Below are 144,179 nucleotides of genomic sequence, written 5' to 3'. Positions count from 1 at the left end.
CTATTTCAGTCATAAGCCCATCCAGTGTATCTTGTGTTCTATGCAATCAATGCACGAGAGGGCAGTATTTCACAGGAAAATCAAGGCTGCTTGATTTATGGGAAGCAGCGTGGAGGGAGCTGGTGCAAGCTTCCCCACAGGAACGAAACGTTGCATTGATTACATCAGCCCAAATATTTTAAATCCAGCCAAGTTAATGAGCCCGGAGAACTCAGTAAATTAAAAACATGTTTTCCTGGATGTCCGGTCTTCTTCTTTTTTTTATAACAACTTTTGTATACAGTGCTTCCAGATAAAGCACCGGATTCTGCCAGCAACTGCAACAGCAGTGCCGCAAGCAGCAGCCAATGTTTGGTAACGGCAACAATTGACTCAGCAGTGGGCGCTGGCTTTTTCACTCTCCCAAGGTCACCTTCAGTCATCGGCAGCAGCATTTCCAACTGTGCCCAGAGTAGTGGAGCAGGGCTTCCTTCACAAAACAGAAAACGGAAAAAAAAGAGCTGCTTTTGGGAGAAAGTGCGCACAAATATTTTCAAACAATTTTGAAATGTTTGTTTGGCAACACGGCATCTGCTGTGTGATTAACCCATCTTGCAGACAAAGCCCTCTAATGATCATGATCACGATCAAGGCAGATTCTTGGTAAGACATTTCCTTAATCTTTCCCTGAAAACTGAAAGTTTGTCTATTTCAAAGCAAATGGACAAGGAGGAGAATGGGGAGAAGAAGCTCGAGATAGAATTCAACGAGATCTGAACACACGGGAAAAGTGAGCAGATGTGAACAAGATGCAATTCAACAAGGATAAGTGTCGAGTTCTACATCTGAGTAACAAAAATGGACATGCATAATGGATGGGGGATACATTTCTGGGTAGCAGTGTGTGTACCAAAATCTTGGGGTACGGGTGGACCGAGAGTTAAATATGAGCAGCCAGCGTGATGCAGTGACAAAAAAAGCTAATGCAATCTTGGGGTACATCAACAGAGGCATAACATCCAAATTGCAAGATGTCATAGTGTCACTGTACATTGAATTGGTCAGGCTGCACCTGGAGTATTGTGTGCAGCTCTGGAGGCCTCACTTCAAAAAGAATGTGGACAGAATCAAGCGGGTGCAGAGGAGAGTGATGAGGAAGATCAGGGGCCTGGAGACCAAGCCCTATGAGGAAAGCCAGAGGAAGTTGGGAATGTTCAGTCTGGAGAGGAGGAGATTGAGGGGGGACACGATTGCTTTCTTTAATATTTGAAGGGCTCTCACTTCGAGGAGGGCAGGTAGCTGTTCCTGTTGGCAGCAGAAGACAGGACTCACAATAATGGGTTTAAATTGCAGGCAGAAAAGTACCAGCTGGATATTGGGGAGGGGGGGGGGGAAATTCGCAATAAGAGTTGTTTAACAGTGGAATCAGCTTCCTAGAGAGTTGGTGAGCCCCCACTCACTTGCAGTCTTTAAGCAGTGGCTGGACAAACACTTGTCAGGGTTGCTGTAGGCTGATCCTGCATTAAGCAGGAACTTGGACTAGATGGCCTGTATGGCCCCTTCCAACTCTAAGATTCTATACTATGATTCTGTGATACAAGGGTTACCAACTCTGGCTCGGGAAATTCCTGGAAATTTGGAGGTGGTGCTTGGGGAAGGTGGAGTTTGGAGAGGGGAAAGAGCTCCACTGGGGCTGTAATGCTGTAGAATTTGCCCTCTGAAGCTGCCATTTCCTCCAGTGGAGCTGATAAGTGTTGTCTGGAGATCAGCAGTAGTTCCTTTCCTTTCCTTTTATTCCTTTTATCCCTTAGAAGCTCCTTGATCAATTGATCTTGAGCAGCATATATCTAGTGTATGAGGGATATAAGGACTGAAACAAATATTGCCACTGACAATGTAGCCTTGGGGTCCCTATCGCTTAGTAAAAAAGGCATTATGTCAGTCACCGAGGCATTGGATTTGTATATTAAAAGGGGGGAAATATAGTGCGATCGAAGTTCCTCGTAAAAGCGGCATTCCAGAAGGGCATGGGCTCAGCAGTAGTTCCAGGAGAACTCCAGGCCCCACCTTAAGGTTAGTCACCTCAGAGGTGAAGGTGCAAGTATTTCCTGTCATGGTATATATGGCCACATTCAACACCAAGACTTCAAAGGTCCCATGATGTATATTTTTCCTTTGCGCTCAGTTAGAAGAAGAGTGGTTTTTATACCCCACTTTTCTCTACTGTAAGTAGTCTCTAAGTGGCTTTCAATCACCTTCCCTTCCCCTCACCACAACAGACACCTTGTGAGGCAGGTGGGTCTTAGAGAGTTCGGAAAGAACTGTAACTCAAGGTCACCCAGCAGGCTTCATGTGGAAAAGTGGGGAAATCAAACCTGATTCTCCAGATTAGAGTCCGCCACTCATGTGGAGGAGTGCGGAATCATACCCAGTTCTCCAGATTAGAGTCTGCCACTCTTAACCACTACACCATGCTGGAATGTGGTTAGAGGAATGTTTTGCTGTGGGGTGGGTGGGTTCTAGTCTTGCCTCTACCTTCTGCTTTGTTGCTGATGAGATTGTTGCTGAGCACTGGCCAAACATTAGCGTGGCCTTTTTTGGCAGCTTCCCCCTTGGTGGAATTCAAACCCTTCACTCATCTTTCCCACATGAATACATTTCTTCAGTGAGCAAGTGGGAGCTGAGCGGAATTCCTACTGTGAATATGCTGTTTTGTGTTCTGTTGTAGTTGGCCTCATACACATGAGGTACAACTGTGTTCACCTGTCCTCTGTGTGAGCTGTTCCTTAGGGCATTATTCCCCCAGTATCCACTGCTTGGGAGAGGCAATGGATTTTCAGGAGGGAGGGCTTCCTTTCCCAGTTGAGCTGTGGAGTTGTCTGTGGCAATTTGAGTTGGACTGGCCTTGCTTCTTTCCCTGGCTAAAATATATGTATTTGTAAGAATGGATCTGAATCCTGGAGATTCCCAGAGCTCAGCGTACCACAGTCCTTCATACAAAAGAAGATGCTGTGTTACCATTGTTCATTTCCTTGTGGTATGTTGTGGAAGAATGTGGGAAGGTTGACATTAGGGAGGTATATGGGCATCACCAAGCATTGGATGGGTGCCTCTATATCTGGCTGACATGGGGGAGCTGACAGCATGCCATCCCATGATTCTTGATTGAGGGAAGTGTGTGTCCATGGACTCTAGTGCAGTTGCTATGCTTTCAGCTCCTTGGGGCTAGGTCTGTTTTTGGATTTATTTTCTCTACTGAGAAAGCATAGGATAGTGACTACAGGTTGAGTATCCCTTATCTGGAATGCTTGGGACCAGAAGTGTTTCAGATTTTGGATTTTTTCAGATTCTGGAATATTTGCATATACATAAAGAAACATCTTGGGGTTGAGACTCAAATCTAAACATGTAATTCATTTATGTTTTATATACACCTTATACACATAACCTGAAGGTAATGTTATACAATATTTGTAATAATGTTGTGCATGAAACAAAATTTGTGTTCCTTGAACCATCAAAAAACAAAGGTGTCACTATTGCATTTGTGGCATCATGCCGGCGCTCAAAAAGTTTCGGATTTTGGAGCATTTCAGATTTTCAGATTAGGGATGCTTAACCCCTGTGCCTTTGCAGCAGCACTTCATCAGCATTAGCAATTAGGGCTGTCAAAAAAAAAAAAATTCGGTACAGTTCGGATTCGGCCGAATTTGGCCCTTGTGGGTTCGGTACGTGCCGAAGTCCGAACTCCCCCACTTCGGATCCGTTCAATTCGGCGGGAATTCAAAGTTCGGGAAAAAAATTCGGCCGAATAAAGCCATTAAAAACACAACCGCGCCTTTCCGCGGCTCTGGGGGGGGGCATTTTTGGGCTTAGAGGTCCCAAACTTTCAGCAGAGCTTCAAAGGACGTATATTGAAAGACTCCCCAAGTTTTGTAAAGATTGGGTCAGGGGGGGCTGAGATATGGGCCCTGAAAGGGGTCCCCCCCACCCTTAATGTGGATCTCTCCGCAGAGCTTGCCGCCCATGCACAAAGCTCCCGGCCCGACAAACAGCTGATGAGAGCAAGGGCGGGGCAGGTGCTAAGAATTTTGCAAAGCAACACAACTGCAGAGCAACCCCTTTGCAAATATGCAAAGGGCGGGGCAGGTGTGAAGAATTTTGCAAAACAATACAACTGCAAAGCAACACAAGCACGCAATGCAAAACCTTTGCAACAGTGCATAGCAACACCTGACACCTGGGAGTTTGCATACCATGGAAAGGGACAGAGGCAGCTAGCTATGCATAATGAGCAGGAGGGGGTGGAATGTCTCCTTTTGCATTGGACTTGGGACCAGGCAGATGCATTCTTTAAGTCACCATTTGAAAACCAGTTTTGAGCAAGCATCAATAACCTAACTGATCTTATGAATGAGGAAAAACCTGAAGAATAAAAATGAAGCCCCCCCTCAAACCAGGGAGAGAGACTGGAGGGGGAACACACACCCCAGGCAGAACCGGCAAAAGCCCCCTTTGGCTTCCCCCCCCCACCCACAGAAACTGCTCCCTCCCCACACACACACACAGACTCTGCTTTCCCCCCACACACACACACAGAAAAGAAAAAATATAGATTAAAGCCCCCAAAGGGGTCTTACTGTGGCTGTCTTCTGTTCCAGCAGGAGGGGCTGGGAGGCTGGGTAATCCAATATGATTCCATTTGTATCCAATATAAGATCCATATGTATGCATCTCTCGAGGGTGATCCATTCATCCCAATAGGGGAAAGGGGAAAGCCCATATCTCGGGGGGCCCTGACCCAATGTTTACAAAACTTGGGTGGTCTCTTAAAAAGCCTTGACTGAAGCTCCGCCGAAAGTCTGGGATCGGCACACCCAAAAATGCGCCCCCTGCAGCCATGGAAAGAGAAAAGGGGGGGAGCCAATATTTCAGCCCCCACTGAACCCATCTTTACAAAACTTGGGTGGTCTCTTAAGAGGGATTCTCTGAAGCTATGACAAAAGTTTGGGGGCTGAACCCCCCAAAAAGCGCCCCCTGCAGCCACGAAAATGGAAAAGGGGGAGAGGAAAAAGGGGTGGAGCCCATATCTCGGGGGGCCCTGACCCAATGTTTACAAAACTTGGGGGGTATCTTAAGAAGCCTAGTCTGATGCTCCGCTGAAAGTTTGGGGTCGGCACACCCAAAAATGCGCCCTCTGCAGCCATGGAAAGAAAAAAGGGGGGGAGCCCATATCTCGGGACCCCCTGACCCAATGTTTACAAAACTTGGGTGGTCTCTTAAAAAAACCTGTCTGAATATCCCCTGAAAGTTTGGGGTCGGTACCCCAAAAAATGCGCCCCATGCAGCCACAGAAAGGAGCGAATGTGCACAAGCACCCCCTCACACACACATGAGGATTTCCCTCTCTCTCTCTCTTTCCCCGGCCGGCCGCACATCAGCTGATTCCTCCAGCACTCAATCCTGACTGATTGGCCAGAAGAAGACCCAGCTTGGCCACCGATTGGCCGGGGGAGGAGAATGCTGCTTACTGACGGTTATGCTGCTTACTGACGGCCGAATTGGCCGAATTTATTCACCGAACTCCCGAACTCGCTGAATTCGCCCCCCCCCGGTTGCCCGCCAGTTTTGAGTTCGGATCCGTCCGAACTAAAAACCGCTGAATCAAGGGAAATTCGGCTGATTTTCAGTTCGGGCCGAACCGAATTGACAGCCCTATTAGCAATGTGTCAGCACTGGGTAGCCTGTGATTGAGCTGCCCATCTTCTGTCACTAGGCAATATGAATATCAAAGCTGCTCATGAAGAGCACAAAATTATCAACACATGATCATTCCATTGATGATCCTGGCTGGTGAAAGATGGCTGCTTGGCAGATACAAGAGGTACATACCCCAAATTTGTGAACCATGGAGAAGGTGGCTTCTAGTAATCTTTAGTATATCTGGGTGAACAGTCTAGCATCGTGGAAAAAACAGCCATCTATTTTGAGCATAGAGGATGTATGCTAAGTGTCCTGTGAGCAGATAATTATCCACTCCACAGCTGTGTGCACAGCTGATTTTTTTCTCCCAGTTTCCAGTTCAGCAACTTTCGCCACCAAATCACTAGTCTACTCTTTAACCCCCACTCCTGAATTTAAAACATAATTTATCCATTCAGTAAGGGGCAGGAAGAAGAGCAACACTGGGAAATTAAAAGAAAAACCAGGCTTAACACTCTTGACTGGACAATGTGGTGGGTGGGTGGCCCTCTTCCTCACAGTCACTCCACAGCTTTCCCCTTCTCTATTCAAAACACACCTCTGTCATCTTTGGAGGAAAGATGGGATTTTGCTGCTGGGTTCAGAGTTCTTGAGGCTAATGCTTTTGGCTTTCTGAAACTCTGACCCCGTGAACACTGAAGATGCTGCCAATTTAAAAAGGATTTAAGAATTCTCCCTTTGGATTGTCTCATTTCTTCGGAACGAAATTCAGTTCTCAGCACAAGGCAGCAAGAGCAAGGCCTCTGAGCCAATCTCACTCGATTAAATGGCATGGCCATTGCCCTCTAATACAGGACAGTGGCTCTTTGCCATTGGATGCGCAAAGACTTAGCAATTTAGAAATCTGAAAGAACTTTATTCCACATAAAGTATCTTTTCCCTAGTCTATATAGATATACATACCTCTTACTTTGCTTGTAAATATTTCTTTATTCTTTCAACCTTTCTAGTTTCCATTTAATCTTCTGCAGTTGATGTCCAATTTTTATTTCATGAGGTTGCTATTTGGGCTAATAATTTGGCTGTTGGCGGCAGCTGTCCATGTGGACTGCTAGCCAAAGCTAAGGTCTGGGCATCTTCCAGATATATTATAAAGCCCATAAATGAGATGTTGCACTTATTTTTCTATAGAGTAACCTTTCTCTGCTGGTTACACATCCTCATTGGAGATGCTAGAAGCTGAACGTACTATCTGCTCACCTGTCAAATCCACTACGACAGGAACTAATTCTTTAATAAGGTGTTTCCTCTTCATCCTCTTTCTGGGACCTGACTTCCTGCTTCTGTCTGTCCTTCCTAGCAGGCAATTTCAGGTAACACCTTAAACCTTCCCCAACACATAAGTAGAGGCAAAATGAAACTTTATTTCTGAGGGTTTCAATTGTCCTTGGGCTGCTTTTTAACAATGTTAAAAAGAGCTCTACCTGGCGCCTACAATAAAAACAATTCTACAGGGGTAGTTATGCCAGTCTGCTGAAACAAAATTAAATAGGAGCCCAGTAGCACCTGAAAGGCATAGAAGATTTTACAGGTAGAGTATCTTTTATCTGGACATCCCATATCCGGACTGATCTGAAAACTGGACCCTTCAAGCCGCATGCAGGCAGATCCGTGCTGCCTGCTTTCAATGTTTCCTCTCACCTAAAAAAAATAAAGTACAGTGTACTCTGCATCATAGGTGGAGACTGAAAGCCTGCCATTGTTTGTTTGTTTGTTGTTGCTCTTGTTTAACCGCTGGTACAGGTATTCTGGTGAGATAGTTACACCTTTGCTTTCTGATGGTTCAATGTACACAAAATTATTAAAAATATTGTTTCAAATTACATTCAGGCTATGTGTACATAAAGTGTACATAAAACATAAATGAATTTGTGTCCCATCCCCAAGATATCTCATTATGTAAATGCAAAAACTCCAAAATACTCCGATGTATGAAAGATCCAAAATATGGGCCACTTCTGGTCCCAAGCAGTCCGGAAAAGGGACACACAACCTGTACTGGAATAAATTTTGTCATTCGATAAGCTGCTACTTGACTCTGGTTTAATTTTGTAATGAAAACATATTTCCTTCCCCACCCCGTCCTTTTAGCTTTCTCCTTCCCATTGCTGTCCCAGCTCAGACGTCTTCCTCAAGGACAACTGTCAGATCCATTTGCAACAAATCCAGATGCATTTTAAAATATATTATAAAAGGTAGCCTTAGCATGGAAGAAGACAGCCATTTCTAATAGGGTATAGATGTAACCAATATCCATGGCCTTGGTTTCAAGACAGGCACAGACAATGGGGAGGAAAGGAAAACAAAGAAGGGAGACAGTACAGATAACTTTGAATGTCATTATTCATTCATTAGTTTTGTTTGTTGCTAACAAGTGCTTTAGCAGCAGAGAAAAATACAATGGAGTCTTCTGAATCTACTTTTTCAAGAAACAAAATAAAAAGGCAGGGGAGAGGGTGGCTCATGCATTTCAAAGAGGAGCTCATGAATGTGCAAATGTGCCTGTTGAGCACAGATAGCGGATCCGCCTCCTCAGCCACCAGTCTCTATAATGCACTTCGACACGGTTGCTCAAGAGGTAGTAAATGAACTGCAGTCCTTGTCCAGAATGTTTGATCATGAAGAAGCAGTCGCAGCTGTGCTAACTTTAATTCATAAAAAATGGCCTTGAGGAAATTAAGGGAAGTGTATCTTCTCTCTTACAGGATTTTCTGAATCATAGCAGCAGCACAGCCGCTTGCTGGGCAAAGAATCAAATGGAAAACCCAGTGGAAATAACTTGGGGAGGAAGCATATTTTCCCCTCAAATGACCGAAATGTGCAGCCAAAGTTTTAAACAAAATATTTCATTAGGATATATCAATGGCACTTGAGACCCCTTTTAACAGAAAAAAAAATCCCATGAAGATTAAAAGCTTTATTCTCCTTGTAGTTTCCTTGCTCAGGCCATTTATGTTTTAAAGTCAGGCATGATAGTCCTCTGGACTGGATTAGACACACACACACACACACCTGGTGGTTCTGGGGAAATTGTCACCACAGGGGACTGGTGCATGGAAATTCAAAGAAACCTTCTATGTGGAAGCCCTATTGCTGCGACACTGAATTGGCAACAGAAACAGCAATGGGGAAACCACTGAAAATTGCCGTTGTGCAGAAGAGGCCCATGCCATTTGCTCAATTTTAGTTAATTTAATGCTCTGTTTTCTTTATGTTAGGTATCATGGACAAGAGGTCCAACAGAAGTTTCCCCCTGCAAATATCCCTAGACTTTAGCACAATGAGGCAAATGCAGGGAAACTTCTTAAACATATCTAATCTCCAAGATACCAGATCAGAATACCTAGGAACTTACCAACCTGTTCACTCTAATTAGGGAGAATTGCAGAAGATGCATTTTTATATGAATAATGATTTGAATGTCTAGTTTGTTTCAGTGGAATATATTTCCATCTAGTGGTCGGTACTCTCTGCATCTTCTAGATGGAAAACTAGTGAGAATGTTTATCTTGTCTTTTCTATCACAGCATGGAATTCTTCCTCTTCTTTCTTAAAGCAAGCCTTATGTAGACAGTATTCTTAAAGCAGCCTCCCCTCTGCTATCATACAGCCAGCTCTAGCTAACAGATACTGGCTGGACTCTTTCCTGTTTTGCACTTTGTTCACTGCTAAAAGTTCATTAGCTGACCAGGTAATACAATACTTAGATTTCTCTGCCTGCTTTCTTGAATGTATCAAGCTTTTGAAGGAAAGCAAGAAAGAAAATGTTGGTCTTGAATGTATAAAATATGAGACTTTGGGCCCATTTGGAAAGCATTTCACAAAATAGTATTCCCTTCATAGGAACAGTTTACTAGTAAAACGGATGATTAACCATTTATCTTATTTGAAGAAAAATACAGATGAAGATGAAGAAGAAGAAGATGATGATGAAGACGAAGAAGAAAGGGAAGGCTATGAAGAAGAAGATTTGGTTTTTATATGCTGACTTTCTCTAAAACGTAAGGAAGAATCAAACCAGCTTACAATCGTCTTCCTTTCCCCTCCCACAACAGACACCCTGTGAGATAGGTGGGGCTGAGAGAGCTCTTAATAGAACTGTGACTAGCCCAAGGTGACCCAGCTGGCTTCATGTGTAGGAGTTGGGAAACCAACCCAGTTCACCAGATTAGCATCCACCACTTATGTGGAGGAGTGGGGAATTGAACCCGGTTCTCCAGATCAGAGTCCATATACAATTGAAATAACCTCTCACATAGGGAGGAAGTATGTCTGCAGTATCCTGTTTGTAGTCTGTGTTAGCACCAATATAAAATATCAACAGAGGCTTGTATTGTCATTATAGGGGGATTGAACCTTTAGAAAGCTTGCTCTTTTGAAGGAGGCGCAGAAAGTTCTGTGGATGTATATATAGACAGAACAAACATCACATCTGGAGGATCACAGTGTGGTATTGGTATGTTGGGTGTCATATTTGAAAGATGACTGGAGCCCTGTGTTCTATTTTTATTTTTCTGTTTTGTCTGTGATTTCCTGAAGTTGCTCATCTGCATCGGAAAAAAAGGAATCGCCTCAATGAGCGCTCTGCAAAGATTTAGCCATAGATGTGCATCACTTGAGACAAGGCACGGCTGCAACGAGGGTTATTATTTATCATTTTTATTACTCCATCAGTAGGTTTTACTTTATTGGATAACATCAGCATCAACAACAAAAAAGCATGCATTCTAAATTTAAACCATGAGATGACACTGTTGAGAGGGAAAGAAAGGAAGACATGGGTGAAAAAGGCGAAGGAGATTGGACATATGCAAATCCAGTTCCGTGAGCTTACACTTACCTTCAGTTCAGGATGAAGACTAAGGGGTTAAACCAAAAAGATTCATGGAAGAGTTCAGATCTGAAGAAAGAGAGAAGAGGCACCACACAAGCATTTTGTGAGGGAGTTCCAGGCACTAGAGACTGCAAGGAGTTGTTTAAAGGCAAAGGAAACTTTGGGGCAACAGAGGAGAAGTAAAGGTCATAAGTGGGGATGAATTTTGGGATGTAGGGGAAGAAATACTAGGTGAGACAAACAAACATTTTCAAAACTAGAACATAAGAAAAGTCCTGTTGGATCAGACCAAGTCCCATCAAGTCAGCAGTCTGTTCACACAGTGGCCAACCAGGTGCCTCTAGGAAACCCCCAAACAAGACGACTGCAGCAGCATTGTCCTGCCTGTGTTCCACAGCACCTAAGATAATAGGCATGCTCCTCTGATCCTGGAGAGAATGGGTATGCATCCTGACTAGTATTTTTTTTTTACTAGTAGCCATGGATAGCCCTCTCCTCCATGAACATATCTACTCCCCTCTTAAAGCTTTCCAAGTTGGTGGCCATCACCACATCCTGGGGCAGGAAGTTCCACAATTTTACTATGCATTATGTGAAAAAATACTTCCTTTTATCTGTTTTGAATCTCTCACCCTAAGGAGGAGGGGTTTGTTTTGGATCCACAAGGGGACAGGAAACAAGTGAACAGACTTGGAGAGGAACATTGAGTAGTCTGCGTGATGAAAAATGTGAGCATTTATTTTATTTGAAATATTTCTGCACCATTTTCCAACAAGATTACCTGAGGCAGTTTTGAAAATAACCCTACAATTAAAACAACAATACAAGAACAAGAGAAAAATCAGCATGGACAGCACAAGACATCATCTATACTCTGTTAAATTTATAGTTCAAGGAGAAATGATAGTGTGTGATTATATAACTTGTCAAAAAAAAAGAACAGGACATTGCAATCAATAAACCAACACTTTCAGTTAATATATGTAATGAGATCATTAATGAACGGAAGAGGTCAAGATCCAGCTTCTCTCTTTTCTCTAAGTGGCATATTTGTTATCATTTAATAGCTACAATTTTGATAGTCTCTTAACCAGATGCACTGCAGCAATATATGGTAACAAAACCCTAAAAGGTAGAGCATGAGTATAGAAAAGATGACATAAAAAGTGTGCGTTGAACCTGACCTACATTTTATAATACATCATTAAGACATTTTAATATACTTTTTTTCTAGAGGTGGGGAAAAGGTATCCAAGTCATGAAGAAGAAGTTTCTTTGGGGAAAAAATGAAGAATTTGTTGGTTGCAAAAAGAGATACATAGCAGATTCTCACCCGAGTATACACTGGCATAAAGAGATCCATCGCCAAATGAAATACCTGATATAGAAGTGAAACACATACTTTCATTCATTCTACAAACACATGTATGTCTGTGTGCGCGCACGCACACACACAACCATAAACCCCAGGCTTCATGGGAACTGCTTTCTCATGCTGTTATCCCACAAGGCTATGGTGTGTGCAACTACCACAATCCGGAGAGCAAACTAGTTTGCACTGTAGGGGGATAGAAAGAGGGGGGGAGAAACAGAGAGGGGGTAGGTTGATAGAGAAGGGGAGGGAAGATTGATGGAGAAGGGGCGGGGGCAAGGGGCAAAAGAGAGAGGGGGTCGGTTGACATATAAGGGGAGAGGATGAAAGATGGGGGAAATAAAGAGCGGGGAAGGTTGACAGAGAAGGAGGGAAGAAAGGGGGTTGTTAGAGAAGGGGGGGAAAAGAAAGAAGCAAAAGGGAGAATGGCTGTACCCTCCCCGCAAGTTTCTTGCAAGTCCCCACTTGTATATTGTAATAGCTAAGTCGGCCAAATCTGAAGATTCTTAAATCCGGTGACTGGAACTGTGAACAGACAAGACAGATGATTCTACAAATCTGAAAAATGTCCCAGGTTTGCACAAAAATATGAAATTTTAAAAAATACACAGCATACCTGTAGTCATCCTTTAAATGATCAAGATTTGATAGATTTCACTGCCTGCTTTTGCATCTGTGTAATCAGTGGCATCTATTACAGAAGATATTCAAAAAACTGATAACCAGATTAGCTGAGCTCAAGGACAGACACCACCAGCACAAAGACACACCTAACTAGTAAGACTCAACTAAAAAAATCAAATTTACTTGCCTCCCTTTTTTACTATGTACCTTTTGGAGGTAGTGACAGATAAGTGGTGGGAAGGGTGGTAGCTGTGAGAAAGCTGTTTAATTGTGCCCTGCAGTAAATGCAACTGAATTCACTTGAATACATCTGAACAACTTACAGAATGATCAACTTCTTGCTCGTCACTGACTAGAAGAACATGAATACCAGCTGGTATGGGGGAAAACTATCATGAACTCAGCATCTTCATTCATAAGGCACAAAAATCCTGCTTATCTTCAAGGGCATCAGGACAGCACTTAACTAGGGAAAATGCAACTCACAGGCACAACATGACCAGCCTCCTGAGTAAGCATTACTGAATAAGAATACCAATTGTTTTTTTTGGGGGGGTGCTTACCTTTAAACCCTGCTTGTTGACTTCCAGAGAATCTGGTTGGTCCCTATAGAACATAGGATACTGGTCTTCTTGGGCCTTTTGTCTGATCCAGCAACACTCTTTTTATATTTTTGGGGAACTGTCTTATCTATTTAATAGATGAACACACAAAACTGATTCTTCCACTGAATTGGATGGATGGGGCATTTTTGCGAGATCTCTCTAGAGAGTATACACTGAGGTCTGGATCAGATTCATAGAGTTCAGCCATGCAGAACTGGTTGACTGATTGAATTCTAAATTAGGTGAAAAGCAGCATCAGGAGACTGACCCTTCTGAAAAACTGGCAAGGATCAAGGAAACAACAAACAGTACATCTTACAAACAGAATAATAGAAACAATCTCATTATGTTTGGCTTCCACTCATCCAATTACCATACTGTTTGCCATATTTCTACTAATAATTTTCATTCCAATATTCCATTCCAATATGTCCTCCCTGGTCCCTGGCAAGTTTCATACATTCTTGTTTTCTTTTATGTATTTTAATGGAGCATGTCTCAGCATTTGTAGTCACTGTTCAAGGCATTGTTGTTACACAGCAGAGTTACTTTAATGGAGGAAAAATGCTTAGTAGCTTCTATAGGTATCTTCCTAATTTCATGACGGAAAAACAATCACCAAAGAAAAAGACAGAAGGTGCTCTAACAACCTTTGGTGGAATTACTTCCATTCCAGAGAAGAACTGTACAGACAGACATGCTTAGGGAAAGAAAGACAAAGCAGAGGCTTAGGAAAGAATGAGGCAGAGGTGCATCCTTTGACAAGCCAAAGGAAGCAGGGTGGATCCTAGGAAAGCAGGTGTAGTAGATGGAGTGATCCAAAAGAATGAGCAAAAGAAGAGAAAGCACTAGAACATAATGGAACATCTTTACAGAAAGAGGATAACCTCCCAGTCCCTTCCATAGCCAATGGTCAAGAGGAGTTGGGACTCCCAGAAGGAAGCTCCAAGCCTTTGACTGGGCCCATCCATCTCTGGAACCCTTACATTACCTTCAGGACCCTAAGAATTAAGAAAGTAATGAGTATGAGCAGAAGCCTGTACCAGGAGACTGAATATTTACCTAGCAGTCTGAGGTATCCTGTCACAGTTAGAATCATAGAATTGGAAGGGACCACTTGGGTCATCTACCCCCTGCACAATGCAGGAAATTCACAAGTACCTCCCCACTACATCTCCATGACCCCTACTCCATGCCCAGAAGATGACCAACATGCCCTCTTTCTTATGATCTGCCTAAGGTCATAGATCAGCATTGCTGACAGATGGGCATCTAACCTCTGCTAAAAAAACCTCCAGGGAAGGAGAGCTTACCACCTCCTGAGGAAGCCTGTTGCTCTGAGGAACCGCTGTTAGAAAATTCTTCCTAATGGCTAGACGGAAACTCTTTTGATTTAATTTCAACCCATTGGTTCTGGTCCGACCTTCTGGGGAAACAACTCAGCACCATCCTCTATATGACAGCCCTTCAAGTACTTGAAGGTGGTTATCATATCACCTCTCACTCTCCTCCTCTCCAGACTAAACATACCCAGCTCCTTCAACCTTTCCTCATAGGACTTGGTCTCCAAACCCCTGACCATCTTTGTTCTATTTAAGGAAGGAACCAATATCTAAGCGTTGACAGAATCAGGACTCCAGTCAAGGCATCAAAGAGGGTGGGACAACTAAGACTTCTCAGTCCAAGACTGACCTTTGCTAGTTCAACAACTCCTGAAATGAGTTTGAAATCAGCTCCTCTGCCTGGACAGTGCAGACATTGATCTGATTCTGTCCCTCAAGCTGTCGAAAGCTTCCCAAGTTCCTGATCCCTACGCTGATCTATATTCAGCCACCAGTTCCTACGCTTGCTTTCCTGATTGAGTGACAGCCCCTGTTGAGTTAGAAACAAGACAGGAGTCAGCGGGAATGAGACAGAAGGGAGATGCGTTGGCACCTGCTGCAATCTCTGCTTCAAAGTTTAGATGTGAGCAGTTAAGTAGATTAAGGGATCTAAAATAGCATAAAAAGGAGTTGGGGTATTGTGAAAAGCTCTGTTTTTATCCAGCAATTCAAATACTATTAGGCATAGTTCAGCAACCTATCCAAAAAGTTGATCTTGCCAGGGTAAACATTTCACATAATGCAGTTCAGCTGCTATGAAGCTTAAGAACAGAGATAAGTGATTGGAATAGAGCAAATGCAAGAATAGGAAGGGAAAGAAAGTCTAAGTATTGTGCCAGTAAGGTCTTGACACACTTTCTCAGTCAGCAATCCTCTTCTTGAGAAAGAACAAGTGCCTTGATCTACTAGATACCCAAGGCAAACTGTGCCAGCGTGTCCACATCAAGGATCTTAAACCAGATTACACTGATCTTGCCACTCCTGTCCCCCTTTCTAGTATTGCATGAATCTGGCTCCTTCTCAGACATGTTCAGAGAGCAACTGGGATACTTCAGGCATGTGGTGTGAGGAGGAGGATCATACACTTCTTGTCAATGAAGAAAATTGACAGCCAGGTTAAGTGTATGAACATATCCAAAGTATTAAGGAATCAGGACATACCATAAAAGGAAAGGACATGAGAGGGAAACTAGCTACATCATGTACAGTTTTGGGGGTATATTGGTGCTATGGTGACCATTTTTGGGCTTCTAAAGGGTTCCTGTCCCTTTAAGAGCTCTGGTGAAACCAGATGTTCCACAGCTGAAATTTCTCCCATCATATATTACATGAGAGGGAAACAGCCAGCTGTATTTTTTCTCGGTTTACAACTCCTAAAAATACAGAAAAGACAGCTACCTTAAGTCAAGAAGGAAGAAAGGAGACCTTCAGCTTTCACAATCAGTTCTTCTAATGGCTGGTTTTTATTTTAATTAGTATGGGCTGGATCCTGTGGAGGATTTTTGTTAATGGCAGGAGAGACAATTTTCACACACACACACACACACACACACCGCTGGTAGGGTTGCCTAGAGTTCTCCTTGAATTACAACTTATTTCCAGACCACAGACATTAGTTTCCCTTGAGGAAAAGACAGCTTTGGGGTGCAGAATCTGAGATATACCATAGAGTCTAGGAGAAATTTAAGTTCTAGAGTGACATCACATCTCCACTGAACTTCCTCCCCTTCCCAAACTCTGCCTTCCCCAGGCACCACCCATAAACTCCAAAAATTTCCTGAATCAGGTTGCCAATCCCCAGGTACTAGCTGGAGATCTCCTGCCATTAAAACTGATCTCTAGCCAACAGAGTTCAGTTCACCGGGAGAAAATGGCCGTTTTGGCAATTGGGCTCTATGGCATTGAGGTCCCTCCCTTCCCCAAACCCCGCCTTCCTCAGGCTCCACCCCAAAAACCTCCCGCCAGTGGTGAAGAGGGACCTGGCAACCCTATTCCTGAACCAGAGTTGGCAACCCTACCAGCTGGAGACCTCAGACTTCCTTGTAACATTGTGCCTGGAGGTTCTCCTATCCATGTGCGGGTGGGGGGGGGCATAGTTTGTACTGCAGCAAAAGGGGTTGGCAGGGAAACTGCACTCTGCTGACTGAAATCTTTCTATCGCTGGAAATTTTCTGCAAGATCCAAGCCTATAAAATGATATAAAATGAAATGTGCGTACTTGATTTCTGGTTTGAATCAACTTTATTTGTATGGGTGTGCTAAGCTTAAATCGAGGATTTAAAATTTGAAGGTGAAAACGAATAGATAGCTACAACGCGTCTGTGTTTGTAAGGACTGCAGAAGAATGGCAATCCCAAAATACCAGCTGGAAGGGCTCACAAGAGTAATCAGAACACTGAGATTATATGTGGATGGAGTACTCATGCCAGAAAGTTTTCTGGCTTTTTACTGCTCACAGCAAATGGAAAACAGACTCCCCCCCCCCACTAACCACTCAGTTATCTTTCCTTGCCAGAGAATTTGCAGTCATGCAAGCAGTTCTTGGCCCGAGACGATATTATTGCAACAATTTCGCAGTTTCTGACCATTACCCTCCCTCATACGTTCACCAAATTGCTGCACTTTTTGTTTGCTGACACAGAAAAATAATACTTCCCAACAGCACATCACCAGATGGTAATTGCATTCTAATAATAGACTAAAATAGTGAGATCGCTATTTAGTTGTGCTTTAACCGATGTGGTGGCAGCAAGTCAGCCACCTGGTAAATACAGGAAGAAGAATGGGATATGAAAGAAGTTAGAATAAAATGAAGTGTCCGGGTGACAACAACCCATGAACTGAAGGTGATACCAAGGAGAACACAGAAGGTTTTGCATCATATGGGGCTGGCTCACACATTCAGCATCACGTGTTGGACTTGCATATATAATCAGAGATCTAGCACCACATACAGATCCCGCAGGCCAAACTACACAATATGTGTTTTGTCAAGCTGAGTTGGGGTTCCCCAGGCCTCACTCGCTTCCCCCTCAGCCACATGGCTACCATGCGGCTTACTTCCCCAAGTACCTCAGGGCCTGATTTGAATCAAGACAGTGATGCCAGGGAAGGAGGGGTCTTCATGTCTACTAAAGACTGCACATGGAGCCCCACTGTAGAGCAAAAAGTATCCATTGCTTTTCACAGTGCAATACATTTGAAACTTCAACTTGCAGCCAAAGCCTGTGAAGTCTTTTTTGGGGTGGGTGGGGGGAAAGAATGGGAAGAGATCATGATCTCAGTGGCGGGACAAAAAGTATCAAATAAACAGCTGCATACAGCTCACATGATAATAAAGAAGTCATGAAAACAATCCAGTAACTTGTATATATGTGTGAACCAGTCAGCCCTTAGACTAACTTGATTTAGGGCCAGTTGACCCATTATATCCAACTACATGGAGACAGTTTTCACATGGCTGTAGTCACTGCATGGGGAGCAGTGGTGCAGCAGTTAAAGTGTCGGACTAGGACCTGGGTAACCCAGGTTCAAATCCTCACTCACACTATGTAAACTTGCTGGGTGACCTTGGGCCAGTCACGCATTCTCAGCCCTGACTCTGGCTAATATTTGGATGGGAGACCTCCAAGGAGTACCAGTGTCACAACACAGAGACAGGCAATGGCAAACCACCTTTGAACATCTTTTGCCTTGAAAACCCTACAAGGTCACCATAAGTCAGCTGTGACTTGATGGCAAAAAATTGAATTATCTGATTTTCCCCCCTGTACCACTGGAAACCTTTGTTGAGGACATAAGAACCAAAGAACAATCTAATCCCGTTAGAGGATCTCAGTGGTCCATCTCAATCCAGCATCCTGTCTTGCATATGGGCCAACTAGATGATCTGGAACACCAAAGACAGGAACACAGAGGTCAAATGTGTTGTTGACCTCCAGCAACTGGTATTCAGAAGTATGTTGCCTCTGAACATGGAGGTTATCATAGCTAATTGTGGGGGGAGGGGAAGGGAAGGTAAACATATCTTGACACAAAGAACTTTCTTTATATGCCACCACTGCTGCAAGATTGGTCTCTATGCAGCTAAATGGAAAACGTCTGAGATACCAGACAAAAATGACTGGATAAATAAAATGTTTGAACTAGCAGAAATGGCTAAACTTACTGCTTTAGTAAATCAAAAAGACAATGAAGAATATGTGAGAGAATGGGAGGCATGGATAATATATTGTGAAAATGAATTAAATATGGGAAAGGTTAAAGGTTATGATTTAATCTAATTCAATTGATTAAAGTAGAAAGGATGAAGTACTCACTAATTAAAGCATATAGAATGATATGTAATTTATGTATTATAATAAATTAGAAAAAAAATACAGAGGGGATTATATAGATATTAAACTGATAGAGGAGGGGAGAGGGGAAGTAAAGAAAAGTTAATATAGATTAGGCTGATTAGATTGAAATTGTTTTAATTCATGAAACTTTGAAGATGATAATATTGAAATTGTATGTGATTCAATAAAAAAATAAAAAAATAAATATAAAAAACCCCTTTCCTTATAAGAATTGGTCTCCAGACCCCTTATCATCTTCGTTGCCCTCCTCTGGACACATTCCAGCTTGTCTACTGGCGCCTTTGCACAGTCGGCATAATGCACTTTCAATCCACTTTCAATGCACTTTAATGATTGTTTGCAATCGGATTTTGCCGTTTCCCACAGTAAAATCCAGCTGCAAAGTGCATCGAAAGTGGATTGGAAGTGCATTATCCGGCATGTGTGAAAGTGCCCTACATCCTCCTTAAACTGTGGTGCACAAAACGGAACACAATGCCCTAGGTGAGGTCTAACAAGAGCAACTCCTCATTAAGCTACTTCCCTTCCCCAGGTCTCCAGAAATTTCCCTAGCTGGAGTTGGCAACACTAAATGCAAAAACACATAATGAACTATTTCAGTACACAGTGATGGTGGCAAGATTGGTGTATGCTGCAAAATAGAAAGGAGAGAAATGTCCAGTTTTGAATGGATCAATAAACTAACAGAATACACAACTATGGCAAAACTGACATCTTTTATATATAATAGGTCAATCTCAGAATTTTGGGAAAAAATTTGATGTTTTTTCCCCCAATTACATAGCTAGAAATTTGGAACACAACTGAATTAAATCTAGATAAAATGAGAGAGATTTAAGCAATAAGTAATAAATTTGTTAATAGGCGGTAAACAAAGACTAATATAATCCATTGAAGTTGAAATTACAGTTGTAATTTTTAATGGCAAGTTTCACATATATTGCTATAGTGAGCTTATGATTTAATGTTTTTATGTCTGTGTTTGTTAAAATAAAAAAAATACAAAAAAAAAGTTAACCCAGTCTCTTGTTTATTGCCCAGCCTTTGCCTATTCCAGTGGTGGAACCATATTATTATCACAGCTTAAAAGTTATCCATTGTTTTCTTCGTCTCTATATGAAATCTTACTACAGAAGACAAGTATCTCATCAGATATCTGCCCTAACAATGAACCATCAAGAAAGCTTTGGGTATGGAGAGGATACCCAAGTTCTATGATTCTGTAGTACAAGGTGGAATTGTTTCTTGATTAAGACTGATAAAGCTCCTAGGGAGCCTGTGGGTTGACTTGCATAATGAGCAGGATGCCAAAGTACATGGATACTTCAAAACAACTATTTGGCTAATGAAGTGGCTCTACAGATGATTTCTGCAATATCCAGGGGCTCTGGTAGCCTTTAAAAGGGATTAGACTAGTTATTTATTTATATAGCTCCAGTACTGCACATTGCATTTTGCAGAGTACCAAACACAAAGATGCTGTCCTGGAGCTGCATGAAATTTCTACCAAGGGAGATACAATTGATGGAGGGAAGGAGAGCAGAGACAACATCATAAGGAAGAATATTCATGAATGCAGATGTGCCAATCTAGGCTTATTTTTGTGTGTGCAAGGGATAAAGATTGAAGAGCTGTTCAAAGGTTTGAAATGGGGGACAGATGAATCAATGCCTGATAGTCATAACAGCCTGGTCTCCATCAAGACAGACCCCTCTTTGTATTATAAACTCACCCGATGACGCAATAGTTGTTCTGGTGTTTGTCACAGCAGTATCTGAGGGTCACATTATGATTAGTTGGTTAAAAGAATGCCAAAGGATTGGTGGGAAAAGAAGAGGGTGAGGGGGGAGCAGTAGTATTGTTTCCAGACGGAATTGATCTGCTTTGGCTTTCTTCCTCTGCAGTCTCCATTTTTTTTTTAAAGTTGACTTTTAGTTTATTCGGGCATTTGGGAGATAATTGTGAAATATCAGCCAATACTTCTTGGATCCAGCAAAGCAAACAGGTACTGAGTTGCACTGGGAAGCTAGAGAGTTTCAGAGGAAGGAAATGAACATGAAGGAGATTGATCTATGGTATATAAAAACAGCTGCTGCAATTAAAAAGCAATTAAAGGCATAGTAAAACAAATTGAAATGCTTCAAAAAAGTTTGAAGAAAACATATGAGGGCAGCAGTGATGCAGAACAATGGTGAAGCTGGAGTTACCACACTCCTTATTGTAAGGGAACAAGATCCATTCATAATATTCAGCACTACATTTACCAAGGCTGTTTTGGACACATGGGTATTACCACTAGAACGGCCAAAAAAGCACTAACTGTGCAATCCTAGGCAGCATTACACCCTTCTAAACTGCTTGTCTTTGATGGAATTAGAAGGGTATCACTGTGTTTAGGATTGCACAGTTAAGCAAGAAGTCAGAAGACCCAACCCCCATTTGCTATTGTGCCCCAAAACACAACTGAATGGGTAATAATTTATAATGATAACAAAGTTTATTGTTTGTGGCCCAAGGCCATCACACACAACATTAAAATAACACTGAAATAACTTTAAAACAGTCTGACCCCCAAGAAGCTAGTAATTAAATATGTTAATTTCCCTGATTAAAAACAGCTTTAGCTTGGCTTTTCTTGGCTGCTAAAGCAAAGAGTGACACTTTTTAGGAAACATCAGGATTGGCGTCTGATAGGAGAAAGAGCAGCTTCTCTGGATCTGGAAAAAGATTTGGCCCTTTAGAATTGCTCCGAGAAATTTAGATCTGGGTTCTGTGTAAAGAGGACTGAATAAGGTGTAATGAATTAGGTCCTCTGCAGCGGCTCCACAAATACATAGGTGAGAGGCCCATGGTGTTCGGGAGTAACATCCACCTATCCAAGCCGTTGGCCTGGTTTGAAACCGGAGGGAGGTAAAAGGTATTCTGAGGTTACGGAAGAGGATAATGACCAGGTATGAAGCTCTGACATGATCCCTTTTAAACTGTTTAAACTATGGCGAGAATTTTGACTGGGAGATTGATTGCCTGTCTGATGCAGCATCACATTTAAACACCCAAAACCTGCTATGGGGACAGCCTGGGTGTCATCTGATATGGAGTAGCAATGCAGGATGTGGTTATAGCAGGCTAGCTTGTGGGCATCATTTTGCATCATCAATTTAAAACACTGCCTGCGATGTAAGTTGGAGGATTCTTGATTGACCCAGCTCTAAAACTATATCAAAGTAAGGCTTTTGTATGGTGTAGAGGTTTGGGGTTGGAAGGATAGTCTGGTCACAAAGCTGGAAACGATCCAGCTTTGTAACCAGACTATCCTTCCAACCCAATGCCATAGAGTCCAACCCTACCTGTGGCTGTTAAGAGGCTTCTGAGGCCTACTGTTCTGAGTTGGACATTAGTGTTGTCGATGCCCAGATAACAAACCGTTGATCCACCGGATCACACAGGCAGACTAATTTAGATAGTGGTTCTGTTAGGTCTCCTAAAGGCAAGAGGATGACCTTTTCCTGTGTTGGTACAGACTGCTTAAGCTGGCAGGGTGGGTTGCCAACTCCAGGTCAGGAAATTCCTGGAGATTTGGGTGTGGAGCCTAGGGAGGTAGGAGACTGGAGAGGGGAGAGACCTCAGCAGGGAGGTTTTTGGGGCAGAGCCTGAGCAGGGTGGAGTTTGGGGAGAGGAGGGACTTTAATGCCATAGACTTCAATGCCAAAGTGGCCATTTTCTCCAGGTGAACTGATCTCTATTGGCTGGAGATAAGTTGTAATAGCAGGAGATCTCCAGCTAGCACCTGGAGGTTGGCAACCCTATTGACAACAAAGGCTGCATTGGGTGCAGTGACCTCTTGGGTAGTAAACGCCTACTCAGGTGTAGCACAAGAGAACTAGGGCACAGCAGGAAGAAGTGTAGCAAAGGCCAGAGCAGGAGGAAGGGAAGAGAGACAGCTGGCTGGAAAGAGCAAGAAGACAGCTGGAAAGGTCTGGGAGGTAGTTTTGTCAACTCATCAGTGTCACCCAGTGGGAAATTGTGGGAGATGGGGACAAGCAATTTGGTGCTGCACCAGTATGGTTAAACCATAGAGTTTTGGGTGAATCCTAGAGTGTCTCTCCAACACTACGACATCACTTCTGGTTTTGTGCTGGGGGTGATGTTGCATATCAGTGGGAGTGCTGAACTGCCCCCTCATTTCCCCCCAGTGCCCTGTAGAGTGGCAGTGGGCACTGGGGGTCCAGGGCAGGAGGTCTCCCACCATAGTGGGAGCCCTAGGAGCTCTACTAGGAAGCAAGGAGGGACCAGGGAGACAATATTCCTCACCAGGATAGCAGTAGGCTACACTCTAGAGGCTTGGTCACCTTAAAACATAACTCTGTGATAAGGGTGAAGTGGCTAGAGGCCCCAGTCAAGGAATTGTGGTCAGGAAATCAGGCATGGGAGTTTGAGCAGTGTGTTGATATAAGGTGGATAAGGTATGGGATAGGCATACCTCCAGGCTGTAATCAAGTATTTGAGCCTGGGACACTATTATTGGGGGAAACAACCTCATGTCCCCATCATGGGACAACAGTTCACAGGGGTTTTATGGGGAAACAGAATGATTATTCTGTGTCTGTAGTGCAGATTGGTTTTAAGTGAAACAAGGGATTGAGCTAAAGACCTTGACCACTATTTTGATTATTCTGCGATATGCATTTTTCATTGACTTAAGATCTTATTGTGACCCCAACAGAGTGCTCTACTGGGGAACAGATTGTTTATTAGAGCCATTTTACAGCTAGTGACTCTCAAGGGTACAGACCAATTAATCAGCAGATCATTAATTTTTTTGTTGTGTGCCACCAATCCCCAGGAGAGAGCTGAAATCAAAGTAGCCATAACTGGAAACAAGAGCTAGTAAGTCCCTTGCCATCAATGTGTGTGTGTGTGTTAAGTGCTGTCAAGTCGCTTCTGACTCATGGCGACCCTATGAATGAAAGTCCTCCAAAATGTCCTATCTTTGACAGCCTTGCTCAGATCTTGCAAATTGAAGGCTCTGGCTTCCTTTATTGAGTCAATCCATCTCTTGTTGGGTATTCCTCTTTTCCTGCTGCCCTCAACTTTTCCTAGCATGACTGTCTTTTCCAGTGACTCGTGTCATCTCATGACGTGACCATCAATAGCACTGCTAAAAGGCTGGCATTTGCTTGGATGAACAACTTTAAATGGGGTGTGTGGTGGAATTATTTGGAGATGTGCAAAAAGCAATGAACAGAAAAAATCCCATAGGAAGTGAAATTAATTTGCTTTCCAAACGTTTTTAAAAAGGTAAATGATCTTACATCATGGAATGGCTTCTTCACCATTTACATTAGTGGATATATAATGAATGCTGGTGAATTATGAATATAAAAATATAAAAATCTGTACAAAAAAGGGAGCCATAGATAAACATGTTATTTGTCCAAGTCTTTTGCCAAGATTGTATCCCACATAGGAAAGTGCATTTTATATACCCAAGCTTAAAAAATACCCAAAAAATACCTAGCTAGTGTTTTGGGGTATTTTTTCAGCCAAATACGCACCAGAGAATCTGAACTGCTAACTGGTGATCCAGATCCCCCAAAACCTGAAAAAAAATCAGCTTTATTTAAGAATTTATTTGGGAATGCTGAATAGCAACAGTTGGGGGGGTGTCCTATGCCCTTTTCCCGCCTTTTGGCTGGTTCCCAGGGGAACAAGGGGGGGATGAGGCAGCTCTGAAAGGTGAATAGAAGAACACATTAGGAGGAGCTGCACTGTCTGCTCAATGGTAGCAGTTCTTTTACAAGTTTATTTTGCTTCAAATGTAGACTCTAACAACCTTGTCCTCCCCCTTATAGCAGGTTTCCCAGGGAACAGGAGGGAGGGGGAAGGATTAAAAGTAATGGGCTCATTAAAGCTAGATGCCCTTGAGCACTCACTGGTCTGGTTGGTGTTGTGATCACATGTTATAGTCACAGAAACTGGACACTCTAATCTGGAGAACCAGATTAGATTCCCCACTCCTCCACATGCAGCCTGCTGGGTGACCTTTGAGCTCATCACAGTTCTCTGAGAACTCTCTCAGCCCCACCTACCTCACAAGGTGCCTGTTGTGGGGGCGGGGAAGGGAAAATGATTGTAAGCCGCTTTGAGATTCCTTTTGGTAGAGAAAAGAGGGGTATAGAAACCAACTCTTCTTCTTCTTCAGGTCACATTTGAAATAAAGAATTTTCAGTGGGAGGCCTTTTACACTCATTGGTAGTATGCTTAGCTAGTGTCCAACAGCCTGTGACCTTCCAGAGGCTACAGCAAAAATCTTGAACAAGTACACACACACCCTTTTTTGCAGTACATGTGTAGTTGTTTCTGTCTGTACTCAAAATTTAGTATAGAATTGCATATTCCTGATAGCTGGGTGGGTTGATATGGCATATGTTGACAAAATGTTCAGTCTTTGATAAAACACATGATATTCTGTATGAAACAAGTTTCCCTAGTCTTGCAAGTGGCTGCCAATGATGTTGACCAAGGGAAAGGAAACCCTTAGCATGACAGCGATACCACATTATGCGTTCTGTATCAATGACATTTCGGGGTAAGAAAGTTGATAAGGACATGGGGCTATTGTCAGTGGCAGCCTTGCCCCTGTGGGGTCTAGTTTCAGCATCAGTGGCTTCTTAACAATCTGAGAGGGCATCCATGCCTTAAATTGTCTAGTATAAATCAGAAGATTTTCTGATTTTCAAATTAAATTATGTTATCATTTATTGTTGCTTATCCTTGTCTTCTTTTGGATGTAATCTTGCCAACTGATCAACGGTATGAGTATTTATATTTATGTTGCACCACAAACTTTGTTAACAGTCATACATCAACCATAGTTATATTAGACCGAATAGCTTCTGCTCTGGCAGCTAAGTTAATGCTCCCATTTATCCAAGCAGCAACATTTGATTTTGATGGATAAATATGAACATGTCTTCCATTGCCAAATTTCTTCCTTAGGCTTCCTTTCTGTGAAGTCTGATAATAAGGTGTCTATGAGATACACAGATTTTCATTCTTTAATAACGTTTGCTGCCTCACATCTCTGGAGGGTATAACATATACTGCATTCTAATTATCTGAGAAAGGGCAAATTATGCTTCTGTGACATAGATTGGGAAAAGCTTATAAAAGTAGGCACTCATGGTGTATTAAAAAGATTAAGTTTAATTAAGAGAAGGAGCAAGATCTAAGCTTTGATTGTACTGAAAAGATTCCCAGGAAAATCTACACAATCTCTCTCTTTTAAACACAAAGTTTACATTACGTAAACAGGTTAGTGCCTGATTAGGATTAATAGCATAGGGTTTTATGTTGGATCATAGGAAAGACACAAGAAGGTTATATGAAAAGAGGATCAATATGACATTATTGCCTCTTTCCTTAGAACTGAAGACTGAAAATATTTCTAAAGAACACAATCTCATTCCTTTCTGCTGTTCGAAGAGTTTCAATAAAATCATAGAGCTACAGACATTGGGTTAGATCCAACCAACTTTTCCTCTGGTAGTAAAAGGACTAGGGGCTCCTTTGACCATCCAAAAGGCTATGCATGGGATTATGGGACCTACATGGACAAAAGCCATTGGGGATGGGGGCTGTAATAAGAAGGAACATTTGGAGAGATTGGGAGAAAAAGCTTACTGGATTTTTAATCATCAGTTTTCATTTGTCATAAGTGATTGGGTGTAGGGTTGCCAGGTCCCTCTTTGCCATTGGCAGGAGGTTTTTGGGGTGGAGCCTGAGGAGGGCAGGGTTTGGGGGAGGGACTTTGATGCCATAGAGTCCAATTGCCAAAGCGGCCATTTTCTCCAGGTGAACTGATCTCTATCTGCTTGAGATTAGTTGTAATAGCAGGAGATCTCCAGTTAGTACCTGGAGGTTAGCAACCCTAATTGGGTGGCAGAGTAAACACTACTGTTTTACTGTCTCTTAGGATTTGCAAAAAAAACCCCATCATTGTTATCACCCTTCCTCCAAAGAATCAATGGTTATGATCCTGAGCATCATAAACACAATGATTTGCTTTTACTGCTTAACAATCCCACGCCATCATTCATAAAAACATATCAGCAGTAACAGAAACTGGTCCTACTGGACTGTCCAGGCCACCAGTTAAGGTCCTCTTCTCAACCCCTGCTCTTTGTTCCTCTGCCTGCAAAGGTGTGAGGTAGGAATGTGCAAAAAAAAAGAAGGTAAAATTCAGATTCGGGTCTAATGGACCTGAAATTTAACGGTAAACCTGGATATTCCTGAACCTCCATACTGGGAATATCCAGATCCCCCCCCCCCAAATTCAGGTCTATTAGACCTGAACCCTAATTATACTGTCCCCCCATTTCCCCCTCCCCATCTCCCCCCACTTACCTTGACTCCAGGGCTGCAGTGTCTGCCTCCAAGCTCCATGTGCAGCCCCAGAAGGTTCAAATCTAAGGCTGCAACATAAAGCCTCTATCCATTTTATATCACTGGCAATTTTTTCCAACTGATTTCACTAAATGCCACAAGGAGTACACATATACCTCAGCTTTGGCATTTGCATTTAACTCATCCCTCACCCACTAATTCTCCCTCAAATGCCCACCAAGTCATTTTTCTGCCCCCCCCCTTTAGTTGGGCTCCCAAACCAAAGTGGTTCACACGCTGGAGAAAAACAGCCTGGGGGAATGTGCTGAGGAGAAATGGTGGGTGCAGAAGTAATGACTTTCCCTTACAGTTGTCCTCCAATACTTCACATAATCTCAGAAATATGTATTTTTATTGACCCCAGTTTGGCCAGCATTTTCTTTTACATTTTCTCTTCATATTCTGCAAAGTCACAACTACCCACAAGGAAAATATCATTTCTCTGGACCTTCTTGAAGGGTAATCAATTTTTAAAAAATAATATATGCACTCTGTTGAGGGGACTTTTGAAGGTACATGAGTGGTCTTTTAGCATCTCCTCCAAAACATCCAAGACACAGAATGTGTTCCATTTGAAAGGGGGAAAAAAACACCTTGTGTTTTGTTTTGTCAGGACAGAGCACTTTGCCCTCTGTGCATGCCTCCAGATGTATGGGAAAAGGCACCAGGGATGAACTATGGCTCATAAACACAAGAACTCGAGAAAAGCTGACTGTGCTAAAACTGCCCTTCAGAACATGATCTAGAGAATGACATTTGATTCCCGGTCCCATCAGTCAACGGGAGAAAGTTGCAAGCTCAATAATGACTGTGAAATATGAAAGGTTGCCCAGGGCTTTGTATCAGTTGAGGAGAAAGAGTGTGGTGAAGGAAGCCATAAACAATCTCACCCAATTGTGGTGCCAGATACAGATGGGGCAATGAATAAAAGAGGGGAATTAACTAGATATGTGAATGTATAACCAAATATATACCTCTCCCAAACTGTATCTCCCAAATTGCAGATACAGACCGTGCAGGTTTCCTATGCTGGGAAGATGGGACAATTTTATAAATATTTATTAATGCGTTGTGGTAATTAGTGAGTTTTAATATTTCTGCAACATTTTCCTCATACAGGGAAGACTTAGAGTTATGAAACTGCTGCTGGCAGATAAATGGTACCTGCCTGAGCCATCTGTCTTACAAATGATCCTGTATGTACAGCTATTATTTCAGTCAGACACCAGCAGCTCCACAATTGTTCGTGGCCTCGGTGAAGAATTGTAGCTGTCAAGAGGGTTGAGAGTGTTACGGCTTTTAACAGACCTGTTTGCAGCTTGTCTGAAAGGCTGGGGAACAGCACGTGGGAAACAAACCCTATCCTGAATGCAAAGTTGGAGAGAGCATATTTATTAAGCTCAGCTTTGTGATGCGGTGGTGTCGCAAGAAAGGTTGCTATATCCTTTGCGGTGAAAATAATATTGAATACAAGCAAAAAGGGTAATTTCTTCTCTCCTGGAGTGCTTATTGGAAGTCCAGAAGGCTTTGGTTGATATCTCAAACTGGTAGAAGGCCAGCAGTAGCAGGAAGTGGTACCTGCAGTTGAACTCCAGTCAACAGAATGTGGGCTGTGAGCTCCAGTTTAATTGGAAAAATCACTGTCCTGGGCTCATTCTCAGGCTACGCATTGGGATTTATTCCAGTTCCAGTGCAGAAAGAGTGCCTGTATGCAAAGAACCATCTAAGTCAGTGGTCGGCAAACTCATTAGTCAACAGAGCCAAATATCAACAGTACAACGATTGAGATTTCTTTTGAGAGCCAAATTTCTTAAATTTAAACTATATAGGTAGGTACACTGTTCATTAACTTAATAAACTTGAATTAAAGTTTTAAGTCTTAATTAAACTAACTAACTTAATTAAACTAACTAACTAAGCCCTCGGGAGTAAAGCAGTGTTTTTTCTGACGAGGATGACAGAACTTCCACTCCCCCCCTACCTGAGACCAGCCACTGGCCTCCATTGTTGGAGAATTCAATGGCATTGACACAGCTGAAGTGACCCAGGAAGTCCTTCTTGTAGAGGTTCCTGCAGCCCAGCAGGCGTCTCCTCTGGAAATCCTGGGTGAGCAGAGGGTCTCCCTGCAAGCCCCTCTGGGACAAGAAGCCCACCACTGACCTCATGTTGCCCCTTGGGGCAGCTCTCCTTCTCATGCCACGGTTGCTGCCGCACTCCCCCTCCCCCCTCTCTTACTCCCTCTGCCTTCTCCCCGCCTTCCCCCCTTGTTATGGTTATGATGATTCCCCCCCCCTTCAGCCAGCCATAGCAGAGAAGAGGTGTTAGACCCCCCCCCCCCCGGTGCCTCCAGAAGGCTCCTTGGAGCGCTGCCCTCCTCTGGCCCACGCGCCATCCACAGGCCACAGCTCTGGGCTCAGAAGCATGCCTAAGCAGAGCCCATTCTTGCTCCTCGCTTGGGGCGGGCGGTGGGGAGAGGACCTCGGAAGGCTCTCGCCTGCTCCGGAGGGGAGCCGGCCAGCACCCCCCTGTAGTGCAGCCTCCTCCCCACCAGCTGCCCCTTGAGAGGCGCCGCGAAGCATCCCCACAGGCAGGGGCAGGGAAGGAAGTGCAAGGGCGGCAGGAAAGTGAACGTCCCCCCGGGGGCAGGAGAGAGCCCGCAAGGGAGCTGGCTGCCGCCGCGGGTTGGTCTGTTCGGCTGGAGCAGGGCAGCGGAGGAGGGGAAGAAGAGGACGGGTGGGAGAGGGGAGAACAACTTGCCCGGCACCCAACTCCTTCACAGCAAGACAAGCAAAGTTCGTCCTCGGAAGGTCATTTGTGGCAGAGCCGCACTCAAGGGGCCAAAGAGCCGCATGCGGCTCCCAAGCCACGGTTTGCCGACCACTGATTTAGGTGTAACTTGCTTATAACTTTCAGTGTTTCTTCAAAATGGCCGTGTGAAGACAGAAGAACCATATTGTTCTTTGCTACTTGAATGTAATCTATTTTGTGTGTCTAAAGACTCCGTGGCGCAGAGTGGTAAAGCTGCAGTACTGCAGTCCAAGCTCTGCTCACAACCTCAGTTCGATCCCAACGGAAGTTGGTTTCAGGTAGCCGGCTCAAGTCTGACTCAGCCTTCCATCTTTACAAGGTCAGTAAAATGAGTACCCAGCTTGCTGGGGGTAAAGGGAAGATGACTGGGGAAGGAAATGGCAAACCACCCTGTAAACAGAGTCTGCCTAGTAAACGTCGGGCTGTGACATCACCCCATGGGTCAGGAATGATCCGGTGCTTGCACAGGGGACCTTTACCTTTAAAGACTCAGTACTCAGTATGTTTCCAAAGGCCTAGCCCGTACTGGTCTCACAAATAACACCTGCAGCTTATTACAATAACGGCCTAGTCCTCAAGGTCAGTTGCTCATTCCATCTTAATTGGGTGAACCAGCTCCTCTGTGGGAAGATGAGAGGGGGAAGATGAGAGGGGGGACGTTCTTTTCTCCTGAGAACGTCAGCTCAGACCAGTTAAGACCATCCAGAGGTTTCTCCCAGGAGTTCATTTTGATTGGGAGTTATGGGTCATCTGACCTGGGGTCACTTTTCCATTAAGTTTGCTAAGCAGTATGATAGTCACTCTCTCTACATATTTTGATTTCAGAATGTCACTCTACCACTTTGGAACAGCATAGCTATTAAGAACAGCAACTATGTAACAGCTTAGTAAGTAAACAGCAGCCAGCTAGATTTATTATTTTTATCCTGCCAGCTTGCCTATTGACTATGTAATCTGCATTTTAATCTCTTTTGAACTTTCTTATCAATAAAGCTTTATGGTTTGTATTATAGAGTTTACTGACCTAATCCAGTGATTTTGGTTACTCTACTGGTGCAAAACTGGGGCTCGGTCTTCATAGACCATTAAATAATAAACTACGGATAGAGTAACAGCCTTATCTTTACCAGACAGCAGATAGATTAAATGATAGTCATGAGAACAAACAGGAAAGTGTGGAATCAATGGAGTAATAAGAGAAGAATTTATAGAAGAATATAAATCACAACTGAATAAAAAATGGGTGTTTCTGTCTTTGCCTTTCCACATGGGCAGACTTTCTGTTCGATTTGGCTATCAAGGAATCTGCCAAATAATTTGTTGAGGGGCAACACATTGTGTCTGGCCAAGAAGAAAAGTCTTTGAAAGGTTGGAAAGGTTAAGAATTCTAGATAGTCTGATAGCAATGGAAAAGATGGGGTACTCTGTCCCCAGAAAAAGGGTGCAAGTTTTCTTTTGGCATCACCACATAGTTCAAGATGCTCCCTACGTTCCAAATCTGTAAGTATCTGTTTCATTACTAAAGGGAGGTCTGAGGGAAAACTTGGATAGGAGATCTGTAAACTAAAGAATCTTTCTTCTACTGTCTTTGTCCAAGAGGACACAAAAGGGTCAATTTGGGATTTATAATGACCTACCATACAGAGTTGTAAGGAAAACAGATTTTAAAGGGGCTGCTATATAGTAATCCCAATAAAATGTTCAGCTGTACAGGCACCACAGAACAAGATCTTTTTAAAACATACACATCTAGGTGAGACAATAATCTACAATGAATCATTATTTCTTGATCAGGAGAATATGCAAATTTATAAATTCATAAGAAGAATGAAGTATCCACCTCTCTCAGCTACTCATCCTCAACATTAGCACAAATGGACAATAAAGTAATTTAGGAAAGAATGAAATGCGTACTTAAACAACACTTCTATGGCATTGAACTTAAGTCACTAAGAATATTTGCTAGTGAGGTTTTTTTTTGGGGGGGGATAACAGCCAACCAGGGTCACAGCTGAAAAGATCCACTCCACATCTTAATGTTTATGATAAAGCATAAAACTAGAATACTGGGGTAGACTCTGCAAGATGATTTCATAAAATGGGAAGTTTTGTACAGGGAGAGGCACTAAAATAGGCCAGCCCAGGCCTTGTAGTATTTTAAAGGTTTAAAAAAAAGGACATTTTTGGCCGGAAGGCCAGCAAGTAAGCAGTGCAGCTGTTTAAAATATAGTGCTTGTCATTTCAGCAACAGATATGTAACACTGCATTCTGCACCAGATGAAGCTTCAGTCATGGAGGAGTAGGGTGTACGTAGTTGTGAGGGTCCTGCCAGGTGGAGGGAGTTGGGCTAGATGACCTGCGAGGTCCCGTACAGCTCTACATTTTATGTTTCAATATTTCTGTGTTTCTGTCAGAAAACAGCTGTTGGAGCAAAATACTTGCTTTCACAAGAATTCTGAGGCAAAAGGCTGCAGTTACAAGCCAATTTTGAGTGGAAAAACTGGGAAAATATGAAGAATGCCATTTCACCACTAGATGCCCCTGACCAAAGCTATGTCTGGTTTTCAAAATGGGTATTGAGGTTATTACTTATATTTGCAAATAATATCAGAGTTTGGCTCTTAGCATTCCATGATGACCGCTGTGTTGTATCCTACAAATTTGCTCCTGAAAGAAATGGAATATTCCTCTCATTTCCCCCTCCCACAGCAGTCCCTTTTGGCTCCTATTCTGTGGATCGAGGATACAGGGCCAAAAACTCACATGGGTTGGGGGACTGCAGTAAAGATGGGAAATCTTGTGAGATCATCCTCTTACACCAGCAGAAAGCTGGTAATATCTAAAATGAAAAGCCAAATCATAGTTCTATGTATTGGCAATAGTTAATTTTAAAAAACTGTTTTGGACGTATTTCATAGTGAGAAGAAATTTCATTTTAAGGAATGAATATGTGCTATCTTCTTAGGTAGCTCTCCAAAGAATATCATATTAATCTCAGTAGTCAAATTCATGTGAGCACATAAATATACACCAGTTTAATTACATGTATATACTGCATAGCAATAATTTTTTCCTTTTGCTTGAGATGCAAGATTGAAAACACGATGGCACTTTCCAAAATAAGCATTGGCTCAATTATCTTACTTCTCAGTATCTCCAACTCTCAAACTTACCTGAGGATAATCACACATTTTTATTGTTCAGAGGCATCTGTAAAGCCAATCTATATTTGGAGATGGGTAGCCATCCAGAAGGCAAACACAAACTGAGAAAATAAAACAAATAAAGAACAGGAAAAATAGCCTCAGTGCTCTGGGATAAATCCATCACTCTTTCTAAACTGAGTACCATTCTAATTACCCTGTCTTGGAAGTATTATAGAAAAATATGTTAAAAGGATGGATCTGCAGCAAAAATAATCAGCAGCACAGAAATGGAGAATAAAAGGATTAAAATTCTTTACCTTAAAATGCAGCAGTGAAGGAGAATGTGATACAAACTTAAAATGATTAATGGAGTGGAGTACGGGAACAGGAGCTGCTGTTTACACTAGCATAAAATACAGGAACAGGGAGGTGGAGAATGCACTGAACAGACACTGGGGCTAGCATTAGAGGAAGTCTTTTGCCACGCACAATTAACTTGTTCAGCTCATTATCACGAACCCTGCAAAGGCTAAATATAGCAAGCCCTACAAGTTCACATGAAGGGAACCAAGAAGGTGTAGGGATGCAAGATTTCCTTGGATTGTCAGAAACTAGAAGCAATATGGCAAATGATGGATGGCTTAACCAATAGTCCTGGGGCCTATTCACACACAGCCCAGGTGTGTAGGTTAGGCATGTGATGGACACTAGTACTGAGAACTGAGCAAATGCACCTTCCACCGCTGCATGCATCTTGGTGCAGTGGAACAACTGCCCTCCTTAATCATAAAATGTAGGAGGAAAGGCAGTCTTGAATATACAAAGGGTTCAAGGCCATGCAGAGAGATGTATGTGAGGGCCTGTACTTTGAATTGAACCTTGTAACTGATGGTTAGTCAATGGAATGACTGCAGAATGGTGTAATATGCATGCTCTACATAGCTTCTGATAATACCCACTGACATCTCCAAGCTGATTTCAAAGGCAGACCCATGACTCAGATTTCATTGACAAAGCTACCGAATCTAGAGCTACTTTTCTGACTCTACTCATAGCTCTCTGACCTATTTCCAGAACTCCATAAATCCATAAAGGGTTTGCAACTCTCCCTGGTGGAAAGGAGGGATATCTACTATAACAGAAGGGAAGAAGAAGCCACACACCCCTAGTTTCTGCCCAGAGGAAGAAGCCTCATACCCAGAGTGACAGGATATTGAGGTGGTCCCCAGCCTTGTTGAGACTGTGAGTGCTATCAGAATTTTGAGGCAGGTAGTGGGCTCCCCACCCTGACCTGGATGGCCCAGGCTAGCCTGATCTCATCATATCTTGAAAGCTAAGCAAGGTCAGCACTTGTTAGTATTTGGATGGGAGACCACCAAGGAAGTCCAGGGTTGTTACTCAGAGGCAAGCAATGGCAAACCACCTCTGAACTTCTCTTACCTTGAAAATCCTATAGGGTTGCCCAAGTGGGATGCGACCTGATGGCCCTTTCTACCACCACCATCTTGTGAGGTTCTAAGTCAAGCATCCTTCTATGAGGAAGATAACCGGTCAATTAGGAAGGCAAGTGCTCTCTGTAGACAAAAGGAGGTGCCTCCTGGGATAGTCTGATTTACTTCCTAAGTGGATGAGTGTACACTTTCCCACACATGAAAGATGTAATGACAAGATTGCCTGTTGGGAACAATGGGAGATAACTGAAGGCCCGTTGGATGTAATGAGAGCCTTGAATGCCAATTGACTTGAATGGACCTTACTGAAATACATTACAGTACAGAATGGTTGCAATAAAAATGCAGAACAGATTTAGAGAAACCCACTGTGTCCAGGTTGCTTATCTTTCCTGAGCTCCCTGGGCACTTTTGCCCACTATGGCTAGTGGAGTTCTAAGGAAGAAAAGTGAGAGGAGAAGAGGAGAGGGAAAGTTTTATATTTGTGGACAGTACACAGTGAAGTAGTTGATGCAAACTTCATGACCCTAGATGGAAACAGAATAGCTGACAAGCAGCATCACTAAAGAGGTAGAAGTCGAGTTGCCAACTTCCAGGTGAGGCCTGGAGATCTGGAATTACAACTGATCTCCAGGTGACAGAGATAAGTTCCCCTGGAGAAAATGGCTGCTTTGGAGGGTGGGCTTTATGACATTATACCCCAACTAAGGTCCCGAGGCTCCACCCACAAATCTGCAGGAATTTCCCAATCCAGAGTTGGCAATCCTAGGTGGAGCTGATTCAGGGAGCTGATTCACAACCTCCAGAAACAATAATTTAAATGTGGGGCAAGTCAGTTGGCATTTGTGGCTCCCATTACATCCAATGGGTCTTCAGGCATCTCCCATTGTTCCCAATAGACATTCTTATAATTTGTTACAGTGCATCCCCACAAATAATTACCCATTGTTTTCTGGTATAGTATTTGTGATACAAGTTCAACTTTGTGTATGTCACAAGCATCTTGCTAGAAGTTCAACTTCCAAATGCTTTTCTTTCAGAAAAAGAACAGCTTTTTGCACCATGGAATTTTCTAGCAACACTCCATATAGCCAACGGTTTATGACAGTTTACTGAAGAGCTGTCATTTTTTCCAGATTTAAATTTAAACAGTTAAGATGATATATTAATAATTGTTCCATGGATTGTGGCCTATAAAAGTGTTCCAGTTATAGGGAAGTGACATGCAGTCATTTGTTGGGGAAAAACTAGGCCATTGAAAGGTGTTACTAAGTTTTATTCGTATCCAATTATTTTCCCCCCACAAAGCAAAATAAAGTTCACTCAGTTCTAGAGGCACTCAAGAGGTTTTCTTACTTAACTGCCATTATGTAGCAGAATTTTGATGGGAAACGTCTGTGCATCTCTATACAACTTTTTGTCTGTGGCCTAGTTTTTACTAAGATGGTAAATATCTGACTGGTCTGTACCGCTGTACCTACAGGTGAGGTTTTATAACTGAATCTTCCACCATAAAGAGACATTTGCTACACAAAGAAAACTGGCAAGTCATCCAGAAGGCAAAGGTTGCCCCCCTTCCACTTGTGGAAATCTCTCATGGGATCCAACCCCATAGGCCTCAATGAGAACGAGCCCTGTGTCTCAATAAACTAATCTTGTCAACCTTTTTAAAAATGTATATTCCGAACGGGGTTAATCATCTGCATGACAAATGGCCTGGTGGTAAGAGATTTTTGTTTTCAGTTTGTAGTTAAGATAGAATTGTAGGTTGAGCAGTGAGCACCCAAAATCTCTCTCTCCTACACATGGTAGCAAAGCAGAACTGTGCATAAGCCTTTATAAATACCTACATTAGGTAATGATTTCCATTATGCCAGGAAGTTCAAGCGCAACACAATTTTAGCATTCTCGAAACATCTGTCTTCAAGCGCGATCCTTAAACTCCAAATGGTTTTCTTTCTATAATTCAATAATCAGTTGAAAAGTAGCATGAATCTACACTTGTTAGGTATTTACAAGGTAAAGAGCATTAAATTAGTTCAAGATCTCAATTTTATCGGGCAGTTTTCATCTTGCCATTTGGCCAGCAATCAATGGGTGCTTAAAATTAGCAAGAGCAGTCACAAAGAAACAAGATGTTTGGATGAACTCAGCAAAAAACTAAATAAAAAGGCTCACTATATATCTAGAGGCTACAAAAGCACAGAAATTGAATAGTCTTTCTCCATATGCCCATCATGTTTCTACTATGGACTGCTTGCAGCGATACGAAAAATAGAGCATTTCTGTGGCGAGATTGTTACCCTTAGGGGCATGTATTTCAGTGTAACTAGCAAAACTGGCCATTTCATTACTTCTTCCTACGAATTAGATACCCTGACAACAGCCATTAAAATCAACTCTTGGAAACCAAACTGTATGGGATTTTCAATGCAGCCTCTCTTCCGGCAGGTTGCCACAACAACACTGCAAAAAGTGTGGATAGAGGGGGCAACTGATGACCGTTTGCTGTAGGCATTTCTTTCAAGAGCAGAATCAGAAGAGAATTGCAATGAAACACATTAAGATTGTTTCATAATAATAATAAACTTAAAAGAGCCATGCTGTCCTGTATTGCAACCCTTCCTTTAGCTATGGCAGAGGCTGGCCATGAACAATGAACACTAAAGGGTAATCAGTGAAGCTGATCCCCTTCAGCCACTTTGGAGATCAGTTCACATCCATTGGTACAGAAAGACCCGGCTGTGAAACTCATTTTTCCAGTTTATGAGGGACCAAGTGTTCTTAAAGGCAAGATTTTTGGGTGCTTATTTACTTAGATATTTACACTCTGCTTTTCTACCCAGTGGTGAACCAAAGTGGCTCACATCATTCTTCCTTCCTTCATTTTATCCTCTCAACCACCACCCTTGGAGGTACCGTATATACTCGTGTATAAGCCGAGTTTTTCAGCCCAAAAAAAGGGCTGAAAAAGCCGAACTCGGCTTATACACGGGTCAATACGGTAGGAGGGGGGAGGAGGGAGGAGGGAGGAAGGAACTTACAGCTCGCAGCCTCGCCCGGGAGCCTTTCTCCTGCCGGCAGGGGCCTGGAGGGGCCGGCAGAAGGTCCCTGCCGGCTGCTCCGCCGCCGCCCAGGCGCCTGAGCGCCTTTCTTCTGCCGGCAGGGACCTTCCTGGGCCGGCAGGAGGCCCCTGCCGACTGCGCCGCCGCCACCCACACGCCCAAGCGCCTTCCTCCGGCCGGCAGGGGCCTGGAAAGGCCTCTTGCCGGCCCAGGAAGGCCACGCCGCCGATTCGCCGCGTCTCCCGGTAAGTAGGGGGTTCAGGGGCTCTTCCCCCTCCCCCCCTTGGATGGCACTGGGGTCGGGGTGGGTTGGGGTGGGGCGGGAGGGCCTGGGAGGCCGGCGGGAGGGCGACCTGGGGCAGGGGCCCTGCACTCTAAAATGGCAGCCGGCATTTTAGAGCGCAGCATTGCCGGTAAAGGGAATTTCTTATTGACCCTCGGCTTATACGCGGGTCAATAAGAAATTCCCTTTTCTGGCCTCAAATTTGGGGGATCGGCTTATACTCGGGTCGGCTTATACCCGAGTATATACGGTAAGTTAGGCTAAAAGAGAATGGGGATTACTCAGCAAGCTTCTGTGGCTGAGTGGGGATTCAGACCTGAGTTGAGATTGCATGAACACATGAAGCTGTCTTATGCCATCAGACCATTTCTCCATTTAACTCAGTGTTGTCTATTGACTGGAATGGCTCTTCTGAGTCTCCTGCTGAGAGCATTTAACTGGAAATGCCAAGGACAGAACTTGGGACCTTTGCAGGCAAAACATGTGCTCTACCACGAAGCCATGGATTTTTATCCATGAATGGCTTGCCCTGCAACAAATGGCCATATTAGTAATAATCTGATATTAACATGCAGCCCTAACAAGTTAAATCATTACCAGCTTCATTTTAATACTCAATATCATATTTTGAAGTCCAATTCAGCTTACAGCAACAGCTACTTGCAGTTTTCATGAAATCCCATGAATAAACCACCCTAAAATATAACAGCTAAAACCCAACATTTGTGTACTTATTAAAATCTTTATTATGAAAACAAAATTGCAATTGTACAGTTTCATAGGAATCACCACATACAACAAGAGAAAGTATTACATACAATAAATTCTAGTTTTACCAGATTATAGTTTGTACATGGCTAGCATCACAGTCTGAGAATCCAGAAATTTCTGGACCCGGGTAGTCATCTTTGAAAGGGACAAACTGCTACCTGCAGTTGCAACATTCAGCAATGAAGCTGGAACACTGTGGACAGTCGCAGCTCCAGTGCCATCATTCTTCAAGAGGACAGATTGACTCGTGTCATAACAGCATATTACTAAAGTTAGCAATATGAATATTTACAGTACAGATGCAACACAAAACCAAAATAATCCAGAATGTTGGAATGCAAAAGGTCACAATCTGACCCCCTGACCTGATGTCTAAATACCATCACCAATCAGCTTCTACTAGCCTTGCATATAGTTCAGGCTTCAGAATATAATCACATTTTTTTCATCAGCAATCTAATTTGCTTAGAACACACATTAAAGCTTGTGCCCAGTGTTCTGCAAATCTTTTACTTAAGGCCTATGTACAATAAGCATGAAACATGAAAACAACATACTGAAAAGCCACTTTCTTTTGGATCGCTAGTATGTAAATACTTTGTTAGCCATTTCTGCCAGCAATGAGGTCCCACAATGTGGAGTTTTTGGGATGAAGAGTGGGAGGAATTTAAGTTCACATGTCACCCCTGTATGCATGAGCTATGAACACTGAGACACATTCATCCATGTAAACATAATGTATGATGCAAACATTCAAATACATATAGACTCTGGTCACATGAGCCATCCTTTCCCCTAACTTAGGGTCATATTGCAAGGGCAGGGAACATGGATGGAATGATGCATCACATTCTTCTTTATATATGGTGTGTATGCATGCATGGACATGAGAGATCCAGGGGTAACTTCTATACTTCACTAGATACAAGTCATGCATATAGGGGTCATTTGTGTACTGATCCTGAGAGATCCTGTAGGCGTTTATATGCACATGTACATGACCCAACCATGTTTGTCAGGTCTATTCACACAATCAATTATGGGGTAACCACAGGAAATAATTTCCATGCTGCCTCCATGGCGAGCCAAAAGCCAAATCAGCTGCATGCCAAATGCACATGAATAGCTTAGTACAAAGCTGCTGGAAGCCAACATAGGCAGCTGTTCCAGTGGCCACAACCATGTATGGAGAGAGTTCCATGAGCAGGTGCTCCCTGGGGCTCTGAACTCCCTGCTTCCCAAATTAGTTCACCAAATTTACATTTTTCCAGAAGGATTCAGACAAAGGGAAGTGGATCAACAATTCCCCCTCCCACTGAATGTGCATTTATAACCCATCACACCTCCTATCAAACAAGGTAGAAGAAATGTTTGGTCATTGTTAAAATATTTAATTAGTAAAAACAGAATTTGCAAAGATGAATTTGGCAGACAATCCTATTTATTTCAGAATGGCACAAAAACTTTTCTACACCCTTCAGATTGTGGAAAAGTAAACAACATTGTATTAGCAAGTATTACAATTTTGGCATATTAAAGCAAAACAAACTTTTGAGATCACGTGTTTAGAGTAAGGTCTGTTAATATTTTCACATTAATTCACAACTTTTTGCTAGCCATATAAATAGGCTGTCTTAAGTCTAGCAACTGTCTTAAGTCTAGCAACACATGGTTTTTAGTTGCTGCAGAACTTTAAAAAGGTAATAAGGAAACTATTGATCTTGTTACATTTTACAAATACATTCTTGAATATGAAACATTAATCTGAATTACTGTATACTTAATGTACACAAATATCTAACACTAGAATTGTATGCTACAACTATGTTCCAGGAAGAAATGTTTAGCAATATAAACTTTAATTTTAATATGGGATGTTGGCACACTTCCTTCTAATTATCCTAAGAAAACACCAAGTGACTAGATTACTGAATAGAAGGTATGAGCTACGAATTAAAAGTACTTTTTGTGTGCATGTGTGCATAGGTGTTGCATCGAATGGAGGAATGCCCATCATGTTGTTCGGCAATATGGTCTGAAAACAAGTTCCATATTGACAGGCTAAATGAAACACTGAGATGAAATGCAAAGACAACATAAGAAGGTCTGTAAAAATAATGGCATCACAAAATACTCAATAGTCATGGCAATGAAAAAACAAAAACTGGAATTTAGCCGTCTTCCTGTGATCCAGTTAATCTACCATTTCCATGTATACTATAAATATGTAATTTCATTCATATTTGTTCTACCTTTGCAATTCATCTACCTTCACAATTAGGTGCTCTTCACATGTAGCTTAATGGGAGCAAGTTTCCTGTAATATCCTATATGACTAAGGAGTGTATATAAGTGATGTGACTACATGGATAGGGCAGATCATGTGAGATTTTCTTTTTTCTTTTTTTAATAATTTTTTTATTAATTTTTATAATGAATCCAAAAAAAGAAAAAAGAAAAATGTATACATAATAAAAGAAGAAAAAAAAATAATACATATAATTTTCTACATTCTCTCCAAGTGGGAAAATAATAGAATTAAACCGATGAGATTTGCCCCATGCACATGGTTGTATGATTGGCACACAGTCCTCAAATACATGTGATTGCATTATAACATGCAAACAGCTTCCATGTTGGTATCACTGGAACATTTTATGACTGTATTCTCACTACCTTTACTGAAAAAATAGGCCTTGGTCTTCCAGTCAACAACGGCCAGCGCTGTAATGAGGAAACGTAATTGTATGTACCAACTTTGCTGCGAATTAAACTAGATGTGATAACAGATGATCCAGTGAACAGACCTCCTGCTGTGATCTGGGGCCTTGCCAGGGAGGGGAGATGATGATTTAACCCTGTTCCTCCACCCTTTAAACAAGAACATAGCAGAAAGGAAAGTGAAATTATGAACATGGTGCTGGGAGAAAAGGTTAAACTTTTCCCCATGGGATAACGGTTCTGATTGGAACCAGGTTGGAATTTGCAGTTTAAACAGTGGGGAATTAATTCACAGATCTCTCAGTGTCACTCCTACCCTGATCTGAGTTAGATCAAAGCAAGACCAACAGTAGATGCAACTGCAGCAAGTGTAGTTCAGTTTGTGGATGCATTACAATGATGGAATGATTCCTATAGAATATTTACAAGTTTGGGTTTTAAAAATACTGCCCTTCATAACTAAAACAGTTGTTTCATCTGATGGAAATCAAGCTACTTCTACTTTTATTTTATTTTACACTCAACTACTACATTCCAGATTAAGGAAAGGCATTTAAGAGAGGCATTTAACCATCAGTCTTAGGTCCTAACATCTCGGGTGCATTCCTGATGTTACTGCGTGTCCAAAAATAAATAAATCCAGACAGTAAAAAAGAAATAGTTTCCCAAGTGTTGTGTTGACATCTCAAATTGAGATTTGCATTTCGGATGGCACGTGAAAAATATGCTTACTAAAAATGGAAGAAATTAGAAGTCAGACCCTTTTTTATGGCAACCCATTTTGCTTTCCTCAACATCTGAAGGCATGAGTCATATAACTCCAAAAATTGTGCTACGAGACAATTATGTAACAAGTACTCAGGTTTTATTTTCATTTGTTAATTTCTCTTGTAGCTAATTTTATTCCTTCCTGCTTAATACTGAAAACAGTGGGATGCTGCAGATTATCAGAGTTCTCTATGTCCTTTGGTCCAATTGCCATGTTAACAATACCTCTTATTTTAAATAAAATAAAAAGTTTGACAATATTGCAGAATTGCTTAGCAATAGAAAATGTAGGAATGTAACTTATTTCCTACATTCAATTATAATAGTTGGGCTTCGTTGGACTGTAGGAAAAAGCAGAAATGAGGCTGTTTCTCCAATAAAAAGTGATGAACCTAGCTTTTGAGTGCCTCTATGGATGGCATCTGTATTAGGCATCTTCAACACTTGTGCTTCATAGCAAGCTGGGGGGAAAAGAACAGTGATATGTCAAGACACTTACTTACAATTATAACCTTGATCAAAAACTACAGGTAGAATAGCGTGTTTATAAGGGTGAAATCTGAACACACATCGTGTTGCTGATCAAGTCTACACGACTCACTGCATTAAGAGACTCTCCCATCTATATCAAATGAAGGAGTCCACTTGCTTTCACATTCTATGAATGAATGTCAGTTAAAATGTACACTAGGATAAATTTTATTAGTCTGTAAGATATCACTGGACTCCTAATTTATTCTGCTGCTACAGACTAACGTGGCTACCCATCTGGAATTAGTACTGAAGCTCAACCAGAATCAATAAAGATAGCTTCAAAGAGTAGCCATGTTGGTCTGCAGAACTGCTAGATTCAAGTCCAGTAGCACCTTAGAGACCAACAAGATTGTTGGGTTATAAGCTTTCCAAAAGCTTTGACTCTCAAAAGCTTATACCCCGAAAATCTTGTTGGTCTCTAAGATGCTACTGGACTCAATATAGCAGAATCAATAAAGTAATTCTTCAGAATTTCTTCCACTCAACAATATCACAGTATGAAGTCTGAAAACAATGGATGGGATCCAAAAGTGCCCTCCTGTTGTAGAAGTGCACGTTTGGATATAATAAAATAATAGTTCTAATTTTTAAGTACTGACAAATTATAAAGATGAAAAAAGAAGTTGGCATTGGTGATTTGGTTGATTCAATTTCCCGATTCAGTTTTGCTGTATGTTCAATTTTTTAAGACTGTGAACATGCCTAAATTACATTTGGACCATATGTTACCCCTTCAGATTACAGAACCTGAGAGCTGGTGAGTTGAAGAGGTATCTGACTACGTCTGTGGAGAACAGGGTATCATGAAGCTCACTGGTGACATTAGATTGCTTGTTATCTCTCAGACTAAACTAACTCATAGGATCATTATGAGGACAGAACAAAAGAGATCCATTTACACTGTTCTCAGCTCCCAGGAGGTAGAGCAGGATACAAATGTGATTGATAGCTAGCTAGCTAGCAAGCAACAACCCCTCCACAGTATATCTTCCTCCTGTTCTCAGACATTTTTTTGAGCATGGGGGAAGACAGTGAGCAAACAGCTGCATCTTCCAATTTCTGCTCTCATTTACATTGGCAAGTTATCATCATCTGGCTATTTTAGGACACAAGGCAAAGCTTATTTTTGAGAGGTGGCAGCAAGTGTCTCTCACCATGTCTCCTCAACTTTCATACATAAATTAACTTGGCATCTGGCCAAAACACTTTAGCTGCAATATCAGTCTAAATTTTATAGCATTTGAACCATTTTCTTTGAAGAGACACTTCTGACTGGACTATGAAAGTCACCTTAAATAAAAAAAACATGGAAGTACAAATATCTATTTGCTATTTTTTAAGTTAATGGACAGCATCACTAGGATTTATTTTACACTTTAGGCTTTTCACAGATTAATATTTTATTTACAGTATATAAAGTGGCAACATGTAAAAATAATTGACTTCTGCAATGCTGACGGTTCTCTGTGAAGTCACTTCAAAGTATTCAAAATGTGAACATGAGAATAATTACTTTGCTTTGCCACACAAAAGAGTACCACAATCCAGTTCTTTCAGGAAAAAACACAAATGTGAGGTATATAAATAGAGTTTAAAAAAATAAACTAGTTAAAGGATTTTTGCCTGTCAACAATTAATATTCCTTTGTTTTACATTAATAAGGGAATTGTACACAAAACATACTGTTACAGTTAGGGTCGTGCAAAAAAATTTTCAGGTTCGGGTTTACTGGGCCCGATTTTTTTCCAGTAAGCCCGAAATAACCTGAGTACCCATACAGGGTATTTCGGCTTTATTTCTGGGTTTGCTGGCGAAAAAAATCAGGTCCATTATATATGTGTTTTTTTTCAAAGCTCCTGTGGGGGCATTTTTGGAGTAGTCACTAAGGGACTCTCCTTAGACTGTCACTGAAGTTTGGTGAACTTTGGGAAAGGGGGTCCAATTTTATGGGCTCTCAAAGGGGTTGCCCCTATCCTCCAGGCATTTGTGAGCCGAGCTGTACATTGGTTTTCAGGTTCAGAAGTTCAGAATGACTCCCCTAGACTAGTCTGGTCAGACCAAGTTGGCTCTGATTACATGACCCCTACCTCAAAAGTTGAGGCCCTAACAAAACCAGTCACTGATAGAAAAATGGGAGAAAGCACAGAGCTGAGCATCTGAGCGAAGGCAAATAGCCGAAACCTGAAGAAGCCGAATATCTATTTAGCTTTTTCATGAATTGCCTATTTGGCTTCGGGCAGATTCCCAGGTTTTGGTATTTGGTCGAGCTGAAACCCAAATATTGCCAAAACGGCTAATTTTAGGTTTATTTTTGGTTTGGATATATTGATATGCACAACCCTAGTTAGAGTCTGAGTGGGAGCCTCTGGAAGTCTTATGGATCCAATTCCCTCAACAAAAGGGGTCAAACAGGGTTATCTATTGGCTCCTTTTCTTTTTAATTTTTGTATAAATGTTTGTTCAAAAAATCAATGCTTTACAACATTCCCCCCGCATTTTGCCCCACTGAGAACAGCAAGGCTGCTCCAGCGAAAAAGCCGGTGCAGCAATGCTGTTCTTTCCGCTGGTGTGCTGGGCCGAAAGGGGACAGGAAGCTGCCTACTAGCAGCTCCGCCCCCCAGCACGCCCCGGGAACACACCCTGGGATACTGGCATGGGGCTTTGCACTGGTGGGATGCCGGTGGAAGGCTCAGCCGGATATGCACAGTGGTGTTTGGTAGAATGTTTTCAATGATTTGCCACAAGTAATAAAGAATAGCTTAAGTTAAATAATGAATAGTGCTTAATTTTTTGTGGTGGTATTACATCTTGTAACTGGGACACTGCTTACAAAGTATACATTTGATTAATGCTGCATTTATTCTTCTAAAAGTATACACATGACTGAAGACGGGGGAAAAGTACTCATGTTATTTGGCTTCAAACAGAGGTCCCATGAAAGAAATATTAGGGTCTTAAAATCATTTCAAGCAGAGCAACTATGATGCCCCAAAAGATTTGTCACGTGTCCCGAGTGTCTGCAGGATCCTGTATTACATCAAGCAGCAGAACCTCACCGGCTGATCACAATGCCCAAGGAAATAAATCTAATGCATATTTTTCCAGCTTTTTATTCAATGCTACCTTGCCAATATAGCCCTTGTTAATGTGTGGCCACTTATATTAGAGGAATCATAACAAGATCAAAATCAGTTCATGAATATAATGTTTTATACTAGCACTATAAGTATTCTAGCAATCTGCTTTTTATAGATTATCTTAATTAAGAATGGCACTCGACATTTCTCTTTAAGTTGTAAAGATTTTTTTTTAATTTGGTACCTTGTGTGCAGTTTCTGCAAACTGCTGAGCACTGTTCTTCATATCCTCTGTTTTTTCTTCTGCTCGACCTAATCTTTCACCGCGCTCATTCAAAGCTTGACTCGCCTTCTGTACTGCACTGGTTACACTGTCTGCTGCTGTATGTAGTATGCTGTTTCCTGAAGAAATAGAGCACTGTTAGAAATCCAAAACATAACTTATGTAGTAGTTTTTGAGGGAAAAGCCAAGATGCTCCTATCCTATGTATCACAGCATGTTATAATTGGAACCCTCAAGAGTGGGAATGGCTGAATATCCTGTTACATTATTTTTTCATTGTTCTGCCATAGTTCCCTAACTTATAACAAATATTTATTTTGATTTCTACGCCATGTCTTCAGCGTCCCATTGAAGGCTGCTTACAATTAAAATAACCAATTAGCAATACAAAAACCAAAAGCCATTAAGACAAGCTCCCGGATATAAACAGAAAAAAAGCTATCCATAAAACAGACATTGGACCAGAAGCAAACTATAAGACAAACAAAACAGACAAACAAACAAACCCTCTTGGCTAACCCCTAAAAACCTTTTATGCCTTTCCCCTTATATCTTCGTGCAGGAAGAGCCTAGAGATTCACTTTAAAAATAAATAAATGAGAGCGTGAAATTCAGGGAACCTACTAAATTTATCATTACAATGTTATAGCGATAAAAGCATGCACAAAAAATTAAAGGGGTGTGTATGCAGTGATATCCCTGATGGGTGCTGACCCACCCTTGAAAATCCTGATTATTTAAGGCACACGAGGGTAAAAAAATAACCTGACTCCACAACTGTGAAAATGCAGAGGAAGGGCAGATGTGAGAAGAACTGTGCCCAAACTGATTCAAATGCAAGTGGATCAACTGCCAACAAAACAACAACAAGAGTTAAGTCAAGCATGTGGAAATGCCCCAGGTCTATTTAAATAAATTTAAGGTCCCTGATACAGTATGAAGCAGACAAAACTAGGACTCTTTCATGGCAGTCCCAAAAAATTATGCTTAGCCCTGAAGCAAACAGCTAATCCCATGCTGTAAACATTCTAATATACACACAGAGATTTCCAAATAAATCCACAAGCTCAGACCAACTGTCATGGTTTTTCTCATTTATTTATTGTCTATTAAAGGCAACTCTTTCTTTGACTGCAAAGACAGGTACACCACAATTCTTGATCTCAATTCCCCCATTCCTCCAAATCCAACTTGGAAAAAATATATCAGGTCCCACTCATCAAGTTCTATCAGGTCCCACACATCAAGCAGGCCTTGTGGATATAGGCATGATCTTGAGGGATAGAGGGGCTATGGTTGGACCATTTTGCCCTGCATGGGCGGCGAGCAGATTTATGCTCACCCGCAGAGATTCATGGATCCAGTTGGTTTTCAGAATGCTCTGCAGGATCCGATTACCCCCCCCCCCGCCCCCATGCAGTTCCTTAGATGCGCTGACGGACAACTGGCATCATTGTCTTGCTGAAGCCATCAACAGGATCGTTCCTCGACATCCTCTCATCCCCGTTCCAAGTTAGCCCCTTTGTATACCATAGGACTAAAAGAGAAAAAATGGGAGCTAAGATGACTCGAGAAAGTTTGGTGACAGACTTGCAAGAGCATCTTATTGAATAGCTATGAGATCCTATGAAGTGGCAGTGAAGGCTGTGAAGAAAGTCTAATATGCAGCCTCCATTGCATCTGCTAGCTCTCAACCAGCACACTTATTTAGGGTAAGTAGGTCTCTCACATCCCTTTCAGGGGACTACCAAAATAGTAGTGATTCGGTTTTTAGCTGTGAGGCCTTTGTGAGCTATTTTGCAGACAAAATATTGTCGCTCCACCACAACCTCCCACCAATTTTGATACAGTAAGTGAACTGGAGGCCCCTGGTCCTATTTTGGACCAACTCAGTTGACTCTCTCAGATCAATGCGGACAGGATCTTTTCTGCTGTGAAACCAATCACCTGCTTTCCTTGACCTGTGCCTTTTCTGGCTGGTTAAAGCCAGATTTTGGGGGAGAGTGCAAGCTCCCCTGGAAGACATTATCAATTTATCCCTGATTTCAGGGGTCTTCCCGGGAAGGCTGAAGGAGGCGGTGTGAAGCTGCTCTTGAAGAAACCATCTCTAGATCCCTTTGTCTAGCCAACTACCACCCAGTATCTAATCCTTCATTTCCGGGTAAGGTAGTTGAGAGAACGGTGGCAGAACAGCTTCAGGCTTTCCTGGAGGACACACTAACCTTAGACTCATTTCAGTCCAGCTTCCGACCTGGCCATGGGATGGAGACTGTACTGGTCACCCTCCCAGATCATCTTCATAGACAACTGGATCAGGGCAACCAGGAAGTCTTCAGTTCCCTAGCCATGTTTGAGGGAAGCAAGAAAGGGGAGGGAGCGTGAGAGCTCAACAACTTCTGAGGCTTGTTCATTCATAAAATCTGAATGCAGCCTGGGCCTCACCAATATTTGCTTCCCGCCCTGTATCTGGACATGGAATAGCCACGCACCAGGAGTAGCTTCCGCCTAGCCATATGATATGCAGCAAGGGTTATAAACTCTTTAAGCAAGATGCTGGGTTACACAGAATGCTGTACTGGATCTTCAGCGATATGGCCCAGTGTCTTGTTTACTTCAGGCTGACCGGGTGTCAGTAAGACACTATTAGAAGCTTATACAAGGGTAAGCTGCAATTACTTTCTTTCAATAGGCAGAGAGACTGAACTCTTAAAATTCACGTATGCATTCTGTATTGATTCAAAACAAGTAGCGCAAGCATACTTTGTAGGGGTACTTTTAGTGGTAATAGTATGTTCTCTCCCCGCCCAAACATATTTCCCCCCCTAAACATATGAACAAACCTTGGCTTATAAAAGTTTCTCTGAATTTAAACCTGGATAGCTTTTTATTCCTTAGCTCAATCTAATTATCCAAAATAGCCCAGAGAATTACTGACAAGTGATGCCGTCATCTTTGCCATAAATGAGTTCACCATGAATTTACCATAATCAAAGGTAGCAAATCTACTGAGAAGCTCTATTTTGGAATTAGTTCATTAGGGTGGCAAACAACCCCATTTCCTTGTGAACTTGTGACCATAAGCAGCATTAGCAACTGAAGACAACTGACCTGCTCCCCCCACTGCAAAGGTGCAAATAAATCAAAGAATGGATTACAAAAACCAAGGGAATGGGTCAAACACAGCGCCTGAAAGTAGGATGACCTGCAGTTCTCTTTCCAAGGAGTAAGCCTCATTAAATAAAATGGGCCTTATTTCTCAGTCAACCTGCTTAGGACTGCACTCTCAGTCCCCAAGGTTTTGAATGACCACCCCCAGACTATAATGACAGTTCCTTGGGTTGGAATAAGTGCTTTTCTAGGGCTATTTTGGCCTCTTAGACAATCCCTAAAAGGGGCTACTCAGTTGCAAATTCCCTTTTATTCAGTGCCCTTACTCCCAGGAGGAAGGACTGCATCCTCATTGTACTTGTAGAGACCATATTAGACTCATTGTCATGTTTTTCCTGGTAGTTGTTCTCACATAAGCAGGCACAGAACTGCTGTCTGCAGCTTTTATTAGCACAGTTTATTAGTATTATGTGTAGAAAAGTACAAAATTGAGGTGGTATGACCAAGTGATTGGAGGGTTGGTGTGCTGGTTCCTTTTCTCAACCAAGGAAGATGGGTTTTGGGGGGGGGAGAAGCAGGATCTTTTCAGGGGTGTTTTGGCCTCCCAGCCCATCTTTAAGCAGGCCTACTCAGATGAAGGGACCCATTCTATTTTCAGAGACAAAATTAAGTCCATTCCCTTGTTCTTCCAAATTCATTCCTGGTTTTATGTGTAACTGTGCTACCTCTATGCTAAGCTCCTACACAAAACAGCTTAATTATAAGGAGTAAAATTATGCGGGCTGGCTATACTCATACTTCATTAATGAGAACAAAAGGTAGAATCTACTTTAAAACTAATTCATTTTGGAAGACATTCATTTTGAAAAATAAATTTAAACATGAGTTACAGAGAAAATAATTATATCTGTGCAGCAGATGTAAGAAACAACATGCATGCTTGAAAGCAAAGTGTATGTAAGTGCAGTTATGAACTCTGGGGAACAGCTTGCTGATTAGCTGATCTGATCAATAAATCAGTGACAAATCTGCACCTGGTGATTATGAAGTGATCCAAACTCACAGGAGTTCAAGCATACCTACTACTGACATCGCCATGTGGATTATTTATAGAACACCTTGCTCATCTGAACTAGTACTTGGCTGGAGAAAAGCAAATGACTCATTTCAACTATCTTAGTAGCAGAGTGCTCTCCAAGTAGTCAAAATCGGATAATCCATTAGTAACTCCAGCTACCTGTTCAGGAAATATGGTTACAGAAGAAAAAATTATGGTTATTTTTTTTTAAAAAAAAAAACTCAGCAGCTCAGCCAGTGAATCCTTTTAATTAATTTGGCAAACTGATTGCTTGAGACAGGGAGCAGAGCATGCTATCCATTGAAGAATCCCCAGGTCATCCTTTAGGTCCTTTGCTCCCATTCCTTCCATCCTCCTCCTTTTACAGTCTTGTGCTATTCTAGTGTTTGCCTGTAGGTGTCAGCAGCTCTGTTCTACAGGAACTTGCATGTTGGCTTTACTGAAAGAATATAAGTGCTAACAGGCACTTCTTCAAAGTGCATTTGAAAAGGGGTGGGGGAAATGAACCAGCCAGCATCAAATAAGGAAAATATATTAACTCTCAACCAAGACCTGATGCTGTCCTACATGGGTCCCAGTGATCTGGCAACAGTGGTTGAAGTAGCCTATTTTGGACAGAGATTATAACCGACAGAAGCTGTAAAACTGGCTAAATAAACAAACAACTCCCCCCCACAAGACAATGATCATACTTTCAGCATTGGGAAGAATACTTCTGAAAATAACATTTTCTCTGTTTATAGTTATTAATTTAAATATTTTGTATTGAGTTTTATTTGTACCATCATGACAAGATGGTAAGTATGGGAAGGGGCTGTGGATCAGTGCTAGAGCATCTGCTTGGCTTGCAGGTTCAAGGTTCCAGGGTCAAGTCCCCAGCATCTCCAGTTAGAGTATCTGGCAGTAGGTGATATGAAAGACCTCTGCCTGATACCCTGGAGAGCAGCTGCCAGTCTGAGTAGATAATACTGACTTCAATGGACCAAGGGTCTGATTCAGTATAAGGCGGCTTCCCATGTTCAGTAGATTCTGATAAACTACAGATCAGCGAAGAGAACACTGCTGCAGTGGTCTTCAGTACATGAAACTTTCATCATTTCCCATCATGTTTGAAGAAAAGGACAAGCTTAGGGCTTGTTGGCATGCATTATGTCAAGTCAGTAACCACTGAACTCCCCTCAGTCTTAAGATTTGTTCGCACAATCCAGAGGCCATTTCAAGGTTAACAAGAAGTTCTCCAAAGCAACAGAATCAGTTTTTAAAAATAAAGAGCTCTTGACTTGTTTTACAAATTTTAATGGGGGTGTTTCCAAGTCTGAAGATTGCCATATCAGAATAGATTATTTTTTTACTGAGACTACCCAAGGCATCTTCTTCTGCTCTGTGAGAGGGAAAACTTACCAGTGGTGCTGATGTTCTCCTAGTTACAATATCAGCTTACAGGATCCTATGGTATTCAAAAACACTATGTTGTATTCAAAGGTATTTTTCTGCTCATAGAAGGAATCTGTGAGTGGAAGGGCACTTTTACACCCCACCCATTGCTGGTGGTGAGTCACGGATGAAAATACTGGAAAAAGGAGACCCTTGCTTACCGTTTATACTTTCATAAGCATTTCTCCAAATTAACTGTAGTATCTTTCTATAACATAACTCTGGTTGCGCAGATCATGAGACTCCTTTGGAGAGAAGTAATGCAAAATAACTAAGTACACCAGTCTAACTTGCTGTCAGCCAGAATGGTCCAAATTCTGTATTTGTCCATGGCTTAAGAACTTAATGAAGATTCACAGTCTCCCTTGCTATAATGTTAAATGTAGCTGCAAAAATATTTCTTTCTAAAATGTGCAGAAGCAGCAGCTTTTGTGTGTATGTGCTTAAGAGTTAAAAATGGCTGCATGAATGTGCTCAGCTGGGAATAATTAAATGACAACTAGTAGCTGAAATGGAATCAGATACTGCAACAGCAGTGTTTCAGTTATGAGTTGGGCGAGATACATGGTTTGAACAGGCATATGGAGCAAAAGCAAGGAATATGCGAGACAGCACCAACAAGACTGAAAGCAGAAGCTTCTGCAGTGATCCATATTAATCCATATTAAGCATATTAATCCAAGAATTATCAATGTGTTATTAATTTCACAGTGACATTTCCAATAACCATATCTTCTTGATAAGCTGCAACACTGCAACTTTAATTTCAAACAAATGCTACATGGATTCATAAACATCAAAATTTTAAGCTCTGTTTTGTAGTATATTCCTCTGGCATGTTTTTCATGTGACGTGAAAACTATTCTAAACTTGAAAGTCTAGAGAGCCTCTGTGGTGTAGTGGTTAAAAGTATCCACGGCAGGATTACCCAGGTTCAAACCCTGCTCACTATGAAACTTACTGGGTGACCTTGGGCAAGTCACACACTCTCAGCCTGACCTGCTTCACAGGATTGTTGTGAGGATAAAATGGAGAAACAGCAAACCATGTGCACTGCCCTGAGCTCCTTTGAGGAAGGTCGGGCTAAAACGTACTAAAGGAGAATAAAGTTCACCATGGTGAAAGCATGCTGAAATGTTTTCTTGACTATCAGCAGCAATGGTTTAAAAACAATCTTGGTCTTTTATTTAAAGATTAATCCATGCTTGAGTCCACATAAACCCACACATTCTCTGATAACTAACGTGCTCCAAGCAGATGTTCCTTGATTAATGCCAAGGGTTGCTCAGTAGCATGTAGAAAACCTTGCTCCTGGCTGAAGAAAACAGTTACTACAGGAGTGTGTAGTTTGCCACTATCAATTCAAAAACCACAAAACTTCCTTTAGGAGTTGATTACCACAACCCGTAATTCTTGGACATATCGCCCAAGAAAGATGCCTCAGCCATGACTGCTGTTGCAATGGTTACAATTTAAGAGACAGTTTATTGTCGAAGGCTTTCACGGTCAGAGTTTATCGGTACTTGTAGGCTATCCGGACTGTGTGACCGTGGTCTTGGTATTTTCTTTCCTGACGTTTCGCCAGCAGCTGTGGCAGGCATCTTCAGAGGAGTAACACTGAAGGACAGTGTCTCTCAGTGTTACTCCTCTGAAGATGCCTGCCACAGCTGCTGGCGAAACGTCAGGAAAGAAAATACCAAGACCACGGTCACACAGCCCGGATAGCCTACAAGAATCGATAAGAGACAGTTTGTTTAGATAAGCATTTTTGTCAAGTGTTTTACAACAGGCACAACAACCATGTTAAAAATGGTGAGTTAGAGATTACAGTGAGGGAAAAAAGTATTTGATCCCCTGCTAAATTTGCCCATTTGCCCTCTGACGAAGAAATGACCAGTCCATAATTTTAATGATAGGTTTATTGTAGCTGTGAGAGACAGAACAACAACAGGAAAACCCCCAGAAACCCAGAAGACAAAAGTCAGAGATTGATGTGTATTATAATGAGTGAAATAAGTATTTGATCCCCTATCAACCAGCCAGATTAGGGTTAGGGTTCTGCTGTTGACAGAAGCAATCAATCCATCAGATTCCCAACTAGCCACCATGACCAAGACCAAAGAGCTGTCCAAGGATGTCAGGGATAAGATTGTAGACCTGCACAAGGCTGGACTGGGCTACAAGACTATTGCCAAGCAGCTTGGTGAGAAGGTGACACCAAGGTGACACCTAACCCTAACTGTCAACCTCCCTCGCTCTGGGGCTCCATGCAAGATCTCATCTTGTGGAGTTGCAATGATCATGAGAACGGTGATGAAGCAGCCCAGAACTACACGGAGGGAACTTGTCAATGATCTCAGGGCAGCTGGGACCATAGTCACCATGAAAACAATTGGTAACACACCACGCCGTGAAGGACTGAGATCTTGCAGAGCCCGCAAGGTCCTCTTGCTCAAGACAGCAATGTACAGGCCCGTCTGCAGTTTGCCAATGCACATCTGAATGACCCAGAGGAGAACTGGGTGAAAGTGTTGTGGTCAGATGAGACCAAAATCGAGCTCTTTGGCATCAACTCAACTCGCCGTGTTTGGAGGAGGAGGAATGCTGCCTACGACTCCAAGAACACCATACCCACCGTCAAACATGGAGGGGGACATATTATGCTTTGGGGGTGTTTTTCTGCTAAGGGGACAGGACACCTTCACTGTGTTGAAGGGACGATGGACGGGACCATGTATCGTCAAATCTTGGGTGAGCACCTCCTTCCCTCAGCCAGGGCATTGAAAAGGGGTCGAGGATGGGTATTCCAGCATGACAATGACCCAAAACACACGGCCAAGGCAACAAAGGAGTGGCTCAAGAAGAAGCACATTAAGGTCCTGGAGTGGCCTAGCCAGTCTCCAGACCTTAATCCCATCGAAAATCTGTGGAGGGAGCTGAAGGTTCGAGTAGCTACACATCAGCCTCAAAATCTTACTGACTTGGAGAGGATCTGCAAAGAGGAGTGGGACAAAATACCTCCTGAGATGTGTGCAAACCTGGTGGCCACCTACAAGAGATGTCTGACCTCTGTAATTGCCAACAAGGGTTTTGCCACCAAGTCCTAAGTCATCTTTTGCAAAGTAATCAAATACTTATTTCACTCATTATAATGCACATCAATCTCTGACTTTTGTCTTCTGGGTTTTTGGGGGTTTTCCTGTTGTTATTCTGTCTCTCACAGCTACAATAGACCTACCATTAAAATTATGGACTGGTCATTTCTTCGTCAGAGGGCAAACGGGCAAATTCAGCAGGGGATCAAATATTTTTTCCCCTCACTGTAAAATGGTGACTTTTGCAAACCTGCTTACTAAGTTAAAGAATGCACTGGGATGGTTTCCAGAATTGTATCCATTAAGTCTCATAGGCTCATCAAATGACCAGTCTCATCTCTCCATCTGAATTTCAAAACAATATAGCTGATGTGCACATCGTGTGAGGATGCCTTCTAGAATATACACTTCTAAAAAGTTATCTGGAGCACTGTACTGGACACTTTTTGTAATCTAATGGGTCTTACAAATGCCAGGCTTTTACTCACTATAATAAAAACACAGCTTTTGTTTTAAATTAGAAGGAAATGAAACTGTTAAGGCTAAAAGTAATTTATAATAGCTATGACCTCACAATATAAAAAGAACATGAAATCCTGAATTTCTGTTGGCACCTATTTCAACTAAGTCAATTAATACTTAATGATTCACTGGTGGGATTAGAAAAAACATTATGGAGGAAAAGAAAGATCCTGATCACATTGTGAGGCCTTTAAAAATAATAATCACACAATAGGCTCATGTCAACCTTCTGAAATAAAAGCTATTTTCAGCATCTCACATGGCTTTCTCTGTCAGAATCCCAATTTGCAAAAGCAGTTTTCGGTAGATAGTTAGCATGCAGAAGTAAATTGGCGTCTAGTTTTACTGTTCTTCCAGATTTCTTATTGGCCTTGAGAAGCGTACGTGTTAGCCTCAACCTTCCAGTCACAGTTCTCTCACATCATACACCACCTTTTAACAATAAGGAAGGGAGCCATTGCTGGGCACATAATAGCTGTTTTGCTAGCTCTGACCCCATCACAATTATGTTTATCCAGGACATCCTGGAGGGCAACTTGAATAACAAAGAATAACTGTTGTTTTTTTAGCTTTGATATTGTCTTCATTCAAATCCTCCTGACAAATCCAGTTCTGTTCTACATTCTGTATCGGTTTCTTCAAAGCATGTAGCATAGTATAATAAACATTGGGGGTTTTTGTTGCTTTTTTACAATGTATACAATTCACACAATGTACAAACATTTGTTTGTGATGGGCACAAACCTGACTTGTTGTTGTACTTGTGTAAAGCGCATGATTATAAGCTTCCTGGTTAGGGAAGCCTTAAGCTCCAATTTGCCATAACATCCAGTGCTTCAGGAAGCTTTGATCATGTTCTGTGTGTGAGGGGAAGAGGGAGTCAACAAACCAAGTTCATGCCCATCACATTTGAAATCTACTGAACGGGTTCAGAGAATCAATAAATGCAAACACCCCCAACAACCAATATAAAGCTTCCTATCACACTACCATTCCCATCTCACCAGTCCCTTTCACTGCTTTATGATTCACAGCAACTAGCCACAGTACCATCACTTTCAAATCTTCCTGATAATATCCTGTGATAATATCCTTCCTGATAATATCCCTGCTATATTAAAAGGTATTTTTGCTGCTGATATCTTTTAAAAGAATAATGAAAATATATAGTACTATCTACAGCATTTCAGTTTCTCTTTGGTAAGACACTGGCGAAAAGTGGGGATCTCATATCTTTGGAGACCAGGAGCCAGTGAACTAAGAGTAAACTGCATCCAGCAGAATACAGCCAGCATAGATGTATCAGCCCTAATATTTTGTCTTCTAGGCTTGAATGACCGATTCAATTAGGCTTCTGCAGGTGCCAGCCTACAAATGGGCAAAATCAACAACTGCCCGTACATGTGCTTTCTCTGTGGCCCCTACCTCGTGGAACAATTTGCCCAAGGAGGTCAGGAAAGCTCCCACTCTCCTGACTTTCCAAAACTATGCAAAACTGAACAATTCAAGAGGGCTTTTCTGAGCAAGTAATAGGGTTGCACAGTACAAAATTGTTTTACAAACCTGCTTGGATAAATTATTGAGGGTCTGTAGTCTATATTGCTCTGCTTACTCTAAGTAGGATCCTATTTATGTAATTTCTGTACCACTTAATGTGTCATGTGAATACTTATGGCTATACTTCAGTTCTTTCTGGTGGTTCCAGATTTCTAAAATCCTAATGCATTGGTAACTGAATGTCTCGTTTTGTCGATTGTACTGACTCACTATGTATAATACACCTTGAGTCCCTGTGAGAAAGGAGGACTATAAATAATGTTAAATAAATAAATAAATAAATAAACAAGCAAGCAAACATATCTAAGCAACACATTTTATGGTAAATTACAAGATATTGGAGCAGATACATCAAATATTTTGACAGCCGCACAAAGATTTCTGTTACATGAAACAACAATGTGCACACATACACTCACACACTTTACTGACATTAGTAATACTGGAACAAATATGGAGATATTTTTGCATGACAGAAGCACTACATAAATGGAAGTGACTATTGTTCAGCAGCCATTCTAATTTAGCTCTTAAGAAACACTGCAAACAAATCAATGCTTGCTAAATGGGAAAGAACAAAATCAGTAGGGAAAAGATTTTCATTCTCAGGCTTCTAAATGAATATCTGGAAGAAGTGGTACACCAACTAGAAGTAGGGCTGTCGATTCGGTTCATCCCGAACAACAACAAAAAGGCCGAATTTCCCGATTCAGCAATTTTTAGTTCGGATGGAACCGAACTCAAAAAAGGCGGGAAAACGGGGAGCCGAATTCAGCGAGTTCGGGGTGTTCGGAGAATAAATTTGGCAAATTCGGGGTTCAGCGCAGCAGAATAACCGTCAGTTAGTAAGTAGCATTCTCCCGCGGCCAATGGGTGGCCAAGCTGGATCTTCTTCTGGCCAATCAGTTGTGAGTGAGTGCATGAGCCCAGCTGCTGCATGGCCCGGGGAGAGAAAGAGAGTATCTGTTTGTGTGTGAGAGAGATCCCCCTTGGGGTATGTGTGTGCGCACATTCGAGCCATTTCGTGGCTGCAGGGGGTGCATTTTTTGGGGTAGAGCCCCCAAACTTTCAGCATAGCTTCAGAGGACCCTTCTTGCAAGAACCCCCAAGTTTAGTAAAGATTGGATCAGGGTGGGTTGAAATATGGGGCTGGGAAGGGGTTCCCCCACCCTTAATGTGCATCTCTGACAATGGGGGGTTGCAATTAGAAGCTTGCCTCCTGCGCCCAAAGCTCCCAGCCCCGACAAACAGCTGAGCTGCGGGGAGCAAGGGCAGGGCAGGTGCGAAGAAGATGGAACAGAAGACATCCACAGTAAGACCCATTTTGAGGCTTTTCTCTATAATTTTTTCGTGTGTGTGTGTGTGTGTGTGTGGGGAGGGAGCAGTTTCTGTGGGTGGGTGGGAAGCCAAAGGGGGCTTTCACCCGTTCTGCCTGAGGTGTGTGTGCCCCCTTGAGTCTCTCTCTCCCTGGTTTGAGGTGGGGGGGGCTTCAGTTGTGTGTCCTCAGGTTTTCCCTCATTCATAAGATCGGTTAGGTCTATTTTGATGCTTGCTCAAAACTGGTTTTCAAATTGTGACTTAAAGAATGCATTTGCCTGGTCCTGAGTCCGATGCAAAAGGGGAAATTCCACCCCCTCCTGCTCCTTATGCTTAGCTAGCGTGCCTCTGTCCCTTTCCATGGTTTGCAAACTCCCAGACGTCACGTTTTGCTTTGCATGGTTTGCATGGTTGCAAACGTGTTGCTTGGCATGGTTTGCAAACTTCTTCGCACCTTCCCCGCCCTTGCTCCCCCCAGCTCAGCTGTTTGTCGGGGCTGGGAGCTTCTGGAGTGAGCGGCAAGCTCTGCTAATTGCAAACCCCCATTGTCAGAGATGCACATTAAGGAGGGGGGACCCCTTTTGGAGCCCAAATCTCAGCCCCCCCGACCCAATCTCCGCAAAACGTGGGGGTTCTTGCAAGAAGGGTCCCCTCAAGCTACGCTGAAAGTTTGAACCTCTACCCCCAAAAATCCCCCCCCCAGAGCCGCGGAAAGGCGCTATTGTGTTTCTAATGGCTTTATTCGGCCGAATTTTTCCCCGAACTCATGCCGAATTGCATGGACCCGAAGCTGGGGAGTTAGGACTTCGGCATTTCCTGAATAAAAACGGGCCAAATTTTGCCGAATTTTTTTTCAACAGCCCTAACTAGAAGTAGAGCAACTGTCCTATGGGGAGCGGTTAAGACACTTAGGGCTGTTTAGCTTGGAAAGAAGGCGGCTGAGGGGAGACATGATAGAGGTCTATAAAATTATGCATGGTTTGGAGAGAGTGGACAGGGAGAGGTTTTTCTCCCTCTCCCATAATACAAGAACACGGGGTCATCTGCTAAAGCTGGAGGGTGAGAGATTCAAAACAGATAAAAGGAAGTATTTTTTCACACAACACATAGTTAAATTGTGGAACTCCCTGCCCCAGGATGTGGTGATGGCTGCCACCTTGGAGGGCTTTAAGAGGGGAATGGACATATTCATGGAGGAGAGGGGTGTTCATGGCTGTTAGAATGGATATTAGTCATGCTGCATACCTATTTTCTCTAGTATCAGAGGAGCATGCCTATTATTTTGAGTGTGGTGGAACACAGGCAGGATGGTGCTGCTGCACTCGTCTTGTTAGTGGCTTCCTAGAGGCACCTGGTTGGCCACTGTGTGAACAGACTGCTGGACTTGATGGGCCTTGGTCTGATCCAGCAGGGCCTTTCTTAAGTAGAACACCTATGCACTGACTAAAGAATGGCAGATCAAACCCAGGAAATAAGAGATTATACAGGAAACATTTCTGCCAAGGTAAACTACAGCTTGCATCAAGAGGGAGTGGGGATAACAACACAGAATCGCCCCAGTACCCCAAATAAAGAATCAAGATAACTTCCTGGGTTTAAGTAGTTTATTTAAGTCAGCTCATCTGAGTTATCAACTAAATTATGCTCATACTTTGAGGGCAGACTGCACTAGGCAGCCTATCCAATGACTGCCTCTTTTGGAAAATCCACTCTGGCTCTAAACTTGGCCAGAAACTACCGCTGGCTTTCTTTACCCTAGCCCGCACTTAAAGCACTGAGAGCCCAGTCCCAGCCCCCTACCCTGGTGCACCAGAAAGCTGCTACAAGGTTTGAAGAGCTGTTGCTCAGCATGAAAGGGCCGCTCCTTCACAAGCGCCCAGCCTGCCAGAAAGCCAATGAGGGTCTGATCAGGACGCACCCTCTATCTTGCCCGATGTCTCAGAGTGCTCGCCACTTATCCCTGCCTAACCCAAGCAACTTGTCCGATCCCTGCTAAACGAGTTATGGCCTAAACTGTCCAGGCCTAATTATTATCATCACTACTCATACCTTATCATTATAATTAACACCAACCTTAACAGCATGAAGCAGGCGAAAAAAGTCTCTGTCCCCCTTTGCCAATAAGGGAAAAGCCCCCAGAATTCCTGCTTGGCCCCAAATGGTGACTGGCTAATGCCATGATATTCTAGGGTGGGTGGGTCAGCAGCAGGCAGCAAAATGCAAGTGATGCAACAAATAAATAACCTCTGCCTGCTGCTCCCTCTATTGGCTGGCTGGTCCGGCCTCAAGCTTTATTTGAATCTGGACTGGAGCAAATCAATCCACGGCAACAATGGCTGTGAATGCCTCTTTTGGGACATATGGATTCAAGGTTTCCAGTTGACCTTGGGAATAGATACAATTTTTAGTTGCTTGATATGAATCAGCACAGCTTTACTTTAGTGCAGACAGGTCAAAATTTTTAAACAAAGTAATTCAGAGCCTTCAAATGATTTATTTATGTATTATTTTGAACCATACATTCAAAGTGCATATCACTTACCTCCAATAATTTTAGACTGGCAATTGATAAATTCTGGCTTTTTGTCTGTGAGGTACCGCTGACAGGTGTGATGGAGAATTTGAAAGAATGTACATTTTTCCGAGGCTGTACTTGCTACCCATTGGTCAAAAGCATTTTCAAATAATAAATCAAATTCTGGGGAATCCTAGAAAGAATAATAATACAGTTACTTTAACCTTATAAAGCTGTGCTATCAGCAAAAAATTCACAAAAAAGCAAATGTTAAAATATTCTGTAAATTCATTATTTCTATACCAAACTCCCATTAGTTTAAAATTTTTAGTGACTTTCATTCGGTTTGTAACTAGAGTGGCCAACGAACTCCAGAAATTACTGAAATTCAGCAGCAGATCTGGGAGTGGGGGACTCACCGGGGCCATTAAACTCTGAAATAGGCATTAGTCAAGTCACAATGACATACACAATGTCAGTTGCCGGACCTGTAAGCAGAAAGAAGGTCCTATCTGTACCATAAGAATGACATCAGTGTGTGCTACTCTTACTGGATTCTGGGAGGGTGTATTAAATCTTTGTAGAGATCTGGTCAGTCAAGGGATGACCTGCTAGTTCAGATCACTTCAAGTCCACCAGTGGTTATTAGGCAGCTAATTAACTCATGTGTTGTTTGGCTGTTCACAACCTGTTTGTGTGTATTTACAGGAACGGGGTACTTACAGCAATCAGAAGCTGACCTCCAGCTGATGAGGAATCAGCTGGGAGTCTGCTTTTCATTTCTCGAGTTAAAATTTTGGATGTGCACTCAGCAAAGGTTTTTTTCAGGGGAGGGGGAGAGGACAACATGGAGCCAACTCCCAGCTGATCAACTGGAAGTCAGGTTTTTTAAAAAATCTTTCATTCTAGAAAGTGCTGTCTCCCAGACTTGCTGAAATGCAGCAAGTTGAGGGGGGGGGGGGGAGAATGATCACAAGCCCAACTAACTTCTCCTCTGGAAAATGCTGTATATATCTACAACATTAAAATTAAGAAAATCCTCAGTCTTTTTCATGCTGTACACTTGGAAAGTGTATTTCATAGGAGGCTTTTCAGTACCCTCCAAAATTTCCCAATTGAAAAAGTCCTCAGACTTTTTTCATGCTATACATTTTGAGTGTGAAAAACATTGTCTTAAGAAGCATTTTACTCACTCTTAAATAAAACATTTCAAAGTTCTTTTTTCTGTGCTATCCCAAGTCCCCCAATTTTTTTCAGCCACAAAATTTGAAAGAAGTCCTTTTGGAAAAAAATCAACATTTTTTTCTGAATTTGCCCATTTTTTCATGCCTTCACATTTCTAGTCCTCCAGCTGTTTGGGGTATGGGGAGAAATGTATTCTCCCTTTTGCAACGCAAGATTCAAAGCATTGCATCTGCCCCTGCCCAGCTTGGTCAGGAGGGAAGAGTTCATTTTTGCAACTTCACTCTTTAGCTGTTTCGCTGAAGGGGTGGGGTGGATAAGAAGTAGCCTGATTCCCTGATCAGCTGCGAGTCAGCTTCTCACCAACAGGCAGCTGCAAACATGTTCAGTAGCTATTAGAGATGCTCAGTGCAATCTGAACATCTCCCAGATTGGCTCACAGTTTGATCGGGAACATTAAACAAGTTTGTCTGCCGTTTGCTAAACAAGGTCACTGAGAAATTCGTGACACCCCTAGGGTAGACATCATTACTTTTGACAGGTACAGTGAGGGAAAAAAGTATTTGATCCCCTGCTGAATTTGCCTGTTTGCCCTCTGACGAAGAAATGACCAGTCCATAATTTTAATGGTAGGTCTATTGTAGCTGTGAGAGACAGAATAACAACAGGAAAACCCCCAGAAACCAAAAGTCAGACATTGATGTGCATTATAATGAGTGAAATAAGTATTTGATCCCCTATCAACCAGCCAGATTAGGGTTAGGGTTCTGCTGTCGACAGAAGCAATCAATCCATCAGATTCCAAACTAGCCACCATGACCAAGACCAAAGAGCTGTCCAAGGATGTCAGGGACAAGACTGTAGACCTGCACAAGGCTGGACTGGGCTACAAGACTATTGCCAAGCAGCTTGGTGAGAAGGTGACACCCTAACCCTAACTGTCAACCTCCCTCGCTCTGGGGCTCCATGCAAGATCTCATCTCGTGGAGTTGCAATGATCATGAGAACGGTGATGAAGCAGCCCAGAACTACGCGGGGGGAACTTGTCAATGATCTCAGGGCAGCTGGGACCATAGTCACCATGAAAACAGTTGGTAACACACTACGCCGTGAAGGACTGAGATCTTGCAGAGCCCGCAAGATCCCCTTGCTCAAGACAGCACATGTACAGGCCTGTCTGCAGTTTGCCAATGCACATCTGAATGACCCAGAGGAGAACTGGGTGAAAGTGTTGTGGTCAGATGAGACCAAAATCGAGCTCTTTGGCATCAACTCAACTCGCCGTGTTTGGAGGAGGAGGAATGCTGCCTACGACCCCAAGAACACCATACCCACCGTCAAACATGGAGGGGGACATATTATGCTTTGGGGGTGTTTTTCTGCTAAGGGGACAGGACACCTTCACCGCATCGAAGGGATGATGGACGGGACCCTGTATCGTCAAATCTTGGGTGAGCACCTCCTTCCCTCAGCCAGGGCATTGAAAATGGGTTGAGGATGGGTATTCTAGCATGACAATGACCCAAAACACACGGCCAAGGCAACAAAGGAGTGGCTCAAGAAGAAGCACATTAAGGTCCTGGAGTGGCCTAGCCAGTCTCCAGACCTTAATCTCATCGAAAATCTGTGGAGGGAGCTGAAGGTTCGAGTAGCTACACATCAGCCTCGAAATCTTACTGACTTGGAGAGGATCTGCAAAAAGGAGTGGGACAAAATACCTCCTGAGATGTGTGCAAACCTGGTGGCCACCTAAACGAAATGTCTGACCTCTGTAATTGCCAACAAGGGTTTTGCTACCAAGTACTAAGTCATCTTTTGCAAAGGGATCAAATACTTATTTCACTCATCATAATGCACATCAATCTCTGACTTTTGTCTTCTGGGTTTCTGGGGTTTTTCCTGTTGTTATTCTGTTTCTCACAGCTACAATAAACCTACCATTAAAATTATGGACTGGTCATTTCTTCGTCAGAGGGCAAATGGGCAAATTCAGCAGGGGATCAAATACTTTTCCCCCTCACTGTAGCTGTGTTTCCAGTATGGAAAACTTCAAGTGGAGCAACCTATAAACATCTTAAACCAGACTGTCTTCCAAGCGCATGTGCACGTCGGGAGAACTGGAAAAATAATGTACATCTTCAAGGGTTCTGGATGGTACCTGTTCTATTATGATAATGACAAACACTTGAGCTGGGAAATTTCTTGCACTGGGCATTACATTCCAAAATATAATACGGAGAAAGTACTAGCGCTAGTTGATACAAAATAGGAAGCTACTAGTAACCAGTCAATGAAAATAAAGTCCCTTAAAAAAACTGATAACTGAGATGGGAGGTTGTTTTTTTATAAAGCAAAATTAAAGATAGATCAATGAAATCTAGAAAAATAGAAGTATATTGAAAAACTGGAGCAGGCATTTTGGATACAGAGAAACTAAAGGTGGCATTTTGAAGTATTTATATAATTACTTGTGTAGAAAAATTAAACGGTGGCCTTTTTTCATAACCCAGAAACAAGAGTATTTGCAAGGAGATAAGATTAAAGCTAACCATAATTGATCATGCACCACAGGAATGAGGAACAAATGTAACACCCCCACCCCCCAAAAGGTATAATTACACTCACCCTATGAGGTTCTATACCATTAACCTGGCGAAGTTGTTCAAGCATCCACTGTGACCTTCGCACAAATGATGCAGAACCTTCAAACTGCTTGACTTTTGTAATGGATGCTTGTGCAGGTTTCTTGTTTGTCACTGTACACATAATACAAAGAAGGCCGTGCATGAGCAAACAAAGGGCTCCACAGCTGTACACATGCTTAAACCAGCCTTTGTTACAAAACTGACACTCTCCTAATTTAGTACTTAATGACAGACTCCTCCTTCAATATACAGGTAACTGAATGGTTTCAGCATATCTGAGGCAACTGTGGCCCAGCCAACTGGATCAGTGAGACAGAACATAATCAAAACAGAAAAATAGTTAAAAAGGTATTTTTAAGAGAATGGCGAAAATGGACCTCAAAGTTCTGATCACTGAAACCTAGTTAGTTCATTAAAATTATTTTCCCCAGAAGTGTTCTGTATAACTTGAAAGCTCACTTCCAGAATACTGACTCTTGGTTGGCCTAATAAAGGATAAAATGTAAATTGATGATAAACACTCGCCATGCTGTGTTTACTGAAACATATGCAGTCACCTCTAGTGTATCTTATTCGGTGGAATTACAACAAAGGAATTTACAACATAATCAGATTTTTGTCCCATCAACTTTCATAGACTCAGAGTTGAAAGGGGCCATAAAAGCCAACTAGTCCAACTCCTTGCTCAATGCAGTATCAGCCTGCATCAGGAACTTTATTCAGTTACTCTTAGTCCATATTCCCTGTGGGTTACATTTTTGGTGAAGAGAGTGCATTTTTCCAGCCACAGCTCCTCACCATGCTTTGAATCCCACTTATGTGAGTTCCCTTAGCTCATCCCATACAGCATGAGGAGAAGTGGGATTCCTCATAAGTACAAAAAGCTTTGCGCATGGGCATTTTGATCTCACCCATGGCCATTTTAAAAACTGGACCACTACCTTTTCTTTTACTGTCTGAAAGATTTCATTTGTGTAAAGCAGTTGTAAAAGTACTTCTTGTTCAGCACAAGAAGAAATTGTAAGCTGTTCACAGACAGTGTTTAGTTTCAAGGAACTTTGCAGTTTGGATGGTTCAATGGCTAGGAGTCTTTGTGCCTACTCCTTTGACATATACAGGGTTTCTTTATAGTTTCATAGATTCTCTGTACATTAACCATTTAAAAATCACAGAGACTGCATCCAAACATGGTTGGATATTGTGCTATCCTTGTGGTACAGCTATAATTCATATGCAATCCAACTGCAAATGATTGCTATAGTATAATAACAGAACAATATCCAGTGATGTGTATCTTTCGTATAAAGATATAAATGATATCTTTGCAAAGTAAACAAGTTAAAGCCTTAAGAAGTGTGCACAGTATAAACAGGATTAAATGCTCACAATCCATATGAATAATGCACACAATGCTGCACTTTGTTGAAATTAATCTAGTATATTTTGTCCTATATGAAGCAATGTTTTATTTTGCAGCTTTTGGCTGATTTAAATGTATTTGAATTTGAGGCACATATCCACATAACTACCACACATTCTTTGAAATAAATTATTAATGCTTACTATGAGTTATTACTATTTTTAAAAAAAAACGAAATGACAAAACTATTAACTCCCGGGCAGGGGGGGGGGGCTCTTACTAAACACTTTCATGTTGCACTACCCTCTGGGGAGAGCTGAACTATTTCTGTGCTTATATGTTTATCAGTGCCTTCTCACAACTGCCTTTTGCATATACTAGGTGCCATGGAACACAGGCAGGATGCTGCTGCAGTCATGTTTGTCGGCTTCGTACAGGCACCTGGTTGGCCACTGTGTGAACAGACTGCTAGACTTGATGGACCTTGGTCTGATCTAGCATGGCTTTTCTTATGTTCTTATGAAAACTTATTTGCCACATTCACAGGATCCGCCAGAAGCTATATAACAATTTCCAGTTTACACTGGCATTTATTGGATGGCATGTGTTGCCTTGGCAGGAGACAATTGCCTCCACCAACATTAGAAGTAAACCAACTTTTAAAAATGTGTACCCATTCTTGAGAGGGAAGATCTGCTTTTCTTCAGACATTAGTTTTCCTTAACTACGCAGGTCTGATAAGTAGCATCAAAAAGTATTTTAATGCAGGCAAAAACAAACATAATGAGTAGGACAGCAAAGGCATTTATTTTAAGAAGTGTACAGGCTGCTACACTGAACACCTGCTTGAGGTGGTTTGCGAAGTAAAACAATTCAATAATAAAATCGTAAAACGAATAATTTAAAAAAGACGAAAAATTTTCAACAAAATCAGCATCAAACCTACTGGGCCATAAAAACATTTCGACCAGCATGAAGCATCAGTAACACAAGTTTAGCATGAACTTAAATTATCAATGAGCCTGAGGTAGGACAGTCTACACCTAACAACAATGCCCCATCCCATGAACCACCAGAGAATGGCAGTCAGGTAAGATAAAGGCCATAAAAACAGCTAAAATTATGGGACAGCCTTTCAGTTAAAAGCCAGGGTAAGGAGAATTGTTCTGGCCTAATACCTCAAGGTAGGTGCCAAGTGAGGCTCAATGGTGAGGGTGCTTTTCCAGAGTTGAGGTGTCACCTCCATTAAAGCCCCATCTCTAGTCTATTCACCTGCCCACCTTAGGGGGAAGGGACACAGAGAAGGACTCAGAAGGAAGAGCTTAACTGGTGGATGGCCAGTGGGGTAGTTATTTCTCCCCACAGAGGAAACAAGGGAATAACCATATTTATTTATTTATATTCCACCCTCCCCCACCAAGTGGGCTCAGGGCAGATCACAACAAAAATACACAACAAATGCATCAACAACTGTAAAAATAAGACACATTAAATAAAAACATTTATACAACTTTAAAATAATAATAATGATAACACCTACACTACCATTCCCTGGTATTAGACATAACTAGTTTATATTATAAAAATAACGTGCAGGGAAGTAAAACACATACCCAGTATATTTAAAACAAAATGGGGAGGGGGAGTTCCGGACATAGACATCGCAGAGGGTGACTTCAGGGAATTTCAGGTGTCCAGGCCAGCTGATTAAATCAGTGTAGCTGTGATGATAAAGCTGTCACTGTTCTCAACCATGGGCCTGGTGGAACATCTCCGTTTTGTGGGCCCTTCGAAACTGAGAGAGGTCCATCAGGGCCCGGATCTCCTTAGACAGAGAGTTCCACCAGGCATCTCTGCAAAGATTAATCTATCAAAAAAGATAATTCTCTAACAAGCAAATTAATAACCTTTTGTGCTGTTAAAGTGCATCTGAAGTTCCTTTTTATCAGCAGAAAATATTCTGCCTCCATATTGTGACTCAGTACTGAAGATGTATTTTGTTCCGACAAATCATGTGCATAGGAACTATCAACAAGCCATTTAATCTAAATATTAAACACTGGTTTATAGTATGAATTATTCATATCAAGTATTTACTGAGTAAAGTTATGTTAGTGACTGGTTGTGTGCACATTTGTGTGTGTGTATCTGAGACTACTTCGAGTAGGCCTGGTATTTTCAGCCTGTATACTTAATGTTAGTGGATTATCAGTGTAATCCATCGTGTTATGGTCAGTTGGTCCTTTAAGGCTCTGGATATTCAAACATTTTTCCCTTCGTGTAACAGTAGAGTATTGCATATCAAAACAGCCCATGTACTGCGATGCAACTCAAATCCTACATGACATACTAAAAAATTAAATGATTCCAACAATACACTGAAGAAACATCTAAACTGAGCTTTGTCAGCCATTTTGTTTTTGAAAAGTGCTCAAAATCCCAAAAAACTCCAATTCTGAGATCAAAGTATGCTAATCAAAGCAATTTAAACGAAGGTCAGTAATATAGAACTCAGTAATCACCACTTTATTGATTCAAAATCAATCCCATAAGAGGTCATATTAATTATTTGGAAGAACAAAAAAGCTGACTCATGTTAGAAGTTTGCTTCAGATCAGTATATGAAAATAAATTTCTTTGCTGACACAGCTGTGAAGCAGCCAAAGGCTTCAATCTCACTAGAAGCTTTTATTTCTTTGATCCAGTAACTGATTAGTTTGTTCCTGAGGCATGTATTTAGCAAGAATAATTTTTACAAAACTTTATTATAAACCATCTATTTCTGATCAGTAGATGGCTATCCATGAACAGTTATACCTATAACCACATTTGGGTTTACTTTTTGATAGAATTGACCAAGGATCTATAAAGCCCTGCCAAGACTGGGTTCGTTCAGTGGGTATCATCAGCACAGATAAGACACACTTGGAGGGGCTGTGGCTCAGTGGCAGAGCATCTGCTTCACATGCAGAAATTCCTGGGTTCAATCTCCAGCATCTCCGACTAAAAGGATCATGTTGTAGGTGAGGCCCCAGAGAGCTGCTGCCAGTCTGAGTAGATAATACTGACTTTGATGGACTAATGGTCTGATTCAGTATAATGCAGCTTCATGTGTTTATGTGTGTGACAAGGAATCAAAGTTATATTAGTGTAGCAAGATGTGGATATAAAGTGCTTGAAGTGGAAAATGCTGACACTCTTCCTATAAGTCATTAGAGCAAAAAAATGTCCTAAAATGGTTTCGAAACAAGTATGTTTAACCACTGTTCATTTAATTGGCTCTTATTGTATCAGAGCAATTTATGGTAAGGTGTTTTACATTTGATTCGTACTACAGCTCAGAGCTCCATGGAGCCTCCCTGCTGAAAGACAGCAAACTGCTGTCCATTCTGCAGAGGCATCAGAAATATAACAACAAGGCTAGAGGACCAAGTAAGGGTGACAGGGTGGATGGGTCTAATTATACATTTCTGGAACAGTCACACTAATCACCAGCTCTCATGGTTTTTTTTAGACTTATACAAAGCTATTTTCAAGCAACAATCTAGACGGAGATACAAGAATGGTATTACTTTAAGCTTAAAAGCAGATGTGCATGCAGGCACTCAATGGACAGGGACTGTGGAACTGCAGGAGTTCAGAATTCTCCCACTCTACATTATCCCTGTCTACCCATTAAAAAAGCTACCCTTATATGGTGATTTTTCCGCAGGGCAAATAAATATGAAGGAAGGCATTTAATTTTTCCCTTTATTAAAAAAACTAAATACCGTATATACTCGTATATAAGCCAAGTTTTTCAGCCCAAAAAAAGGGCTGAGAAAACCCAACTCGGCTTATATGCGGGTCAATACGGTACTTAGAAGGGAGGGGGGGAACTTACCACCACCGCCTGCCCGCGCCTTCCCTGTGGGCCAGGAGTGGCCTGCGGGGCCTCCTGGGCGCAGGGAGGGAACCGCCGCCACCGCCAGGGAAGGCTGCTCAGGGGTGCCGCGCGCACTTTGCTGGGGGATTAAATGCCAGCTCCGCGGCTGGCTACCTTCGCCATTCAGAGAGGACTAATCTAGCTGCATGGGAGGAAATTAACGTGGCGGGGAAGCCGTCTCCTCCAGCCCAGCTCGAGCGGCCGGACAGCCTCCTCGTCCCCACTTGGGCAAGTCCCCCCCGCCCCCACTTCTTTCTAATCCCCTCAGCGTCCCAGCTGAGCGCCGCCGCTTCCCGCCTGCTTCCGAGCAGCAGCAGCTCTCGCTGCCCAAACCCCAGCGGGGAGCTCGTGCCTCCTCGTGCTCCTCCGGGCAGCCAGACTTCTCGCCCTCTCCTTTCGTCCTTGGCTGGGTGGGCTTTTCCCCCTCGGAGGTGTCAGGTTGCTCGCAAGGAACTTGGGGGAAAGCCTCAGAGCGGCGCGAGGAGGGCAGCCCGGGCGAGGCGCGAGGGGGGGGAGAGCGGTCCAGCTGGGGGCTTTGTTTGTTTTGGCTGTTGGAGGGTCACGGAAAGGTCTTTGTGTGTTCAAGGGAAGGGGGCTGCCTCAAGCCAAAGGAAGCGCTCTGCTGTGGTGCGTGCAGGAGGCAGCAAAGCAAATGTGTGTTTGTTCGGGTGCCTTTTCACAAGGAGCGGGGAAGAGTGAAGTGCTAAGAAAAGTTTAGCTCCTTGGAAACTGTCTTCCCTCTTGCTTTACCTCGGGGCTAAACTAGACCTGGTACGCTGTTGCATCTGTTTTCCTCTCTCCTTTCCTTTTTAAAAACCAAAAGCAGCTTTTTTGGGGGGGGGGTGAGTGGGAAGGGCAGTTTAACCCTTTCCTTTCTCTCTAGGCGCTTTCTTTTTCCTATAGTTGCCTCCCTATGCATTGCTTACTGGTGTGTGTGTGTAAGGGGGCGGGGAGGGGGGGAATAGATGCTACAGGATCTGCATGATCTGTATCTGTACTATTGAATGCTTTGCAGAGCTATGCAACTTTTATAAAAGTTTTTTTTTAAAAAAACCACCCTCAGAAATCTTTCACTGGATTTGTGCTGCTTAAAATAAGAATTTTTAAAGAAGTGGCAGTGAGTTGTGGGTGGAAAAGAGGCATGGTAAACGATATTCTACAGTTTGGTCATATGCATCTGGCTTTCAAAACTGAAGCCAAACTGAATCTCACCTTCAAAAATAATTGACAAAAAATCTTTAAATGAAGCGGTGGGCTAAGATTTTAGATGGTGTGTGTGAGGGGAGACCTAGCATCTATGGGGGTTACCGCACTCGGTATTCCCAGCGATGTATTAAGAGTTTGAAAATGTTATAAAAAATACTGTTCGCACTTTCTATGTATTCCCAGCGATGTATTAAGAGTTTGAAAATGTTATAAAAAATACTGTTCGCACTTTGTTTGGCCCCTTTAGCAGTAAAGACGTCTTCCAACCACTTTTTAGCTGTGGCATCCAAAAACCCTTTCAAAGCGATGTTTTTTATAACATTTTCAAACTTACTACATCGCTGGGAATACATAATGCGGTAACCCCCTAAGTTATGTTTTACTCATAACATAGCTTACCTTACCGGGCCAGGAGCGGCCTGCGGGGCCCGGTAAGGTAAGCCTGCGGGGGGGGGGGGGAAGGGCCTCCTTTCCCACCCTCGGCTTATACACAGGTGCCTAATTTTCCCCCATTTTTGGGGTGAAATTAGGCACCTCGGCTTATACTCAGGTTGGCTTATACCCGAGTATATACGGTAAATACAATACAAGAGTCTAGAACAGAAATTACTAAATGCATCAACAACAAAATATAAAAGCACAATCTAACTGTTCATTCTAGACAAAAGAAATTCCACTTTACAAACTTTTCAGACTTTTGGCGGTGTAAAAGACAGGTTAGTTTACTCAGATGAATACACTCTGACAATTTCTCCAGCCACTCCTCCTTCTCTAGGATTATATTTTTCTTCCAATTTTGGACAAGTATTAACCTTGGTGATGTTATTGCATTAAGCCCAAATTCATGGACTTCTTTTGGAAGAAAATCCATACAATTCAACACGAAAACCTTAGGGGATAATGGTAACTCTTTCTTTATACCTTGTGATATCACAAGGAAGGACATTTAATTTATTAACAAGATTTTTACCTTACCTCATAGGACCACCAAGGCAGCTAACAAATTATAAGATACAAATTAAAATTTTAAAATCCACTAAAACCAGATAGATTGTATCTCTATGGAGGCACTGGGTGAACTTTCCCACCGTTTAAAGCCCGGCTTCTCCATTGAAATACATTGCAAAGATCACACTAAAGTATCTGAACACAGCCACTTTGCCAATGCTTTTCAATGGAGGAGGATGGGGTGACCCCTTCCAGACCCCATAACTCCGGACTTGGGAAAATGTGGTTTAGATCCTATTATTGTTAAGTGTATCTGCAACTGGTTGACAGATCGTACCCAAAGAGAGCTAGTTAATGGTTCCTCATCCACTTGGAGAGAAGTGACTAGTGGAGTTCCTCAGGGATCTGTGCTGGGCCCTGTGTTGTTCAACATCTTTATAAATGATTTGGATGAAGGAATAGAGGGGATGCTTGTTACATTTGCAGATGATACTAAATTGGGAGGGGTAGCAAATACGGTAGAAGACAGTGCCAAGATGCAGGATGATCTTGACAGGCTGGAGAAGTGGGCTAGAACTAATAAAATGCACTTCAACAAGACAAATGTAAAGTTCTGCATTTAGGTAAGAAAAATCAAATGCATAATTATAGGATGGAGGAGACTTGTCTGAGCAGTAGTGTGTGTGAAAAGGATCTTGGAGTCTTAGTAGACCAAACGCTGAACATGAGTCAGCAGTGTGATGCGGTAGCTAAAACGGCAAAAGCAGTCTTGGGCTGAATCAACAGAAGTATAGTGTCCAGATAACGCGAAGTGATGGTATCGCTTTACTCTGCTCTGGTTAGACCTCGACTAGAGTTCTGTGTTCAGTTTTGGGCACCACAATTTAAAAAATATGTAGACAAGCTGGAACGTGTCCAGAGGAGGGCAACAAAGATGGTGAGGGGTCTGGAGACCAAGTCCTATGAGGAAAGGTTGAAGGAGCTGGGTATGTTTAGCCTGAAGAGGAGAAGACTGGGAGGGGATATGATAACCATGTTCAAGTACTTGAGGGGCTGTCATATTGAGGATGGTGCCGAGTTGTTTCTGTTGTCCAAGAAGGTGGGACCAGAACCAAAGGGTTGAAATTAAATCAAAAGAGTTTCCGTCTAGACATTAGGAAGAATTTTCTAACAGTTAGAGGGGTTCCTCAGTGGAACAGCCTTCCTCGGGAGGTGGTAAGCTCTCCTTCCCTGGAGGTTTTTAAGAAGAGGTTAGATGGCCACCTGTCAGAAATGCTGATGCTGTGACAGGCAGATAATGAGAGGGAGGGCATCTTGGAAATTTTCTGGTCACTAGGTGTGTGTGTGGGGGAGGTAGTTGTGAATTTCCTGCATTGTGCAGGGGTTGGACTTGATGACCCTGGTGGTCCCTTCCAACTCTATGATTCTACGATCCCCTGACCCAATCTTTACCAAACTTGGGGGTTCTTGCAAGGAGTGTCCCTTCTAGCTACCCTGAAAATTTGGGACCTCCACCTGCAAACCCCCCCCCCCACAGGAGTTGCGGAAAGATGTTCCTGATTTTTATCCAGCTTTTTCAGGAATGGCAAATTTGGCTTTGCCAACCTTCCGGATTTTGCACTCCTGGTTGCTGCTGGCTGAGCTGACATGGCTCAAAACTTACAGGGAGCGCCTGCCAGGAAAGGGGGAGGAAAGAGGAAGGGGAGTGGAGTGGAAGGGCAAGACCACACGAACTCCCTAGCAGCCTGAGTGCCACACTCCTCTGCACATGCAGTGAATGGGTGCAACGAATGGGTGCAACAGGCAACAGTTGCCCGGCTTCTTCTCCTGCTGCCCAGAGGGGAGAGGAGTTCTGTGAATGCCTCATTTCCAGCAGTCCACCCCTGATAAAAGGGAAAAAACCACACAGGGCTCTACAGCCCAGCTAAGCTGTGTCTCCTACATTGCAGTTACCTTGCTTTTATGACTGTAACATAGATTTGTCTGGTACAGACAGCAGACCTTGGCTTACTGTCTCAGTACGCTTCAGTTGGGGAGATCTGTCCTCCCTCCACTTGCCCATCTTGGGAGAGATGGGGTTGTTCTGTGCCTGAAGAGATTTGCCAATGATTACTCCCGTACCATAAACATATTCTGAAAGCATTTTAAATTATTTTGTATGGTGAATATATTTTAAAACTTTAACAATGTTTTTCGTAACAATTAGTATTGAACAAAACAAAACTGGGTGCAGTATTTGGGAGTTCCCAAACCCTTGGATGTACTTAAAATAGCTTATTACACCTACGCTTTAAAAAAGCATGAATCTCTAATTTTGACTTTCTCCCTTTAAATGGTAGACCATATACTGTATCACCAACTATATTTTTCCATTCTTCGATTTCAAAAAAGGCCTGCCATACAGAGGCTCCTGTCCAAAACTCTCTTAGGCAGGAGGGAGTGGTGCAGTTATCTGGATACAGGGAAATGCACAGAAGTTCAGATACAAAGATTGCTGAAGATTAACAGCCAGCAATGTCTAACTTTAAAATCCTTTTGATATTCTGAGAAAGCTTTTGACAAACGGCTTGATTGCTTCCCTGGAAAACCTTCCATGTATTTATAAACTGCTGAAGGCATCAAAATGATATAGGGAATCAAGCATATGATATCTTAGAGCTGTTATAAAAAGGAAATGATTACTATTACTGTTTATATTTTAGCCAAAAGATATTTAAACTCTAACTGCAAAATTAGGAGAGCTTCTCCACCATGTGTCAAGCATTTAACCTTTTGTTTTCTTTACTCTATTTTGGGAGCTAAGAAACAAAGGCTCACAGTAAAGTCAATAAAGATATTATCACCATCACACCACTTGTCAGCTAAAAATGAAAACAAGATGTTACATTGTCGAAGGCTTTCACGGTCAGAGTTCATTGGTTCTCGTAGGTTATCCAAGCTGTGTAACCGTGGTCTTGGTATTTTCTTTCCTGACGTTCCGCCAGCAGCTGTGGCCGGCATCCTCAGAGGAGTAACACTGAAGGTATAACACTGCTTCAGTGTTACTCCTCTGAGGATGCCGGCCACAGCTGCTGGAGAAACGTAAGGAAAGAAAATACCAAGACCACGGTTACACAGCCTGGATAACCTACGAGAACCAAAGATGTTACATTAATTTGTGCAAAGCACGAATATTAAGAATTGAAGCTACATTGTTCAATTTCTAGGTGAACTTGTATAGATAAAATGGCATCTGATTACTCTACCTAGTGCATTTTTATCTCACACTTCTTTCCATGAGCTCAGTGTTCTTTCTTTCATATTTTATTCTCACAACAACTCAGTAAAATAGGTTAGACAATGTGAATGTGCAGGGGCTATTTGAACTCAGGTTTCAGATTCTTATCTGATGCTAATGACTACACTGCCAAGAGATTCTTATCTGATGTTAATGACCACACTGTCAAGAGACTGGCTTGCCTAGCAGTCTCTTGTCTATTCAGAAAACATTGGTTCATGTTGAGGCCTACTAAAAACCGTGAAAGCTTCTTTCTCTGAGAACCCAAGGTCAAGCTGACTATAGTTTCAAAGAATGAGATAAGGAATATGGGAGGCTGACACAGGAACCAGTCAAACTATTAGGCCTAGTGGTTTCAAGGCCAAAGAATCCTGGAGGGAGTTTGGTCTATGCATTCCATCTCATTAGGGCAAGAATCCAAGGCCTGGAGAAGATATTTGCTTGGTTAGGCCCTATACAGCTGTATATGGTCTCATTATAGCAACTCACCTGATTGGTTGGGTCACCTGATTAGAAAAATAACTGATTTGTCAAGTTACATCATTTGCTATGCATTTGATTGGTCAATGAGAATCAAGCCATTGTGGGTCATTGGGCTTTAAGGAAAGATCTTTCATTCTACTTTTGTCTTTTGTTTGGATTACATTTAACTTTGGGATACCTCTTGATTCTAGGTGGACCATGCTGGTCAGAGCCCTTGATTTGGACTTTAAAACTTTGTTGGATACAATCTTGTCAGGTAACATCTGGAACAAGAGAACAAATGCTTGTAAATGTGCTTAGGTTAGATATTTAGCTTTATTATTTTACCCTCACTGTTCACTGCTCATATATTGTACATTTCTGCACATGTTGCTCCTCAGGAACTGAATGAACATCACTGGTCTAGACCAGGGGTGTCAAACTCAATTGTTACATTGGCCAGATATGACATAAATGCCACTTGGTTGGGCTGGGCCATGCCTCACCAGCCCAGATCGAGAGTGGGGCGGTGGTGGTAGCTGCTCATGGGCCAGATAAGAGCTCTCAAGGGGCCGGATCCGGCCCACAGGCCTTATGTTTGACACCCCTGGTCTAGACTATGAAGCTCACTTGGAGATATAAAATTTTGCTCAGAAGTCAGCAAAAGACACACTCTGGAACCCAGAGAGTGTCAAAAGACTTTATGCCAGAAAAAATAATTATACTTTCATAAAAGATATCGTAGAAAGCCTCAGTACAAACAGCAGCAGCAAGTTGTTCAGTCTTGAGCTGGAAAAATACCAGATAAAATTAGATGATATTCTGAAATATCAAATGATAAATATCTCCCTAGAATTCATTCAATCTACTAACCAAGGAAGCATCTCTGTTACACTGTTGTTCTTAGCACTGTGAAAGGATACAACATTGTGTGACTGTATGAGTAAAAAAAAGAAAGAACTATTGGCTCTTCAAGCTTACTTAACATTTGGGGACAGTGGTTCATTAAGGGATTAGAAACGTAATGTTGCTCAACAATTATACAAATGGCTGTACCCAGTGGACCAAAATCATCACTTCCCCAAATCAATGGAAAAATTTCCACCCTTGGATAGTGCATTAATGGAAAATATGGGGAGTAATTTTTGCCATACAGAATAGGACGCTGCTGAGTTCAGATAAAGGCAGGCAGCACAATGAAAAGTTTCTGCTGAGCAAGCACTGCCTGGGTATGCCGCCAGCAGGAGTGCTAAAAAGTATCCGTCTTTCAGTCCTCAGAAAAGCTGCACATCTAGAAAAGCAGATTATACTAGCACCAGCCGCATCACTATTTTGCATGCTCTGAAGTTCATTTTTAAGATTTCTAGGTCATTTGAACAATTTTTGAGAATTAAAAATGTAGTCCCAAATTTGGATTCATATTTAGCAACGATATGATGAAATGATCTTGCCATCTACCCTCTGTAGATTCTGAATGCCACCAGGAAGTCCCCAATGCACACAAAGGCTGCAGTGCTACATGGCCATGGTACAGGTAAAGGAGAAGCATGTATGCAGCTAGAGATATAGCTGTAGGTATTTGCTGCAGACATTCACTCATTCTCTTGGGTAAGAAGTTTTAATAAAAACTGAAAACTTCAGGGTGAAGCCTGAAATTGGAGGAGAAACTCTTTCCTGCAGACCAATTACCAATCCTGCAATGCTATAGGTCTGCAGTCATTAGTTCTAGTTGAAGCTTAGTGTAACTTACTATTCCAGGGATAGGAATAAATGACTTCCAAGACTGCGTGTGTGTGTGTGTGTGCGTGTGTGTAAAGTGCCTTCAAGTCGCAGCCAACTTATGGAGACCCCTTTTGGGGTTTCATGGCAAGAGACTGTCAGAGGTGGTTTGCCAGTGCCTTCCTCTGCACAGCAACCCTGGTATTCCTTGGTGGTCTCCCATCCAAATACTAACCAGGGTTGACCCTGCTTAGCTTCCGAGATCTGATGAGATCAGGCTCGCCTGGGCCAGCCAGGTCAGGGCAAGACTGCATAGAAAATGTTAAATACCGAATGCCAGAAGTTATTTTTTTTATACATTTGTCAGTACAATCTGAATTACTATTTCTTGCTAATGGATAAAACTAAAAAGAAATATTTATGTTACAAAGTGTATTTTTAAAAACATCTCTTACCAAGTTATTTGCTATCTCCATTCAAAACCTTCCATATTTCAATACTTCGCTTTTATTTAGGTGAAAAATCTGAGAAACAGATGCAATGCATTGAAAATCAAAACACTCAGCTGCATTTGTGAATAATAAACTTACTAATTCCAGCACTCTGCAGGTGTCTGAATTTATCCAAAAGTTACTTCTCTACTTGTTCTTCCACATAGTGAAGTAATCGTGGGGGGGGGGGGGCAGAGAGACGAGGGAATGGTGTGGAGAACAGTTTCCCAACATATAAAGCAGACACAGACAGTCTCTATCAAAAACCTTAACCTTCCTCTGCACCTCTCTTCTCAACAATACAGCTGGAAAATAAACTTTCCCATTAATCTTGTTTTCATTGGCACACTGTAGCTTTCCTGTTATCTGTGTGTCAGGTTTTAATTCCCATGTTCACAGCTTTTGAGATAAAGTACATTAGCACAAATTCATTATTGCTGAAGAAAGACAGGTTTTCACTCTACTATCTACAGCAGTCACTATGTTTTGCTATGTGCACAAGAGCTCTTTGCCTGTTTTTTGCTTTTATACTGTTGCAAAAAAGGGGGGTAACATATTCCGTGTTTTAATTTTATTTTATAAAGTTAAAAACAACCCACATTTCATGAATGTCAAAATGAATTCTACTGTCAAAAGATGTAGCACTCCATCTGCCATCAGAGCATAAGAGAAAATATGCCTGTTATGGAGCCATCAACTCCAGTAACACTTCTCATTTTAAGTAAGGGGTGGGGAAGGCGGCACTGGAAGGCTGATACTGCAATCAAGAAATCAGAGACCAAAGAACAGCTACTACCGTATATACTCGCGTATAAGCCGAGTTTTTCAACCAAAAAAAAGGGCTGAAAAAGCCGAACTCGGCTTATACGCGGGTCAATACGGTAGGGTAGGGGGGAGGGGGGAGGAAGGCCTGCCGGCCCAGGAAGGCCGCGCCACCGCCGCCCACGCGCCCAGGAGCCTTCCCCCAGCTGGCAGCAACCTGGAGGGGCTTCCTGCCGGCCCAGGAAGGCCGCGCCGCCCACGTGCCCAGGAGCCTTCCCCCGGCCGGCAGCAGCCTGGAGGGGCCTCCTGCCGGCCCAGGAAGGCCGCACTGCCGCCGCTGATTCGCCGCCTCTCCGGGTGAGTAGGGGGTTCAGGGGCTCTTCCCCCTCCCCCCCTTGGATGGCACTGGGGTCGGGGTGGGTTGGGAGGGCCCGGGAGGCTGGCGGGAGGGCGACCTGCGGAAGGGGCCCTGCGCTCTAAAATGGCGGCCGCCATTTTAGAGTGCAGCATTGCCGGTAAAGGGAATTTCTTATTGACCCTCGGCTTATACGCGGGTCAATAAGAAATTCCCTTTTCTGGCCTCAAATTTGGGGGGTCGGCTTATACTCGGGTCGGCTTATACCCGAGTATATACGGTAGATGGACCTGTGAACTAATTTAATATATCTAGATCATGATCCTCCAGCTTACTTGAAAATACTTTTGATGCAATAGAATGCTTTTGATGCATAAATACCAGCTATTGCATTTGGGTATTTTGAGAAGGCTTTTGATTTGTGACACAGCAAATAAAAAAAATGGAAATCATTCTAGAGAGGGTCACCCATATTAATCTGTTATAGGAAAACTAAACAGAAGTTCACAAAATTAAAGGAGTATTTAAGGTGCTCCTGGATTGCATAACATGGAAGCTATACAGATACAATTATGCATCAAAACAATCTCTAGGTACAGCAGCAGTTAACATGAGCTATGAATTGGAATCTTCTGATTCAAATCTCAACCTTACCATCATTAATTACATACTGTAAATTACAACTATGGTGTTTTTGGAAACTATAAAGTTACTATAAATATTTTGCATTACAAATTGTTTGGAAAAAAAAATTTGCAACAGAAATAGTTGTATAACTAACCCATTTGTACAACTGAAGTCTTGTCCAAGCCTGACAAATGAAATAGTAGCACAGAGTATTCCACAGTACATGTGCAGACCCCCTATGCATTTGTGTGGTCACACTGTTGCCACTGACCCCCAGAAACAGATTCCCACCTTCACACCGCATTTGGGACCCACTCACATGGCAGAGGAATACACAAACATACTTGCTTAGAATGTGCATGCTACTACTAATCCCCAGTGGCAAATTGCCCGACTCCCTGGGCTCAAAGGGCAACCCAGGTGCCGGAATTCTGCACCTCCTGCTTTCGGCAGCCTTGGAATGTGGGTTTGCTTTCCGGTTTGCTGGACAAGGGAACACTGAACAGTAAGTAGACAGACAAGAACACTAGTCTGACTCAGAGCCACATTGCTGGCTGTCCAGGTGTTCTTGTGTACATGCATCCTCCTGTAATGGACTCTCTACCTGATGGCTATCCCCTTAAAAAAAGTGGTTAGCGTAACTTTTCTAGAAAAGTTCCGCCAATAAAGAAACTACTTGATATGCTAGTGGCTAGTGGGCGCGTCAAGCCAGAACATAAATTTATTTCATTATTTCTCAAGTTCCCCTGCTACTTCAATTGTACCAGATGATATTATTTAATTGCTTGTCAAAATGTTCGGCAGCATGCTCTGCTTTATCTTTACTGCTACTTATTATACTTCCACAGTAATGACCTTGTTTTACTTTCAGGAAAAGCACACAATTAAAATATAGCTAGAAACTAGTTTTGCCATTTTTGCATTCTACCTATGCAAAAATAAGCCACAGTGTATTTTTAGGAACTCTAAACCTTCTTGTAAGATGTCGATATGGTCCTGAGATGATTTTACATTAGCAGATTTGCTACTGGGAAAACATTGAAGTAGCCCGACCATAGAAAGGAAACATTTTTTATGTTCGATAATAAAATAATTGTCACAGCCGATAGCTGTATTTTGCATCTGTATTTATGAATACATCTACATTTCAATCTGCTGTGTGCTGTTTTCTAGCTATATGAATCACTAGTATGCATTTTATACTTACTGATCATTCCTGAATAGGACTTGATATCCTAGTTCCAGAAATCTATACAAATTAATTTGCAGATTGGGAAAACCACTTGCAAACTACACATGTCCATTTGGGCATTTTCTACCAATGGCATTGTGTCTATTCCTGGTAAGTATCACAAGAACTGGAGAAGCAACAGTGGGAAATTATCCAATATTCTGTTAAAGCTGTGTTGGGGAAACAAATGCATGCATATTATATATTGCCAGGGAGCTCAGACCCTTCATAGGAGGTGCTGGCAGAATTGTTCAGAGCACATTGCAGGGCTACCAAGGAACACCCCTCCCCCAGCTACCTGAGACCTTGACAATACAAGAAGCTGCCTTGCACTGAGTCAGACCACTGTCTAACAAAGCCAGTATTGTATATTCTGACCAGCACTGGCTCTCCAGGGCCTCTGTTAAGGGGTCTTTGACATCATATGCTACCTGATTCTTTGAACTGGAGATGCTGGGTATTGAACATGGCATCTTCTCCATGCAATCCAGAAGCCCATAACCCATGCTAGGGAGATGCTGCCACCATCCGAGCCCTTCATGGGGCAAAGGAGAAAGCGCCTGGCTGGCTAGGTAGGCAGGCTGACTCTTCCTCCCTCCCTCCCTCATGGGAGGGTGTGGCGGGGCAGGCCGACTGCCTTTTCTTCTCTCCCTCTGTCTCTTCAGGAATGTGGCCTTTTCCCAAGGTTATTTTCCCTCCTATGCCCCTGTGACTATATGAGAGTGCCCTCACATATGTGAGGGCAATCTGGCTGCGACATCTGTCACCCCATTGATTGCCAGGGTTGATTCAGCTGATCTGGCTGGCTAGGTGGGTGTCCCCTACCTCCCTCACCGCTCCATGTGCGTTCCTCCTGAAGGAACGTGCTTGGTGGAAGAGGACAACCATCCCAGATAGAAGGAGTGTACAGTTCTTCGGTCAAGGGTATTTGAGAGTGTTTCTGTTTAAAAATATGTACTTTCTTTGTTTACTACAGAATTTGTACATTTTGCAACTCTCAAATATTGGGTATATTTACAATTTTTCTTATAAATGCTAAGGTATTTAAATGTTTATATTCCATAAATATGCCAAATAGTACAATGCTAGCTAAGCAGTAAAATAAGTTTAGGTTTGCTAGGAAAGTAATATATTGCAGATATTTTCCAAAAATTCTATTGTTTTCAGTGGCTTCAAAATTTAAAGAAATTTTATCTCTCTAGTTTGACCTTCAGAAATCAGCAGATGAAGTTTTGCAGAGCTTAGTCGTAGGCATTATCACCTGCCAATACTTTCAGATCAAGCAGCTGCACAAGAGCAGGGGTTAGTAAAAGCTAGCAACTGTGGCCTATCTACACTACATGTGATTGATGGTGGTGCCTTGGAATCTGTGCAGGTGACTCCGCCAGTCCACAGTAGTACATAAGGCCCTTCCCCTCATTCAAGCTACTGCCTGTGCTCTCACGCTAGGCCTTCTCTCATGTTGCCTTAAGACAGTCGGATCAACCTAAAGATACCAGATATTGCAGCACATCCAGGCTGGACATTCTGGCACCTTGGAAGTGAATGTTTCAACAGTAGGTGCCCATCCCATTTTCAGAGTATCTCTCACCCCACTAACAAAGAGAGAAAAAAGCTTCAGAAAGTCCTTTGCAGTAATTTGGAATTGGTCTCCAAACACAAAGAACTACTTTAACAGCATTGTGCCTATACACAAAAATATCATTCACTTCCAACATTACCAATTGAAGCTTTTAAGCCTCAAGATTAGAATTTCATAACCACCATATAATTTAAACTGTCAGGGAAATCAATCATATCCAAGAGTTAAAATGAATAAAATCTTTAAATTGGGGTAGACAAAAAAGCTAACAAATCAAATTTCTCCAAGGTTAGACTACCCCAAAAAAGGCTGAGCTAAAGGCTCAGCTAAACCCAGACCACAATGTACCATAAAGATACAGGAAGTGACCAGGAAAAAGGTGATTGCAGATAAAATTACAAGTGACTCCAGAATTGTCACACAATAATTTGCTAGGATAACTTTAACAGAGTCCCGTGGCACAGAGTAGTAAGTTGCAGTACTGCAGTCCAAGCTCTGCTCACGACCTGAGTTCGATCCCAACGGAAGTTAGTTTCAGGTAGCCGGTTCAAGGTTGACTCAGCCTTACATCCTTCCGAAGTCGGTAAAATGAGTACCCAGCTTGCTGGGGGTAAAGGGAAGATGACTGGGGAAGGCACTGGCAAACCACCCCATAAACAAAGTCTGCCTAGAAAATGTCGGAATGTGACGTCACCCCATGGGTCAGGAATGACCCACATTGGCGCAGCATAGCTGCACTGGTGGCAGGGGCCAGCGGTGCCCTGATGCCGGCATATTTGCCCCTGCTCTGGCATAGGTGCCACATTATTCTGTGATAAGGTAGCACCTATGCCGGTATAGTATTGAAGTGCCTATGAAATCCCCCCCTCTTGTAAGATGCCCATGTAGATAAACACACATCAGCACTCTGCACTCTCTCTAAGTACCTCAAAGCAGCACACAAACCCTCTGCCCATACTAACTGCTTCTCCCTCCCTCCTCCTGTTCCCTCCCGGAATGTCGTTGGCAAGATAGCTAACTTTCTCTCTCTGTTCTTCCGCTTTTCCTCTGTAACCTCAAAAGTACTGCTTGTTCCCTGATAAAAGGGAACCTTTGGATAGAACTAGAGCACGCGTATTAAAAAAAATAGCTTACATGTCAATTTCAATAGAACAATGGAACACTATGCAGTAATGCTGGGATGAATGATCAGAATTGTATCTTTATTTGCAAACGTTGTTGCTGAAAAGTCTTTAAAAGTTCTTCCTGCCTGCTTATGTGGGTTCGCAATTCTTCGGCTTGACAGTCAGGGATTGTGCACCCAGTTCTGTTTATTCTCAAAACCAATCAACTGTGAATTTCACCGCATCTCAGCTCAGTTGTCTTGATTGGTAAGGTAAACTGAGGCACAACATTTCCATGTCAGCTCCTAAGAAGCTGTGCCCCCCCTTCAGGAATGGGCTCTAAATCTCACATTCCTCTAGTATATTTCCTTGAGATGTGGATCAACTAGCAGAGATTGTTTTATCCTCATTAGTCAACAAGACATTAATCAGAATGACAACGGCTGAAACACTCGATAGTAGTGCAAGCTTTTTTCTTAGCATATAATTAAAAATAGTACTGCTTTATATTTTCCCTCATATGTGCAGAGCTACAGGGAATGAAAATTAGATTTTAAAAAAATGAAAGTGAACAGTCCAGTCCACCTAATGTAATCATGTGTACTGGGTGGCACGAGTGAAACTGGGCAAAATCCAGCTATACAGTCCTTATAACAGCTCCTGTGCTTCTCCTTTTCCACATATACAACCCCCAAAATTAAGCAATGGCAAAATTATGAATTTTACGTGTTACAACATTTCAAGTGTTAAGCGCTTAGTCTATAATTATAAAAGGTATAAAGAAAAGGTCATAAATGTTTAGCAGGCAGCAAGATAAAATCTGTGGCTAGGCAGTGAATGCAGTCAGACACTGTAGTAATATGTGTTCTGTACCTCGTCACACAAATATTATATTTAGTTCTTGAAAAATATGAATCAGTGATTAAAATGCAAAACACTTTTAATGTGATGTCATACTGAAGCAATATTTGACTACCCATCATATTATCTTGCACCAAATAAAGAATGTGGGATGTCAGAAAATAGGAAAATATTAAAATATGGAAAAGGTATGCACACAGTGGGTATAAATGTCATTTACATAGAGATGTGTTTGGCATCACAGAATCATAGTCCACAATGAGAACAAGCTAAGACTTTTGCAAGTAACAACACATTCTAATACTTGATTTTAAAAGAATATTTGATCGTTACAACTACACAGCTGAATTTTTTTCTGGGTGCACTTTTTGTGGTTGCAAGCAAGGTTTTATATGGATGGTAACTCTCAAACCTTAAGACTGTAGTTTTTATATCACTGATGGAAGAGGCAAGATTTAATAAAGATGATTAAAGTAATAGAGAGGCAGTTTATGAAACTGGACATCAGAATCTAAGCTGTTCTTGAAGTATTCTCAAGTAAACTAGAACATAGCTTCTATTTTCAAAATGAATTTGGAAAATGTTTAGACTTACTTCCTTTACAACCTCTTACCTACTTCCTTTAACTGTCTCTCTCCCTCCTTCCCCCTGCAGCATCTTCCCCTTTCTTCTATCCCACTCACACAAATTTTTTTGTTCTACCTCCCACTCTTCTTCCTATTTTTTTACCTTATTAAATCTCTATCTCCCTCTCCCCCGTGCACATTAACAATGACATGGGAAATGGTGGCCATTTTACAAAATAGCTACTAAGATCTTGCTTGCCATGCCATGGGAGCTTGAGTGGTAAAAGGCCCATTGCGATGCGGCGCTTCTGCGTGTAAACCGGAAGTGATGTGGCATGGCAGGCGCGTGTGCATGTGTTGCCCGCCGACCCTCAGCTGGTAGGCGGGCTGCCAGGTGGATTGGTGGGGGTTTGCCCACAACCACCTGGCACTTGGCAACCCTAGAAGAGGCTATGGGGGCCTTCCAACATGGGAAAGAGGAAACAATGGGGGAAGGGTAAATAAGAAGCCCCCACAAGTCCCTGCGGGTTCCCACTTGTATAACAGCGAACTCTGGTTATTGTGAGGATTAAAGGAGTAGAGGACAATAAAGTAAGCTGCTTTGATTCCCACTGTGGAGAAAGGCGGGGTATAAATGAAGTAAAAAATATATATATAGCTGAAGATGGGAGGCAGGTAAAAGGCAGGTTGATGAATGGCTGAGAGAGAATGGGGCAGGTAAAAGGGAGAGATGGGTTGCCATGAGGAAGATAAATGGAAAGTGAGGTACCCTCCTACCATCCAAGTGGGGTGGCCCAGTGGCCAGCACCATGCAACTGGTCCTCATTTTTCCTAGGTCGAGGCTGCCAAGGGTGGGAAAGCTGAAGACAGAGATACAGATAGAAGTAGATGTGCTGTTGGGTGGGCAGGTGAGAAGGAAGCAGGAAAAGGGGAGAGACTATAGAGGCTTTCAGGGAAGAGAAAGGAAATAGTGGGGTTTCTTATTTGTCCTTAACTAATCACATACTGGAACCTTGAACACTTACCGAGAAGGTTCCTTCTGCTCTGAGTTGCATGGGCATCTTGAAAAGCTGGGTGATTCTCGTCTGCTGCTTGGGGAGACAGGAGTTAAACGTTTTGGCTTCCTGTCTCCTGACGTGAATCTCCCATTACTTCCAGTTTTACTATTGACAAGCTAAAAACAATGGTCAGGATAACAGCTTAACTCTACTTAACTTTGTATAACCTTACAACTGTAAAGAGACAATCGAGTGTCGTAACTGTAGAAACATGCATATAACAAACAGTGTTAATAGAAAAAACGCAACGTAAGAGGTGGAAAAGGAGGCCTTAGATGGCTATTTCTCTTTCTTACTTAAATTTCTGGCTATTTTGAAGTCAGTCATGGTATGGGTTGAGCCCAGCCATGTTGAGTAGAACTTGCAGATGATGAGCTGTCACTTCATGGGTGGGCAAGATGCCTGTGCAACTCAAGAGCAGAAGGAACCTTCTTGGTAAGTGTTCAAGGTTCCATTCCTGCTCTGAGTGCAGGGCATCTTGAAAAGCTGGGATGTCCAAGAGCTTTATTGCTGGGTGGGAACTAGTCTTCATCATCTCCCACCGCTTGTTGAAACACTCATCTGCCAAAGGCTGCGTCTGCTGAGGCGTAGGTGCTTATACGATAGTGTTTGACAAACGTCGAGATGGAGGACCAGGTTGCGGCCTTACAGATTTTGTCGATAGGGGCTTGTTTATTGAATGCCGCTGTAGTGGCCACACTTAGGGTAGAATGGGCCGTGATTCCCTGTGGCACGGGTAGGCCCGTAGACTGGTAGGCTTGTATGATACATTGCTGGATGGCAGCGCTAACGGCTGGTCGTGACATCTTGCGGCCTTTGCCCGGAGCCGATATGGAAATTAAGAGGGAATCTGACTGCCATATGGAAGCAGTTCTATGGATGTAGATCATGAGAGCTCTCCACAGATCCAGAGTGTGCCCCTCCTTTTCCTTCGCATTTGACCGATTAGGGCAGAATGAAGGAAGATGTAATTCCTGGACCCAGTGGAAAGAGGGAACAAAGGTGGGGTCGTAGCACCACCTTGTCTCTGTGAAAAACGCAAAGCTCTTTTCGAACGGAGAGGGCCCCAAGTTCCGAAACTCTCTGGGCTGACGTGATGGCTGTCAGGAACAGTGTTTTCATCCTCAGAAAACGTATGGGGACTTCTCTTAATGGTTCAAAGGGTGGTCTCGTCAATGCATTGAGAACCACGTTCAACCGCCACGTTGGAAAACGATGAACAGCCGGCGGGTTGGTCTGAGCCGCCCCCTTTAGGAATGCCCATATCTGTGGATGGTTGGACAGTGGGAAACATTCCAGGACCGGAACAATGATGGATATTGCAGAAATCTGCTTTCTTAATGTGGTGGCTTTTAATTTTTGACGTACTCCATCTTGTAAGAAGTTTAGGAGTTGGGGAAGAGATGGAGACACTGGTTTGACTGATTTTCTTTTACACCAAAGAGCGAATGCTTTCCACGTATAGTTATAAATTCGTTTGGTGGAGGGGCATCTGGCTTCCAAGATGCTGTTGGTGACGTCTGCGCTTAGGCCCAGGGCTAGCAGCTTGCCCCTTTCAATTTCCAGGCGGTTAGTCTGTACCAGTCTGGGTTCGGGTGTAACAGGACCCTGCTGCAGAAGATCCTTGAGGATAGGAAGACGCCACAGATGTTGTTGTGACATTTCCATCAAGGCTGGATACCATGGTCGACGTGGCCAGTCGGGAGTGATCAAGATCATGGTTGCTTGTTCTGACCTGATCTTCCTTATCACTCTTGGGAGGACAGGTAGGGGAGGGAATGTGTATAGGACTCCTTGTGGCCATGGTGACAGGAGGGCATCGATCCTCTTGGCTTGAGGATGAAGATAGCGAGAGAAGAATCAAGGGAGCTGGTGGTTCTGGCCCAAGGCAAACAGGTCTACTGAGGGCTTTCCCATTTTCTCCGCAACCATGTTGAATGCGTATGGAGAGCCCATTCCCCCTCGTCTATTGAGTGCCGACTGAGCCAGTCCGCTTGCACATTTAATGTACCTTGGATGTGCTCCGCTGTTAACGACCGTAGGTGTTGTTCCGCCCATAGCAAAATTTTTCTGCTTCTTGGTGGAGGGAAGAGGATTTTGACACCCCCCCCCAACGGTTCAGATGTGCCTTTGTTGACACATTGTCAGTGTGAATGAGAACGTGCTTGTCCTGAAGTAGATGTTGGAAGCTTCGGAGGGCTAGGTAAATTGCCCGTATTTCCAGGATATTGATGTGGCAAGATCTTTCCTCTGTGCGCAAGGTACCCTGGGAAAGTGTTCCCTTTACGGTGCTTCCCCAACCTTCCAAGGACGCATCTGTGAACACCTGGGTCGGTTCGTTGTGCAGGTATGGCTGTCCTCTTAGGAGGTTTTGTTTGTTGGTCCACCATGCTAAGCTTGACTTTACTTTGGCTGATATCTTGATGGTCATGTCTACCTTGTGTGTAATGTGAAGTTGATAAGGTTGTAACATCCACTGGCGCGGTCTTGCGTGAAAACGTGCCCAAGGTACTGCTCCCAGACATAAAATCATTAGTCCTTGTAGTTGGGCCATTGCCATGATCCTGACTGTTTTGGATCTGGCTGTTGACTTGGCTAGAAGCAATATCTTTTTGAGCTTTGTCCTTTGGGAACAATAATGAATTGATGGTGGAGTCTATTATGACCCCTAGATGTTGGATCCTCTGACGAGGTACCAGCTGGCTCTTTCCCATATTTATCAGGTATCCGTGCTCCTCTAGGACCGTGATTACCCGTTCTGTGTGTAGCTTGGACAACTTCTCTGAGGGGGCACACACCAGGATGTCGTCCAAGTATGGGTGCAGTTGTATTCCTTCCCTTCTTAGAAGTGCCACGACGGAGATCAGGATCTTTGAAAAAACCCTGAGGGCTGATTTTAACCCAAAAGGGAAGGCCTTGAATTGGTAATGGGTACCCAAGTACGTGAAGCGTAGGAATTTGCGGTGTGAATGGTATATGGGAACGTGCATGTAAGCCTCGGTTAGATCGATGGACGTCATAAAGGTGTTTGGGCGAAGAGCCTCTACAATGGAGCGGACTGTTTTCATCGTGAAGTGTCTTGATTGCACATACCGATTCAGGTACTTCAAATCGGGGATGGTCCTCCAATCCCCCAATCTTTTAGGGACCGTGAAGAATATTGAATATATTCCCTTGGAAATTTCTTTTGCAGGAACAGTTTCTATGGCTCCTATCTGGGAAAAGTGAGGTATGGCGTCCATCGTCCAAGCGTGCTTCTCCTGTCAATGGGATCGTGGAGACTGAAGGAAGCAGTCCTGAGGTAAGTTGGAAAATTCTATCAGGTAGCCCTGTTGGATTACCTGAAGTACCCAAGCATCTGGTTGGGAATGAATCCATTATGGAAGGAACTCCTGTAAACGTCCTCCCACTGCCAGTAGACTGGCATCACTGCTTGTTGTTCTTGAAAGACTTGTCAGACCTGTCATTGCGGAAGAAATGCTGTGTGCCTCTTCCCCCACGTCCGAAGCGATGAAAGGAGCCTCTGGGGTTCCAAGAAAATCATCTCTGCTCCTGTCTGAACCTTGGCAGGATGTGAAAGGATCGAAATGGCTGAGAGGATTGTGAGTATCGGTACTCTCTGTGCTTGTTATGTCGTATCTTCACCTTGTCTTTTGTTTGTGTCAGCATGGCGTCAAGCCTCTCTCCAAACAGCTTCTTACCTCGGTATGGATGGGCTAGCAGAGCCACCTTGGCTCGGAAGTCTACCTGCCATGGTCTCAACCACAGAGCCCTGCAGATGGTAGTATTTGCGGCAATGGCCCAGGCCGAGAAGGTGAGAGCGTCCAAAGAAGCATCAGCCAAAAAGGAAGAAGCTTTTAAAATTCTCGACAGACCCTCTGTCACCCTCTTATCTGGGCTGGGAACCAGCTGAACTACTTTCTTGGCCCAAACAATAGAGGCTCTAGCCATAATGGCTGCTGTAATGTTGGCCTGAATGGATAATGCAGATGTCTCATGCACCTTGGTTAAGTGAAGTTCTGCCCTTTTATCTAACTGATCCCTAATGGATCCAACTCCATCTTCTGGTATTATGTCATTATATTGCATGGCTGCCACAGGGCCATCTACTACTGGCAGCTTCAACATTTCCATGACATAGAGAGCCATGTCATATAGCCTTCTGGTGCTAGCTGAGAATTGTCTATTGGATGTGGGATTATCCCACTCTGCTTTGATAATCCTCTCAAAATGCTCAGGAAGTGGTACTTTCCTATTTTGAGTTGTATTGTAGAAAATATTCTTTCTTTCCCTTGTGTCCTGACTTACTTTTAGGCTCAGTAGGTGTGTCAGGGTCATCAGTCAAGTCAAGGGCAAACATAGCTTTTGCCAGCAAGGACTGGAAATCATCAGGGGAGAAAAGCCTTGGCTGTTCTTCCTGTGCAATTGAAGCCTCTTCGTCAGACACAAATTCCCCTTTTTCCCTCACTTCTTCACTGCAGTCTTGACCCACAGAAAGACAGTCCTCTGCACTCAGGGCCTCATTTGGTATTTAAGGGGCTTTCATTGCTGCTTTTGTGGGCCATTGCACGCCTTGAGCAGAGTAGCTGCAACAAGGTTCCACTGCAGCAGCGTTTGCAAAAACCTGCGCATGCAAAGGGGAATTAGTTACAGAAGCAGCATAACCTGGGACCATAGCATAACCTGGAGGAGGCATAGGGAATTGCATGGCTTGTATAGCCTTAAAGCGGTCTTGAAAAGCCCAACCAAACATATTGGACACTTCCTCGAGAGTAAAGGTGTTCTTGCTCACTGTTGAGTTGCCTGCAACCCTCAGGTTTGGAGCCTCGTCAAAATGTTCCCCGCCAGTCTGCTGAGCGGCGCAGGAGCCGTCAGGGACCTCATCGGCTGTCTTTTTATCGGTTCGTTTCTTTTTCGAGGCTTTTTTACCGGGCTGATCAAGCTGCAGTTTTTTGGGCGCCGTTACTGCCGCTTCTCCCTCGTTTGCCTTATCTTGGTCCCGCATGTCGTAGAGACGATTATTGGAGGGCTCGCCCGGGGTTTTACTGGCCTGATGGCGCAGGGCCGGGTCGTGGTTGCCGTCAGAGAGAAACTTCGTGTCTTCCTCCCTTGTATTTGCAGCAGCGACCATTTTAAGGGCTCCTTCTTCCAAGGAAGAAAGAGATTTTTGAGAAAGGGCGGGTTAAGGTTAGATGAGGCATTGGAGGGTATTATAGTAAGGGTCCAAGTAAGAATATGGTAGAATAGAATAGGATAGGCTAAATACCGTATATACTCGTGTATAAGCAGAGTTTTTCAGCCCAAAAAAAGGGCTGAAAAAACCAAACTCGGCTTATACGCGGGTCAATACGGTAGGAGGGGGAGGGGGAGGAGGGAAGGAGGGAAGAGGAACTTGCCGCCGCCGCCGCCGCCGGCCCGCATGCCTTCTGTGTGGTTTGGAAGCGGCCAGCGGGGCCTGCCTGCTCACAGGCAGGGCCCCGCCACCGCCCCCGCCGCTGGCCTGCGGGCCCTCTGGGCGGCCTGGAAGCGGCCAGCGGGGCCTGCCTGCGCGCAGGCAGGGCCCCGCCGCCACCGGCTCCAGCGCTGGAAGGGCTCCGCTGCCGCCTCCAGCTGATCAGCGGGCCTCCTCCTCCCACCTCTCCCGGTAAGTTGGGGGTTCAGGGGCTCTTCCCCCTCCCCCCCCAGGGTGGCGCTGGGGTCGGGGTGGGTCTGGAGGGCCCGGGGGGGTGGCACTGGGGTTGGTCTGGAGGGCCCGGGAGGCCGGGCGGGAGGGCGACCCGTTGTATAAGCCGACCCTCGGCTTATACGGGGGTGCCTAATTTTTCCCCATTTTTGGGGTGAAATTAGGCACCTCGGCTTATATGCGGGTCGGCTTATACATGAGTATATACGGTATAGACAGAAGATTTTCCTTTCACTAATCTAGCAGCGGCTAGAGATACGTGCTCTCCCCGGCAAGGCAGGAGTAACGGGAGATTCACATCAGGAGTCAGGAAGCCAAAACATTTAACTCCTGCGTCCCTGAGCAGCAGACGAGAATCACCCAGCTTTTCAAGATGCCCTGCACTCAGAGCGGGAATAGCCAATCTTCTCTGTCTCAGAGATGTAATGTAACAATCTATGTGTTCACGGATCAACACTGTCTATTTCTCAAAACGACAGGCAAATATTAACCAGGATCAACTCATCTGGCAACCAGGTCTCCAACTCCTCGTGTTCTTCAGAATACCGAGCTACTCTTTTTATGACCACTCTAATCCATGATTTTCCCTATCTGAGGTAAAACATGAATGTTGAGAGTTAACTCCATCACTCAACATTCCTTCTGCTCTCTAAAATCCCTCTGGATGTTACCAAGGCCTCTGAATCCACCCAGGCATTGGGAGGAGATTGGTATTGACAACTAGGGACTGGATAACCTCCAGTTTGTCACATCTCCCTTTCGCCAACATTGAGCACATACTGGTCAGTTTATTTTGGATTTAGAGTTTAGTAGCTATGTGCTTATTTTGTTAGCTTAAGCTATTCCTTTAACAAAAATGTCCTCTGTTCCATAAACAAGTTTATTATATCTTTTGCTTCAGGCATGTTAAATATAATGGAGAATAGTAAAAATCTGCTGATGCAGAAACCTTACCTAAACAAATAGTTTTCTAGCTGTTTCCTTAACAGCAGGAAAAGGTGTCAACGATGTGATTGAGATGTTCTACCAAAATTACGGTAACCTGGACAATTGAACTATGTCAAATTGCAACACTGACAAAAAATAACAGTAAAGTTTTCAAAGAATGAACAGTATCTCCCTCAGCTTTGCTAAAACTTTTTTTAAAATGGCCAGAAGGTTGAAGTGCCCGGCCCTCCATCTTCCCACTCTGATTCTCTATATAACAATAATAATACCAATAGTTATTAAGTCATAGTTGTATGATAGAGATATTATTCCCATAGTAAGCATACTTATTTGTCTCCCTGTCACCTCTGGTAAGATTTTGAACCACTACATTAATGTGTAGATTTGACAAGCAGATTTTTATACACATATGGTGGAAATGTGAGAGAGCTATATCATTTTGGTCTGAAATAGTGAAATGCTTAGCTGTTGGAATGGAGATGGATATTCCATGTAAACCCGAGATATTCCTATTAAATCTGGTACCTAATCTAACTAAAGGCCAGCTTTGTATGGGGTTACATATGATAACTGCTGCTAGAACGACCTTTGCCAGACATTGGAAACAAAAATCGATTCCAAAGATAGAGGAATGGCTGGTTAAAGTTAAAGAAATATATGTTTTAATTAAGCTAACAACATATCAGAATAATAGAGATACAATAAGTTTAGATGAGTTATGGTCACAAACTATAAATAAAATAGAGAATTTTATAAATAAGGGCGAGAAAGGGGAATGTGTTGTGCTCAGTCAAGATGGAACAGTGAATGTGAAGAAATAAGCTGTAACATAGGAATTTTGTTGTTATCTTATACTGTATATAGATAAATTGTATTTTAAATCATGAAGATTGTTATTTTTTTCTGCTTCTTTCAGTTGCTGTTATGGTTTATTGTTATTGTTCTCCAGTAAATTTTTTAAATTAAAAAAAAAACGTATAGATTTGAACAAATGTCTACTGACATTCCTGATGATGATGTTTTAGATTTCTTTGCAAGTTGGGTTCTACTGATGTTGGGGAATAAAAAGATACAGATAATTTCAAAATGAGAGTAGAGGTAGAAAGTGCTTCAGTTAATCAGGTCAGCACTGAACCACAGGCCCCATGGGACCAGTTTCTCTGGACCCAACTGATATATCTAATATAATCAATTTATCTAATTATTACTATGGGCCCATCTGTGGATACTTAAACCCAAGGAAAGCCCCAGTTTGCTGAAAAATCTGAAATCTAAAAATAAATACAGCACCTACAGCTTATTAATGCCCTCAGCAGTCATGGTACGCATTCATATGAATGCTCTCAGCAGTCATTGCTAGGCAATGGCAACAGTACTGCCAGCCTTCAAGCCTTGGTATTCTATCCGAAGATGGGGGTGGCAGAAAAATGGTAGGTTGGTGGGGGAGGGAAAGGAAGTTGAAAAGGCAAGGCTATGGGAGCAGTCAGAAAAGTGAAAGGTGAAATAGTGGGGGAGGGGGGAAATCAGATTCTCTTACTTGTTCTTACTGATTTTTTAAAAGTCACCAAAATTTGTTTAATTAGTTTAAGATTGTGGTACTGTCTGTTAATAATGCTGAGGATTGGGGATTAGGAGTAAGCCTGTTCTGGTCAGGAACGTGTTTGTGACTTGGGAGTGCTACTCAGAGTTCAGTGACAGAAGCCCTCCCTCTGTGGCATGCAGCCTTTACGAACCAGGTATGGCCTTTTTTTTTTTTTATAAGCATGATCTATCCATGGTTTGTGTGTTAAATGCCGTCAAGTCGCTTCCGACTCATGGCGACCCTATGAATGAAAGTCCTCCAAAATGTCCTATCTTTGACAGCCTTGCTCAGATCTTGCAAATTGAAGGCTGTGGCTTCCTTTATTGAGTCAATCCATCTGTTGTTGGGTCTTCCTCTTTTCCTGCTGCCCTCAACTTTTCCTATCATGACGGTCTTTTCCAGTGACTCTTGTCGTCTCATGACGTGACCAAAATACAATAGCCTCAGTTTAGTCATTTTAGCTTCTAGGGTCAGTTCAGGCCTGATTTGATCTACAACCCACTTTGTTTTTTTGGCAGTCCACGGAATCCGTACCACTCTCCTCCAACACCACATTTCAAAGGAATCTATTTTCTTCATATAAGCTTTCTTCACTGTCCAGCTTTCACACCCATGCATAGTAATAGGGAATATGATGGCATGAATTAATCTAGTCTTGGTGGCCAGAGTCACATGGTTATCCATACTCTAATCACACCTAGAATAGACTACTCCAGTGCTACATAGGGCTGTCTTTAAAGGTACTTAAAAGCTTTAATTAGGGCAAAACGGACAGCCAGTTGGGGTAAGCTATCAAGGACACATCATAGCAGTATTGAAAAAAAATCTACACTGGCTGCCAATTTGCTTTTCAATAAAGTGTTTTTGTCTACATTTGTATGTGTCTTTCTTGTTTTAGGTACAAGGGGAAAAAACATTTTGTTCCCTGCTGTCTTATTCAACTAAAGCCATGTTTGAAGTGTTTTCACAGGTATACATTTTTAAACTGACACTTCCAATATTACAGATTATTTCCACAGCAGGTTTGGGTGAGTCCACCTCTCTATAATAAATATAGATAAATGGCTAGGTAACTTTTGTCAGAGGACAGAGAGTTCAAATCATATTACTGTAGCATCTACAGCATGAAATCTTTTGAGGAAAGGTTTTCTATCAGACTGAGTGACTTTAAAAAATGTTTTTGCTCACATGTGACAGGAACAGCTCATACTCAAGATCAAGATACATACAGGATACAACCCATCCCCACCAAATCTGCTTTGTCATATGGTTTCCAGGAGCGTATATTTCACTTGCCTGCTGAAGCTAAAGAGAGAAGCCCTCTCTCACCAGACTCAAAAGAATCCTCCTGATGGCTATTTTGTACAATGCAGAGGAAAAGAGCAAGTGTCCAGTAGAACCTTAAAGGCTAACAAAATTTCTGGCAGGGTATGAGCTTTCATGAGCCACAGCTTACTTCTTCAAATGCCCAAAGAAGATACTTCTTCAGACTGTACTATGCAGCTGCTGGTGTTTTGATTTCATAAAGGAAGACTTGAGCATGTGTCAGTATGACAGCAAGAGTACGAGAAAGGAAGGATACTCCACCCTTATGTTTTCTCTCTAAAAACCAGTGCAACCCTACTACTTTTGGCCCCTCTAAGGAAGACTTAAAGCCCACACCTGGATAGCCCAGGATAGCTGGTTCTTGTCAGATCTCAGAAGCTAAGAAGGGTTGACCCTGGCATTTATTTGGATGGGAAACACCAAAGGAACTTCAAAGAACACCAGAGTCGTGACACAGAGGTAGACATTGGCAAAACACCTGTGAACATCTCTTGAAAACCCCACCAGGGGTCGCCATAAGTCAGATGTGACTTGACAGCAAAAGAAAAAAGGAAGACTTAAAGGTACATGATAGTTTTCCTCACAAGGGATAAAAGCAGCTTTGAGGACAGAGGTTTTTTAGTAAGAAAATGGGGATTGAGAGGGATTAAACAGCCCCTCTCTGCCACACCACTGTTCTCTTTTAAAATGCACCCTGGTACAAACTGCAGCTAAACTATACAAATACAAAAGAAAGATTTTAAAAGTTCACTGTATTACATATAACATGTAGTTCTGCTCTGAATTTCTATTATTGGAACACATCTTGAACTAGTTACTAGTTTTTGACACCAGGGATTCAGTTCTGGCTAAGGTTTAAGACCCTTTTAAAATTTTGATTCACTTACAGTTTTCTGGAAAACGAGCCTTGGATACTCACTGTGAAGGCTCCTTCTGCTCTGGAATACGGAGGTCATCTGTAAAGTGGGTGTTTCCGTTCCTCTTGCTTCTGGGAGGCAGGACTAAAACTTTGACTTCCTGTCTCTGAGGAAACGCCCCCTCATTTCCAGTTTGAAACTTTCCGAGCTATAGGGCACAAGAACCCCTAAATTCCCCTTTTTTTTTTTTTTTAAGGACAGGAAGGTTTAAATAGAAGGAACAACAGTAACTGTGAGAAGAAAACAACAAGTATTAGTAACAGCAACTCAACTAAGAGCCGTGGCTCCATTGTGGAAAAGGCAGGAAGTTGCTAGATCCCCAAACGAACTAGCTAATCCTGAACAAAATGCTAAATTCCTGAGAGGTGGGCCAGATGACCTCCGTATTCCAGAGCAGAAGGAGCCTTCACAGTGAGTATCCAAGGCTCGTTCTCGCTCTGGAAGAGGAGGTCATCTGTAAAGTGGGACTTACAAGAGCTGTCCCTGGCCCGGGTGGGTTAAGAATTTTGCAGAACGCTCTGAAGAACTCTGCAGCCGAAGGCCGCGTCCGCAGAAGCGTACAGATTCAATTTATAATGACGGACGAAAGTGGAGACGGACGACCAGGTCGCCGCCTTGCAGATTTCCTCTAGGGAAGCCTGTCGATGGAGGGCAGCTGTGGTAGCGGCACTCCTGACAGAATGGGCCGTGATGCCTTGTGGCACGGCCAACTTGTTGGAGCTATAGGCCTGGGAAATGCAAGATCTGATGGTGCGGCTTATTGCCGTGCGAGACATGGGTTTGCCTTTATTTGGGGCTGACAAATTGATAAACAAGGATTCAGAGGTCCTGATGCCCTCAGTGCGTGAGATGTAGATCTTGAGTGCCCTCCTGAGGTCTAAAGTGTGCCATTCTCTCTCTTTGGGATGTTGGGGGTTGGGGCAGAAGGAGGGCAGCACTAATTCCTGGTCCCTATGGAATTTGGTGTTAACCTTAGGGAGGAAGGACGGGTCTGGGCGAAGGACCACCTTATCCCTGTGAAAGGTACATAACTCTGGTCTAACCGAAAGAGCCCCCAACTCTGAGACCCTTCGAGCCGAGGTAACGGCCGTTAGGAACAAAACCTTCATTTTCAGGTGTCTTAGGTCGGTAGAACGTAAAAGTTCGAAAGGTGCCTTGGAGAGGGCGGATAAAACCGTATGGAGACTCCATGTGGGAAATCTATGGGCCACTGCTGGGGAGGAGAGACTGACCGCTCTAAGGAAGGCACTTACATGAGGATGTTTAGTTATCTGGATGCCTGAGATCTTGGGAACTAAGGTGGCTATTGCGGCAAGTTGTCGGCGAAGGGTGGCTGGCTTGAGACCCTTGATTCGTCCATCTTGGAGAAAGGACAGCAGGTGAGAAACTCGGGGTTTTAAGGGGTTCGCGTGCTTGCGGGTGCACCACCTAACTAAGGTCTTCCAGGTCGTGCCATAGATGCGACGGGTGGATGGACGCCGAAACGCAACGATGGTGTACGCAATTTCTGGAGTGTAGCCTAAGGCTAAGAGCCGGTCCCTTTCAACAGCCATGCGGTCAAGCGGTACCACCCCGGGTCCGGGTGGCATATGGGACCCTGTTTGAGTAGATCGTGTCGCACTGGGAGTCTCCAGGGATCACAGATTGACATCTCCATGAGGGTTGGAAACCAGGGACGTCTTGGCCAAAATGGTGCGATTAGAATGATTGACGCTTTCAGAATCCTTACCCGTCGCAGGAGTCTGGGGATAAGTGGAAGAGGAGGGAAGGCGTAGAGAAGAACTTTCGGCCACGGAGACAGCAAGGCATCCGTCATTTCCGCCTGAGGATGATAGTAGCGGGTAAAGAATCTTGCGAGCAGGTGGTTTGTAGCTGACGCCAAAAGGTCTACCTGCGGGAAGCCCAGGCACTGGGAGAGGAGAAGGAAGGTTTCCGGATGTAGGGACCACTCTGACTCATCCAGATTCCGTCTGCTCAGCCAGTCCGCTTGTGTGTTGACTGTCCCCTGGATATGTTCCGCTGAAATGGAGGCGAGATGGATCTCTGCCGAGGATAGGATGAGCTTGGCCTCTCTGTGCAGGTTCAAGGACCGAGAGCCCCCCTGTTTATGTGCGATTTCGCTGCCACATTGTCAGTCCTGATGAGAACGTGTTGGTTTTTGACCTGAGCATGAAAGTGTTGTAGGGCCATCCGGATGGCTCTGATTTCCAGGGCGTTGATGTTCATAAGTCGTTCCTTCGAGTTCCAGAGGCCCTGTGCCGGTTGGTTGAGAAGGGAGGCTCCCCAACCCGAGAGGGATGCATCGGTGAACAACTGGATAGGAGGAGGAGTGATATATTGAAGACCCTGAGAGAGGTTGCTGGGACAGGCCCACCATCGGAGGCTCGACTTGACAGCTTTGGGTATAATCAAGAGTTTGCGAGACCTGAGGGAGAGCTCCCTCTGATACGGGCGAAGGAACCACTGCAAGGTCCTGGCATGAAGTCTGGCCCACCGTACTGCTGGAATGGTGGAGATCATAAGGCCCTGGAGTTTTGCTAGGTTGATGATCTGAGCTGACTTGGAGAGAAGAGTGAACTTGGCTAAGGATGAGATCTTGGTTACCTTGTCCTCTGGCAGTGACAGAGTGTTGGAGACTGTGTCTATGTGGACGCCCAAGTGAAGCAGATGCTGGGAAGGGGAAAGATGACTCTTTTCCTTGTTTATCAGGAAACCATGGACTTCCAAAAGCTCCATGACTATCCTGGTGTGGTTGAGGCACAGATCCCTTGATGACGCACAGATCAGAATGTCGTCTAAGTAGGGGTGCAGTCGGATCCCCTTCTCCCGTGCCCGGGCTATCAAGGTTACAAGCACCTTCGTGAAGACCCGGGGGGGGGATGACAAGCCAAAGGAGAGAGCCCGGAACTGGTAGTGTCTGAGATGAAAGTGAAAACGGAGGAATTTTCGATGGAGGGGATGGATCATGACGTGTAGGTAGGCTTCCTTTAAGTCGATGGATGTGAGGAAGTCTTGTGGTCGTAGAGCCTCTGTGATTGAACGCAGAGTTTCCGTCCTGAAGCGTCTTCTGAGGATGCGTCTGTTGAGGAACTTGAGGTCGAGGATAGCCCTCCAATCTCCGTTTCTCTTTGGCACTGTGAAGAAATAGGAGCAGACTCCCGATGAGTGCTCCTGTGGATTGACTGGTTCGATGGCTTGGATGTCGAGTAGATGACGGACGGCTTCTGCTGTTCTGAGTTGCTTTTCTCTGTTTGAGGTGCGAGTCGATGCTACCAGATGGTCTGGAGGAGTGGAAACCAGTTCCAGCTGGTAGCCCTGATGGATGACGTTGAATACCCAGGCATCTGGGTGGGAGGTTTTCCACCGGTGACGGAATTGGGTCAGCCACAGGCTGAATGGGAGCGTCATTGTTTTGATGGACGAAATAATTTGTCGTTCCTTTCTCCCTGGAAGTTGGTAAAGCGTGAGGGTTTGGAAAAGCGCCCCCCCCCCTCCGAAAGGAACCCCTGGAGGAGCTCCACTGACTTCTTTGTTCCGGTCTGTACCTAGATAGGGTGTGGAAGGTGCGAAAGGAACCCTGGGAGGAAAGCTTTTTTTGTTCTTTACTGAAGACCTTGGGTAAGGCCTTTTTCTTATCCTTGGTTTCGACCAATATGTCTTCCAGCTTTTCCCCGAAAAGCTTATTTCCCTGAAAGGGGAACCCCATTAAAACTGTTTTGGATCTGTGTTGTACTTGCCAAGGGCGGATCCATAATGCCCTTCTAGCCGCCGCTGTGGTTGCCATGGCTCTAGCCGCGAAGGCCATCGTGTCTGAGGAGGAGTCTGCTAGAAAGGACACGGCTTTTAGAATCCTAGAGGCCCTCTCCAAGGCATTCCTGTCGTTCTCTGGGATAAGTTGACTCAGTTTTCTGGTCCAGACTATTGCCGCACGAGAGACAAGGGCTAAAGTGATGGAAGCTTGGATGGCCCAGGCTGCTGCATCGTGGGACTTTTTGCAAGCCAAGTCGGCTTTTCGGTCGACGGGGTCCCTAATAAGGCCCTGGCCCTCCTCTGTGACTAGGTCAGAGGTATGGAGAGCAGTGACTGCGGGTTCCACTAGGGGGACCTTGAATAGATCAGCAGAGTTACTGGCTATGTTATAAAGCTTCTTAACCACTGCTGGAGGTTGGCGAGAAGCCAGGGGTTTATCCCACTCTGCATTGATAAGGGTTAAGAAATAATCAGGGACAGGGGCTACATGTGGAGTAGCGTGGTGCATATGGAAGAACTCTTTGGCCCCTAACTGCTTCTCTTGAGGCTGGGAGTCAGAAGCTGCATTTAAGTCAAGGGCTGCTAGGGTCTTGGAAAGTAGGGATTAATAGTCATCAGGGCTAAATAACCTGAGTTGCTTTTCCTCGGTAGCGAGGTCCTCTCCTTCGGGGGAGAACTCGCCTTCTTCCCTCTCATCGTCAGAAGAGGCAGGGGAAAAAGTGACTGTGGTGGTGACTGATTTGGTCAGAGGAGCCTTAAGGGCTGCTTTGGTAAGCCACTGGCTCCCTCCCTCCCTTTGGGGTGGTTGGGAACTGGGTCCCTCCCCCAGGTCGCTAACAGAGAGTTCGGAGGAATCAAGGACGGAGGAGGTAGGGGAAGCGAGCTGCACCGCTCTGATGCCTTCTGCAAAGGCCTCCTTAATTAGGGCTGAGAGTTCCGCCTTAAGGGACAGCAGTCCCGTCGCCTCTATGGCGGCCAGGAGAGGGAGCGCGTTACCCTCCGAGGAGGGAGTCGGCGCCTTACCAGCTGGAGGGTTCTCCGAGGTTGCGGCTTGTGGCGCAGCTGGAGCCGTCGGGTTCTCCGGCCTCATCACCACGGAGGAGAGCCTGCGCAGCGCAGCCGCGGCAAGAGAGCGGAGGACAGTAGTTGTGCGAGCTCTTTTGTTACTTTTAACATGAGCCGCATCGGTTCCTTTCCTTTTAATGGAACCGTCTCCCCGCTTCTTCTTGCTCTTCCCCTTAGAACCACCGGAGTGGCTGCCAGGGGTTTTTTGTTGGACTTGCGGGGCTGGGACAAGCAAGCCGAGGTCCAAATCTTCCTGCGCGATAAAGGCGTCAGGAGGAGCGTCCGCCATTTTGATTTGGTAGGAAAGCCAAAAACCTGACTAAAAAGGCCTATACTGGGCAGCAGGAAGACAGAAAAAGAAACAGTACAGATTAGAAAATAGACCTCTAAGAGGAGGAAGAAAGAAATTTTAGAAAAGTAGACTTCTAAGAAGAATTAGTAGAGAGCTGCTGATAGAGCCTGCTCTCCCGATGCGAGGCAGGAAAGAACTGGAAATGAGGGGGGGTTTCCTCAGAGACAGGAAGTCAAAGTTTTAGTCCTGCCTCCCAGAAGCAAGAGGAACGGAAACACCCACTTTACAGATGACCTCCTCTTCCAGAGCGAGAACTGCTCCAATTTAAGACACATTTAGAATTGGTTAGACTTCTGGATCGAACAAAGTGCAGCATCCTTTGCTAACACCTTCCCTTTAATTTGCTGCACGAAGACTCTTCTCCATGGATCCCTGCTTCCTGATGCTTTCAATTTTTCCATCAAACCATTACCAATTCAGTTAAAAGGAGTAGTTTTATGCTGAAATAAAAGTGAAATCTCAGTGCAACTGCGGCAAGAAAAGTTCATATTGTGTTTGGCAAATGATCTCCGAATTCTCTCATTACCAGCCCTGAAGCAAGGTCAAAACTCAGCAGCAATTTTTTTGTCACTCGGAATCCCATTAATAGCACAGCTACTGATTGCAAAATAATGCATCTTGCGGCGAACCCATAAACAGATTTCAGCAGACGGCAAATCCACGAAAACAGTTTTATTGGTTAGAATCGACAGGTTTCAGAAGCCACTAGTAAGGGGCAAAGGCAAGGTGCATAGTATATATGGAAAAGCAAAAGGAGATAACTGGTAACCTAGGCAACCCCCCTCCCAGAGGCAGGAAGGAGCACTTGGCGATTCCCACAGTATGGGAATCTATGAAGACTAAACATGGGGCACAGACTGGCCTTGGACAGAACAGCACAACAGCACCTGGGAGCAGCACAATTGCACTACCGCATACCATCCTCATGGCTTGCTCCTGACAAGTTCTCAACAGATCATTATACAGAAGCGCAATTTCGATTACAACTTCAAAAATATTAGACAGCTAAGGTCAACAGAACATTCTGAACAAAAATGTAGGGTGTGTGCATGAATGTAGGTCAGAATGCACTCCTTATTAAACAAAATACTTATTTGATTTCAGATTCTGTGGATCAGAGCTTAATGGCAAACATAATTAAGCACTGGAGGAAGATTTTCCCCCCCTCTCATATGCAGATTTCATTAACCTTTAAAGGTTAACAGACAGTGAGATTTCATATAAGGAAAGATAGAAGAGTGAAGGCAATGAAGGTTGGAATGCAAGGGACACAGTTTTTCCCAGAAGAGGAGGAAAGGGTTGGTCTGAAGCAGAACATTCTTCACTTAGACAATAATGGCTGTGGCACACCCATCCCGTGAGAAAGTAGAAAGCTCGGCGATCTAAGTGGATTTAAAGTAATATAAATAAGAACACTAGCATGTTGCCTGCTATGAAGATGAACAGGGCAATGAATGGTATGCATAGTACAGGATGGCACCTATTACTAGGAATGGCTGGGACACCGGGCACTGGATCCAGTGGAGCTATCAGGATTAGGAGCAAACTCTAAGTACAGAAGTACTGACGGCAAGAGGGAAAGGAAAAAAACTCTCTGTTCCTTCCCCCTCTTGACCATCAGTACTTCTAAACCCTTGGCAAGATGATTTCGAGGGATGTGGAACACACATAGTTTTTCGTCCACAAAAGTCCCATGACCCCGGGATCATCTTTCCAAGGACAGAAAGGCAATGCTGGAAGAGGAGGATGTGTCAAACATTTACACACCTACACAAACCTTCTGCTAATGGATCGCTAGATCCAGCTCATTATACTGTGCTTGGAACAGTTACAGGGTCTCTGGAGGAGGTCCTGTAGGGGAAAGGAGAGGCCTCGACCGTAGGAACCTTCTCAGACATACGGAGTGTCATACAGATTGTTTGAACACTCATAGCTTTCTGTGCTTTGATTGATGTCAGTGATAATTAATCCCAGTCTAAATTCAGATTACAGTAGGTACCGTGCCTTGACATACATCTTTTGTGGCATTTATAGTCAAACATAAATGCTCCACGGATACAAATGGCATCCAAAAAGAATTCTCCACAATCTTTCCAATCCTATGTAAGTCTCTCCAGCTTCCATGCAATTCTGTTAACTTCTAAATGGTCAGTTTATGACACAAGATGCCTGGAATGATTTATAATAATTTACCATCAAACAGGTTCCGAAACACCCTGCAACCAAGTACATTTCCCTGCAACCAAGTACATGTACTCAATTACGTTTTAATTCAAGAGTTTACTCTACTCTTAGTAGCTGCACTGGATACCGTGTTTTCCTCAAAATAAGACACTGTCTTATATTTACTTTTCCTCAAGAAGACACACTATGGCTTATTTTCAGGGGATGTCTTATTTTTATTAAGTATGGTACAACAATCTACATTTATTCAAAGATAGTTAAGTCGTCCGAATTCGGCCGAATAAAGCCATTAAAAACACAATCGCGCCTTTCTGAGGCTTCAGGGGGGGCATTTTTGGGGGTAGAGGTCCCAAACTTTCAGCGTAGCTTGAGGAGACTCTTCTTGCAAGAACCCCCAAGTTTTGTAAAGATTGGGTCGGGGGGGGGCTGAGATATGGGCCCCGAAAGGGGTCCCCCCTCCTTAATGTGCATCTCTAACAATGGGGGTTTGCAATTAGCAGAGCTTGCCATCCACGCCCAAAGCTCCCAGCCCCGACAAACAGCTGAGCTGCGGGGAACAAGGGCAGGGCAGGTGCAAAGAAGTTTGCAAACCATGCAAAGAAACACATTTGTAACCATGCAAACCATGCAAACCAACACGTTTGCAACCATGCAAAGCAACACCTGACACCTGGGAGTTTGCAAACCATTGAAAGGGACATAGGCAGCTAGCTATGCATAAGGAGCAGGAGGGGGTGGAATTTCCCCTTTTGCATCGGACTCAGGACCAGGAAAATGCATTCTTTAAGTCACAATTTGAAAACCAGTTTTGAGCAAGCATCAAAATAGACCTAACCGATCTTATGAACGAGGGAAAACCTGAGAAAACACAACTGAAGCCCCCCCCCCTCAAACTAGGGAGAGAGAGACTCAGGGGGCACCCCCCGCGCAGAACAGGCGAAAGCCCCCTTTGGCTTCCCCCCCCCACAGAAACTGCTCCCTCCCCCCACACACACAGACTCTGCTTCCCCCCCACACACACACACACAGGAGAAAAATTATAAAGAAAAGCCCCAAAATGGGTCTTACTGTGGATGTCTTCTGTTCTGGGAATGGGCATGGCAGGGGGAAACAGGCGGGGCTACAGGACGAGTGGTCTGAGGCCGAGGAAACTCTCCGGGAACAGCAAACTGGCAGGAAGTCTTGGTACACTGCATAGCCACGCCTATCACTAGGTCTTATTTTCGGGGTATGGCTTATATTGTGCAAATGCTTAGAAATCCTGCTATGGCTTATTTTATGGGTATGTCTTATTTTCGGTGGAAACACGGTAGTAAGAAAAAAAATATGGCCAGTTTCCCTTGTGCAGCTTTGCAGGCTTGCTTTGAATTCAAACTCAACAGAGAATGTATGTGGCCATTCTGCATACAGCTGTTCAGTTATAACAGGGTAACTCTTCTTTCTGGGCCTTTATGAGGACATTCTTGACTTTTGATAAAACATCTCATTTGTGCTCTATTCACGGGTTATCAAATCTATATTTAAACATAAAGATATCGGCAAATATATCCACAATTAGAAGCTCCCAGCGTCACTTGCAAGCACTGAGCGGTGTGGAAGAGGAGAATCCAATAGTAATAAAGATATTACCATTACCATTTATTGTTATGGCCATTGGCCAGCATTAATAAAGATATTAGCAGGCACAAGTACTGAATACATGTGGGGGGGGGAGTTACTTCATGGCTCCATCAGCTACTGGTCTCATTCATCCAAGCTGACACCAGTAACTGCAGCAGGCACTGAAGCTATGCCAGCACAGCTCTGTAAAACAAGGCAGCCACAGGTATGGGAAGAAGCAAGGAGTGAGGCATGAAGTTATCTGGTTGAAGAAATGAGGGTGTTGATAAGCAAGGGTAGTCAGAACTCAAGAATCCCAATCAGGTACACTGCTAGTCAACAGAGCATTGCTGAACTGAAGCCTCTTTGGGTAGACGCAAACAATTTTCTAACACAGCTGAATGAGATATTATAAGATCACATGCTGATTTCAACAACTCATTTTTTTTGTCTCATTACATTCTCTGGTAACGCCAGAAATATGACTGACTAGGAGATTGTTGGATGACTGTACATTGCCAACAGCATGGTTCCATCACAACATTTTCCATTCTTGAGGTGGGAGAAGAGAGAACAACTGTGGTCTCTAAAGCCTGTATGTTAAATGAGAGCAACCTCTTTCTTGAATGCAGAATGCACTGTTGTTGTTTTAATGCAAAGCTAACTGGTGGAGGGATGAGGTGAAGAGGCAGAAAGGATGGAAGACAAGAAAAATTCAGTAATGGGTAAACACATTAGAGAGTTATGTGCTGGCAGCCAATTAGCTATACATGGTTTTCATTGATTTAAAACAAAAACTCTAACACTGCATTGATTTTTGTGACGCACTTCATTTCAAATACCTAGGTATCTAAATCCTTTAATCCTGTTTGTTCTATATTATTATGGCCAGGACTGCATCCCTCTAAAGCTCAGATATGAAGTTTGGGGTACTTCTATACTTGGTTCTGCTCCTAGAACCTAACCCAGGATATGTTTTATCAACTGAAGTTGTTATAGTAATTGCTATCACTCCTAGAAAAGGGTATCAAGTAACACTTGTATTCAACACTGCTACCAGAGAACCTTTAACTGGAGATGCTAGGGATTGAACCCAGGATCTTCTGCAAGCAAATGTTCTCTACAACTGAGCCATGGCACTCACGCACAAACCACATTAACATGCACTCAGTGCAAACAAGATGGTGTCAAAACTTGAATGAATGGTGAACCTTGTGCTGGCAACTTGGGGGATGGTAAACTTGGGACCATGGTCAGGTCTAATCAGTCTCACCCTTCACTGGAAAGGGATTCTGCACTGGAGAGAGCATGGAATTCCATTATTGGATAACAACCTCTAGCTTCAGGCCAACTGAACAGGGATGACGACTTGGGAGAAATTTTCAGAACTGTTAATAGAAAACACAAAAAGGCCAGCGACATACAAAACCTGAATCTCAGCATTTAACAGAGAGCCAGTGTGGTATAGTGGTTAGAGTGTTGGACTAGGATCTGGGGGACCAAGGTTTGAATTTCAACTCTGCCATGGAAGCTTCCTGGGTGACCTTGGGCCAGTCACACAGTCTCACTATAACCTACTTCACAGAGTTGTTGCAAGATTAAAATGGAGGAGAGGAGAACAATGTAAGCCACTTTGGGTCCCACCGGGGAGAAAGGGAGAGTATAAGTGAAGTAAATAAATCAACTGAAAACTGCCAGTAGTTATTATTCCTTATGCATGCAGAATTACACCTCTCTCTCTCTCTCTGATGAAATCCTTTGCAGTGGGAAACAGAGTGAAAACAATTCAATGTTATGCCACAATTATGCCAACTCTTCGTTCTGAACTCTCATTGGTCTCTACCCACCAATATTTGAGCCAGGGTTAAATCCCAATGCCAGGGCTTCTTCTCTTCTTGACTAGGAACCTTAGCCTTGAACTTCTGCTTGTGCACTCTAGAATTGCACATAAAATGGCCCATTGTTTACACAGAAGTCAATGTGTTTGGTAGCCCAACCCGATGAAGTTATAGACTTTGACATTCTCTATTGGAATCTAATGGGTCCATACAGTTTGCTCAAATGCTTTTAACTGCATTAAAGTGCTTTAGATCTAGTTTAAACAAGTTTGTGTATTTGCCCTTAGTGTCTATGGTCAATGCTCAGAATCTTTATTTGGAAACCACCTAGGACAATCAGTATGATAAGCTACTTGGCTTATCCTGCTGTATCATGTTACTCCAGAATTTAACCTTATACTCTAGTCTAGGGTTTCCTAACCTGTGGATCTCGACTCAAAAGTGGATCATGAAACCTTGGACAGGGATCCCAGGTTTTTTCAGGTTTATTGATTTGTGCATGCTTTTTAATTTTTTTGACTGGATCACCATACCAAAAAGACTGGGAAACACTGCTCTAGTCTTATCAAAGAAATTTCTTTGATCAAAGAAATTTGTCAGCTCCCCAGAATATTTCTCTCAGCTTCCCAAAATTTCACCCAAGCTGGTTATCAAGAAGGATAAAACAATACATGCAGCTAATTTTAAAAAAAATTTAAGCTAAAAAATTCCAGGCAGTTAAAGGACCCTCAGGAACGATATAGAGGCAAAATGGGGTGCTGCTGTGAAAGTACATGCAGAAAGTGTTGCTTCCTCTTCTAAAGATTTATTTGTCAGTAAGTCTTTGGAACTGCATGTTTGATACATGCCAATAATCAATAAAATCAGCAACACAATTATTTACAAAAGCAGGTAGGCCCAGGAAGTGTAGTTAAGATAACTAAAAGGTGGGAAATGAGCTAAGAACCAGGGTAAAGAGAAATGTTTTCCTCTAGCCAGTGCTGTATGTCCAACTAGGATATTGGAGACCCAGGTTCGAATCCTTACTCTCCCATGGAAGCTTGTTGGGTGACCCTGAGCCAGCCACACACTCTCACTCTAACTTACATCACAGGGTTGTTAGGATATAATGGAGGGAAAGAGGAGTTTAAGAAGGGATACAAAGTATTTTTTAAAAAAATGTAAAAAGCTTGTAAAGAAGGTACTAGGTAAGCTTCAAGGGGAAGAGCACTCCATTATCAGAGGTCTCAATCCATCAGGAGTTTGTTAGGTTTAAAACAACAAAACAACAGCTTCCTTAATTGATTTCTTTACTGGCAGCAGCTTTTTGTTTGCAGTATAAAGCCTAGATTATGATATGCAGCTACAGATACTTAAACTGAATCAAATTCCCAAACACATGCAGAACAAACATATTGTGATTTACTAAGTGTAAGGATGTTTTGCAAATCTAAATAAATACTTTCTTAGTTATACAAATGTTTCAATTTGTCAAGGACTTCTTCTTTCTGGGCCATAACCCCACCCTGACTAAATTTATAGCATAGAAATATTGTGTGTTGTTGTAAGTAATCAAATAAACATTTTATAACATCAATGCAAATTAATTATCTTTTCAACAGGAATGAATACCACCCTACAGCATTTATAGAGTACATTTCAAGTTTTCAGACAGCTTCACACACTCAGTAAGCCTGACAACAGCTCTGTAAAATAGGTTAGCATCACTTCTGTTGTTCCTGTGTATATTTATACACCACTTTCCAGCATGGCTATAAATGACTTTTTTTTCCCTGGGAGTGGAAAACACTAAAACCACCCTCCCCATTCACTCCACTATATATCTTTTTGGCTTTTTTTTTTTTTAATCCCACAGGAAATGATCAGCAAAAGTTGACATTAAAAAACATCTCCCTTGCTGATGTAATTTTCCCACCCAACATGCACACTCCTCTCTCAGTTGGGGATAGCGGTCTTTCAATATTGTGCTGCTGATGCATTATAGCAATCATTCACAACTGGATGTATCTTGTCCACACTGCAGCACCCTACACACCAAAGGGCCCCGCTGCAATACCTCATCCTCAAACGCCACCCTCTGTCCCCGACCCTGGAGAAAGGAGCGCAGCCATTGAAGGGCTGCAGCCTGGATCCCAATGTCAGCAAGGCGGTCATCTAACAGATCATGATCGACCATGTCAAAGGCTGCTGACAGATCTAAAAGTATCAGCAGTCCCGACCCGCCTCGATCCAGCTGTCGAAAGAGATTGTCCATGAGGGCAACCAGAGCCATCTCTGTCCAATGGCCAGGGTAGAAGCTCAACTGGAATGGGTCTTGGACCGCTGCTTCATCTAGAAATATCTGAAGCTGCTCAGCCACTATTCTCTTAACTACCTTGCCCAGAAACGACAAATTCGAAATTGGGTGGTAGTTGGCTAGATCTCTGGGATCTAATTATGGTTTCTTTAAGGGCAAACACAAGACTGCCCCCTTTAGACCCCCCCCCCAGAAAAGTCCCCATGCTGAAGGACAAGTTGATGATTTCTTCCAGGGCCCGAACCACCTTCTGACTGACCTTAATCAGCCAGGAAGCACACAGATCCAGGAGGCAGGTAGTGGGCCTTGCAGCTGACAGGATTCTATCCACACTGTCTGACAAAAGCTGACTGAAACAGTCCAAAATTGGACCTGAAGACAGGCAAAGGGCCTTCAGTTCCTTTACTGTATCAAAACTGGCTGGCAGATCTTGTCAGAACGACAAGACTCCAGCGCAGAAAAGCTTGAAAAAGCCTCAAAGCTATGGGCCGAATTCACTGTTAAATTTGGTTGTTTTTCTGTCAGGGATGTCAAAGACCTCCTAAACGTGCCTGCTCAGGATGAATTCAATCCCTTGCTAATAAGTCAGCTGGTGGGGAAGCATCCTGACGTGCCTTGATTGTTTCTGTTTTATTCAAGACCCCTCGGATTTTATCCCCCAGGTATTCTGAAAAAGTCAAAGGGTATTATGTTATACTGAGTCTCCACATAGGGGATCACTGCTGTAATTGAAGACTAACAATTAATCAGCAGTGATTAAAAGCTGCTCTCATACTATTCATATATGTAGGGCATGTACAAAGTATATAATCATAATATGGATAACTCAGTTTTCCCTGGCAGTAAATACCATTCATAGAATCACAGAATCATACAGTTGGAAGGGACCAACAGGGTCATCTAGTCCACTTCCTTGCACAACGCAGGACATTCAGACAAGTTGACCATTGAAAAAGGTGTTCAATTCTTGTTGCATTATTTGCTCAAAGAGATTAACAGACATTTAGGAAGGAGCTATGCCTCAGTGGTACAGCATCTACTTGGCATGCACAAAGTCCCAGATTCAATCTCTGGCATCTCCAGGTAAAGGGATCAGGTAGTAGGTGATGTGAAAGATCTACCTAAAACCTTAGAGAGCTAATGCAATCTGAATAGACAATACTGATTTAGATGGACCAAGGGTCTGATTCAATATAAAGCAGCTTCATACATTTATGTATTCTCTCCCTTCATTTTTCCCCTCTTATTGAGCTTAGTTAAGTGTAGTCTTCTTAACAGCACAATGTGTATGTTTGAAAGAGAATCGGACCTGCCTGCCAAAATTATGATTGCTACAACATTTGTATGTATTCTTCCTTCAAGGAACTCAAGGTGGTAGAGCTTTCATTCCTATTTTAGCCAGACAGGCACCCTGTGAGCTAGATTAGGCTGAGAGGTGCAAACTATCAAGATCATCTGGTAAACATCATGGTTCCGTGGGTATTTAACCTCTGACCTCTCCATTCCATGCCTGATAGTAGTAGGGGTGAGGTTTGATAACACAGCAAAGTCCACTGATAACATAGTAACAAGGTTTAGAAATCTAGCAAAGAAAAAACCCTCTGGAAAACAATGTTTGGCCTGCGTCCTAAAGCAGAGAAAGACACAGCCAAATTAACATTTCATACTGCAGGTCTGAATAACAGCAGCTTACCGACCACAACTAAGGTAGATTTTAAGAACTTTATGGGTCACAGTTCACCCTTGGCTACTTAGATACAAAACACAGTTCTTAATATTATTAGAAAATAACCCTTGATTCTTAAAATATGAAAAAAATGGTTATATTTTAAAATTGGTATTGCATTTCTGCCAGAAGTGCTGCAAAAATTAACAAGTGTTTTGGCATGTCTTCCAATATATTTATCAAAGGTGATAAATGCACAGCATTTTGCAACACCTGCAGCAGAATCTGAGAGTAAGTCCAATTTTCTGTTGCTGTTGAGAACATTGGCCACTGAATAAAACACCAGTATCCCTTGCCTTCAGCCTTCTCCATTAGTATTTGTTCTTATTTATCACATTGCTGGGGTCAAGAATGGCTAGTCTTAGTGGGTAGGGATGGGGAAGTGCAGGATTAGAGAAATTAATCATCATTTGTCAGGGCCTGGCTGAACTGCACATTTGTATTACATGCCCTTACTGTCTGTAGAGGTCAGTCTTAGAACTCTTTTGTTTTCTATCAGAGTCCTGCAGCAACAGCATGGCAATCTTCTAAGTCAAGATAAGAAGAATGCAAGACAAGGAGCCTTGGCACAATCCTCTCCCTCTCAATAGCCTTCTCCTGTATGATTTAACAACAAAGCATCATCAACTTTTTATACTGGAATGTTCTATTCTGGAGAATAAGAGGACCATTTCAAGCTGAGCTATTAACTCACATATTACATAGTTTTCCCTAGAACTTTGGATGGGATTCAGCAATGCCACAGTCTCATAAAAGATGCCCTCACATCAGCACTGTATCCTAAGCACCAAAATGTTGGTCCAGTAAGTAAGTACTGGGTACAAGGGATTTAAATTTTTATAATTTAATCTTTAGGGTGGGAGAAGAAACACTGAGACATGGAAGAAAAGCCCTGCTTGGCCTCCACATTCACATGGTGTAAATCATTCCACAGGTCCCGAGGAGAGTACCAAGGAAGCCTGGAAGTCCTGTGATTGTGAAATGAGCAAGTGGGCCTCAGGGGAAAGACAGAATAGATCCATAAATTGTTGATTATTGCAAAACTGACATACTGTTATAACCACTAACTTCCTGGTTGTGTGGATCTAGCCAAAAACACTATTCTTCTTAGTTTAAATTTTAAACTAATTTTAATTTCTAGACTGAACATCCACCCCAATATGTTTCTTACAGAATAAAAGGGCAGACAAACCAATAGGCATATTAATAGGTAGTAGCTGGAACTAGATCTTTGGGAGGCATTCATATGAAGTAATATGCATGCAAAAAAGTCACTTAATACAAGTTGAGTATCCCTTATCCAAAAATCCAAGATGCTCCAAAATCCAAAACTTTTCAACACCACACCTCATGTGACAGGTCACAGTCAAAACACAGTTTGCCAGTGGCTATGAGTCTTTCTGCCCCTTGCTTCATGCACAAAATTATTTAAAATATTGTATAAAATTACCATCAGGCTATGTGTACAAGGTGTACATTAAACATAAATGAATTTTGCGTTTAGACTTGGGTCCCATTCCCATTATTATATATACGCAAATATTCCAAAATCTGAAACCCAAAACACTTCTGGCCCCAAGTGTTTCAGATAAGGGATACTCAAACTGTATGTTTTATTAATACGAACCAAAATTATACAATATAGTGCACAAGCTTTCAAGTTCTCCAGAACATTTAATCATTCTAGATGTTGAAACTTCTTTCTACTTTGAGAATGTATGGAATAGTGGGTTAGATCCAGTGCAATATTTCTGCTTGTGCTAGACCTTTCCGCAAGTGGAAATTCAAGACAGAGGCCACAGTGGCCACTTGCACTAAGACACACTCATTCTATCCACTTTAATTAATTAATGCATAGCCCAAGCATGCATGGCAACTTCTCTGTTGATTGTGACGGGCCTGGGTCTTTCCAATTTGGACTTCACCAATGAGGGGCCTAACAGTGATACCAACAGACAGCCCCTGTAAGCAGCACAAAGTACAGGCCATTGCTTAAATTCTACATGGTTCAAAATTAGAGCTTCATCCTGACCAGAAAAAAAGCTAGAAGAAATTAGTTTCACTTCTCTCTACTTTAAAAAGAAGAGAAATAGCTAGAATATTAGAAAGCTTTCGTTGTGGTCTTAAACCCTAGGCTTGCCAAAACTGCTGGGCTCTAAATCCAGATGTGCCTCTCCCCTGGCCCAGCAGCTGGTACTCCAATACAGGAAATAGTTTTCCCAGGTAGAGGCTGCCAGGGGAACTGAAGGAGAGAAAACTGAAGACAGGGGACAGATAAAAGTAGATGGGCTGATGGGTGGGAAGGAGAGAAGGAAGCAGGAAAAGAGGGGAGGCTATGGGGGATTTCAGGGAAGGGAAAGAGAAAATAGTGGGGGAGGGGGAAATGAGATTCCCCTCAACAAGTCTTTGCAGATCCTGCTTGTAATTTATAATTTGATGACTACTAGGCAGACTGTGTTTATGGGGTGGTTTGCCATTGCCTTCCCCAGTTGTCTACACTTTATCCCCAGCAAGCTGGGTACTCATTTTACCAACCTTGGAAAGATGGAAGGCTGATTTGAGCCGGCTACCTGAAACCGACTTGCATCGGGATTGAACTCAGGTCATGAGAAGAGATTTGCCTGCAATACTGCAGTTTACCACTCTGCACCACAGGGCTCTTATACACAGGGACAAAAGCCTGGCACATGGCTCCACATTCTGCTACTTCATATTCTCCCCTAAGTGAAAATGTTGTTAAAATCTAAGTCTCCTTATTCTATCTAGACAAGATCTACTTTTTTCTTCCTCATGCTGTTGAAGTTGATTATTAGAGAACTAATGCCATAAAGCCACATTGCCAAAGTAGCCTTTTTTTGTCAAGTTTTGTCTAGATTTAAGATGCTTAAAATTATTTCTTAACCAGTCTTCTGCCCCCTCGGAGGATGGTTTTAGCATCCACTGAGAGATAATGATCACCTTCAAGAACTGGAGCTATTGTTAACATTCACATAGCAGGACACACATTAGGAAGAAAAGGAAGTAATTTAAGTCAATGTTTTCATCCAGAAAAGCAATAAATCTCTCTTAAATACTGGCAAGGCTGAACACCATTAAACTAGCAGCAGTGATATCCAAATGCAAAAAGTCCATTTGTTTTCTCCTGTCCTATTTTAAGATATTGTTCAGATGAATTTTTTTCCAGCAAGTACGGATAATGTTTAAAAATAGCATACACGCTCATATGCTACTATTGTTTTGGCACTGGTTTTCTAAGGAGCATGTGTGACAATAATGAATGTATATACTGCCCCCTACCTTGCTCTGTGGTGACAGCCTAGTTTTATGGCCTTTGTGATCAGCACAGGGGTAAGTTACTTTACTATTCGATATAGTGATCTTACAAATAGGATGCACCACCAGCCAGTAGCAGCTCAGTTTCAACTTTTAACTAGTCTTACCTTCCTTCTCTCAGTAATGTTCTTTTCACTATTTTGTAACAAGAATTCTGAAGACCTCTTGCTAAATAGCACAGGATGAAAGAAAACATTGTGAAACTGTACAGCCCTGCAGAATGAATTGGTATTGTTATTACCTGAAGTTAAGAGCTTGAAGCCAAGTCAATTTACTCAAGGGAAATAAAGCAGCAGGATAAATTTAGCTCAGAATCCGCATTTCAGGAATAGTGAACACTGAAGGAATAGTGTATGTTCCTAGCTAGAATGGGATAACATTTATTAGTGCAGCAGAATGTTTGTTTTAAACAATCATATTGTGTGTGTGTGTTAAGTGCCGTCAAGTTGCTTCTGACCCATGGCAACTCTATGAATCAGTGTCCTCTAAAACATTCTATCGTTAGCAGCCTTGCTCAGGTCTTGCAAACTGAGGACTGTGACTTCCTCTATATAGAGTCAATCCATCTCATGCTGGGTCATCCTCGTTTCCTACTGCCTTTAACTTTTCCTAGTATTATTGTCTTTTCCAGTGAGTCTTCTCATAATGTGACCAAAGTAGGATAGCCTCAGTTTAGTCACTTTAACTTCCAGGGACAGTTCAGGCTTGATTTGATCTAGAACCCATTTATTTTTCTTTTTGGAGTTCCAGGATCCATAAAACTGTCCTCCAACACCACATTTAAAAGGAATCTACTTTCTTCCTTTCAGCATTCTTCATTATCCAATTTTCACACTCATACATAGTAATGGGGAATACTATGGAATGAATGAACTTGATCTTGGTTGCCAGTGACACATCCATATACTTAAGAATCTTTTCTAGCTCCTTCCCAGTCTCCATCGCCTTCTGATTTCTTGGTTTCAGTCTCCCTTTTGGTTGATGATGGAGCCAAGGAATGGAAAGTCTTGAACATTTCCTCATTGTCAACCTTAAAGTTGAGTAATTCCCCAGTAGTCATTACTTTTGTCTTCTTAATGTTCAGCTGTAGTCCTGCTTTGGCACTTTCTCCTTTAACTTTAAGCACTAATCGTTTCAAGTTGTCACTATTTTCTGCCAGATTGGATCTGGGGACCAGCTATGAGCAGTCAATCAATGCAATACAGAGAAGGACATAGATGTCTATTTATTATTTTATATTACTTCATTGAGATCACTGGAAGGAGAATGTGGCAAGGAATTTATTGCTCCATGACCAGCCAAGGCACATACAAACTACCATGTGAGAGAAAGGACTAGTTTCCTTTTGCAGAACATCATCACCATTTTGTTGGCATCGGTCTCTACTCTTCAGGCCCATGACCTGTCACAATGTTTCTGCTAAAATGAGACACGTGCTTTCAATGATCCATAGACCTTACAGAGTGGGAGTCTCTTGATCTCCTCTCCTGTTACAGCCCACTGAGATCCCTGAAGCTCTGTTTGGGGGGGATTAGTGGAACAACAGGAGCAGCACAGAAAGCAAGGTAGAGGATGCCTGGGAGGGGAATCAGCATAAATCACTGCCCCTCTTCCAAAGACAACAGCAGGAGGTAAGCCAGTAGAAAAACAGGTACAAGGGGGATGCAAGGAGCTAGCCTGTGGGATGCAATGGACTAGCCTGCAATATGAACAAGAAGCCTAGAAAAATAATGCCTGGCACAAGGAAAAGCCCGGACAGACTATTCTTCAAGGAATTTCAGTATAATCAAGGTGCTCTTGTGCATGGTAGTCTGCTGTCTTGCCATAACGCCTCCTAATAAGTAATCCCTGGCAACATCAGTTTGTTACTTAATGAAGCTCCCCACCATGCCCTGAAAATGACATCCCACCGTCTGACACACAACTCTTTCCCCTTCCAAGCCTTCCCTCTTTCTTACCTGGAGAAGATCCCAGGTCCAGGCACGCTTCACATTTCCCACCAACAATTAAACGGCTTTCCATGGACTTCACTTATATTCTCCCAGCATATGTTTATGCTGGAGGCAATACAAGGGAATCAAGGGAAGCTACTATGGGTATAGAGATACAGGTCTTGAATTACATGGAAAGAGGAACTAGCAACAACTTTGATAGAAAAACGTTTGAGAAGCTCTCTCCATTGCAAACTGTGAAGGAAGGAAGAATACGGCTAAGAGAAATACACTGAAAATATGATACTGGGAGTTTATGATATGAGAAAAAATTAACAACAATGAAAAAAGCAATTGAGAATGGGGTCAAGACATATTCTGAGAGTTTATTTTTAAAATATACAATAGTTGTAACATTCTCCTTTCTTCTTTTTTCACTTTTGCCTTGAAAATTAGATATTTTTATCAAGATTATGCCTACATTTAATAGCTCAGACTTATATCGATCATCCGCTTTTCAGTTCTGTTTATGCAGGGAGCCCTTAGGAGTCTTTTGTGATAAATGGGACTGGTTGTAGATTGAGAAACTGTTCTGCTCTGTTTTTATTCTTGTGGAAGTCAGACACATGTTGACCCTACTCCAGCTGTAATTAAGCACCAAGATAATGGCAAACCAACCCTAACGTTGCTCTAGATGAAACAGAGTAACATGTGGGACTTAACTCACTATTGATCTACTGAAGTTACATCCAAGATCAATGCAGTTACACAACTAAAGGGATACTACTTACTTTAACTCATCTGCCCTATGAACAATCCAGTTAAAAGATCAGTTAGTGAACTTAAGTGTTCAAGCACATTAAAATATTACCTGCTGACACTGGTCAAATCAGAATGCAACCCAGAGAGCTGTGAGTCTCTCAAAGACAAAGAATGCAGCAACTTTTCAAAGCAAGATTTGTAATATTGTTGCCTTTGTATTACCTTGGCTATTCTCAAGTAAAAAACCGTTCCTACCAGGATAAGTAATGTGAAAGCAGGGTTGCTGTTATATGAACTGTAGTACAATGAAAAACATTTCAGCAAAAAAAAAAGGGTTCACAATTAAGGGAGAGGAACATGCATATGTACATGTGTCCACTATAGCCAAGACAAAAACTTACAAATGGAAGGCAACCAGAACGTTAATGTAAGATGTGCAGTCTAAAGTACTGCGTGTACTAATTTTCTGTCCATACTATTCATACCTTTAGTCATGTTTCCCCTAACAGTGCTGGGCAGACACACAGCCCCCTCCAAAACATTAGTCATACAGACAAGGCATTCAGATATGATTATTATGCAGGAGAGACTCACACTGCATATCTGTGAGAAACAAGCTGGAAGGATCCCCAACTGAACAGATGTGATTTTCCTAGCGCTATTTCACAAATCAAATTTCCACAAGCAAATGTATTCATCACTCAACAAATTCAAATGTGTATATTTGCTGCAACTGTATTAAGTGCAGCATTCAATAAGTCAAGCTGCAGAAAAAATAGACAGTTGAGTGATTTTTCACACATTTGTATTTTTCCCATAAATAGTGAAGCTTTGGACGATATTTTAGAATTAATAAATGACAGTTGCATTATCTATTAAAATCCTGATTCATTCTATTAGGTTAATTTCCAAGCTAAATTCATTACTCAAATTACATGGAAATTGATTAAAAATAACTAAGACTGAAAACTTATTTCTCAAAGGAAATGCATTTCCCATACTGAAATGCCCTAATTCTCATGCTTATAATTGAAAAGAATATACAGGAGCGTTTATAGAAAGATAGCCATTCTCCATCTCAGCTGTGCACCAATATCAGCTCCTCTTTCTGACAAAGAAAGGCTTCAATTCCTAAGAATGATCATTGCTCAAATTATATATGGGACAGACCTATGGAGGATATTAGCACCTTAGAGGCAATGCAAAACCAGCTTCTTAAAGCACTGCTGGGTTTTCCTAAAGGGATACCAGCTTCATTGATATGTGCCTTTCTTCCATTAATGCAAGACTGCATAAAGTACTTGTACTGGCTAAGGTTACAAAATAATTCAGAGAGGCAGTGCCCCAAGAATTGCTGCCAGAGCAGACTGCTATGAAAAGTTGGACTAAGCAGCGTGAAATCCTGATGCAAGAATACAATCTGGCCATAAATATATTAGCTACAGAAGACCCAGGGACAATGAAAGGATTAATATGAGACAGAAAATACAATAGGGACTCCCAATTGGTCATGGAAGTCACTGAAAGTACCCAGCTACTTCACTGGTGGTGCTTTCTCAAGATAGTCCATATGCAAGGGCATTTTAAATAATCAGTTCATTGCTCTCTGAGGAAAGCCTGCCATCAGTTATGCTTCCAACTAATGCCATCAGGATATTCAAACACCAGATATTATAAAACTCAAGCAGACCAAATGTGATATGTATTGTCAGAATAGTGAGAATCAAACTCAATCTATTCTATACTGCCCATTATATAAAGATCCAAAAGAGTTGTTTTTTCAGGTGCTTCTGCCATACGCTCCCATCTAAATTTAGATGCATATAGAAGGAACCCTGAGCCCTTCCTTTTTTGTAATAGGTTCTGCACTCAGACTTTCTTCCAGGTGGTAGGTTTTCCTCCCAAAGCTTCTCCACTGCTGGAATCGCAGGAACCCCTTCCCAGTCAGTGGTTCTGTCCTCTTCCAATGCCACCAACTTACAGGGCCAGACCTTCTTTTCAGGAAAGGCAATGTATGATTATTTTTTATACCCTTGAGTCTCTGCCCCCGCCCACCTCTCCTGGTTCCAGGCTGACCTGTCCCATTACCAGCCAGTCTCCCATATTCATGTCAATTATGCATTATGTTTCATTATGAACACTAGCTCATTCAAACATACCAGGTTTTATTGGGATCATATACAAAGACCCCCTATTGCAACACTGTCTTATTTGTTTTTCTAATATTTCATTTTTCTATCTCTGCACCTCTAGTAGGGCAATACAGTTTACTTGTTCATTAAGAATTTCTCTGTCTTTCAGGCCTTCCTTTTTGAGCAGGATTATTGTGTGAAACTGGGACCTGTGTAAACACTAGATTAGATGGCCCCTGGTTACGACCCAGAAAGTATGTTTGATTCCAGACATTTAGAGGATGCTCTGCATGTAACAGGAATCTTTGGTTATGTTAATGTTTTATGTAATTATGGACTTATTTCAGGATATGCAATTACTTTAAATATGTTCTATGCTTTTTAATTCTAAAGCAGGGGTCCCCAACCTTTTTGAACCTGTGCACACCACAGGAATTCTGACATAGAATAGTGGGTGCAGCCACAAAAGGCTGCCACAGCTTACCTTTAATTGCACAGTGAAGATCCTTGTGCTGTGGTGGCAGCTGCTGCTAAAGCAACATTTCTAAAAATCTGCACAGCTAATCAAATCTCCAATGGCCAATCGGAAGCCTTGCTGAGCAAAAAACCCACCCAGCCCCACCCACTTTCCAAAAACACTTTGCAAGAGCCAGGAAAGGTATTGGCCGGCACCATGGGACCCATGGGCATCACATTGGGGACCATTGCTCTAAAGAACCGAGATAAAGCAACCCTGCTGGAGCCCCACAGGATATAAAGTATTAACATTTAATTGTTAAATGTTGGGAAATCTTGGAGACTAATCTGAATTTTATAAATACAAGAACAGAAGAAGATTTATGCCTCTGGTAAAAAATAAGAACTACTACTTAAGTTTTTGTTTCAATTTTCTGGTGCTTCACTTACAGTATATACCTATGTATAAGCCGACCCGCGTATAAGCCGAGGTGCCTAATTTCTCCCCAAAAATGGGGAAAAATTAGGCACCCGCGTATAAGCCGAGGGTCGGCTTATAACCCCTCCACCCCCGCAGGCTTACCTTCAGGCCCTGCTGTGGCGGCGGTGGGCCCCCCGCAGGAGGCTTCCAGGGCGGGGGGAGCGCGGCGCGCCCGGCGGCCGGGGCCGCAGCAGGCTTCCCCCGGCCCTTCCAGGGCGGGGGGAGCGCGGCAGGGCCGCAGCAGGCTTCCCCCAGCCCTTCCAGGGCGGGGGGAGCGCAGGACGGCCGCGCGGCCTTCTGGGGGTCGCAGCAGGCTTCCCCCGGCCCTCCCAGGGCGGGGGGAGCGCGGCGCGCCCGGCTGCCAGGGCCGCAGCAGGCTTCCCCCGGCCCTTCCAGGGCGGGGGGAGCGCGGCGCGCCCGGCGGCCGCTTGGCCTTCTGGGGGCCGCAGCAGGCTTCCCCTGGCCCTTCCAGGGCGGGGGGAGCGCGGCATGGCCTTCTGGGGGCCGCAGCAGGCTTCCCCCGGCCCTTCCAGGGCGGGGGGAGAGCGGCGCGCTCGGCGGCAGCGGCCACACGGCCTTCCAGAGGCCGCAGGAGGCCCTCACAGGGCGCTCCTGGCCGGGGGAAGCCGCATGGGCCCAGCAGCGATGGCGGTGGTGGTGGCGGTGGCGGCGGCGGTGGTAAGTTGCCCCCTCCCTCCTCCTTCCCCCCTCCCCTACCGTATTGACCCGCGTATAAGCCGAGGCCGGCTTTTTCAGCCCTTTTTTGGGCTGAAAAACTCGGCTTATACGCGAGTATATACGGTACCCTGTCTTGAATAAAATACAACTGCTGATTAACAAGTTTATTTGGAATTGCAAACAATCCAGAAGAAAAGCATTTTTTCATTTCCTAAAGAGAAAGGTGGCTTAACTGTGCCTAATATTGTTAATTATTACTTAGCTAGAACGTTGATGGGTTTAATAAGTTGGTTCAGAGATGATCAATCCACTCTGGTATAGGATATATAACAGATGGGAGTTAGTGTTCCATTACCTGTATAGATATTGTATAACAAACAATCCAGGATGCTGACTTGCTATAATTTTGCTTGTATGGAATTATGCCAAATCTAGGAGAAAGTTGATTATTAATGATATAGAATTTCTCACTGTTAACTACTCTGGTACTTAATTATGTGCATCAAGAGGCTATATAAACGGGCAGCTCTGATGTCTGGTTAAAAGCTGGCTTTACAAGATTTATCGATTTTTGCAAGCTTAATAAGATGAAATCCTTTGAAGTCATCAGACAAGTATCTAGGCGAGAGAAGGTTTTTTTTTTTGTTCTACCACGTCTGGATTAAGGATTCGTCTTCTGCTACACAGTGTTTGATATCTCAGCTTTTCTGCTGGTGAAAAAGAAAGAAGGGGGCTCCTATAACTACCAAAAAAGGATATACTGGGGAGCATGCAAACTGCATTTGCAAAAGTCATGTGGAACAGGTTTTGTAAGTAGTATGGCAGTCGGGTGAGACTAAATGAAAAAGTTTTCTGGATTCAGCCCATAATTTTAGTTCATTTAAAGTGCAATCCTAAACAGACTTGCACCCTAAATCAACTGAAGTAAATGGGCTTGGAAGGGTGCAACTCTGACTAGGATTGCACTGCTGATAGTTTATATATTTCCTTAAGTATCTTACACCAAATTTGTTCGGTAAGTTCAGTACCAAGTTTCTCACTTATTGTCAGCTGTATTCTCACTTGGCAAGCCATGTGTCTTGGCCAACAATCCATGTTGACAGGGAGGATTATATAGCAGAGATTAAAACTATCTAGTAAAACTGGGATCAGGGAGAACTGTTTGATAGTAATGTTAAGGTGGTACTATACCCCAGGTAGACTGCTTAATGCTTTTAATCTATGTTGAAGGTGCAAAGTACAGGCTGGAACTTTCATATGGCCTCATGGGGCTGCCCAACTGTATGGGTACATTGGGGAATATTCATAAGAAAGGTGTTGGTTGTGATTTGGAAGTTAGTCCATTGTTGTGCCTGTTATGCTTTATCAGAAAAAAGATCTCAAAGGCTCATAAATATTGATACATTCAGGCCATTATTTTCTGCTTAATTGTATCTGTTTAATGTAATAATATTCTAAAAAGGTAAAGGTAAATGGAGTCCCCGGTGCAAGCACCAGGTCATTACTAACCCATGGGGTGATGTCACATCACAATGTTTACTAGGCAGACTGTGTTTACGAGTGGTTTGCCATTGCCTTCCCCAGTTGTTTACACTTTGCTCCCAACAAGCTAGGTACTCATTTTACCGAATTCAGAAGGATGGAAGGCTAAAGATGAGCTGGCTATCTGAAACTGAGAGCAGAGCTTTTGATTGCAGTACTGCAGCTTACCACTCTGAACCACGGGGCTCTGTAATAATTTTCTACTGTATCTTATTTTTCATTTTAATTTCTAATTTAATGTTGTCTACTATATCTTTGCTACTTAAAAAAAAGATATGTTGCAAGGCTTAATACAGCAGTGGCAGAAATGACACTGGAAGACAGGAACATATCAGACATTATTGCTGCTTATTGCTAATGACACCGGAAATGGAACTATGTGCAGGGCATTTACGTACCTTCCTATCACCCCCTAAATGATGCCATATTTCATGCAGCTATATGCTGCTTAAGACAGCTACACTGTGTTGCATACATTTCTTTTGTCATGAGGAAAAACGCAAGTGTAATGGGCTGTTGTTTAAATTATAAGTTGGAAAGGTTATAGCCTGCCTTCAGAAAACCGGAGGTCCCAAGCAAAAAAAAAAAAAAGCATTTTGACTATCATAATTAAAGTTCACTGATGGTTTTCTGATTGCATCTCTGCTCATGAAATAGCGCACACAAGACAGAAAGATGAGTCATCCAAAAGGCATCAGAGCCTAGAACAAGATTTAGTATTAACAGGGTGGGAGAAACTAAGCGGAGGCAAAGGCTCTCAATAGATATAGTAGATGAAGTTGAAGGTAATATGAAACCCCAGCCTTATTTGAAACCGGTTAAGGAAACGCTACAGATCACAGAAGATGAATTTGAACTTTAATCTTAAATCCTTGATTTGTGGTTTTATCCCATGAAAGAATGAATAAAAAACATTTTTTAAGCATAAAATTATTACTTTGGGATGCCATCAATACTAACTGTTTATTGGTAAACAAGCTTGGCTCACTTGACACATATTAATCGTTTGCTGAGAAATTATAGGAATTCATATTAATCTTTAGAATAATTAAAACATTATTAATTTTACTGTATATTATTTGTTAATAACCTTTCTATTTATTCTAACGCTTTTGGTTTAATTGACTTTCAGACTGTTGCTTTAGAGTATTTTCTGTAAGGTTGCATGGATATAATTATATATCTGCAGCCAGTAAAACAGAGTTGCACTTACCTGTAACTGCTGTTCATTGATGTCTTCGGTGCAGACACACATGTGGGACTGCGCCTGCGTGCAGGCCTACCACCGGAAAAACTTTATTAGCCTTAAGCCTCAGACTGGGGATGCCCCTCCCACCACAGGCGGGGCCAGTCTTCTCGCCAGAATCGCCCGCATGCTGCTGGGCGGGGTATCCCCCTCCCTCCTCAGTTTCTTGCCCGCCGCTGACCAAATATGAAGCAGGTAAGTAAGGTGAACATATACTAACATTTTCTTCTTCTGTTTTTATTATTTTTATTATTATTATTATTATTATTAGGTCAACAGCGGGGTCGGAAGGGAGGGATGTGTGTCTGCACCGAAGACATCAATGAACAGCAGTTACAGGTAAGTGCAACTCTGTTTTCATCTTCTGTCTTCGGTGCAGCCCCACATGTGGGATTTTGATTAGCTTACCCATTAGGAGGTGGGGTCGACTATGAGAATAACGACTGAAGAACTGCTCTGCCCACTGATGCATCCTTTCTGGCCTACAGGTCGAGTGCGTAGTGCTTCACAAATGTATCCTCGCTCGCCCACGTGGCTGCTTTGCAGATCTCACCAACCGGGATCCTTCTATGGAGAGCGGCAGACAAACCCTGTGCCCTAGTGGAGTGAGCCCTGATCTCTAGGGGACATGGGAGATGTGCTTGACGGTAGGCCACCTTGATTGAAGACCACCCATCGTGCTATGGATTGGGCAGATGCTGGGGAGCCCTTTTTGGGGCCCTGATAGCAGACAAACAGTGCTTTGGACTTTCTAAAGTGTTTGGCTCTGTCAATATAATAAAGAATGGTTCTTTTCAAATCCAATGTGTGAAGTGTCTTTTCCGCCTGGGAAGTTGGGGAGGAAAAAAAGACCGGTAGGACCAAACCCTGAGCTAAATGAAAAGCAGAAATGACCTTAGGCTTGAACCTGATACTGGGGTGAAGGACAATTTTGTCCGCATAGACTCTGAGGAAAGGGTCATCAACACGTAAAACCGCTAACTCCCCCACTCTCCTAGTTGAGGTGACCGCAACCAGGAAGGCTACCTTGGCCGATAGGAACAATAAATGAACCTGGCTCATGGGTTCAAAGGGGCTCAACATAAGCTTCGCTAATACCAAGGACAAAGACAACTGGGGGGTTAACTTGGGAGTTGGGGGAAACAAGTTAGTAAGGTCTTTTAAGAACCGCTTGGACAAGGGGTGAGAGAAGGTAGTATAGCCCTCTACCCTGTCATGGAAGGCTGAAATGGCTGCGAGATGTACCCGCACCGAGGAGACCGAGAGGCCTCTCGTGGTCAACCCCAAAAAGGTAATCGAGGATCTTGGGGAGTGGACACAGAAAGGGTGAATAACCCTTGGTTTCTGACCAGGTCCTAAATCTCTCCCACTTTATATCTTAAGAGTAGCGAGTTGAGGCCCTCCGAGCCTGTAAGATAACCTCTTGAACAGATGGGGAAAGGCCTACATGCGAGTGGGAATGATCCTCCATGCCGTAAGATGGAGCCTCTTTACATCGTGGTGTGCTAGCTCGCCCCAGCGAAGGAGGTTCGGGTGGCAAGGCAGAGTCCTGCAATTCCCCTCGGCTAGGAGTGTCAGCTGGGTAAACCAGATCTGACGCGGCCACCGAGGGGCTATTAGGATGCAGTCGGTGTTGTCCGCTATCAATTTCCCCAAAACTCTCGCTAGTAGAGGGAATGGAGGGAAGGCATAGAACAGGGAGTTGGTCCAGGTGATCTGGAAGGCATCTCCCAAGGAATCCGGATCTCTCCCTGCCAGAGAGCAAAACCTTTCCGCCTTCTTGTTGTCTCTGGTGGCAAAGAGGTCGATTTGGGGAAAACCCCAAGTGTGAAAGATGGGCTGGAGGAAAATGTCCTGTAGTTCCCACTCGTGATTGGTAAGAAATTCCCTGCTGAGGGAATCTGCCCATGTGTTATGTACTCCGGCTATGTGAATGGCTCGTAAATGTATGTCGTTCGCTAGGGCTAACTCCCAAACCCTCTGGGCTTCTCTGCAAAGGGGGATGGAGTCTGAACCCCCCTGCTTGTTGATGTAAAACACCGTACAGGAATTGTCTGATTGCAGGAGTGTTCTGGAGCCACGGAGGATATCTGTAAAGGATGTAAGTACGTAACGCACAGCTCTTAGTTCCAGCACGTTAATATGTAGGGGTGCTTCTCTATCACTCCATCTTCCCTGGATGGAATGGCACCCACAGTGACCTCCCCAACCCTCCAAGGAGGCATCAGTTGTGAGGGTAAACTCTGAAGTCCAGTCCAAGGGTACGCCTCTTAAAAGGTTAGGATCAGAGAGCCACCACTTTAACGACCTCAGGATCGTTCTCGGGACAGAAAGTCTGTGCCATTTAGAGTAACGGGAGTAGTCGTATGCCCTTATAAACCAATTTTGTAAATATCTCATGTGTAGCCGAGTGAATGGGGTGACCGATGTGGTTGATGCCATGAGTCCTAGCAATCTCTGGATAGAGTCTATCGATTGATGTCTGCACCGCATAAAGTGGTGAGCTAGGTTCTTAATGGCCATCACCCTTTCCTGGGGAAGAAACACTCTACCCACAGGGGAGTCTAACACCGCCCCAATGAACAGGGCTTTGGGGGAGGGGTCCAACCTTGACTTTTTCAAGTTGACCTTGAGGCCCAGTTTGTCACAAGTGGTCAGGACCAGCTGTAAATTGGCAGAGAGGGTATCTGGGTCAGCAGCTGTGAGGAGCAAGCCATCGAGGTAAGGGTAGATAGTACAACCCTGGTCCCTGAAATAAGACATGACCACTGCAATGCATTTTGTGAAGACCCTGGGGGCTGTTGCAAGACCGAAGGGGAGGATCGTGTATTGAAAAAATTCTGAACCATAACGGAACATGAGGAATTTTCTATGGTGGGGGTGAATGGACACGTGAAAGTATGCGTCCTTGAGATCTAAAACAGCAAACCAAATGTTGGGTGTGATAAGCTCCATAACAGAGGGTAAGGAGACCATCCTGAACTTAGAAATCCTTAAGCATTTATTTAGCAACCTGAGGTCAATGATGGGTCTGGACCCCCCATCCTTTTTCTCGACCATGAAGATTCTTGAGAAGAATCCGGAACAGGGTGGAATAACTCTTTGGACTGCACCTTTCTGGAGGAGTTCCTCTAGTTGGGGTGCAAACTCAGGGAATGGGTTATCGCCTGCTGAAGAGGCAGGGGAACAAACTGGGGTAAACTTGAACTCCAGGCGATAGCCTTCAGAGATACCTTTGAGAACCCAGGAGTCTGAGCATATGGCACTCCAGGCCTCCTGAAACTTAGCCAACCTGTCCAGGAAAGGCAGCTCTTCCAGGCAGGCCTGGGGAGATAGTCAGAATTTTTGACCAGATTGTCTCTGATCCTTATGTTGGACATTGGGGCTGGGCCGAGGTTTGAAGGACTGATTGCGTTGACCTTGCTGACTGGTCTGATGAAATTTTTCCTGTGGAGGATACGGCTGGAACCTCTGGTATCGCTGGTATCTGGGGAAAGAGGATGAGCCAAAGGTCTGCTGACGAAACTGAGCCCTGACCCGTTGCTGGAATTGGAAGGGTTGAGCTACTCCCAAGGATCTGGCAGTCTGGCGGTCTTTCTTCAGGTTAGTGAGGAACTCGTTGGTGGAGGACGCAAAGAGTGTGTCGCCTTCAAAGGGGAGATCCTCCATGAGGGATCTTGTGTCTATTGGAAGAGCTGTGGAGCGAAGCCATGCATGTCTTCTTAGAGTAACGGCTGAAGCCATGGTTCCGGCTGCTACATCTGCAGCATGCTTGCCTGCATTTATCTCTTGTCTTGATAGGCGGGTAGCCTCAGATTGGATCAGACGCAGGGCATTTCTGGATTCTTCTGGGAGGAGCTCAATGTGAGGGGCTGCCTTTTTCCATAGGAAGAGTTGGTACCCCCCATAATAGTCTAATAGTTAGCGATGCGGAAGCTTAGGGCTGAAGAGGTGTAGGTTCTCCTACCCAGTTGATCCAAACGTTTGCTTTCCTTGTCTGCGGGTGTGGAGTGCAGCCCTTGTCTTTGCTTGGATTGCATTTTGCTTGCTACTATGGAGGAAGGAGGGGGGTGAACCAAGAGAAATTCAGCTGCTTCCAGTTTTATCCTGTAAAGATTTTCAATCTTCTTTGAGGACACAGGTGATGATGCAGGCTTCTTCCATATTGAGTTAGCAATCTCAGAGAGGCCCTCCAGGACTGGGAAGGCGGCAATCCCTGGAGAGTCGGGGTAAAGGCGGCTGAGGATTTTATCCTTCGACTTATTGTCTGCAGTAGAGATGTTAATATTAAGGGCCTTGGCCATCCTGATCATCTGCTCCGTTCTGAGTTTTAAGTCCTCTGATGGAGAGATGGCCTCTGTGTCGCCTACTAGTTCATCAGGGGATGGTTCGTAGACCTCCTCAGAGCTCCTGGGGGAGCCTCTGGTTTCTGAGTCGCCCCGTTCTGATTCAGGTCTGGGGAATCTCTGAGACAATGGAGTAAAAGGAGGGGGAAGTTGAGGCGTTCTCAGGACAACTGGCTCTCCCTGTGCAGTCATCTGTCTGAACCTGCAGAATTCTATCCAGTCCTTGACTAGCTCCGGAGAGATGGAGGGAGCGGAGGCCAAAGGCGCAGGCTTAAGGATTTGCTGCGGTACCGAAGGGCTCGGTACCAAGAGCGTCAGATCTGGGAGTGTCCGATCCAAGATTAGGAGGGGGTCCTCCGTGGGATCCAGTTCTAGGTCGGAGAAACACTGGAGGGGGGAGCCGGAGTGAAAGGATGGTGTCCTCCGTACCACCGGTTGGAGGCTCGGATCCGGGGTCTTTTTGGTGGACACGGACTTCTTAGGTGCCGAGCGGCTGGATCCGGAGGGCTTGTCATGGTGCTTGGTCTTGTGTTTGTGCTTTTTTGACACATGGGTCGGATCCGAGAGGGTCGGATCCGGAGACTTCGGTGCCGAGCTGGGACCGGGTGTCGGTGCCGAGCATACGGAGTGTGCGCCTCCCGGGGTTCTGGAGCCCGCAGATGGGGAGGGGGCGGACAGAGCCTTCTTCCAAAGTTCGGCGCTCAGCCGGTCCGCGCGAGCATTGTGGGAGCGGGTGGAGAAGCCTTGACAAATCGCACATTTTGAGACGTTGTGCCCCTCACCCAAACAGCTTAGGCAAAGCTGATGCTGGTTGGAATGTGGCATCTTTGCAGAGCATTTTGTGTAAAGTTTAAACGGGGTCTTGGGGGCCATCGCGGCTCTCGGTGCACAGACGAGAGGACCGGGATAGAGAAGGGCTCTTCATTTATTTAATATTCCTCTTTTACGTCCTTTAGTTTCAAATATTTTATTTTTATTTTATTTTTATTTTTTTGGAGGATCGACGAGCAACGGGGAAGGAGGAAGCCGGCCGGGCAGGCCCAGTCAGCAACCAAAGACTTACGAACTTGTAGAACTGGCAATGCTGAGGTAAGGCAAAAAGCTCCTAACTTGGTGGCGGCAAAAAAGGAACTGAGGAGGGAGGGGGAGGCCCCCCCCAGCAGCATGCGGGCAATTCCGGCGCGAAGACCGGCCCCGCCTGTGATGGGAGGGGCATCCCCAGTCTGAGGCTTAAGGCTAATAAAGTTTTTCCGGTGGTAGGCCTGCGCACAGGCGCAGTCCCACATGTGGGGCTGCACTGAAGACAGAAGATGAACTTCATGGTCTGAGTTACTGTTATTTTCTCACAGAAGGAAAAGCCTCCCTCTTCAATTACTAAAAAAGGAAAACTATGCCAGGAATCATGTGCACAAAAGTCAAATACAACAGGTGCTACACTGATGGAAGGAATCGGGCAGGACTCAGCCTCTCGTAAAGCGCCATCCAGTTTCTATTTGGTGTTTTGGGAGCAACTCGGGAATAGAGAGGCACAGACTAGAAGTATGTAATCCAGTGCCTTAATTTTGATGACTGTTATGTTGTGGTTTTTAATTTAGAACATTCACATTCCAACTGTGTGTTGCATGTTCAAACAGTCTATAGCCAGAAAATTGCTGGGGACCTTGAATGTAACATACCATTTTCTTAACAGTTTGAATTGCACAAAAATAAATGTAGTTATTTAATTTGAATGGATAACAGGGAACAAGTACAGAACACTAGTCAGAGTGTCAAGACAGAAGTGGGCAAACCCAGATTCAAATCCCTACACACATTTATTTACTTAATTTATACTCTGCCTTTCTCTCCAATAAGGGACTCAAAGCAGCTTATACCACTTCTCAATTTTAATACCAAAAAGTGACACTGCATAAATCTGCAGTGGGCTCTAACTGATGGGAAAACCTCTTCAGGCTCAAATCACAAATGAGTCTGGCAAATCACAACCAACACTGGAGAACTCTTGGGGAGAAAACTCTTTTGAGTGTTCTGCAACTGCAGTACTGCAGTCCAAGTTCTGCTCATGACCTGACTTCAATCCCGACGGAAGTTGATCTCAGGTAGCCGGCTCAAGGTTGACTCAAGGTTGACTCAGCCTTCCATGATGGACTATGAATTCTTTAGATTTCTGCCTACTACTGAACCATAGCCTCCAGCAGTTAGGTTACACACAACTTCAAAAAAATCAACATGAGTGCCTCATTTTTGCACATTCCTACTCAGAGCGGGTTCTGAGCAGCACACTTCCTACTGGTGATTGAAGGTGGTTTTTGTTTTTAAGAACAATTTGTGTTTGTGATGAAATCTCAGTTCCTTATATGTTTCATATGTATTAAATATGGGTTTTAGATAATTATACATTTCAAGTGGATATTAAGTTCTGTTATATTAAATTGTTATGCTGAAGCGTCTTGGTTTGGAAAGAATTGATATACGAAGGGCTAAACCGGTATGAAGACCCTTGAGGATCTAGGACAAGAAAGACCATTAAAGGATGACAGTCAGGAATGACAGCTGAACAACTGACAGTTGGGACAAGATGACAGCTAACTGGCTAAGGCTGAAGAGTTCAGAGTTATGAAACCTGGGGAATAACAGAAAGCTTCTTACTGTACAGAAAGTTATAGTTAACAGCTTTGGCTATGTTAAGAATATTGAGATAGGATACAGTTGAGATGGGAGAAATTGCTGAAGAAGTACGTATGTCAACTTCGGAATCAATCAACTATCCCAGATTGCTGAAATCTGAATTTTAATAGTAACCTAGATTGGAATAGTTTAACAGTGCATTCCTGACTTTCAAGGGCGAAAGCCCTTAGGAGGCCAGGAAGGGGCTGTGCCGGCTTTCGGGGGCCCCACACCAGCACCCGGGCTACTTACCCCAGCGTTAGTGGCTGCTGGTGAACAGTAGCAAGCAGCCACACCTCGGTGAGTCATGCAAGTTGTATGTTGTCAAGTTGCTTGGCGGTTGCTGCCAGGCCTGGCCCCAATAAGTCCTCTCTCAAAAGCCAAAATGGCCCTTGGATTTTACTGACAAAAATCAAGTCTAGAATGCTGCCCAAAATGCCCTCAGTGGCCATTGCCAGGCAACCACAACATCAGTTTCTTAAAGCTACAGATGCTCCTTTTATTATTTTGGGGTTTTTCAATGTATTTTTTTAAAATCAGATTTTGCTGCAAAACTGAGGTTTTTAAAGGTAGGTTGGCTGGTGGGTGGGAAGGAGAGAAAGAAGCAGGAAAAGAGGAAAGGCTATGGGAGCTTCAGGAAAAGGAAAGAGGACATACAGAGGGAGGGGGGAAATGACATGCCCCCTGCAAGTCGTTGAAGGTGCCCCACTTGCCAGAAATCAAGCTTTGGAATTTAGATACAGAAAGCACATCCTATGTCACATCCTCAGGAATGACTATTCAGGAATAATCCTTTAAAGTGCAATGATGATGTTTCAGGCTCTGAACTGTCATTGCTACATTCAATAACTAAATTTTCCTTCCTTGCCCCACCACTTCCTGCCTATGTTCAGAAGTAATCAAATGCTTTAATTGTACACTATCAGCCCATTCCTGAGAATTAGGCCGAAAGTTCTTTCGAGGCGGCGTGACCTCACCGCCAGCATAAGTGTGTGTAATCGCGCAATTACACGCACTTACGCTGGCAGCGAGGCCAGTCCCGCCGGCAGCCGAACGTCACGGGACTGCGCCTCACCCCTATGCAGGCGCGGCCTCTCCGTGGCACAGGCCACGGCATAGAGAGGCCGCACCGGCGGAGGGGGGGCGTTCCAGGTGCTGGCCGGGGGGAGGAGCCGCCGGTTACGCGGCTTCCTATCCCGGTTCCTATGCCGGCGCCGAAAACAGCGGTGCTGCACCTGCCTTTTAGCAGGCGCAGCCTCACTGTTTTCAATGGGCCTTTTGGCCCCATTGAAAACAAAAAAAGCCGCAAAATGGCTTTATTTGTTCCTGCGGCACGCCCAAATTGGCTTAGGAAGAGGCGCCTCTGCGCTTCTTTCCCGCTGACTCCGGAGGCCGACTTTTCAGGAATGGGCTGTGTGTCAGCAATGTGGGCTCTTCCATGTGAAAAGCGAAATAACTAGTGCTTTACAAAAGTGCTCTGTGTCTTAAGAACATTGTCTTAGTTAGCTAACTTAATTGCCCATCTTTGTTTTTTTGTGATTTAAAAAAAACGATTTGTTAATTTTTCTCATGGCTGTACAATGAAATACAACACTAGTGGCAATATTAAGCGGAACCAAAATTTCACACCCATGATTCAGCATAAAAACTGGTTCTGCAGACAATCACAACATCATCAGTATAACAAATGGGTGTATAGGGCACATACTTGAAAAACGGGTTCTATCAGATAGCTTTACGGGAAGCAGTTGTTCCCAGGAATGCTACTAAACTGTCGAAGGAGAGTAACTGAAGGCTTTGATAATGGTACATAGAGTTCCACAGAAAGATAAACTTTTAAAATGTAATGCAAGTTATGTGAGAAACACTGGTCTTCATCTATTTCTCTGAATACTTACTTTGTCTTTCAAACAATATACTTGCTGGTAAAATATTTAGAGCTGACATAGTACAACTGCTAAGAGTGAAAGCTGAGAACTCTCTGTTGCAAACCCCAGCTCGGTCATGAGCTGACAAGGATACTCCCAAATCAAACCCACTCTTCCACAGCCTCCCAACTGCAGAAGGAAGATGCTAGTGGCTTGCCTGTTGTAATAATTCCTGACATAGTGAGAGGAATTATTCTGAAAATTCAAAAGCACTATTTAAAGGGATCAGCAGAAATAAACATATCTATCCTGAACAATCCTGCTGTGTTCTGAAAGACACTCATTTCCAGTGTTTCCCATAGTAGACCATCTTTCGTAACTAATATAAATGTCAAAGCACTTATTAAATGGTGACAGTGCAGCAAGCAACTAACAATATTCTAAATTAACATGCCTACTGCTGTGCCATAACGTAAGGATATGTTCTGTATACCTAGGCTTTTTCTTCTAAAAATATATTTCAAGTAGGCTTTCACAACTTCTTAGAACAGGTAAAAAACGCCAGAGAATTTCTTTTCATTATCTCCTAGACATTCTCATCCTGAGAACTAATTACACAGTTTGGTTAAAAGAAAAACCTGAACCATTTTAGCCAGTGAATAAAAGAAAGAAAATTAAAGATTTAAGAAGTATTTAAAGGGAGATTACAAATGTAGGCTGGAGCAAGCAGTGTCAGAAATCATGAAAGGTGGTCGCTAGCTTTTAGGGTAGACATTCAAGACCAAAACCACTGTGGCTGTTCGTACACATCATGCATAAAATAGTGTGTTAAAATCGGCTTGTTGCACAAACCCTGCTTGCCTCTTCTTCCATCTCCAAGCAGAATCCTCAGATGATACTCTGAGGTCCGCTCAATGCCAAGCTGCTGACAAAAGGCTCATAGTATATGTGAGCCACTCACCATTGGTCAGAGGCAAAACATAGGCAGGGAAAAGGCCAAGAGGCCTCTGGAAAGCCAAGACTGTTCCAGAGCTTTGAGTCACTCTCGGATAAGCAAACCACCAAGTCACCATCTCCCTCTCCCTTCTATATAGCCATTACATTGCATCCCCTAAGCTTGTTTTGCACTGAAACAAAACAGATTTAAGAGGCCTTGCTCCTTTTCTCTTTTGCCATATCACCTCATTCCTTACCCTTGTTTTCTCTCTGAAATAAACTGGGAGTTTTTAAATGATTTGCTCACTCTCGTCTAGAACATAAAGAAGAGTTTGAATGGAAAGTTCTCTACAGGAAGTAACATATGGCAGTAGGAAAGGAAATGCTTTAGGCTAAGAATGTTCCGTGAGGAGCAATTGCTATTGTATGTATTGGCAAGCAGAAAAAAACATAATTAAACAAGATCTTTTGTTCCTACTGTCTTTTAAATTTCTCTTCAGAAAACACTGAAGCAACAAAGTTTTACTTGGTAAGCCACTGCTACTGGGCTGGGGGAGGGGGGGCATCAAAGAAAGGAAAAGGGAAGGAAGAAGAGTATACGAAGCACTACCTAAAACCAAATGCAGCAGGAGCAACTAGGCTTTTCTGTTGCTCTGTGCAATGGTCTCTGTATGTCAGAGGATGATGGGCTATTGTACCAGCTGGGATTTCTGCATTCGGATATAGTGACAAGTCACAGTTATTACAAAGCACAATTAACAAGCCAAATACACAACTGCAGTTTAGAGTCTTGGCTTAACACACATGAACAAACCACATTTTCTTGGATAGCCCACATTCAGACAGCACAATACATTAGACAGTAATCAAAGCCATGGCTCATCATCGCTTATCATGAACTCCGAATGCAACACACATGTCCAGACTTTATGGAAACAGACAAGGAACATGCAAATGTATGCTTCAAAAGGATAAAGTCTCACCAACCCCATTCAAATTCTGTAGTGTTTTTATATTGCAGCCATCAACAACACAACCACCACCTACATGCAAAGGACAAGCTCCCTTTTTAGCCCCCTTCCCACATGGGCTCCTGTGGGGCCTTAGCCAATTGTGGTGCTAGACCCCTAGGGCTTAAGCCTGCCTGAACATGGTCCTCCAATCAAGAGGTGGCAACACATCTAAAAGCTAGCAGGCTTTCCTTCTGGATTGTAAACAACCCTCTCTATTCGGTTAAATGTATCTTTCCCATTCTCTGTCAGTCTTTGAGATGTCAACTTAGCCTTCCATCTTCGTAATAGTCACAGAATGGCTTGCCCATTTGCCTCTCCTCTTGCAACACGGACATTTACAAAATGAACAGGAAAGAAATCTGATACTCTGGAAGCTACCCATCATATTTTGTACAAGTTAGACAAGTTATAATATGAAAAAATAGGTATGTAATTTGTTGGTGTCTAGACATAACACATGCTTCTGATATGGTAGGCTTCCTTGGAAAATGGCGAAGGAACAGTTAACTGCTGGGGTTTCACCTTGAGTATAAAAAGCATACACCATTGCACAAAGTGAAAAATCTTAACTACATCTAATGCTGCTAACTACTTAATGATGGTTAGACATATACTCCCACCCATTCCAACTGTAGTTTTCCTTATTTGGGATTTGAAATGAGCATCTAAGAAATCATCTGCACTGCCAAAGATGACTCAAGTGTTTTTGGTAGTGTGAAAAAGTTTTAGGACATCATTGTTTTTAAGAGACCGGGGGTAAAACATACTATCGACTCTTACTGGAACAGTTTTCAAAGACTTCAGTTGTGTGGCTTTTTTTGGGTCATTTTCAAAGATATTTCTTTGACAGCTATCTAGCTTTGAAAAAACTGTCTTGTGCACTATGTTATCCTCAAAATAATCCAAAATGAGTCACTTTTACACTCTACCCACTGTGACACTGCATATTGTCACCTACTTTCTGAAGATCAGGAATTTGGACTGGGATCCAAGGGTTGCACAGTATTTCAGCTGGATCCCAGGTATTTTTGGTGCTCCTGCATGCTAGAATCCCCTCCCTGAAAAGCTTCTCCTGAAGATTAGGGGGTCTTCTGGAGTAGTACTCGATGCAACATGAGGGGCTACAGTTGAAAGGAAACTGAACACATATACCCCCTTCATGAGTCTACTCACTTTCTAGATTCTCTGGATTCCAACCATCTTTCTAGAACAGAACACTTTGCTGTAAAATACCCCAGTGTTTAGATATATGGATGCCTAGGCTGATGAATTACTTTAAGAACAACCATAGCTTGAAGCAATTCAGACTGATGTAGAACCAAGCATTTTTCACGTACAAATCTCAGACACCAATTGCTTAATTCAGAAAGGGAAGCAAAATCTAACCACCACTTTTATCATGCGTACACACACCCGCTATGATTATCAATTTTCAGACGTGCGTGTGTGTAAGTACCGTCAAATCGCTTCCGACTCATGGCAACCCTATGAATCAATGTCCTCCAAAATGTCCTATCCTTGACAGCCTTTCTCAGATCTTGCAAATTGAGGGCTGTGCCTTCCTTTATTGAGTCAATTCATCTCTCATTGGGTCTTCCTCTCTTCCTGCTGCCCTCAAATTTTCCTAGCATGATTGTCTTTTCCAGTGACTCTTGTCTTCTCATAATGGGACCAAATACGATAGCCTCAGTTTAGTCATTTTAGCTTCTAGGGTCAGTTCAGGCTTAATTTGATCTATAACCCACCGATTTTTTTGTTTGTTTGTTTTTTGGCAGTCCACAATATCCATAACACTCTTCTCCAACACCATATTTCAAAGGAATCTACTTTCTTCCTATGAGCTTTCTTTATTACAAGTTTCTTTATTACTCATTTTCAGAAGAGGCCCTACTAAAACAACATGTTACCATGTTGTGAATGACAGGTTAGGTTCTGCCTTTCTTTGAGAGAGACCAATGGAAGCTTATGGAATGTTTGTAAGAGGCTGACAAAGCCATTTGTTAGTTGGAGGGAGAGAGTTAGAACTGGCTGGGTAAGAAGCTGTAAACTGAAGCCAGCATGTAGCAGTACAGCAGCCTGATGCTGGTTGAAAATCAGCTTGTAATAAAGAATCCCAAATACCTAAATAAAGCTATAGTCCAAAAGCTCGTATGGAGAAATCAATACAATGAGGCCCACAAGCCTTTGTGAATTCTGACAGCTTGTTTAAAGTCATGTGCATTCTTATCTGTTCGTGTTCCTCTCCTCTGAGATCACCCCCCCCAATGTTATCAGCATGAAACACTTTCCATTACTTACAGAACCATGACAATTGGGGAGCAGAAAATTGCACTTCCCAGTAAGCATAAAAACTAAGCCTTTTTAATTTCAAAAAGCATTTCAGGGAAAATTAAAAATAGGCACCCCAGAACAGTGAGCAAATATCCTGCTGCTAATTAGCTGTTACAATGGAGACAGCAATAACAGTGATATTTTGGCAACAGCTATCAATTTTGATCGACATGCCTTCAATCAGCAGTCAGCTTCTTCCAGCTGTTCGAGTCTGTAAGTGGTGGACTAACCCTATTCACAACAGGAATGCTATAATTGCTGCGTTATCCAAAACATGGCTTCCATCAATTAATATACTACAACCAGAAAATTGTTATTTCTGGAGGTGTTCCATATTTAAGGTAGTCTTGGAGAAATCTTTAGCATATTTATACCCCACTCACCCCACAGTCTCCCATTTGAAAGCTTTCAAAGCAACAAGGACCAAAAAGAGGGGCTGCGACGGAAGTAGTAAAGTAACTAACATACCCTCAAAACAGCAAAATAAAATAAAATAAAAATAGTACTATTCCCCAAACCAGTTAATGGGGAAGAAATGTACAGTACAATCCTATTGAAATAACTAAATAGGATTGTGCTGCAACCCTCCAATGTTCTATGTTCTCAGACTACCCAGAGGTGAAAAATATTCTTCTTTCCTTCATTTTCTCATATTCAACAGAAAATTCTAATTACAGTAAAAGCTTTGTTAACTAGCACTTGATTATCTAGAATGTTTAGTTAACCAGAATTCCCAGAAGGAAAGCTCCTCATCATTAGCCAAAATATCCTTTCTCCTTTGGATGTGCACCTGTCCCTCTCTCATGATGTCACATTGGCCAGCATGCCACCTGTGGCCACTGCAGGGCTTCTGTCAGCATTGCCAGCTGACATCATCTGTGTGTAAATCTTTCCCCTTCAGCCTACCTCTTGGTGTCAGGAGCCAGCTCTGCGGGAGGTTTCCTAGGTAGCTAAAATGCTTGCCTACCGGTTGCATAGAATGGGTCAGAGGGATCCCCGCCAGGTGTGAGTGTTGTCACCATGGTGTTCCCAATGGGATGGGATTTGGTTGCTGCGAGTTCCTCAGGAAAGGGGAGCAGGGCAAAGCAATATGCTTGAGTATCTGACACATACCCTATGAGTTCTGGGCAACAAAGCTTTTATTGTATTTCACGTAATATCTATCTATCTAGAGAGAGATTATTCTGTGTGCGGTCTGGGAGTACCACCACAGGTAATTGAACTAGTGCAACTCATGTAAGAGACCAGTGGGTGTTTTTAGTGCTCTATGACGATGCCTCATACTATATACCAAAGCAATACTATCTGACAATTTAGGGAGATACACTTAATCAGCATTATGGATTCCCTCCCCAAATAAAAAATGACACACTCATTCTTCCCCACCCCCACCCCAGACAATGTGCTATCTTGGAACAAAGGCAAGAAGTGGAAGAGAAAAAGAAAGAAGGTGCAGTTCTGAATTCCACCTCAGGGGTTTTTAGGGACTAAGAACAGTTTTGAGCAACTGTAGCTCATCCTGAGAGGTTTAAAGACCCGAAGAGATTCCCAGGGGCTGAAATTTGCCTACTAAAAAGTGCATCTGCTGCAGAAGCAGTTACCCATTTCATAAGTAAAAGTCAACTGGGATAAAACAGCAGATTACGATATACCTAAGGGTGGCCTTTCCTTCTTTCTACAAGTCTGCCTCTGGGAGCATATCCCATAAACCTTTCATTTTAACAACAGGCCTTCAAGGTCTGAGGAGGATGTCGTCATAATTAAAGGAATCTGGAAAAAGACTGCTGACATAAGATGTCCAGTTATCACTAGGTGATCTCAGGAAACTGCTCTCAATCTTAAGGACACCCATGATACAAGAAAATGCAGTCAACACAATTCATTTGCAAAAAAGGTGCAAGTGAAAAAAGTTCACAATGTAGAATAAAATGAACACTCTCAATGTTCCTGAAATATTGTAACCACCATCAACACAGAAAGCTTTTAATAAGTAAGTAACACTAGGAGAGGCCTTTTAACTAATATTAGCTACAATACATAAATGCTATTGTACTTCTGGTTACCTTGTGGGCAAGGGATGCCTCCATCACATCAAGAGGCATCTGACTGGGCACTTGAGCTAGACTGTATGGATTTTTGGTATGATCAAGCAAGACAGTCCTTATTCTTTTGCTGTTCATCTTTTGGAAAGGAAAAGGCAAAACATTTCCTTCAGACTTCCGAAGTCAATTTACAAACAGGAAATATATACCATATAAGTAAAATTTCCTGATGGAATACTGGAAACTAAGATCCATTTCCCTCCAAAGCATATTCATGACAACACAAACACACTAGAAATGTCTGTGGCATATTTCAGGAAAACACCCATGGACAGCAGCACTCTATAACCACTGATACATTTCCTTAATGAATTAAAACCTATGAACATAGAAGTCTATAGCTGTTCATCTTCTTGTGTGATTAAAATTCAGAGCATTGACATTATTTCTGGCAATGGACAGCATCCCATCAATTAATCAAACTTTAAAGATAAACGGAAAAGGATGGCTAGATGTCAAAATCATTTATCTTACCTGACAAGCAGATGTAGGTTAAGTATTCACCCTGACCCCCAGTTGCTAGAAAAGGAATCTTTTTCTTCGTTCTCCTTTTTACTTGGACTGCTCCCAGCATCCTTTCATCATGTGGAGCAAAAATTTCTTTGCAGATAGCAGATTTGGTACTCATTGTTGATCAGAGGCAAAGCAGACGACTAGTGTTCCTAAAATAAAGTCATGTAGTAAAGCTTTAATTTCATCAGAAGTACACTGGGTTTCCTCCCTACCACCCAACGCACACCCAGACACAACATAATTTTCTAATTCTACCTCAAATCACCAACCGGGCAGCTAGGAAAAGGAAAGGGGGAGAGGCAGCAAGACCTTTGGTCCTGCCCTGTTGGGATAAATTGCCATCCACTCTCAACTCTGGAATGGCATCTACCTCCTATAGCTGTGGCATGAGAAAATGAGATAAATGAGGGCCTACTAGAACTATGTATCACCAGGAGTGTGGTTGGGTAGCACCCAGTGGCTTCCAGAATAGAAAAAAAAATCCAACTTCTCTGCAAGTGATATCAATGGCAGGGGAGAAGAAGACAGAGAGGGATCTTCCAATTGCCTGATTTGACCCATGTCTATTGTTCTACTTCATATCAGCAACTTTGACTTTGTCAAAAAATAAAGAAAACCAGGATACAGGATTTGAAAAATATATATAACAAATTACCCTTATGTCAACCAAGACAAACCCCTGTTATAATTCAAATTACATGCATCACTTTCTGCATCACTTTCACACACACTCAAACAGTAGCTCTGTGTAAACATAATGCTGTATGTTATGGTTTGGGGATTTCTAGCACCCTGCAGGAGTGTGCACATGCACATACACTCCATTCAGCTTTGGAGATAAACTACAATAAGCATGATGACTACACTAACATTATGTCAATTAAGTCTTTTGGTTGTATCAGATATGGGTCCCTCCTTAGACCCTTCTGGCAATGCTGACCTTTGGCTTGCTGGGAAGCTGCAGTACAACTTCCTCTATGTCCTTTGGCCATCATACGGCAGACTCCTAGTGGTTTGGCTAAGGCAGGAGGAATGAAAGGGATGAATCACTTCTTTGGAAAATCTGACAAATTCTGTGTCAAAGCAACACTATATGGTGGTAGTAATGAGTCTTGCCTGGGTTTCACTTCATCTGCGTGTTAGATCTGCTATATAATAGCCATTAAAAACCCCTGTCATATAGCTGACTTCTTAACACTGCCACACCTCCAGTCAGAATACTGGGGATTTCACCCCAGGTCTTTCAAATCCAATCCCCCTAACCACTACACCACACTGGCTCAGAACTAACAGTCTACCATTACAGAAGCTGATGTACCAAGTGTCACACCCCTAAAAGTAGACTTCTGAATACACATGTCGTTTTTAACTAAAAAAATCAAAGGTTTGTCTCTGCTTCTGATCTACAATGAGTGCCAAAAGAAAGGTGGTTCTTTTTCAGAGGACACCTTAGTGTGCTGGTAAACTTTAGCTTTTGGCAGAAACATTTAAACCAATCACAAATAACCTGCTACCTTTATTACCAATGTATTTATTTTGAGTGCGCAGCCATAAATATTTTGAGACTATTTATGTCTGAACCAACAACAACCATAAAATACAACCCAAAAAGGTGGAAAAAAATGCAATAAAAATCTGGTCTAGAGACCTGCAGAAATAGGCTGGCATGCACTATTACTTTTGGACAAGGAAGGGCAGAATGGGAGAAATGCTGCTACCACATAGGTAAAGAAGATAGACAGGTAAGGTGAGAGTGTGAGTGAAAGAGATACCAACCCTCCCCAAGGCTTTCAGCCCTTAGCTTTTAACTCATCGTTTGTGCTTCAACTAGCCCAGGATAAGTTTGCTCTCATCCTCTACTTTTGTATAAAGTTATATTTCTTTTATTGTATTTTGCTGTATTCTTGACATAAGCCACTTTGGGTCCCATTAAGGGGGAAAAGCATCCAATAAATATACTAACTAACCTGAATATGAATATAAAGTTCAATTGAGTTTGTGTTGGAGAGAAACTCCAGCTAGACCAGGGGTCGGCAAACTCATTAGTCAAAAGAGCCAAATATCAACAGTACAACGATTGAGATTTCTTTTGAGAGCCAAATTTCTTAAACTTAAACTATATAGGTAGGTACACTGTTTATTAACTTAATAAACTTTAATTAAAGTTTTAAGTCTTAATTAAACTATAGGTACACTGAATAAAACTTGATATCATACTTAATAGTGATCTTATTTATTGATAAAAATTAAATTGTAAGTCCCTGCCATTTCCCCCTCCCCGTCTGGAGTCCTCGTCTGGAGGCCTGGTCTACCGCCATAAAAGCCTATTGGTAGACCTGGCCTCCGGCTGAGTCCCATTGGGAGGCCAGGTCTACCCACTGGCTTTCTTGGCAGTAGACCTGGCCTCCAGAGGCCCATAGAAGCCAATTGGTAGACCTGGCCTCTGAAGGGGGACGTTTTCCCCTCCTCGGAGTCCAGGTCTACCGCCAAGAAAGCCAGTGGGTAGACATGGCCTCCCAATGGGACTCAGCCGGAGGCCAGGTCTACCAAAAGAAGCCCGCCCTGCCCAACAGCTGCTAGGCGGGCGGGAGGGCAGGAACCGCCAAGCCGCCCGCCCAGCAATCGCGCGGCTAGAGGGGAGGCTTTAGCCTCCCGACCACTGAGGGCAAGGGAAAGGGGGACCTGACCATTCTCCACAGGGGGGGAGGCGCCCGCTCGCCTGCTCTCTCGTGCGCTCTCTCAGGCGCGCCGGCTCCGCAGTCCGGCTGCCGGCGCGAGAGCAGGGGCTCCAAACCAAGTTCGGAGAGCCGCACTCAACGGCCCAAAGAGCCGCATGCGGCTCGGGAGCTGCAGTTTGCAGACCCCTGAGCTAGACAGTCAAGGCAAGACACTTGAGTAATATATCTTCGTTTCTTTCAAGGTCACGTTTGTTTAAAACAAAACAATACACTGATTTAAAAAGAGAGCTATTGTAAATTAGCAATGCAGTACAAGGTTCTTACAATCACAACTATATTTGAAGAAGCAATATTTTCTTGCATTCCCTTAAAATTTCACACACAAGATTGGATCCAGATTAAATTTTTCTCTAGTGGAAGGGGAGTAGGAATTTTCATCAATCCCCCCTTCATGTCATTCTCTAGGGCCCTCTATCAACCAGGAACAGTAGCCTGTCTACATGTTGCAGTGAGCACACATACAATCAATGTACAATGCTCATTTGATTGTTTTTGGTATGTACTTTGAGTAATTATCATGTATGTACAGCTTTGAAAACATTGTACACATGCACAAGCAGAACGTACACACATTTTTAAATGTTTTAAAGGGAATGTACACACATGTTTTAAAGAGATCTTTCTTTGTAACATCTGTGCCATCCAATATGCAACATTCAACTTTTAGTATAAATGTATCTGCCTAATAGAATAACACTTCATGCATCTGATGGAAGTGAGCTTTGACTTACAGAAGCTTATGCTGGAATAAGTTTTGTTTGTCTTTAAGGTGCCACTGAACACCTGTGATATTTAAATGTTTCAGCCATGAAACTCACTACATAACTTTGAGGTAGCTACTCCCATTCTAATCTAATCTACCTCACGGGGTTTTGGAGGATAAAATGGGGAAGAGAAAACACCTATACAGCACCCTGAGACTTTTCCCCATAATTTTGATATGATGAAGAAACAACATGGGCCACTTTCTCTACTATGTTAACATGTGTACTGTTCTCCCAACAGTTATGAATCAACCAAAAACTGAATGAATTAAAGTGGTCAGTGGAGTTTGATTATTATTTACTTAATTCATTTTTACCCCAGCTTTCTTCCCAATCGGGACCCAAAGCAGTTTATATCACTGTCCTCGGCTCCACATATGTCAGTCATCTGCTTTGACTTGTGGTAGACATATGGAACTAATATACAGCGTACTGAGGAAGTCATGGCCAATTTCTCTTTTTTAACTAACACAAAACGTGTTTGGGAGGAAAAAATCCCAGGTGTCTCAGCTCTTGAATACCTGGCACCTAGGAAGCCAAGATTTTTTCCAACTACAGTTGAATAGATTTGTCCCAATTTTCTATATCATATACATGAGATCACATTCACGTCTCTCACAGCACCGTCCAGCCAGAGTCCTCAGTTACTTTAATGCATGCCACTTTCCTGTAAGTAGGAATAGAAGGTGGGAGCGGAACTGAAAAGGTGGGAGCGGAACTGAAAGGGGGAAGTACCCATTGGTGAAAGGACTTATTTATTTTTAGACTGGGTTTAATGTGTGTTGAGATCAATTGTTTTTATCCTTGTTTTATAAA

The 144,179-nt window shown here is 43.1% G+C and overlaps 1 protein-coding gene across 2 annotated transcripts; it reads right to left on the bottom strand.

Annotated features, from left to right (window-relative positions):
- Positions 1 to 42,408: 42,408 nt before the first annotated feature.
- On the bottom strand, positions 42,409 to 140,006 carry STXBP6 (syntaxin binding protein 6). Of its 2 annotated transcripts, XM_056851133.1 has the most exons (5): positions 139,823 to 140,006; positions 64,706 to 64,836; positions 60,926 to 61,091; positions 46,234 to 46,391; positions 42,409 to 42,839 (listed from the first exon to the last, which is right to left on the bottom strand). In XM_056851133.1, the coding sequence occupies exons 1-5, from the start codon at positions 139,974 to 139,976 to the stop codon at positions 42,816 to 42,818; spliced, it is 633 nt and encodes a 210-aa protein (XP_056707111.1). In that variant the 5' UTR covers positions 139,977 to 140,006; the 3' UTR covers positions 42,409 to 42,815. The 2 variants fall into 2 exon arrangements, with proteins under 2 accessions (XP_056707111.1, XP_056707112.1); XM_056851134.1 differs by lacking the exons at positions 60,926 to 61,091; positions 64,706 to 64,836.
- Positions 140,007 to 144,179: the final 4,173 nt, after the last annotated feature.

The sequence above is a fragment of the Euleptes europaea genome, chromosome 6, assembly GCF_029931775.1.
Source record: "Euleptes europaea isolate rEulEur1 chromosome 6, rEulEur1.hap1, whole genome shotgun sequence".
Lineage (NCBI taxonomy): Eukaryota > Metazoa > Chordata > Lepidosauria > Squamata > Sphaerodactylidae > Euleptes > Euleptes europaea.
This window is presented reverse-complemented; position numbering and strand designations above follow the sequence as displayed.

Bases quoted from the DNA above. Each gene is read 5' to 3' on its own strand.
- STXBP6 (XM_056851133.1), bottom strand. From the start codon at position 139,976: ATGAGTACCAAATCTGCTATCTGCAAAGAAATTTTTGCTCCACATGAT. The intron at 64,837-139,822 runs GTAAGATAAATG...TTATGTGTACAG, and splicing joins AACCTACATCTGCTTGTCAG to TGACAAACAAGAAACCTGCA. The intron at 46,392-60,925 runs GTAAGTGATATG...CTATTTCTTCAG, and splicing joins CCAGTCTAAAATTATTGGAG to GAAACAGCATACTACATACA.